Source organism: Schistocerca americana, chromosome 2 (assembly GCF_021461395.2).
Source record: "Schistocerca americana isolate TAMUIC-IGC-003095 chromosome 2, iqSchAmer2.1, whole genome shotgun sequence".
Taxonomy (NCBI): domain Eukaryota; kingdom Metazoa; phylum Arthropoda; class Insecta; order Orthoptera; family Acrididae; genus Schistocerca; species Schistocerca americana.
In genome coordinates this window covers 330,957,024-331,078,919 of record NC_060120.1, presented here as the reverse complement: position 1 = coordinate 331,078,919, position 121,896 = coordinate 330,957,024, and the positions used below count along the sequence as shown (strand labels likewise).

The window sequence follows — 121,896 nt, the reverse complement described above, 5'->3', positions numbered from 1 at the left end:
TTACTTTGAATGTTTGTAATAAATGAGTTTATAGCCTCTTTGCTTTTCTTTATATACTGAATTATCTCATTGCTGGAACACGCACCAACACTCTGGTTTTAATTCCAGATCACTCAGTAGTATCTTCTGTAGTGAACTGTTGTAATATGTCTGTTTTGGAAAATTTCTGTCTTATATCTTCTAAGTGTTTGCTGCACATCCCTGTGCCACATTAATAAACTTTTTACTGTAATTTGGTGAAGTTAGTGTGTTTGTAAACAATGGCATTGTGTCATGATTGACAATTACTGTTTAGCCCAAGCATCAATATAGGAAATACACCTGTACCTAACTATTAAATCACCAAACTTCCGTAATACATGTTGCCTGATATAGGTTAATGTAGCGCAATGTTTTCAGTGATTCCTATAGGTTAATAATTTACTTTAATTGCATTGTCATACAATACTATCTTGTAAGGTAACAGGAAATTAAAGTATGCAAACCCTTTCATGATAGTGGGAAAGAATGTTTGATAATTCTATGCCAGTCTCAGAAAAATTACCAACATTGTGGATTCCATGTTTAATCAGTATCCATAATAAGAAACTGAGGGAGCTAATACTAAATGGAAATAGCAATAAATTCACACAAAAAATTATGTAAAATTTAGATATCAGTAAACATTAAGGTTTATGGAGTCAATAAAAAGAAGCTGTTTAAACTGATTTTTATTCATTTAACTTAAATACATTGGCAACAGCCAGGCAGCAGTAAGTAAAATATTTTTGGTGCATTTGTAAAATATGCTTCTGTGTGTCATATACTTTTTAATCACCTGTAATTCAAAACAGTATCAAGGATATCATTTGTGAGCACTAACACAGGGCAGTGGAAAAAGTTTATTCCATTCAGACATGCGATCATAGTAGTATAAACCCTTCTTCATTGTGAGTTGTGAGCCTATTTCCATATATTGTTTCTGAGATGCTGTAAGTGGTTTCCAATCCACATTTACTGTGTCATCCTTCTCTGACGTTGGATTGCTGAAACATGAAAGTTTAGTTTAATTTATAGTTTTCACTTTAGTTTCTCACTCTTAAAATTAATGTGTATACAGTAAATAGATTAGACTGAAGACAGAAATCATCAGATATTTGAAACTGACTCTTTCACTCAGACAATTGATCACAATGTGCTAATATTAGCCATCAGTTTCAGTGATTGCAATCTATCCAAAGTCCTGATGGACTTCCCTTTTGCATAATGTTCATAGCTAGCTGGTACTTACACACTGTAATGTTGGTGATTTTTCCACACCCAACTACTAAATTAAAAACTCTAATTTATATTTTAATAATGGAAGGAATAAAGGTAACAACTCACCATGTAGTTTGAGTGTGGTCGATCTGGTACAATATTGCTAGCCAAGATAGTGTCGCAGTCATGGAAATGGACAGCTAATATTTGCATATTGTGGTCAATTCTCTGAATGAAGGAACCAGTTTCAAACATTCAATACACGCATGCATGGTGTACTAGTTAACTCTGAAGAATGACGCCATCCAAAATTTTGGCAACATTTTTAGTGCCTATCGACCCCTCAGCATTTCAACTAAATAAGAGTTGTTTCCTTCACTCCTTCCATTATTTATATTCTGACTGGGACTTTCTACTGGAATGATGTAAATTTTAAGGATTATGGTTTTTGATAACAATTGTAAGACAAGCAGTTATACTCCAGTGACTCAAGGAATGAATACGCAGATTGACTGCAGAAAGAATGGGAAAAAGGGAGACAATTCATTTAGAGTTTAACTCTTAAGATTATGAACATGTCTAAGATGCGATAGTCAATACTAAACCACAACTGGATACTCAGGTTACTGCTGTTGATGTAAAAATACATAAAGCATGTAACCATATTTCATGTTGCCATCACAGTCCTAACAGCAGGAGAAAAATGTTATGTGCTTTGATGCTTCATGCTGAACGCCAGGTCTGAGAGATCATGGAAGCATATACAAGTGTATTGATGCTCTTACAGCTATGGAACTGCAGAGCATTACAGTTGCAGAGTATGTAATCATTTAAGTTTGTTGGCATTACTAAGTGAAGTTTCAAGTTGCATCAGAGAGTAGAATTGGTTTTCCTCTGCTTAAAGCCTCTATTCCTGCCTTCTGGAACCTTTTTGTGTAAACAGCATCAAGTGGAAAATTTAAATACAAAGTTATGCTATCATGTTTCATCACAGTCTGTACCTATCTCTTGCTGTGCAGCCCTATTGACTAAGCAAAAATGGAGACGTTACCATCTGAAATGCCAACACATAGACCATTGGGGCTTTTCTGCCCTTTATATTTTGCACCAAAACTACATATAAGCCTGATCTGGAGAAATGCAGTAACAAAATGCCGCACTGGATTTCGCAGTAGTAATTGGAAGTAACAATATAATATGATTTGTGCTATTTGTTAATTAATTAAATAAAAAGCTGCCCGCCCTGTGTCCTTTGTGGCGCAAACTCTAGATCTACTTATAATTAGCTGGTGGGAGCATTTCTCAGAACAGAAAAAGGTGAGGGTGATAGGGGGAACAACATGAAAGCAGAAGAAAACTGTTATTCCTCTTTTATTCACACTTTGCCATTTTTCATTCCTTTTCCTTTGTCATTACATTTCATTTTTTTACTTAGTTTTTATTTCAAACAATGGAAAATCCAGGACGGAATGTGACAATATTATGAAAAGGATACTTGCTACTCACCATATAGCGGAGATGCTGAATCGCAATTAGGCACAACAAAAAGACCGTCAGACAATAAGCTTTTGGCCAACAAGGTCTTCATCAGAAATAGACAGAATAACACATAAATGCAACTCACATACACAGGACCACAGTCTCTGGCTGCTGGGCAGCAGTGCATGATGGGAGAAGCAACCGGGTGGTGGGCGTAAGAAGGAGACTGGGGTAGGGATGGGGAGGGATGCAGAGTATTTCTCAATATCTGATGTAGAAACATCTGGCATGGATAACTTCTGAGTGTTTCACATTAGCAATAAATATTATTATGAATGTAATTAGTTTTATTGCAACTTACCCTGATTTAGCAAAATTGGACCACATTTTAGTCATTCTCTTCACTGTTATGTATTCAGGGTCATCCTTATTAAAGAATGGGAAAAGTGTTGAAATGTAGAATAAGTAAATGAGATCATCATGATGCACGACACCTTTATGTGAAAGAAAAAGAATTATGTATGTATTATTCCATTAAAAGTAAAAATCAGATTGAAGCAAAAACTGGATTTTTTTTGTCCAGAATGCTCATTCTGCAGTTTCTCTAAACTTTGCATACCATAAGGTGTAGTAGTTCCAGGTGCATCCACCCAACTGTATCTCCCCTGATAAGTGAACTGGTAGTAATACACTGGAAATGTATTTATTTTGGATAGTATTTGCGCCGGCCGATATACTGGGAATATCGTAATTGAATCAGCATACAGCTGAAAGAAAAGTGGTCTTATGTTAAAGATAACATACAATAATATAATCAAATTACAATGTAATATAGATAAGAAAGATTTGAATTTACTCGGCAGTAACAGTTGCACAAACTGATAACTTTTGACATTTCACTATAAAATCTCAAGCTTCCTGGAACTATCTCCATAATCAGAACTAATTTCCTGTTTTTTATGTCTCCTATGTATGCCGTGCTACAGGTCTAAGTGCCTATTGGTATCATTGCCAATCCAACTGAAATTGATCTCTCTGATTGCAAAATAACAAATGAATCTCATACAGCAGTAGCAGGATGCGTCTTGAGGCCGGTAGATGGTGGGAAGAAGATCAATGGTCACTTCTAGCATCACTGTTCATGTTTACTGTAACAACATACAGCTTTATTGTCAGTGTCTTTCTATATGTGGCACACATGGTAACACATTACCCAACAAATAGCCATTATCTCTGATAAAACTGTATCATTACATATGCTTTTCATGAACTGCTTTCAAAAAAATGGCTCTGAGCACTATGGGACTTAACAGCTGTGGTCATCAGTCCCCGAGAACTTAGAACTACTTAAACCTAACTAACCTAAGGACATCACACACATCCATGCCCGAGGCAGGATTCGAACCTGCGACCGTAGCAGTCGCACGGTTCCGGACTGCGCGCCTAGAACCGCGAGACCACCGCGGCCGGCTAACTGCTTTCATAGATTTCACTTGCTTGTACTCCATCCCCATCTCTCTCAAGACTTATCACATTTCAGAATTCCATGAACTATCCAGTATACTTTTGTAGTTTATGTCCCAGGTGCCAGTCAACTTTGAAGGACTGAGAGCATTTGATTCATCATTGGAGGGTTCAATCATAGCTTTCCAGAAGACAGTGGGGGCCACAACTGTTACTGGGATACTTAACCACTAACTATGTTTGAAGAAGTATCTGTACTAGCTCTGTCACTTTAGCTTACATTCCTTGATATGGAAGATTTAGATTTCCATTTGACCATCCAGTTTAGGTTTCCCATTGATTGCTTATCCAAATTACTGCAGGCAGAAGACAGAATGGTTCTTAAGACAAGGTCAGGGCCAATTTCCTGCCCTACATATGTCCAGTCTGAATTCATACTCCATCTCTAAGGACCTAATCTTCAATGGCATGTTACTTTTCTTACGTACTGCCTTTTACAGGTTCTGCAATCGAGACACCATGCCAATGGATCAAACACGCTACCAAAAGAACCTAAGGATTCCAAGTTCCTGCTGTGATATCGCAAGCCTTACACAAATCCTTGACAAGACACTGGAAACTGCATGGTGGACGATATATGTTACTGAACCTTGAAAACTATCAGATATTTTCCTGTACTCATTTGTTTTATCTTTCATTTTTCTACATTGAAGGAAATCTCCCATTAGTTTCAGAAACAGTACGTTTGCCAAAATATGCTTAATCTGTCTGAATCTGCAGCAGTTCTTACACTTTTTTCTCCTCCTGGCCTCTTCAAAAGGAACATAAAGCTAACCACTCTGACACTCAATATAAATTTATTTTGATTGCTCAAGTTCAGTAATATATTGTCAGAGTGCCTTCGTTCATATGTTAAAGACATTATAGTATTACTGGAGTAATACAAATCTCTGTTCATGCCACACCCGCACCTTAGTAGTCACCTTTGATGTCAACTCTTTACACCAATATTTCTCATTTGAATCATCTGTTTATTTGTTGATATATTTTTCAGTCTTGGCCACTTGAAAGAAAACATGTGATCACCTTTCTTTTCATTGCAATCAGTCACAATTTGACCTTTGAATGGCAAGCTTGCAAAGAGCAAAGGTGAGTGTCCTTGGAATCAGAGAATTTCTCTTTTCCTTGGCTGGGAGACCCTGAGGGATACTTTCAGGCTCTTAATCAGAAAAGGTTTTCTTTGTCCATGCACACCATTTTCTCATGGCGCGAGATAACTGTATCTTCCTTGTATCTTTTGGGTGTGAGTGACTATAATGGATGGCGTGTGTAGTGTAGTGTAGTGTCATGTTTGTACTGTATGATGACTATGAGAGAAAAGAGAGACTGAAAGCCAATGATGGCATGTAGGCTACTCCTCTCAAAAAACACCGGGGTTTCCGCTGAATTTAAGATCCCCATTCAACAGATTGTTCACCAACAACTGGGTCCCATGGTCTTACTCCATGAGACACTGCAGAGATGTTTCGTATTTAATCAAGCAAACTGGTGTAAAGTCTGATGATCAGGACTCCTATGCCTCTCCTTTTCTTGCTGGCCAGTACTGGTGCTGAAAATTTCTTCCTTTGCTAGGATTCACACCAGCTACCTCTGAGTCAAGTACCAGCACATAGGCATATGTTAGCAACCTCAGCTACAGAGGGTAGGTAACAGTCACTTGTTTGGTTATGATACAATGACCACATCCGAACTGAGGCTGAAGATGCTCCACTGAACTTTCTGAAACATCTGAGAACCTCATGTTGAATGATAAGTTTGTGGTTCTTTTCCAAATTTCATTCCACATTCTTTAATGCTGTCTATCCAACTTTCAGCTAGCCCTTATTTTATTGCTTGTTGAATTTCTCAGCAATCAGCAGTATTCCATTTGGCAGTAGATATCCTTTCCATTACTACCACAGTGTGGAATGCAAAAGTCATCTTGTCCCTCAGGTTATTATTTTCTGAAAATGAGCTCCTATTTGCTACTCTTTCCACAGCACCAAAGTAATTTAAATTGCTCTTGCAAGCTCTGTGTCATTCTAGTCATATTCTCTACATTTTCATGATTAATTTAATGCCATAAGGTTTATATTTTTGTCACCCACCACTGCAAAGTGTCTCTTAAACACCCTCCCACCATTGCTTACTCCAGCTCGAATACTAGGTGAATTAGCAAATATCTTAATGCTGGCTCTAACATACAGGTGATTTGTAATATTCCTGTCAATGTCAGCATCTTAGAAATTTGCAGGTGGAAACTTAGTAGAAGCACTTTTTTGGTTCCTTTCCATCCACCTCCTTTTCCAGTCATTGTGTTTTACTTTTCACTTCTCCATTTCCCATCCCCTCATTTCTCTTTTAATCTTTCCTCACATTCATTTTGGCATTTTGTTTCATTGTTTTCCTCTTCTTCTTTAACTGCTTTCTCTTTTCTCAGTTTCTGTAGATGCCTTTATTTGCAGTATATCCAGCATGTATTTCTGACTTGAACACTGTTCTCTCTGTCACTCCTAAACTTTTTGTTGTTGATCTTGTTGTTGTGATCTTCAGTTAGGAGTCTGGTTTGATACAGCTCTCCACACTAGTCTACCCTATTACATTATGGTTAAAATAGCATTTTTTTTATTTTCTTTCATCTTGTTCTTCAGTTTCTGTAGGCTGTGATCCTGGGTGGTTTCCAGTTTCCATCTCAGACTGTGTGTTTCATCTTTTGCCAGTTAAAAGTGCCTCTGAACCAACCACTATGATCTGTGTCACCTATTGTCTGCTACTGCCAAGTAAATAAAAAAGTTTCAACAAGCATCCTCAATTACTTAAATTGCCACATAACTATAACTTACACAACTAATATGCTATTGCCTTCTTTTACTTACTTTTCCAAGCTCATTCCTTGTATTATTTGTTATGGGCTGATTGTGAAGGTAGAAACTCCTCAAATTCTTGCTGATTGTGTGGGAATGTTCTGTGTTTTGCTCATACAGAAAACAAATTGGAAAAATCTTTTCATAGTGCTCAGTCATTTCTTCAGCTGCAGAACCATTTGCAAGAACCTCTGAAATGTGGGTTAAACGAATAGGTAAAGAAATATGCCTGACAGTAATAGGGAAGTTATAGTTAAATGTAACTTAGAAAGACATAAATCTAAGTATTCAAGTGGTTTGACATTTCTTTTTTCAGCACAATATTTCAATAGCTTCATCATGTACTGTGTGTGGCCTTGGATGTACTCAGTGAAATTCAGAAATGAATACTTTATTAGACTGAGAAAACATTAAAAATCGCAACTTGTTGAAAGGAGATTAACAACTGATTACACTTAAGGTGTACATGTGAAACTCTCCTACAAACCATTTAGCAAAAATGTGTATCATATTCCTAAAGACAATGGTGGATAAAGAACCAAAACCATTCTTAACACATTAACCAAAATGAGGTACATGTTAATTGACATGAGGCTGCTGGCTGTTACATAAGAGTCTTGCGCCATGGGCTGGTCTAGCGGTGAAACGTCCAACACTTTGCATGCAGCAGTCAATGTGTTGAATATCTTCCTCCACTGCTTCGAAATTAAGTTTGTGTAGTGCAAGTCACAGTGACTATAAATGTTAATTAATCAGTTTCATGTTTGATGGATCATTTGCATGGTAAATTGTAATGACATGGATGAGTCATTTTACATTCCCGTAACAAATTTATGTGTAAATATGGGTACATGAATAATAGAAATTGTTCTATTGAATTGGAGAGGTGTCGAGGAGAAACTTTTTCAGTTTGTTTTCAAATTTTGCTTTGATGTCTGTGTTATAACTTCAAGTTGAACAAATATATTTCAAGGACAACGCAATACATGAAAGTCACAGATCAAGTTAACAAAGTAAGGTGTGTGTACACTTTAACAGTCAAATCATTACTGAGTCCGAGTCTAGCGGCCGCTGGCTGGCTGGCCGCTTAGGTGGCGCTGCTGCTGCATGGCTGGCAGACAGTGCCGCATGTAGAGGATGCGCGTAACTGCGTGGCAGCACTTTGAAAGATCGGTGAGTCACAACAGTCTGTCAGACATTTTATATCACTGGGAAAGTTATCAATAATTTTATTTGCAGCATTGTGTACCCCTGTTTTTGCTAAAGCATACAGAAGACTGTATGACTAGAAACCAATCAATAAAGATACTGTGAAAGCTATCATAAAATGTGTAATCATAAATGGCAAAATTATTGTTATGCAATGGAAAATCCAAGATGGAATAATCATTATTTTATGAAAAGGTTAGATTCTACTTCCCATATACCAAGGTGTTGAGTGGCAGATAGGCACAACTAAAGACTGTGAAACAAGTAAGCTTTCAGGCAAACGGTCTTCCAAATTAGACAACATACACGCACACACTCATGCTGACACAAAACACACACACAACCACAGTCTTTGGCTGTCGTCAGTAGCCAGAGACTGGTCATGTGTGCCTGAGTTTCCATTGTGCATGGAGTTTCCATGTGTGTGTGTGTGTGTGTGTGTGTGTGTGTGTGTGTGTGTGTGTGTGTGTGGTTTTGTGTGTGTGCACATGCGTGCATGGGTGTGTGTGTGTGTGTGTGTGTGTGTGTGTGTGTGTGTGTGTGTGTGTGTGTGTGTGTGTTGTCTAATTCCGATGAAGGTCTTTTTGGTTGAAAGTTTGACAGTCTTTTCATTGTTGTGCCCATCTGTGACTCAACATCTCTGCTATATGGTGAGTAGCAATCTGACCTTTTCATAAAATTATTGATTAAGCACATTGGATTATTGGATGAATTTTTGAAGGAAAACTCATAAGTATCATTATCAAAAGTGAAGCAAACAGTTACATAAATACAGAAGAAACAGAATGATTGTATTCTTGATACAAGCCACAGTGTATTACAGGAACCACTGAAGTATATGGCAGAGGGTACTTTTCATTGTACCACATGTTAGGGTTTCATCCTGTTTGATTGTGTATGCAGTCCAGGAAGCCTCTGGGTGTGCAGTAATTAGTCTAATTTCGTCTCCCCACTCCCTACAGGATTGATACACAGGAAGCTGTAGTACATTCATTGATTCCTTACTTAATACTGTTCTAGAAACTTTATATACACACTTTCACGGGATAGTTCACATCTGTCTTAAGAGTTTGCAGTTCTGGTTGTTCAATGATCCTGTAACACTCTCGCGTGGATCAAAAAACCTGTATTCATTTGTGCAGCCCTTATCTGTGTACTTCCAGTACATACTGTTAGTTCTATTTGTTATGGGTCCCACACACATGGAGCAACAGTCTAAGGTGAGTTATGTTTATTTTCTATAACATTGCACATCTTTTGCATTCATGTTATTTTTAATTTTTTATAGAAATTCTCTGAACTATGTATGTTGTGAATTATTCCATTATTGCATAGCTTTGGCTCATATGGTACCACAGAATGTCAGTAAAAGAAAATGTAGAGGAGCTGTGGTTTAAGATCAAACATTGTTTTCAAATGTGTGTGCAGGAGACATCTACACCTACACTCTGCAAACCACTGTGAAGTGTATGGGAGAGTGTATGTCCCATTGTACCAGTTATTAAGGTTTCTTAATGTTCCATTCATGTATGGAATGCAGGAAGAAAGATTGTTTGAATGCCTCTGTGTGTGAGTAATTATTCTAATACTATTCTCATGATCCCTATGTGAGCAATATGTAGGAGGTTGTAGTATATTCCTAGCATAACCATTTAAAGCCAATTCTTGAAATTTTGTTGATAGACTTTCTTGAGATAGCTTACATCTATCTTCAAGAGTCTTCCTGTCCAGTTCCTTCAGTATCTCTGTGACACACTCCCATGGATCAAACAGATCTGTTACAATATATGCTGCTTTTCTCTGTATACACCTATGTTCAATATCCTCTGTTAGTTCTATTTGGTATGTCTCCCACAAACTTGAGCAATATTCTAGACCCAGTCACACGAGTGATTTGTAAGCAATCTCCTTTGTAGATTGATTACACTTTCCCACAGTTCTACCAATAAACCAAAGTCTGTCACCTACTTTACCTATGACTGAGCACACATGATCATTCCATTTCATATCCCTATAAAGTATTACTCCAATGTATTTGTCTGAGTTGGCTGATTCCAACAGTGACTCACTGATATTACAGTCATAGGATACTACATTTTTTCATTTTGTGAAGTGCATTATTTTACATTTCTGAACTTTTAAAGCTAATTGGCATTCTTTGCACCACTTTCAAACTTAATCAAGATCTGACTGAATATTTATGCAGTGTCTTTCAGACAGTACCTCATGACAGATAACTGCATCATCTGCAAAAAGTCTGATGATTAATATTGTTTGCAAGGTCATTAATATACAACATAAACAGCAAGAGTCCCAACATACTTCTCTGATGCACACCTGAAGTTACTTCTACATCTGACAATGACTATCCATCCAAGATAACATGCTGTGTCCCTACCTAAAAGTCCTCAATCCAGTCACAGATTTCACTTGATACTCTGTATGATCATACTTTGGACAATAAGCATATGTATGGTATTGAGTCAAATGCTTTTTGTAAATGAAGAAGTACTGCACCTACCTGACTGCCTTGGTCCAAAGCTTTCAATGTTTCAAGTGAGAAAAGTATGAGTTAGGTTTCATATGATCAATGTTTTGAGAATCCATGGTGGTTGCTGGTTGGCATTGAGGAGGTCATTCTGTTCAAGATATCTTATTATGTATGAGCTCAGAATATGTTCTAAGATTCTACAACACATTGATGTCAAGGATATTGGACAATAGTTTTGTGGATCACTTCTACTACCCTGCTTGTAGATGGGTGTGACCTGTACTTTTTTCCAAGAACTGGCCACGGTTTCTTGTCCAAGCAATCTACTATAGGTTATAGTTAGAAGAGGGGCAAACTCAGCCACAAATTCAGTATGGAATCTGATAGGGATTCCATCGAGCCTTGGGGTTCAGTTTTAATGATTTCAGGTGTTTCTTGACATCACTGACACAAATACTTATATCACTCACCTTTCTAGTGGTACAAGGATTAAATGGTGGCAATACTCCTGGATTTTCCTTTGTAGAGGAACATTTGAAAAGGAAGTTAAGCATTTCAGTTTACACCTCGCTACCCTCAGTTTCAGTTCCTGTCTCATTTGCTAGGTGCTTGACACCAACCTTTGCACCACTAACAGTCACTAGTTAATGAAATGTGCTTACATTGTCAAGAAAATCTTTGTAGGATTGCAAAAAATCCTCATTGGATTGTCCCTACGATTAATTCATAAAGAATTTCGCTATTGAGACAACTGTTACCTTCAACTATACAGAATCCATTATGAAGGCAAATGTTGTCAGCAAACAACTTTGTACACTGGGGCATTAAATCCTATTGTAAATGATAGAGAGGCAGGCATAAGAAGGGCTGATGATAGTCCCAACTTTAGTTGATTGGTGTCACTACAAAGTAGCCACACTGGACTTATTAAAAACAATTCGACAGAGTTTTGAAGAGAGAGAGAGTGTGGCACTGACACTCTGTGGCCTCAGCAAAGCCTTTGACTGCATCTCACACACAACACTAATAGCCAAGTTAAGATGCTATGGTGTTGGAGGTGTTGTTCTATCAACACTCCAATCTTATTTGGAAAACTGAAAGCAGGTAGTATCAGTGCACGGAGCAACTTCTCTTGAACAAAAGCTGGAACATGGAGTGCCCCAAGGATCAGTCTTAGGACCTCTCCTATTCCTCATATATGTCAATGATATGAGCTGTAATAGTCAAATGTTGCAATTTGCAGATGACACTACCATTATTGCCAAAGGACATACAGCCGCAGAAGCTCTTGGTGCATCAAATTTGATGTTTGAAGAAATAAAAGAATGGTTCATCCTTATCATTTTCAGTGAAGAGCATGACATTCCTACCTATTTGGTTACTGATTCCAGTCTCTCTGTGAGACTCTGTTTGCCACCAACAGATCACTTCTCTTTATCCTTGAAGTAATTTCTAATGCATGTACAGTGACCCAGCACTTCTGCATACATTCTGGACTCTAATACTTTTTGTGACTCTTCACATGAATGAATCCCAGTGCAGTAAGTGGTCCAGTAGTTATCATTGTTTGAACTATGGATCTTCAGATGCACAATTTGGCATGTTGATCATTCTGACAAGGAACTCCTTGAGTGCGAGGTCACAGGAGTCCAATGATGTTTATGGTATTTGACGCCCAACATACTGTCCACCATGCAAGCACAATACTGGCTGTGAATGGCAACAGGAAGCAGGCCTGGAGGTATCCTGTGGTGAGCACAGCATGAGGTTAAAGGAGCATTGAACTGCTTACTTGGCGAGTAACTCACCACAGTGCTACAATGCTAGTGGTGTTGATGCAAAGCAGAGCAATGGCAATAGTAAACAAAGCAAACACTGTGTTATATCTACAACAACAGTTGCTGAAGTTGACGTTTCATCAGAAAGGAACCCACAGAATTTCGCAGAGTGAGAAAAAAGTGGCAGATAAAATATTAATGTTTCTGTTAGATGAGTCAGTGGAATGTGTGGTGTCATATACACTCGACTGTGTGGACACTGTACATGAGGAGTACAATGATGACGAGTCATGCTTAAAAAGTGAAAGTGATACTGAAACAGGCGTCAAGCCATGTATTTCATTATCCTTGTTGAACAGAACAACAAATCATGCCTCCAGTGAAACATAGTAAAGGACAATCGTTGGCCAATGAGTGGGTACTAAACATAATTATGTACATGGTAGGTCATCCACATCACAGTAAAAAAATAATTATGAAAAGATTTCGAATAAGTTTGCAGTATTATGACCGTGTAATGCATAAGAAGACAATTATGAACATATTTAAAATAAGTCCACAGCAATATGACCATGTAGTGTGTAAGAAAAGCTATGGATATTCAAGGGAGAACAAGGTGTCCTTGTTACAAAAACTGGTGTTTGCAAGTTTCAAGAATGCTCGATACAATTTACATGCCGTACATGATAGTGACCTACTACATTATGCACATCAAATTGTGCCCGACAAAGATTACAGTGATTTCACGGGAAGCAGTCGATGGTTGCATAACTTGAAACAATGCTATAGAATTGGAAGACCTAAGATAATGAAATTTCAAACAAAATGTCAGCTTGCCAATGCACAGCAAACTGTGGAATTGGCCCAAAAACTTGTAGATGAGATAAACAAACTTATTCAATCATTCAGTAAGGAATTTGTTTTCAACTTTGACCAATCAGAATTTGAAGAGGAAATACATATAAAAGGAACCTTGAAAATTGGAGGTGCCAAGAGAGTTGTATTAAGATCAACTAACATCAATGACTTTAGTGCATTTGTCTACAATTATGCCAACTGTTAATCTGGTTAGTAAATTGGCTGCAGAGTTACTCATTGTGCTGTGAAAAGTTGGTGATCCTTTGTCCCTATGGTTCTTTCTTGTGTGTTTGATCTTGCAAGGGCAGTAGGAAATGTTTATGCCACAGCAGGCAACAGTGAGACAATGTGGGTAAGAACATTATTATTATGGTATGAGCGCTGCCTTTGGCTAATACCTGTTCAAAATAGCTTGCTTGTGCTTGATTTCTGGTCTGCATATAAAGATCATACTCATATAAAGCAAACCACCCCTCATGAAAAGTGTGTGACATTGCAGTTCATACCACCTGAAACCACTGGACAATTTCAGCCATAGGGTGTTTGTTTATTCCATGCCTATGAAACATATTATCACACTATCTGCAGCTATGCCTTACAGGATAGCCAGTTTCACAATAAGCTCCACGACAGAATGTTTTGCATTACGTTGCATGCCATCGCATTCCATCAGTCCTCATTACCCCCTTACACCAATATGATTCTGTATGCATTCTTTAAGAGTGGATACCTAGTTGACCATCCTGCACAATTTGTACCTCCCAAGGAGTTCACCTTCAATCTTTATGGTGCAAACCTTTATGGTAACCGTGACACGCCATTTCTCATTCAGTGTTAATGGTTTGTTCTGAACGTTTCTTGAATGACACAGATGTTCATTTGCAAAGTGTAATACACACATCCAATACAAGGTTTATCAGTACTCCTTTAGACACTCGTTTTCTGTTGCCCTCTGATGCACATGGTGAGTCATTAGCAATTAATATTTTTCCTATCATAACTGTTAACCCAACACTTTCAAATGAGCCTTACTAAAGATTCAACTTGCCATCGCACACTCAAGGGGTTTCTTGTGAGTCACCAAGTTACACTTGACTAATGACTTAATACTGTCCTTATCTTACCAGACATGTTTACATCAGACAGCAAACAAGGTACAGTTCTTAGATAAGGGATTTTTATGTTGGAAGAGTGATGTTCAGATTCCCATCACAACATCATGATTTGCACTTTACATAGTTTCTGTGTATCACTTCTGGCACATGATAGAACACTTTTTTTAAAGAACGCGATTACCAATTTCCTCCACTATTTTGCTTACAAGGAGTTGGATTCTTCTAGTATTTAGTACTATATTAGTTAATTACTCACGCAAAGCTTTCCATGAAAATTCATCTTTAGTGCTTCCAGTCATCAGTGGCACATGAGTAAAATTTCCTGAAAGGAATTGTTTTGTAGGATCTTCGGTTAGAAATCTTTCCGCTCCATTCCCATAATCCTTTTCAATAGTTGCTTTGTATATCAGTATTGGATCATACACAAATTCCTAAAGTCAGAAAAATTTGCTGCAAAATTAATACTGTGACACATTATACACATGAGATCGTAATACAAATTACTACCACCACCTTCCTCTGTCTCACTTTTTTCTTATCTTTTTACTACAGTTTTCACAGTCTCCAAAAATAATCCTTTATTCTAAAAACCTCAGATTGTTTTTCAGTCTCCTTGTGTTGATATAAATATATTCACCTACCTTAGGACATAATTACATTATGACTGTATTGTAAAAACAGTTTTGGAGATATTTGAAGTTTAAAAATAGAAACCATTCTGTATAATTTTTCTGTTACTTATTCCATGATGATTTTACAAACTTTCAGGGGCAATTGAGAAGGGTAAATGCATCAATCTGTAAGTGACAGTCATCCAGAAACAATGGAGTCAAATGTCCTAAGTGAAAATCATTTCAATACCCTGGCAGTGGATCTCTTGTGCTGCAAGCTCTTTGCTTCCCAAACTTTGGGAGGAGGTAGTATGAACCAAAACAAATAAATGTACAGCAGACATGGGGTCTAAGATGCATATCTTAAGAGCTATGAACACTTGTTCATAATTGTTTCTGTGAAACAGATCTCTTCTACTGAACAATTGCTCATAGGTCCTAAGGTATGCACTTTTGAGCCCATGTGATACTGCACTTTTTTTATTATTTTTTTTAATTTGGGTCCATACTACCTCCTCCAAAAATATGGACTGTAAAGAGCTTGCCATAGAAGAGGTACACTGTCATAGATATCACAACTATTTCCATAACTTTTGATATGGTTGTTTCTGAACTAGGTCCTTCACCTCAAATTGATACCTTTACCCTTCTCCATCATCCCTGGAAGTTTCTAACATAATCTGTTCTGCCTTCCCCAAAGAAAACAAACAATTAGCCTAATTTGATAATTTCAGTTATTTACATTGATGCATAGAAAACACTAGACAGAATAGACATAACTGAAAAAATTAAGTCCACAGCAGATGAAGTGCATGTTAATGAGAAGAGGAAAAAGTAAAACACATAGTGACAATTATAGCTTCACATTTCACAATTCCTTCTTTTTAAAAATGTAATAGGGAAGGTCCCCTCTTCCACCACTACAACCATTATGTGTAATGTTGGTTAGTATACTTCAAGAGCTGAATTGCGTGTAATACAGCTAGGTAACAATAGGCATTGAATAAATGAAACACATATGAAATATTTTTGATTGAATGGATGTGTATTAAATGATCCCCACTTTTAAAATTGGAATCAGCTGCACTTCTCTTTCTGCTCCAGAAATTTAACAGATGACTTCAACTCTTGCTCAGAATATACTATCACTTTAAAAAACTAATATTCATTTAAAATTGAAGGTCTAAAAACACACAAAAAGTCCACTCACTAATTTGGCAGATTATAAAACATTCACCACTAAGCATAAGAGGGCATACATACTGCTGTTTTTTGGAATCAGGCATTCCATTTTCAAAACAAGGATAGAGAAGGAAATTTGAAGTTCTTTCAGAGGATTAGCTGCTAAAACCATGTAGCTTATCAAGACAGGGCTACAATGAGACAGGGCTACATGAAAATTCTAAATTAAATATAAATAGGAATTTAAAAACTGAGAATCAAAAACTAACAGAGAGGACAGTCAATGTGCCAGATGTATATGGAGGAGAAACTGTAGAGGTACATGTGGCAGAGGGATGTGGATAGATAGGATCAAGAGGAAAGAAATAAACTGTCATGAGATGATTAAAATAAAAGAGAATTTTGAAACTGTGTAAAAGATAGGGTAGCAAGGGAAAATTTATCAAACAGTAAAAATTAGAGGATGAAATATGTAAAAGATTAGAAAGAAATGAAACACTGGAGAAAAGGTGCAAATATTGGAGAATATGAGTCAAATTTGGGCAAAAAGGTTACATTTTCTTTCTGTTATCCATTCGTCTACCTTTCTGCCTTTTTATTCCTTTAATATTTATCCTTGTGTTTTGTTTGTATTGTTCAATCATTAGTTCCCTTCAGCTCCCTTTGTTTTTCTGTTTAAATACCCATCCATAGAGATTCCTCTGCCAGGGGACTAGGTGTTTCTGTTGTCCTCATCATTTCATCATCATCGTCATCATTCATGACAGTGGCTAGATTAGACTGTGAAAAATAAATCGGATTGGAAAAAATTGGGACTTTGTATGGGTGCTGATGACTGCGCAGTTGAGTGCCCCACAACCCAAACATCATCCTCATCATCATCCATAGTGATGTCACTGTTGATAGAAGCTATATACTTTCTTCCCTTTTTTCCTTTTCAGTTTCTCATGCATCATTTGCTTTTAACTTCTCCTACTACTAATTCTTTTTTCTTTCTACATCTGGCACATTTTTCTTCTCAGTTTTGACTTTCCCCTTTGTCACTTCTACCTTTCTCATAAGGTGCATAAGGTGTTTTTTATTTCCCTCTGATGCAACGGACAATGAAAGGAAAGTTAGAGTAGGCGTCAATAACAAGAAGCCAATAAGTATCTAAAACAGATCCCACAAAGTCAGCATGAATACATTCCCAGGGCTTCTCAGGCGAAGGCCACGGTGACAAAGATGACTTCGGGGCAGTGGCCTGTGATGCATGAGGGCCGCAGGCAGCAAGCATGTGTGCGATTTCAGAGTCGATGCTGGGCCAGTACACATGACGGTGCACCAGAGATTTTGTGCGAGAGACACCCCAGTGCCCTTGGTGAAGGAGGCGCAAGACCGAAGCACGCAAAGATGCAGGGACCACAACACGTGGCGAAGCATTTTCGGTAGAAAGGAGGATAACACCATCCCTAGCTGTGAGGCGGTAATGCAAAGTGTAGTAGTTCCGCAACGGATCAGAAGTCTTAGCAGATGGACGATCTGGCCAACCCTTCTGGATACAGTGTAAAACGAGGGAGAGGGTAGGGTCAGAACCTGTAGCAGCCGCCAGCTGGTCCCCAGTGATGGGGAACCCGTCCACAACCCGCTGCTCGGCAACATCCAGGTGGAAACACAAAAGTTCATCCCTATCGAATGCCAGATCAGGACCCATGGCAAGGCAAGACAGTGCATCAGCATTTACATGTTGAGCTGTGGCCAGAAATGAATCTCATAATTGAAACGAGACAAGTAAAGAACCCAATGCTGGAGGCAGTATGCAGCCTTGTCGGGAAGTGACGTTGATGGATGAAACAAGGAAACAAGTGGTTTGTGATCCATAACAAGATGAAATTTGGATCCATAGAGAAAAACACCAAACTTATGAAGAGCATAAATAATGGCCAAAGCTTCTTTTTCAATTTGAGAATACTTTTGTTGGGCATCCGTGAGCGTTTTGGAGGCATAAGCAATGGGTTGTTCAGAACCGTGAGAAAAATGGTGCACAAGGACTGCAACGACCCCATAATGAGAGGCGTCTGTGGCAAGAACAAGGTGTTGGCCAGGTCGATAAGTAGCCAGGCATGGGGCCTGTTTCAGCATAGTCTTCCATTTCCGGAAAGCCGCATCGCATGACGCGGACCAGTGAAAAGGCACGTTTTTATGCAACAGGCTATGCAACGGCTGAGCCACCGAAGCAGCACACAGTAAAAACTTGTGATAGTATGCTATTTTCCCCAAAAAGGCCTGCAGTTCCTTAACAGATGTAGGGCGAGGAAGGGCATCGATCGCAGCGACAGTTTGCTGAAGCGGACGAATACCATTCTGAGGGAGTTGAAACCCCAAGTACGTGATAGATGCCTGAAAAAATTTTGATTTCTGAAGATTACACTTAAGACCGGTAGTCTATAAAACATGAAAAAGTTTGCGGAGATTTTGAAGATGTTCATCAGTGGTGGAGCCAGTGACAACAATGTCATCCTGGTAATTTATACACCCAGGGACAGTGAGCAATAATTGTTCCAAGAATCGCTGAAAGAGAGCAGGGGCGCTGGCAACCCCGAATGGCAATCATTGGTATTGATAGAGGCCAAAAGGCATGTTAAGGACCAGAAACTGCCGGGAAGCAGCATCGAGAGGAAGTTGATGATAAGCTTCTAACAGGTCAAGTTTAGGAAAATACTGGCCTCCAGCAAGTTTAGTGAACAAATCTTCAGGCTGAGGCATAGGGTAAGTGTCGATAAGGCATTGAGCATTTACTGTAGCTTTGAAATTGCCACAGAGACAAATATCACCATTTGGCTTAGCAACGATGACAGGAGAGGACCATTCACTGGAAGTGACAGGAAGCAAGACCCCTGAAGCATTGAGACGATCCAGCTCCCGTTTGACCTGATCACAAAGGGCCACAGGAATGGGCCAAGCCCGAAAAAACTTAGGCTGAGTGATATGAGCTTCAAAGTCGTTTGCATGGTCTAACCCAGGAGAAAAAAGGGACGAAAATGTCATTGACAACGAATCCAATTGAGCATAAGGAATAGCATCAGAGATGATATTGACAGATTCATCTATGGAGAACCCAAAAAGCGCAAAAGGCATCGAAACCAAAAAGATTCTCTGCGTTACTATGGTCGACCACAAATATGGGAACAGTGCGAATGACAGATTTGTAAGATACCTCAGCATCAAATTGTCCCAAGAGGAAAATCTTCTGTTTATTGTAAGTCTGTAATTGCCTTGTGACAGGTGACAGGATTGGAGAACCCAACTGAAGATACATCTGAGAATTGATGATAGTGGCAGCAGAACCAGTATCCACCTACATGCAAACATCTCTACCAAATATTTGGACAGTGAGGAATAAATTCCCTGAAAGGGAAGAAGTACAATTGACAGACAACACAGAATCAGAATCAGCGTCATGTTCATGAACATCATGTATGCGGTCGGACTTGCAAACGGATGACACATGACCCTTTTTTTTGCATTTGTGACACATGGCCCAACTTTGTGGACAATCTTCTCGTGAACGTTTCGTAAAACACCGCAGACATGAAGGAAGTTGCCGTGGGTTTTGCTGCAGTTTCTTAGAGGTCTGTTTACGGTTAGGCCGAGGCTGCGCTTGGGAGCATACTGCGGCCACGTCCGCCAGCGGGGACATGCCACACGCTTCGTCAGCATCGCACAGAGGTTGTATTTCCCCGACGTCACCCCATGCCTCTATTTGCGCTCCAGCGGCGCGAGAAATTTCAAAAGACTGAGCAATGGATAGGACTTCATCTAGAGTCAGATGTGCCAACTGAAGGGCATGTTGCCTAACTTCTTTGTCGGGCGCCGATCGGATAAGAGCATCCCGTACCATGGAATCGGTGTAGGATTCTTTGTGAACTTCAGTAACAAATTGACACTTTCTACTGAGGCCGTGAAGTTCAGCAGCCCAAGCGCAATAGGATTGATTTGGTTGTTTTTGACAATGATAAAAGGCAACACGAGAGGCTACCACATGTGTTTGCTTTTGAAAATAGACGGACAGTAGTGAGCACATTTCAGCAATGGACAAAGACGCAGGATCTTTCAAAGGAGCCAATTGTGACAACAACCGATACAATTGAGGTGAAATCCATGAAAGGAACAGAGACTTACATGGTTGTTCGTTCGCGACATGAAATGCCAAGAAGTGCTGTCGAAGACGTTTTTCATAATCAGACCAGTCTTCTGCCGTCTCGTTGTAAGGAGGAAAAGTAGGTAGAGACAACGACGAGAGATGCCCTGCATTTGATGCCGCGACGAAATCATGAATCACTTTTGTGAGAAGCGTTTGCTGTTCTATGAGACCTCGCAATAGTTGCTCTAAAGTAGCCTCGGAAACATGTGGGTCAATGATGAAAAAGAAAAATCCTACCTCGTCACCAATTGTTATAATTGCAAGTTGAACAAATATATTTCAAGGAAGACGCAATATATGAAAGTCACAGATCAAGTAAACAGAGTAAGACGTCTGTACACTTTAACAGTCAAATCATAACTGAGTCCAAGTCTAGCGGCTGCTGGCTGGCTGGCCACTTAGGTGGCGCTGCTGCTGCATGGCTGGCAGACAGCGCCGCATGTAGAGGATGCACGTAACTGGGCGGCGGCACTTCGAAAGATCAGCGAGTCACAACATCAAAAGCGCCACAAAAAGCAAATACCACCATATACTACATTTACTTTGCACCAATTCTCACTTATTGTTTAGAGACATTTACCCTATTGAAAAAAGACTACAGCAGAATTCTAGTGACAGAGATGAGATTCAAAAAAACTATGAACCAAACTACTAGAAAGGACAGGATCAAAAAAGGAAGTGAACAAAAATGTAGCCTGCATAAAAGCCCCTATTATTAGTGGAATAAAAATTTGCAGACTGCAGTGGTGTGGGTGCAAAATGAGAACAAGAGAGAATGCAGGCCAGAAAATATTTTGAAATACATGTCCAATACAAAAAAGAGCAAAAGGAAGGCCCAGAAAATGCTGGATAGATGCAGTGTAATTAGACATGAAGCAGAGAAAATTCCAGAGGAAGACATCAAGGAACTGAAAATCTATGAAGATATGAAGACATAAGGGGATGGCAAGCAGTTGCACATCACACAAGGGGAACACGGCTCGGAAATGATGATAATGAGGAGGAGGAATTTTAGAAATAGAAGTGTCTCTTAAATGAACTAACATGCGACAATATTTTTGCGTGTCTGCCATACTTTCACTCCATAGTGGCTTACAAGATAAAGTTCTACTGCAATGTAGTAAAAATCAATAAAGTATTTTATTTCATGTAGATGTCTCATAAAAACATTGCATTAAGTCAGTAATGAAAGCCTTAAAGAGGCCTCATGAAGCACAAGTTTTATTTTCACATGCCAGCTGACTAGTTCTATACTAAGCCTTATGGATATTAGTAATATCTGTGGTCTTCTCAAATGAAATCTATACAAAATTTATTTCCATATATACCTTACACCCTTATCTAGAGTTCAGAATATATTTCTGTGCTCCAGAGAAAATATTTTTAATAAGTTTTTCACAGACACAAGGCAGGAAATTGGAAATGCCTAAAAATTTGAATTAAATTAAAAGCACATTTAATTATTAGCTCCCTGTATATAACCTGAACTGTGGGAATAAAAATCCAAGGTAGTAGTGTATAGGACTGCTTGGACTAATGTCCACAGCAATATGAACCTCCATTCTTGCAATATAAAAACAATTATTTATCTTTGAAAGCTGTCAGATTACTCATCAATGTGCTATATGAAATTGATGCCAAATATTAGACAAACAGTGTAATCTGAAAAGCAACAATTTTTAACAGTTTACTTTTGCAGCCTCATTATTGCAAATGCTACATCTTCCATTCAACAGTTTTCTGTGGCCACTTAAAGACTACTTGGTTTTGGAACCTCAAGTGAAGAGTCACACAACCTCTTTGTCTATATCAGTGCTGACTTAATCATGGCTTCCATCATTATTACGTGCTGTAAATTTGTGTAGTTGAAAATCCATTCTTAATAGTGCAATATTTCATACTATGACCAAAATGTAACCCATAGTGTTTTACAAAGCTTTCTTGGTCTACAGAAAACTAGTTAAAAGTCTGCATCACTTTCAAAACAACAAAGATACACAAAAAAATTGCAGATTACATGATACTTACATAAAATCCAGTAATGGAATCAGCAATTTCCTGAGCATCTTTCTCTTTTAAGCAGTTGTATATTTCCTTTGATGAATTGTCAGGGCAGTTCAATAGCTGTGCTTGCTTCTTTGCTTGTCCTAATGGATCATGAAGTACAATTGACTGGACACCACCACTCATTGCAATTACCCGATGAAACAGTCCTAGGAAAGATTATAATTGCAATTAGTCAGTAAAGATACTTTACATATGTTGATATAGGCACGCAGAATTTTTCATAGAGCTGTTCAAAAATATGAGAGTTCAGTATGGCCAATGCAGAGCAAGGCTTCTCTTTTATTTTAAGTGGTTACTCGCAATATACTTTTAAGCTGCTGCTGCTAATTTATTATATTCAAGTATATGGGTAAGGAAGATGCTGTTGTGTTTTATATTACTCATCATGCACTAGCAATAGCTTTTTTATATCAAATGTAATTAATTATCAATATTTTGAACAGCTACACGGTAGCCAAAAATAGAATTATTTGAGTATGTCCAACATTACCAGTAAAGGGGAAAGAAAACTTCAAATTCCAGCTTGAGATTAATACTCTTCTTTCTTTGTGATTCTGTTAACCCAGCTTCAATAGCTCATAACTGACAGCAAATGCTTTACTCTATTTCATTTATTGTTTATTTTTTTATTTTAATGTCTGTTTATCTTTCTTCTGTTGTTGCAATTTGAAATATATTTATTTGTGCCCCAATGTTGAAGTAGCATTAGAATATATTTCTTTGAGTCTTTTTTAAACATGATTTATAACTTTCTATTTTAAGTACTTTTCCCTTACACTGTGAAAGTGTAATTTTATATTGCCTGTGTGATTCCTCATCCCATTTCTAGTTTCCAAACATTCTTTCTTAGATGATAAACTCATGCTATTATTTTGATTGTTCTTCTTTTCTCAGTATCTATATACTTGTTTTGTTTGTGGCATCTGGTTCAAGCCAGTGTTAATGTGTGAATGGTGATTATGACACTGTGCACACCTATGTCCTGGAACAAGCCGGCCGCGGTGGTCTAGCGGTTCTCGGCGGTGAGTCCGGATCTGCGCAACTACTACGGCTGCAGGTTCGAATCCTGCCTCAGGCATGGATGTTTGTGATGTCCTTAGGTTAGTTAGGTTTAAGTAGTTCTAAGTTCTAGGGGACTGATGACCACAGATGGTAAGTCCCATAGTGCTCAGAGCCATTTGAACCATATGTCCTGGGACACATCACTTTTGTAAAATGGCATCATAGACATCAGCAGAATTCAGGGCGGAAGGAAGTGGGGGGGGGGGCACTTTCCCACACCCAGACCACCAGACCCCCCCCCCCCTCCCCCCTGGAATTTGTGAATTTGGAGTAGTGAGTTTTTATTCATTACAGAATTCACATACACTTCTAGAAGTGATTTCCTGGGATTCTTGTTAGGCAGTTTTAGCACCTATGGAATTTAGTTTTTGTGGCAAGACACATCTCAAAACTGTCCAACTAATTCATATAAAAGACGACAGTTTTAGAGTTTTTCTGCCCCCCCCCCCCCCCCCCCCACACACACACACATCCCAGGAAAAGCCAGGAAATGGTTCTGTGGAGATCCATGGAAGTGTTACTACAATGGAGGATATAAGTATGCAGTTCACCAGAAGACACAATATCAATTAATTCTTGCTGTTATTCAAGTGCGAGAGATACAAAACAAGAAACTCCTCCCTCTACAGATAAATCAGAAAAGATTATTGCAATGCAGTACCTTACAGTGTATACTGAAGAATAGTTGTGTTTTAAGTGTATCAATAACAATGACAGCTGACATAATGAGGACATTTATGAGTCATAGTAACACATCGGCAAAGAATAATTCTGGATAAGAACGAATCCTAATTGGTTGTTGACATCATTAAACAATGAAGTGGATTACTTCATACAACCATAGAGTTAGTGTAATAAATTATATTAGAAATCAATCAGCATCTTTAGTTTGTTTCTGCAATTACAGTCTGATACAAGAACATACAAGACATTTGAATTCAGTTATCAGTCTATGAAATAATGATCTCCAGTAGTTAGTAACTACAACAGAAATGATGCAAAGGAATATAGAAGAGTAGTCATTTTTTTACTTTTTTCCATTAATAGGCTACATTTGTGTATTGAAAGTTCACAAAGAAGCTTGTGAATCAGAATACAGTACCTTCTTCCTGCTTTTAATCACCATAATGGTTTGGCCCTGAAGTAGCACTATTCTCCAAGAATGAACAACAACTAAAGATTATGTGAATATCCCCCCCCCCCCCCCCTCCACACACACACAGTCACTGCTGTCATCTCTGAGGATTCAGCATTGAGAGACAGTGTGTGTGTGTGTGTGTGTGTGTGTGTGTGTGTGTGTGTGTGTGTGTGTGTGTCTATCATTATTCCATCCCAGATTTTCTATTGTTTACTTTTACCATATTAGTCAGAAACCAATGAGTGGCTACCACAAGACAGGCACACAGACTGTATGCACAAACATTCTTTACTTTCTGTATGCCCTCTTACTTACTTACTTACTTACTTACTTACTCACTGGTCATACTGGACTCGAGAGTCCATTACCGCAGCAACGTATTTTCGCCATCTGTCCCTGTCTTGGGCTATTTCCTTCCATTCACCTTCAATACCTAGGCTCCTCAAATCACCCTTCACATTGTCCTCCCATCTATGCCTCGGTCTCCCCACAGGACGTTTTCCTTCTAGGTGCCCTACCAGTACTCTGCGTGCTGTCCTGCCCTCATCCATTTGAGCTACGTGACCCGTCCATCGCAGCCTACGTGATTTAATAATACTGATTATGTCAGGGCTTGAATAGAGTTCGTGAACCTCTTCGTTATGCAGTTTTTGCCACTCTCCGCTAATGTCATCCCTTTTTGCTACGAAAATTTTCCTCAAAATTTTGTTTTCAAATACTCAAAATGGCTTTTCATTTTGCACAGTGAGAGACCAAGTCTCACACCCATGTAGCATAACTGGTAGAATAATAGTTTTGTATATTCTAATCTTTAAATTCCTAGACAATATCCGTGATGATAGTAATTTATTCAGTGAGAAGTAGCACGCATTTCCTGCCCGTAATCTCTTCTTCAGTTCGGATTCAATCTCATTTCTCGAAGTGATGTCCATGCCTAGATAAATGTGTTCACTTTTTCAAACTGCATGTCTCCAACTCTTAACATTTCCTGATCTACTGCTGTTGGCATTCTAGTAGTAACCAGGTATTTAGTTTTGTCTTCACTTATCCTTAGACCTACATCTTCACTAGCCTTGATTAATGCATTCGCATTTGCTGTTACAGATTCTTTCCTATCACTAATGATGTTTAGATCATCTGCGTGCCCTAATATCTTAATATTTCCATTTAACTCCACACCCTCTGAATTATCTGCTGCCATTCGTACAATATATTCTAGGACTAAATTAAAAAGTAGTGGAGACAGGGCATCTCCATTCTTTATTACAAATTCTTTTGACTCCAATTTCCCCACGTGTACTCTACCTTTTGTGTTTTTCAAACTTGCTTCTATAAGTCTAACATACTTCTTTGGTATTCCAAGTTCCAAAACAATTCTGAGCAATTTTGACTGCAATACTGAATCATATGCTTTTGTAAAATCTATGAAAAGATTATGAACTGGTCTATTGTATCCCCCATTTCTTTTCCAAAATTGGACGCAGGGTGAATATTTGGTCTATAGTTGATCTGTTCCTCCGAAAACTGGCTTGGTAATCCCCAACGATTTCATCTGCATATGGTGTAAGCCTGCTTAGCAGAATATTCGAGAAAATTTTGGAACATACTGGTAATAGCGATATCCCTCTATAATTACTACAATCCATTTTTTCACCTTTCTTAAAAATTGGAATCAGAATCGACTCCTGCCACTCTTCAGGTATCATCTCTGAGTTCCATACTTTAGTTATAACTTTGTGAACTACTTCCACCAATCTCTGTCCCCCATTTTTAACTAATTCTGCAGTTATGCAATCTGATCCTGGTGCTTTATGGTTTTTCAATTTGTTGATTGCATCTCTTACTTCCTTTAACGTTGGCCCAGGTATTTGGGGTTCTGCTGTATGTATTTCGTATGCCTGCTCATTTCCTGTTTCCTGGTGTACACTTAATAGATGCTCAAAATACGCCCTCCATTTACTTAATATAGCACTGGGGTCTGTCAGTATTCCCCCAGCATCTCCTCAAAGTGCATTTGTCCTAGCCTTGAAGCCCTTCCTATACCCATTTATGTCTAGGTAAAGTTCCCTAATGTTTTTTTGGTTTACTGTTTGTTTCCATTTTTGTGATTTGATTGTTCAAATAATCCCTCTTCTTTGCCCGTGGCCTACGACCAACTTCCCTTCTCAAGTTCATGAACTCCTCTCGTTTTCTATCTCCCATGCCCTCACAGATTATAATAGGCTTTGTTAACAACTGAGTGTCATACATGCTGACGAGAAGGAAAGTAGGTGATAGTGTCTCATGTGGTATGTGAGTCCTCGACAACTATCTTATATTCCAAATTCATATTCTAGGCTTAAGTTTTAATACAGCATAAACACATAATTTTTGATGTATGAGCTATGTAATATGTGTCTTTAGCTACATATGTAAAGAAATACTCTTTTGTACATAGAAAGAGACAAGCCAAACTTTGTATAACCTCCACAAGATGTAATCATGGCATAATAAGTAAAATAAAAAAATAAAATAAATAAAAAACTCTGCAAATAAAGTTCTGAAACATGTTTGTGTAAAGTAAACGCAAACAAAATGTGTCTTGCACAAGGCAAAATTTGTACCTAACACTGGTATCATTATTTCTTGATTCAAGTTTTTTATTAGATTCATGTGGCTTAATATAGGCAGAAGAAGGAAATATTATTGTTTTGACTGAAAAGCAAATTAAAAATTAACATACACTGTTCAGTGCAGTCAGGGCACATACTACAAAGGTATCTGAAATCACAATACATGATAGATCTTTTTATGAAACATTTTGAAGCAAAATTTAGTAATTCATAGAGACATCAATTCTCTTGGCCCTATTTCTATTCTAAACCAAGCCCAAAAGCACTACAAAGTCAGCCTGTACTATTTCTATCCTATGTTAGTATATCCTAATTTGGGCATATGTTTGTCTTGCATTCATCCTTTTTATTACTATTGCTATTGTCTTTCATTTTTTCCTCCACCTATAAATTAAGGTCATTATTAGACTGCAAAAGCATTTTTACTCATATTTCACTGCATAAATGTTTTAGTTCTATAATATATTAAACCTTTAACGTACCTTTTGACATGGTAGACAGCATATGCAGCAGAACACTGATTGACCCAGCACTGTAACCACAAATTGTAACATTTTCTGGGTCTCCACCGAATGCAGCAATGTTTTTCTGCACCCACCGTAGGACTTCTACCTGGTCCTTGAAGCCATAATTTCCAGGCATAATAGAATCTCCTGTACTTAAGAACCCTGCAAGGATGTTGCAATAAATGCCAAAAATAAATTATCACATACCTCACCATAGGAGAAAGAATTTATATAACAGCTCTAAACTGTAAAATATGCCTGTATTTCTGATAGTTTTAGCAAAAATATGTTGACGGATAACAGTTGAAATTATCACATCTGTCTGACTGCACGTAGTATCACTGCAAAGCATCCACTGAATATAATGTACAAATATGGCACAACAACAATATTATTTCAATCCAGTTTATTCTTTTATGTTTTTGTAGAGGAAAGGCAATGGATAAATCATACCTAGAGCCCCCAGTCTATAATTTGCTGTTAGCAATACAATGTCCTCATCCATGAAGTACTCTGGACCAAACAGATCACTGGTGGCTCTCATGCTGTAGAATCCACCAGGGTGAAAAAAGATAAGAACAGGTTTCTTTGGCCTGCTTCTTTCGTCTGGCAACTGAAATGAATGTATACATTTTTGCATTGTATTGTTATTGGTCCTGTTGTCTACAAAAGCATCTTATGCATAAGACACTGGACAAGTCAATTTATATTAATAGTACAAAAATTATTTCTATGCATTTGTATTTAAAATTATAGATAATAAACTTCACACACTTAAATATTCTTCAGTAGAGTAAAAGCAGTACTGCTGCAAATATAACTTTAAAGATTTGCCAAGGGTTTTGATATCAGTAATTGTTTTTATATTTTTGGGAAGTTTGTTATAAAGTTTAACTCTCATGTGGAAACCATTGTTTTGGCACAAGGGTGCCCTGATTTGCGCTATAAGATGGGTTTGGTAAGGCAATCATGAATATAACAGTATTTTCTATTTTATTTTAATTTTTTAAAATTTTGTGGTGTACTCTCCTTACCCATTACATTTATTTTAAAGAATACAAGAGCTTCCATAATGCTGATACACGGTAAACAAGAAATGATAGAAATCTTAAACAATGCTAACACGTGTCTCTAGGTTTGTATCCAAAATTGATTCCAATAGTCCTCTTTTCAACTTGAATGTCCTGGCAACAGCTGTAGGGTCCCATAAGTCTAAGAATTTCATTTGTGTACTGTTATAAACTGATTCGGTATTGACAGAGAGAAGTACGCCATACATATCCTTGTCCAGAGCATCGAGAACCCTTAGTAGGATGGTCTTCTTTTTACGTCATGCTGACTATTCTGTGGCTAGTTGCCAAGTCTTGTGATGATGTTTATTGATTGCTGTGGTTTTTTCTTACTTTTCCCTTTAAGCAATTTTGTGATATCACCTCAAATATGATTGTTTAATGGGCCCCCACATTCAAGCTTAGATCATTAATGTACAAAAGGTCCCATTACTGATCCTTGAGGTACACCATGTTTAATTAAATTATACTCTGGTAAGTGTTCAAGCCCCCACATTTAAGCTTAGATCATTAATGTACAAAGCCTACCATTACTGATTCTTGAGGTACAGCATGTTTAATTAGATTGTACTCTGATAAGTGTTCATAAATAGTTTTAAGGTACACATTAGTGTGCTTAATTTTCACTGCTTGTTTGAGATTGCTCAGGAAGGAACTTATCCAGTTTATGGACAGACCTTGAGTGCTAAACTTTTCAAACTTTGAGATCAGAATCTGATGATCCACTATGTCCAAAGCTTTTGATGGGTCAGTAAATAATCCTGTTGTTTCCTGGTGCATGGCCATCAGGCTTAGTGAACAATTAAAGCACTCATAAATGGCAATTAACTTTGACCTCTTTATTCCTGAATCTGTGTTTTTCATTAGCTATATTTTTTTTACTTATAAATTCCATATGTTTGCCATACACAACATTTTCTAATGTTTTTGAAAAGTAAGAGGAAACTGTGATGGGAGTTTAGTTATTTACATTATGTCATCTACCTTTTTTATGTAATGGAATTACCTTATGTGGCATCAGGGAAAGTGGCTGCTTGAAATGAGCAGTCATGTAAGTGTACAAATAGTTCAGTTAGGTTTAAAGCACTCTTCTTTTTAATCCTTTCAGTTTCCATGATAGTGCTGATGTATGTTGGACAACTACATGTGCTTATTTTATATGTATAGGACTGGGTCTCCTTATTTATTATTATTATTGTTTTTGCTTATTCATAATATTATCTGACATTGTTAAATGTACTGGCTACTTGTAAGGGCTCTTGTTTACTTTTTTATTTTCTTGTGATATTGTTAATTCTTACATGATTCTCTGTTTTCACCAGTCTCTTTTTATTACACTCCACATGGTCTTCTCTTTATTTATTATATGTATTATAAAGCTTAGATCATTAATGTACAAAAGGTCCCATTACTGATCCTTGAGGTACACCATGTTTAATTAGATTATACTCTGGTAAGTGTTCAATATCTGCATAACTTAAACAAGGAATTATTCAAGTTACACATTTTATGAATTTGTCTCTTCTTCTGGCATGAAATCGTTGTTCCCCTTGTGATTAAACTGTTTATCCTAGAATTGCCCCTTATGGGTATAATTTTTCATGGAAATACAATTGACTTTTCTCACATGACATACTGCAAGCTTTGAATCAAGGTAGTCAGGTAGATGCAGTATTTCTTGCTTTCCGGAATGTAATTTGACTCGATACCACATCTATGCTTATTTCAAAAGTATGATCCTATGTGGTATCAACTAAAATTTACAATTGGATTGAGGACTCTTTTGGTAGGGAGGATACAGCTTGTTATCTTGGATGGAGGGTCTTTGTCAGATGTGAAAGTAACTCCAGATTTGCCACAGAGAAGATGTGTTGGGACCCTTGTTGTTCATACTGTATATTAGAAGCTTTGCAGACAATATTAATAGTAACATCAAACTTTTTGCAGATGATGCAGTCATCGATAATAAAGTACTGTCTGAAAGAACTGCATAAATATTCAGTCAGACCTTGATAAGATTTCAAAGTGGTGCAAAGATTGGCAACTTGTGCTGAATGTTCTGAAATGTAAAACTGTGCACTTCACATAATGAAAAAATATAGTAACCTGTGGCTATAATACCAATTATTCACTGTTCTAATCAGCCAACTTGTACAAATAGGGATATGAAATGGAATGATCACATGGCCTAAGTCGTGTGTAAAGCGGGTAATAGATTTAGGTTTATTGGTAGAACACTGAGAAAGTGCAATCAGTCTACAAAGGTGTTTGCTTACAAATCACTCAAGTGATCTGCTCTAGAATACTGCTCGAGTGTGGGGGTCCATACCATATAGGACTAACAGTGGATATTGAACGTATACAGAAAAGTGCAGCAGAAAAGGTCACAGGTTTGTTTGATCCATGGGAGAGTGTCACAGAGATACTGAAGGAACTGGACTGGAAGACTCCTGAAGGGAGATATAAACTATTCCAAGGAAGTCTGTTAACAAAGTTTAACAAATGAGCCTTAAATGAGGATTCTAGGAATGTACTACAACCTAAGTATCACTCACATATAGATCATGAGGATAAGAATGCAATAATTACTGCAGGCACAGAAGCATTCAAGCAATCATTTCTCCCTATTCCATATGTGAATGGAAAGGGAAACCATGATAACTGGTCCAATGGGACATATCCTCTGTCTTGCACTCCATTGTGGTTTGCAGAGTATAGATGTAGATGTATATAAAAGTAGACAACAATGGGTTACTATAGCAATGAAGGTGTTACACTTTTCATTTAGATCATTAATTTTATAAATCTGTGACCATCTTTCTATGTTTAACAAATTGCTGAAATAGTCTCTGTTATCCTGGCTGTAGCATCTACACGCGGATATTAAAAGCATGATGTTCTCAGTAACACATTTTACTTTCAAATTTTGTATTGAGCTAAATGGTCACTCATACCTGCATTGAAAATTGTTAATGAAATGCTCGGGGCTGGTTTAAATCCCAAGTCACACCATCCACCACTTGGATCACCAAGCTGAGAGGGGTACCAGAGTTGCCACAACTGTAAGATTTCTCTACAGAATGTACCACAGTTAGTAGTGGCTACTTGGGGTGCACAAGTGCAAGACTTGTATACATTGTATGTAATAATTAGTAATGGAAACTGACACAGATCAAGGTGTACAAGAAAAATGGGGTGGGATGGTGGAGGGGGGATATAAAATCATAAGTCACATCACTAGTGTGGAAAAATGTTCTCAAACCAGCCTTGGGAGTGTCATATAAACTGTTCTTGTGTAGAAACTGATATAAAGCTGTTTCACAAGTGTCTAAAAGGGCCTCTGTGTTTCTACCACAAATTATCATATCACATTCCATTTGATTTGCTTTGTTTACCAATGATCCCAGATTATTTAAGAAAAGTTGAAAATTTCCAGATCATGCTTCGGAAACTGTAGCATTACGCATATTGTACTTAGTACCTTTTTTGGCTGTAGTGTCATAGTCCTTTTTGGCATTAGTTCAAGGTAAATCAAGTAAGGTAGTAAAATCTTTATTTTCTTTTATATAAATTACTGCTGCACCCTGGTTTCTTTTTCTCTTTTTCCCAAAGACAAAATTAATTTAGGTTTTTGTATGTTGAATTAACTCAGGGTTAAGCCATCGTTTATGAATACACATTACTGAGAAGACATCCTTTTCCTCATCTATTATTAATATGTTAATTATGCCAGTCATATTACACAGAGATTGCAGTACATTATGATGATAAAGTCTTAGACTTCCTTTATTCATGGCTCTTTATTAGTGACCTCTACAATTACTGTATGATTATGGACAGTAGAAAAATATAAATAAATACAGTCTTGGAAGATTCATGTGATATAGTGGAAAGAAGAATCACAAGAACCAAAACTGCAAATCTTACTTAATGCAAGGGACACAACATGCCATTGGGAGCTTTCAGTTGTAAGTGTGAGACACTTAACTTCATTCAATCTGGCAGTATCTTCACAGAAGTGTGTTTTTTGTCCCCACTGAAGCTAGAAACCACACACAGGGAAGTGACAAACCAATTTCCAGGTAAAATTTTGAAGTTATGTACCATCAGTGAAGACCTGCATCAAATATCTTTTCCCACAGCTTCCCCTAACAGACACTGTACATAAGGAATACACTACCTATTCAATTATGCATTTTCTCATTTTTGACGATGTAATTCACAAATTTTGTGTCAAGGCCTTTATTGTTTTGCACTGTGTACCAGTTACTTGTAAAGCCCTCAAAAAGTGTTGATTTGACATTCTGATGTAATTTACAATATCATGAGATATTAAGCAGCACACAATTTGAAGAAATTGAAGGTAAAGAGCATAATTTTGTACAAGTAGTGTGCAGTGTGGGCATGGTGGTCTAGCGAACAGAGCATTAGACTACAGCCCTGAAGGTCTTGGGTTCAGTCCTAGGACAGGGATTTTTCCTCACTGCAGTCCCTTCAGGACAGCCCTAGTTGCACTCACCCTGCTGTCAAATGAGTACCGGGGATCTTTCGTGGGGATAAAATGCAACCAGAGTGTTAGTTTCACCACTCACCCTCCTTCTTAGTGTGGCAGTGAAAAAAGGCAGTGCTCTACCCATAACCAGGCCAATAGCCCAGTCACCAATTTGTGCCACAGACTTTACTTTACTTTTAGTTCACAGTGTTTCATACCTATTTAACAACTAATGGACTGGTTCCTCCAGGTACCAAATATACCCTAAACAGTTTCATTACAAAGCATAAAGTAAGCATGTATGATCAGATTCACAGATCAATGCAATGCCCAACTTTTCCTCTCATCTTTAAGTTAAGGCAACACTGAAGCAAAAGGGAGTTGCAGTAATTATTTTGGTATTGATAAGTTTCCATGACCTACAAATCCGAAAAAGGTGAAATTAGTATCAAGAAAAAGGATAAGAAAAAAAGATGGTATATTACATTCTTGACCGTGTGATCCTTGCAATTGTTTTAACAATGTCCTCTGGATGATTTGCTGTGCTGTGTATTGTTTGGATGACTGTGGAAACTAAGTCCAGTTTACTTTAATTTAGTTAGGTACCTGTTCCAAGGGTCATTTCAGATACAGAAAATTGGTTAAGACCCAAAATTGGCAGTAGTGATATTTTTGGGGAAAACTGAAGCATATATCACAAGGATGGACTCATGGAAAATAGAAATTGTGTATCTGTTGCAGTAGATAAAAAATTCAAAACTACTGAAACAGAAATTGAAACTGAATGTAAGAACACATGGGCATAATCTTATAATTGGATCCTTCTATTGACCACTACACTCACCCCCTGATATAACCAAAAACCTTAGAGAAAACCTCCACTGGTTAATACATAAGTTCTCCAAGCATTGTATCATTAAGCTTGAGGGACATTAGTTATGGATGTTAAACATTGTGCATCTTTGTCATTAAAATAGGGTTATTATATTTTACAATTTTTTCCTTAGGGTTAAATGAGACCACTCACCAAAAATCAGAAGGGTTAAGTCGTCCACAGGTGCACACAAAAGAAGTAAAACTTGCTAGCTTTTAGACATATCCTTTGATGAGCTATAGCACACAAACACAGACGCACTGTTTATACACATGCATACACACACTTATGTCCCTACATGGTGCCAGCTAGACTGACAGTTCCAATGCTGTTTTGTGGCACTTTGGTTGGTTGTGGTGGGGTTGTGTCAGTGGGGACCGGTAAAGGGAGAGGGGGGCAGGAAGTAAGGAGAGGGTCTGGGGATGGGTGGTTACCAGCTCAGAGGGGGGCCAGTTTGTCAGCTAGGAATGTGAGAGGGAGGGATGGCATGTATAGTATTAGCGGCCGATGGGCAGCAGCACATGCTGAAGGCTATGTGGCACATGGACTGGGAGGGGGCGACAGAATGGGAGTGGGGAACACTGTCAGGTGGAGGGTTCGGGGACAATGGATTACCTGATATTGAGGACAGGATGATTACAGGAGCGGAGGATGTATCATAAGGATAACTACCATCTGTGTAGTTTAGAGAAACTGGTGGTGGAAGGAAGGGTCCAGATGGCTCTGGTTGTGAAGCAGACATTGAACTCTAGCATGTTGTGCTCAGTTGCATGTTGTGCCAGCTTTGATCTTGACAATAGTTTGGCAGTGGCCATTCATACTGGTGGACAGCTGGTTGGTGGTAATACTGACATAAAAGGCTGTGCAGTGTTTACAGCAGAGTTGGTACATGACATGACTGCTTTCACAGGTGGCTGGTCTGTGATGGGGTAGGATAAGCCTGTGATGGGGCTGGAGTATGAAGTGCTGTATGGGTGAATTGGGCAGGTCATGCACCTTGGTCTGCTAGAGGGATATGATGGTTCTACATTTTGTTAAGTGATCTCGTTTAATCTTAAAGTATTTATACTCTACAAGAACTTTCCTACAACATACATAATTTTTTTCTACAGTTATAAGCTCTAGTAGGGTAACATTAAGAATTATATAAAATATAACTATTATTCTGATCTTGTAGTTAGGGTACTTTATCCTAGACTTTGAACTAGACTAACCTTGATGGAAGGTGAAGAAGTATGTCAAAGATCCTGAGCTAAATGCTCATTTGTAGATTCAGAGTACATTTATTAAAACAATTAAAGCTATCATTACAGAGTCAAGAGCTGCTGCTACAAAAACACGATCTTCTTCATCCACAAGTAAGGAAACGGTTCACCAATGGTAAGAAATGTTTGATATGTGAATCAGAAAAATTAAGTACAGTAATGCTTGTAACTATTTGTCACATACCTGTGATGTATACACATTCAGAAACAAGCAGTCTTCACTCCCATTGGGCCTGTCTGCTTGGGGACACCAGGGTCCATCCACTGTGGCATTTAGGATCCCATCCCACGCATCCACTGGTGAGGGAGGCTGCAAAAGCCATCATATTGTAAGTAGGTGGGTCAAAAATTGTTTCTGAATCAAAAGAACAATTAGAATTCTATGCAGCAACGTTCATGTAACACGTGTTTTACAGTAATAAGGTATACATTTTATTTTGTCTGCTTCTATCTACTGTCTCACAAAATAGAAAACTGTTAAAAAGAGGTTACCATGAAACATCAATCATAGATCATAGTTGTGAGTATATATCCAATTAAAGAACACAGATAATGGCTCTTCTCATGTGCCTAAATATGCTGTACTGTAATATAAGGTATTAAAGGTTAGTGTTATTACAATTTTTTGTTTACATTTCACCAAAACTTAATTTCTGGTAGTTCATAGAGTGTGCTGTACCAGTTCCCGAGCTACCACTTGTCATTATGTAGATGGATTTTGCACTCTGGTACTGACTGAAGAATTCTAACCTGTCTGTTGAAAACAATAATAAGTGAGTGACAAATGTTCAGTGAAGGCACTGAGACAGCTTACCATTTAATGGAATTGCAATTTCTGATAACTGCATAATACTCTACCCCACAAATCAAACTACTCACCCAACTGAAATACCCTGTATAGATCAAAAATTAATTGTTGTAACAATATTTTTTGTAAATTAAAAGACTCATTTTCTCTGAATTTTTGCCTACAATAATAATTTTTACTGTTCCACTGTTCTGACAGATTTACCGGTACTGGACTGGTGATGATATATACTGCAGGTGTGGCAGATGCAGTTTTGATTTAAGGCCCAAGTGACACAGATGGCCACTTGGGTCTCCAAGCTGAGAGGGGTACCACAGGTGCCCAAGTACAAAATTGAAATACAGTGTGTCTCATAATTGGTAATGAAAGCTGACATGTATATGATAATAAAAACAAAAAGCGTTTGAGTGAACATCAGTCTACAAATGAGCCATCTGTGAGATATTTGTGAATGTGTAATTATGAGTCACCATTGACTTCAGTAATAAATAATGTTCTACTGAGTATAAATGTATTTGAAATGCAAAGTTCTTAATGTAGTCCCCATCTAATTGGGCTCATATTTCATTGATGGCTACTTTAACAAGAAACAATACTACTGCAGTATGTTACATGTTACTGTTGAGTGTTACATGTGCTGTTTTCACATTTTTAGGCGATACTGCACTCATCTCTGTAGTCAGTTACAAATTGTTTCAAACACCCTTGAATCACCTCACAGATTTTGCCAAGGCGATACAGTCCATAGCTGCAGGTCTTCAACCATATCAACATGAGTCCTGTACACTTCACTTATGAGATAACTGCAGACAGAAAAATCTAGAGTAATGAGATCAAGTGATCTTGGAGGACAAGATGCAGGGTGTGCTCAATTTGAACTTACGGACAGTCGTAAGAAATTCACCTTTCTATACATTATTCAAGATGTGCAAATGCAGGATGGTGGAAAACTAAAAGCCACATGTGTCTCTATTGAGACTGTTTTAAGTAAGTGTGAAGAATGTGACATCAATGAGAAGGAATTAAATGAGGAAGTATTGATCTCAGTTCTCAACCTTCCTGCTGGAAATTCTCCACAGAGCTCATTACCTTATATAACAAAAAACAATTTTATTGACAATTTTCCTAGTATTAGCTTAAGAATTTTCTTGGCTGTACATATACATGTAAGTAGTTGGTGAAAGCAGTTTTTGAAATTCAATATGATAAAGACATACCTCAAGTCAATAGTTTCTTAAGAGTGATTGTGTGGATTGTCAATTTTAGTTGTTGAACGCGATACCATGAAGTCAATAGATTCAGACTCTACTTTGAAAGATTTTGCTAAGTTAAAGGCTAGAAAAATTTTGATACAGTTTTTTTATCTGCATGAAAAAATTGTCATTACATATACTGAACAACTGTAGGAATTATACATGACTTTTTAAACAGAATATTTCTAGAATGAAATTCTCACTCTACAGCGGAGTGTGCGCTGATATGAAACTTCCTGGCAGATTAAAACGGTGTGCCAGACCGAGACTCAAACTCGGGACCTTTGCCTTTCGCGGGCAAGTTCTCTACCAACTGAGCTACCCAAGCATGACTCATGCCCCATCCTCACAGATTTAATTCCGCCAGTACCTCGTCTCCTACCTTCCAAACTTCACAGAAGCTCTCCTGCGAACCTGCAGAACTAGCACTCCTGGAAGAAAGGATATTGCGGAGACATAGCTTAGCCACAGCCTCAGGGATGTTTCTAGAATGAAATTTTCACTCTACAGTGGAGTGTGCGCTGATATGAAACTTCCTGGCAGATTAAAACGGGGTACCGGACCGAGACTCGAACTCGGGACCTTTGCCCGCGAAAGGCAAAGGTCCCGAGTTCGAGTCTCGGTCCGGCACACCATTTTAATCTGCCAGGAAGTTTCAGAATATTTCTCTTTTTTATCCCATACAATTTTTTTAAAATTCCACTACTTACAGCTTATGCTGTTAAACAGTGCCTTATGTTTAAAGTATCAATATCAAATTACATTACTTTTTTGTATTTCTGTCCTACTTTTTCTGATGGAAAGTGAAATAATTTGTAAATTATATAATAAAGAACTTACACTATTAAACTGAAAAATAACAGAAATTTTATATTTTCATTCTTTGTACTCAGTTTAATATATAAGACATTTTATAGAAGCCAGGACAATACAATAAGGCTGTGGTGTCTCTGACACGAAGGGACACTTCTTTGATTATTCTCTATGGCTTTGCATTCTGTCTTTGTGTTCTCGCGCCGTGTTTGACATCCATTTCTGTATTCACTCTGTTCAGTGCCAAACTAAATGTTCATTTTGACTGTAAAAGTGTGTTATTACAGTTCTATGCCATATAATAACCACAGTGGTGACCCCTACTTCACTGTTGTGCATTCGGGAATTATTTTGTGCTTATTTTCATCGTTAACAAACCTCATGTGCCGGTCCACATTGTCTTCAGAACAATGGATCTACCAGTGTCGTTTTGTGCTGTGCCATGCACCCTTTTAACTGTGCTTGTGTATGTACTGGTGTTCCTAATGTACAGTTGGTTAAAAGTGAACAATTTTTTGACGCCTGCCATGCCAGCAGCCACTTAACCATTGCTGGCTCAATATGGCCACCGTCAAATGCAACTACGTAGCAGGGCCTGCCGCCTGGACAGTGGACACTGCTCACCGACATAGTAAGCGATAATCTTGTGATGGATGTTGTCCAGTTAAGCAGTCGCCTTCCAGATGGTTCAATGCGCAGACGCAGTTTGAGACCTGTACTCCGAAAGCTCATATGTGTGAGGTCACACATTCTTACTTGCCTGATTGCCTGATGTCATTGCACCCCGCCAGACCCCCCCCCCCTCCCTTCCCCCACATGCCGTCCATCTCGGCAACACCGGTCGCCTCAGCCATGCCGGTGCTGCAAACATCGCTCCATGGTCACATCAAGATCGCTTTCTGCCCAGTCTCATAATGGCACCAGCCATTTCTTCCATGCCGGTTTCGGGATCAGCCCCCCCTTGGCGATTTCGCGATCGCCTTCTGCCCACTGTTATAGTGGCACCGGCTGTTACGACCATGCCGCACCTGCCTCCGGCGATGCAGTTGGGATACATTGTGCGGTTGGGTGCGCCGGCCCATGCCTCTTTGTGTGCTGCTTGCGGCCGCCTCCCGCGCAGACCTTGGGCGATGCATCGCCCACCACTCCTGCACCCCTGGTGTCGGGGGCCCCTCAACCACCAACATGGATCTGCACCTGCCTGTGCTACATCAACAAGTGTTAACCAGCAGATTCTCTAAGTTGCCTGCATTGCAAAAGAACAACCCTAAGACTTGGTTCACTCTGGTGAACCGTCTACTGGATATCCACGGGATCCCGGACAACGACGCATGTTTTGTGTGCCTGGTGAGCCATCTCCAGGACCACTCTCTGACTTAATCAGTGATCTGCTGCTCTCACCTCCCACCTCGTCCAAATATGTGATGGCGAAAACTTTGCTTACTGAATGCCTTTCTCGCCCTCCAGCTGAAGCCATACACCACATCCTCCACGACGTGCGTCTCAACGAACGCACACCTTCACAGCTCTGGCAGCGTCTTTGTACATTGGTTGATGACCAAGCACATGCTATGCTGTGGACTCCGTGGATGATCAAACTACCATCAGACCTACAGCTTCACCTTCTATCATACATCGCTGACCTTCTCGAGGTCCACCTGTGCATGGCTGATAGGGCCTACACAATTATTCGTCACCAACACTGCCTGTCAAGGACGACATCACATTTGCTTTCTGTTGGCATCTCTGCTTCGCCGGTTCCATGTGCCGCTGGTAGAGGTCTCAGCAGCTCAGCGACCTGCCAGGAGCTCACTCCTGGCGGCCTACGGGAGGCTGACTGCACCCTAGCAGCAGCCTGAGCATTCTTGAGCTACATCACAGCCAGCTGCGTCCCCCACTCACCCCGCAATGCCTCGCCTCCAAGCTTACCCGCTTTGCTGGTACCATGTAACCTACGGGGATGCCAATCACAACTGCCGCTAGCCTTGTGCATACCCAAACAACTTCAGTGGGTACGGTTAGGCGCCACGTCCCACCATGATCATCAATGGCACCTACCTTCCAATGCCACACTGCTTGCACCAATGTCGCCTCTATGTCACGGACTTGTTGTTGGGCACATGCTTTCTTGTCAACACCAATGCTGATGTCAGCATTATCCCGGCTAAGCATGTGGGCAACGCGCTTTTTCCTGCTAACCTCACAATGGTCGCTGCGAATCACTCCCATATCGCGGTCCTTGGCTCCATCAAGATGTCGTTTCGTCTGTCTCCAGGTGCAACATTTCCTTGGACCTTCCATGTAACCGATCTGGATGAACCTGTGATCGGTTGGACTTTCCACACCATTATGAGCTTTTGCTGGACCTAGAGGCTGCTACACTCCACCACACATCTAAATATACCATTCTGTGCTCGAACAGGTGCAGCATGTCCTCGCTCTCCGCATCCTTGGCCACACTTTCCACATGTGCTTCTCTGCTTGAAGATATTATGGCTCGCCTCTCTGATTTATCGGATGTCCGCAAGCTGATCGACGGACTACGCACTCATAACGCAGAGTTACGCTCCCATATTGCTACCGCCTCTGCTGAATTGGCTCATGCATGGATTATCTTACACTGCCTCTTTGCAGAGTAGCTCCTGTCAATGCAGCCTCCCTCTCCTACAGTGTCTTCGCTTTGCCCCACTCCTGTGTCAAGCTGCACCTTTCATGCTGCCAGTTCCTTGCAGATGCAGTGGGACCTACCGGATGCACACACCCCTGCTTCGCGGGATCCTTCGTATCGTGAGGCCGTCGCGCTACACCCACTGCCGCCATCTCCCGCCAAGGTCCCACCTACCGCACCATATGCTCAGCTGTCACCTACTGCCGACACTTTGTATCTGCCCCCCTTGTCTCCCCACCACGCATGCATCACTTTGCGGGTCTCAGCAATCAGCAACAGCACCTACCACCAAATCTGCACTGCCCGTACATCGCGAAGCTCGACAACATCTTAACGCTACGAAATTGTTGTGAGCGAAAAATATAGTTCAGGATTTACTGGCTTTGGGTGTGCTCCGACCTTCTCACAGCAACTGGTCCTCCCCCATTCACCTTCTTTTCTGTATTGCCGGACATTCTGAAAACGGCAATCATTATGCCTTTTGGCCTTTTCGAATAGTGCTTCATGCCACATAGTTTAAAAAACGCTGTGCAGACGTGCCAATGTTTCATTGATTCGATTTTGCTACCACTTCCTTTTGCTTTAGCCTACCTTTGTAAAGCTGTGAGGATGGGGCGTGAGTCGTGCTTGGATAGCTCAGTTGGCAGAGCACTTGCCTGCGAAAGGCAAAGGTCCTGAGTTCGAGTCTCGGTCCGGCACACAGTTTTAATCTGCCAGGAAGTTTCATATCAGTGCACACTCCGCTGCACAGTGAAAATCTCATTCAGGACCGCAATGCTCCGTTGGCGGAGGTCCTGTATCGTGAACTGCTTGTCCTGCCACCCGAATTCGTCGAGGACATTTCTCCAATGGATGCTACCGACCTGCTGGCCCTCATTGAACGAGTGTGTGGTCACATGGCCTGCCTTCGCCAGCCTCTACCTCAGGTGCACACCACACCACAGGTGTTTGTTCATGAGGTCTTGAATTCTTGCAATATCGTCATGTTATGGGACGACTCCGTTCGTGCAGCTCTGCAACCTCTGTACTCCGGTCCCCACCGCGTATTACGCTGCTGGGTCAATACATTCGCGATTCTGCTCAACGGCCGCCCGAGTACAGTTTCAGTATAACATTTAAAGCCTGCGTGGTCCCTCCCAGAGCCACTCCTTGCTGCTCCCTGCCAACCTACCTCCGCCAATGCCTTGCCCGCCACCGCCACCTCTGCAGCCCCCGTTGACTTGCCACAGCCTGCGCAGCTGTCCGTCGCACGAGGCCATGACGACGAAGCACCCGAGCCGCACACTTTGTGTGCCGTATGTCGCCTCCGCCCTCTGTGCTGGCATGAAGATCTTTTTGTGGACATGTGCTAGCTTTGCACAGCCATGCTCCACACTGCCGGAGGGGGGGGGGGGGTCTCTGTGGTATCTATGATGTGAAGTGACACTTCTTTGATTATTCTCTTTGGCTTTGCATTCTATCTTTGTGTTCTTGCTCCATGTACACTCACTATTTCTGTACTCGCTCTGTTCAGTGCCAAAATAAATGTTCATTTTGACTCTAAAAGTCTACGCCAGGTAATACCCACAAGTCTATTTGTTTGTGATCTCACTGAGAGCTTTTAAAGATTTCAGGAATTTCATCAGATGGAAATGAATTGCTTCTTCTTTCAATATTCAGTGCTGGAATAATATTAAGACATTTATTTCTGTTATAGGGGAATGTATATGTAATGCTTACTTTAAAAGAAAACCAATATATTTTAAAGATCACTAATTTTAGATTTATGTTTAAAGATCTTGCCTAGAAATGAAGGAAATACAACTAATGTTTGAGGGAGTGATTTTGGGAGTTGGGGGGGGGGGGGGGGTATGGGGGTTTCAGGGTGGGGGGATGTTTTTGCTTGGATGGAAAAATCACAGGTAGATGGGAAGTATATCATGTTCTCAGTAGAATATGTTTTAATAAGTCCATATGTTCACAAGATGGAAAATTTATGGTTGGTTTTGAGGCAAACCGTAATGGAGGCTTCACCATTGCCATACAATCATATCATTTTATTTCATTATGGACAAAATTGGAATAGTTGAATGAAATGTCTCAGGAAAGTAAATCGATGAACAGATGAGCAGTTCTAAAGGAAAAAAGAAGTGCAGATAGGCCTACTGTTTCTAAAGAGACAACAAGAAGCAACTTCAAATATGCCGGACTGCGTTAATCTCGATTAATTGCCTGTTGGCTTCTATCTCGGGTTCTTCGTCTGAGTTTTTTTGGTCATTGTTTTGATGTTCCACAGTCATGAGTGTCTGGTATTGTCAAAGCTTCGCCAGTCCACCACCAGCAGCCACTCATGCTGGTGAAATGTCAGAAAAATCATGAAACAAACATCAGTCGAAGAACCTAAGACAGAATGCAACAGGCAATTTGTCAAAAAGTGTCCAAAAAAGCCTTAACAGTTCCGTAATGTTAATCTTATTGACATTAAATTTGTAAGGCATGTGGACAAACTTCATGTGCACTAAAGGAAAAATAGGAACATTAGACTGAGAATGAAGCTGTCTACACCTCTAATAGCGATTGTGTAGACTAAATCAGAAGCTGGATCAGTTGTTTTCCATACGCTGTATTTCACTCGGCTCAACATGCAAACGCAATAAGCTGGATCAGTTGTTTTCCATACGCTGTATTTCACTCGGCTCAACATGCAAACACAATAGTGAAAAAAGGTTTCAGAAATTTGGGCTCGTCTTCTGGACGATATATTGCATCTAAATGTAGTGAATATGTTGGCTCTAATCTTCAGCTTCAAGCCATAGTTCATAAAGATGTTGTGTCTGAAGCACACAATGTCGAAAAAATTCAAAACAACAATTTGACTGCACAGACGGCCATGCATGCTACAAACTGCCAAAAATCACTTGTGGATACGACACAGTTTCAATTTATGGAGCAGCTAGAGCCATTCGAAGCCTACTACGAAGTGATGACAAAATAACTTGTCTCCCATAAAACTCGATGCGACCGCGAACCTCTATAGCAGACGCCAAATGAAGAACTTTGGAGAGGCCATATTCGATTTCACCATTTTCACTGACGTATTTAGTTGTTCTTGTATTAGTTCTAGAAGTTGCATTTATGATGGTATATCATTCAAGGCAACAGTCTATTGAAGATTTACCACAAACCTGTCACTCTGGTAATATTTTTTTTAAAGTAAATGTCAGTTAATCACATATTGGTAGTAAAAGCCTTTGGGAAACCCTTCATTGAAACAAGTTATATGAGTACACCATAATGCAGTGGATAAAACGTGGAGTTACAAAGTCGAAAGGAGTAGGTACGTGTCCTGTTGCACTGCAATACTTTTTTATGCGCCTTGACATATCTAAAATCTTCTGGAATTTCCTTATTGATTTAATAGAAATATGTTCTGTAATATTCGATGTTATACACATATAGTGCACTCTCTCTCAGGAGTGAGTGTGTTCGAATTTATGAACATTTTACGGAATGTGGGTGAACAGATGCAACAGTGATCCATGACCACATTAACATTAACTGCGAAAACTGTGGAGATATAATGTGCTTACATAAGCACATCAAAACCATTATAAATACTTGATCAGAACAATTGTTAGGAAAGTTTTGTTAGAATAAATGCTGTCGCCAATACTGGAGCACAAGTTCGTAATAATTCACAGTAGGCCACAACGTATAAATAAAACGCTTGTGCTAGTATGTAGTGTGTAAAATGTAATTTAATAAAGTAGAACTACACTGACTGTTGCCTTCAAACTTTTGAAAATACTGTACACTCAGTTTTATTTCAGTGATCTGTTATTTCTAGCACTCTATAAACAGTGCGCAATCCTTCTAAATTTAAAACCGATACGGTTATAGCGGTTATCCCCATCCCCAGGAAATGTAGCTTGCGCAGTGTGGGGACCATTCCACATTCAACTGTTGTACATTCATACCCCGCCTCTGGATACGGTAGGGGAACCAAAGATATCTGGATGAGCAAATTGCAAGATTGGTCATCTGGACCACATCTTCATTAACTGCGAATAACTTAATAATGAATGTTGGAAATAATGTGCTGATTACGTAGTTTCATATATTCAATAGTAAATATATATAAAGTGCTATAGTTCAATTCTTTTATCTTGGCGGCTCGCGCATGCCAGCCCAGACGCGGGAGATTGCTGCGTTGCCAGTTGTAGGCGCTAAGAGAAGCAGCCCCATAGTATAGTATAGAATAGCTCGAAAACGTACGTTTAGGGGGTAGCGCGTAGTTAACGAAGATCATTCGATTTCACAAAAACTATTTGGCCCAAAAATTTGATTTTTACACATCTTGACTGATACCTTCCCCCCATAAATGACTTAATTTTGTTTCGATGTTCAACGCAGTTATTGTGCAGCATTAAATATAGTACACCATTGTACGAAATTTTGAAGAATTTTCAGAGGTAAAAGTCACAGCGTATACTTTCCGTATGGTCGATTTTAGTTGCCACTACAAAATTTCGAAAAATTACATTCAAACGAAAAAAATTTATGAAGTAAAACACTTCGATATGGTTTTTAAATAAAGAAAATGTTAGACATCAGACAAGGTTTGAACTTGGAACCTTTTGCATAGCAGCAGAATACATTAACCATTACACTACCGCAGCTTGGCAATGAACAATATTCCTGGAGGAGTTTAAACAAGCATGCAAAATACCGACAAACACTGTTGGTATGGCCATGAATTACTCACGTTTCGTATAAGTACAATAGGAAATAAACAATTACTGCTGTTCTTTATTGTGAAAAAGTGGTTAGTGAGAATGAATTTCCCTGCTATCGCCTGAATTAGGAGGCTAATTGCTTGTTTGGTTTAATTAATTAATAGAATATGAAGCAACTGGTATAAAGAATGCTTTTTCCGAACTTTCTTTTATAGAAAGTCTGCTATCAAGACATTGCTTTTGTTCAGTTACTTTATTTATGACTGAACGTTTCTAAAACTGAAGACACTCGTCGGTGCTCTGCACTGCAGTCCAGTTCTGGCAACGTCGTTCTCTCTTCATTGGCTGACTGTTTTGTGACGTCAGATGCGCAGAACGAACCTAAACTCGGCCGCCGTCGTAAATGATGCGCACTTTAGAGTTATGGAACAAGATTGGTTTTTTAATGAGACTAAACTGTGTACTTTGCAACATATGACATCGGCTTTTTTCTTCCAGAACAATTAGACGTTTCATTTTGACGTCAATCCAGAAAGAAAAGCATATAGTTCAATTGTAAAGTAATGTGTTGTCATATTCGAATAAATTATATTGTGTCCATTGGTTCATTCTATATATACCATCCAGCTATATTTCCAGAATATTACGTATTCTGCGTACCTGAGTAATGAAATGCACTTTTAGTGCACATACTCCAGGAACAGTGAATGTACGCATTGAATCCAAAAACGAATGTAATTGCTCTGGCAGAAAATGAATCAGAGCTGTTACAATCTGACTGAAAAAGCGAAAGCTATCACACAACTGTAGTACTTTATATAATGTATTTGCTAATGAATATGCTATGAAACTTCTTATATCAGTATCTCAATTATAACATTCATTATAACGTTGTCTCCGCTTTTTCGATGTGGTTGTGGATGTGGATAAGAAGGTCGTTGTTGAAATTTATTCGTCCATATTTCCTGTCATGTTCACAAAATCGAATAAACTCGCTCCTGAGAGAGAGTGCTTTTATATGTGTATAACATTGAATATTACAGAACATACGACTATTAATTCAATAAGGAATCCCCATAATCTTTTACAAATGTGAAAGTATGTAAAAAATATTTCAGTGCAACAGGATGCGAACACAATACATTCAACTTTGTACCTCCACGCCTCTTCCACTGTATTATGGTGAACTCCGCTTCTAACACTGTCTTTCATCTTAGGATCTCCTGAAGGCCTTACCGCCGGTATGTCATTCACTGTCATTTAATTATAACAAATCGTACCAGGAGTGACGTGTTTATATTAAATCTTCACTGTGCCGTTGTCATGAAATGGCATACTGTCATAGTACGCAAGTTACAATACGAAAACGACAAAATACGCCAATTTTTTAGCAACCAATTTTCGTCAGTTTATTACAGAAATTGTGCCAATAACGACGTGTCTTCGAAAGATCTTCAGTGTGCTTTCATTTTGAAACAGCGTATATTTGTGGGAGAAGCAAGTGTCATTCGAAGCATGTTGCGTGGTAGCATCAACTTTTATGGAAAGCACGTCATTTTGACGTCACTACCCAGTAAGCTTCGAGGGACAGATTCTCCTTTTGAATCATTCCTGGCCGCCATCTGTCGGATTATATTAATTTACTTCGCGAGTTACCATACTTGGCGAACTTGACGTCTGGCGAGATTATTTGTGAATGGACTTGGAGACATACAAATATCAATTCACGCTCATAACTCCTGACATACTAAGATAAAATACTTATGTGACGAAAGAAAATTCAGCACATGACCGGCTGCAGCAACATTACGATTCCTGACGCGAGGCTGAGGTTTTAAAGTATTAAAACTTTGTTCTGCAATTTCAAAGCAACCTACATAATACATGCAAAGCTATCTACACTATTCTGAAGAAGGATTTAACGAAGGCAATTAAAGTACCTCAATTATGTAACATTAGAGAAAATATCTGTTTGGTGTAAAAAGTGGCAATAGACTATAGATAATGAGGTGTAAAGTCATCCACATGAGTACTAAAAGAAATCCGCTAAATTTCGGTTACATGATAAATCAGGTAAATCTATAGGTTGTAAATTCAATTAAATACTTAGGGATTTCAATTACTAATGACTTCAATTGGAACAATCCATTAGTTAATATTGTGGGAAAGGCGAACCAAAACTAAGATTTATTGGCAGAACACTTAGAAAATGCAAAAGGCCTAGTAAAGAGGTCTACTGTTCTGGAGTACTGTTACGAGGTGTGGGATCTGCATCAGATGGGACTGACGGAGGACACTGAAAAGTTTCAAAGAAGGGCAGCTCTTTCTATATTATCGCAAAATAGGGGAGATGATAACCCATGGTCAAAGGGTAGCGCCTTTGATTAGTAATCAAAACGACCACGGTCCCAGGTTCGAACACCTTCTCCCCCCCCCCCCCCCCAATTGCTTATACTTTGAATAATAACCAGCATCGGTGCCAGGATACCTGAGGATCAGGGCACTCTCTTGCTCCTGGGGCGGGAAACTGCCCCTAAAGGCGGAATAATCAGCAATGATCAACGGCATGAGGAAGCAGATGGCAACGGAAACCACTGCATTAAGGACACATAATGTGTATCTACAGGATATGTGGCCTGTAATTGAAAAAGTATCATTATGATGATCCAAGGGGGAGGTGACCAAGGAAAGGATAACGTTCGACGAGTCAGGGTCTGGAATGTCAGAAGCTTGAATGCGTCAGTAAAGCTAGAAAATCTGGAAAGGGAAATGCAAAGACTCAATCTACGAGGGTTGGAACTTTAATAGTGGCAACTATTTATTACAGCTCGTGGAAAATAGATACGTGTTTAAAAGTTTTACTGGCCTTTAGTCACGAGCATTGTGTGTAACCGTTGCCAGCTATGTGGAAGTCGTAGGATACTCTTAGCAGTGCCAGTTGTGTTGACAGTTCGAGCGGCACGGTTTATTGCTCGACGAATTTGTAGCAGTACTGAAGCAAATGCTGTGAAGCGTTTCCTTCAGTTTAGAAATCGAGATGAACTCACCAGGGCTTAAGTCAGGGAAGTGCAGCAGGTGGTATAACACTTAGCAGCCCCATCAGTCAAACAAATCGGTAACAGCTTGCACTGTACATGCTTGAGGATTGTCCTGAAAAATGATGTTCAAGTCCTGCAGAAAGTGTCATCACTTCTATCTCTATGCTGTTAATTTTTGGAACACAACCTACGACGAGCTAAGAGCAGAAGTGAAGACACTTTCTGCAGGACTTGATCATCATTTTGCAGGGCAATGCTCAAGCACGTACAGTGCAAGCTGTTACTGATTTGTTTGACATATGGGGCTGCTAAGTGCTATACTACCTATTGCACTCCCCTGACTTAAGCCATCGGCTACAAATTCGTCGGGCAATAGAACTGTCAACACAACTGGCACTGCTAAGAGTATCCTACGACTTCCACATCGCTGGCAACGGGTTATACACAATGCTGGTGACTCCTTTGAAGGCCAGAAAAACTTTGAAACACGTGTCTATTTTGTACGAGCTGCAAATAAATAGTTGCCACTGTTAAAGTTTCAACCCTCGTAGATATTCTCTGCATGTCCATCTCTCTAGTGATGGTTGTGAGACTCGGCTGTTCGAGAGAATGTCAAATTAAACACCTTTTAGCCATCGATTTTCAACCTTATTTTATTGGGCAACCAGTTTCAGTAGGCATGTGATGGTTTAAGTGGTCACTGTGACAAATATCTACTAACACCTGTATTGCTGGCCCTGTTTTGATCAGAAGCGAAGTAGATTATTCCTACACGTCTCTCAGGGGCCTGAAGATGGCGTAGTAAAACGCTGAAACTGGTTGCCCAATAAAATAAGTTTGAAAACTGCCGGCTGAAAGGTGTTTAATTTGACATCCTCAATCAAAATATAGTGGGGATCAGTGAAGTGAAATGGAAAGAAGACAAGCGAATCCGGTCAGATGAGTATATATTGTAATATCAACAGAGACAGAAAACGATATAACGGGTGTAGGATTCGTTATGAATAGGAATGTGGGGCAGAGAGTGAGTTACTGTGGACAGTTCAGATAGGGTTGTTATCATGAGAATAGACAACAAGCCAACACCGACGACGATAGTTCAATTATACATGCTGACATCGCAGTCTGAAGACGAAGAGATAGAGAAAGTATATGAGGATACTGAACAGGTAATACAACACGTAAAGGGAGACGAAAATCTAACAGTCATGAGGGACTGGAATGCGGCTGTAGGGAAAGGAGTGGAAGAAAGGGTTACAGGAGACTATGGGCTCAGTACTAAGAATGAAAGAGGAGAAAGACTTATTGAGTTCTGCCATAAACTTCAGCTACTGATAGTGAAAAATTTGCTCAAGAATCATAAGAGGAGAAGGTGTACTTGTAAAATGCTGGGAGATACAGGAAGATTGCAGTTAGATTACATCGTGGTCAGACAGAGATACTGAAATCGATACCGGATTATAAGGTATACCAGAAGCAGATATAGACTCAGATCACAATGAACTAGTGATGAAGAGCAGGCTGAAGTCTCTCTAAAAAGGGCAATCACATAAGTTAGAAAGAAAAACATGGGTTCAAAGATGGTAACTGCAAAGAAACCGTAGGTAACAGAAGAAATATTTAAGTTGACTAATGAAAGAAGGAAGTACAAAAATGTTCAGGGAAATTCAGGAATACAGAAATACAAATCGCTGAGGAATGAAATAAACAGAAAGTGGAGGGAAGCTAAGACGAAAGGGCTCCATAAAAAAATGTGAAGAAATTGAAAAAGACATTAATGTCGAGAGGACTGACTCAGTATAGGAAAGTCAAAACGACCTTCGGTGAAATTAAAAGTAAGGATGATAACATTAAGAGTTAAATGCAGAAGAGAGAGTGGATTCGAGAAAAGAATAAGTTGAAGGCCTCTATGAGGGAGAACATTTGTCTGATGTGATAGAAGAAGGAACAGGGGTCGATTTAGAAGAGATAGAGGATCCAGTTTTAAAACCAGAATTTAAAAGAGCTTTGGAAGACTTAAGATCAAATAATGCAGAAGTGATAGCACTCCATCAGAATGGCGAAAATCGTTGGGAGAAGTGGTACCAAAAAGACTTTTCAACTTGGTGTGTAGAATGTATGAGTCTGGCGATATACCATCCGACTTTCAAAAAACATCATCCACGCAATTCCACAGATTGCAAGAGCTGACAAGTGCGAGAATTATCGTACAATCAGCTTAATAGCTCATGCATCCAAGTTGTCGACAAGGATAATATACAGATGAATGAAAAAGAAAATTGAGGATGTGTCAGATGTCAGTTTGGCTTTGGGAAAGGTAACGGCAGTATAGAGGCAATTCTGCCGTTGCGGTTGATAATGGAAGCAACTCTAAACAAATCTCAAGACACATTCATAGGATTTGTCGACCTGGAAAAAGCGATCGATTATGTCAAATGGTGCAAAATATTCAAAATCCTGAGAATAATAGGGGTAAGCTTTAGGGAGAGATGGGTAATATACAACATGTACAAGAGTCAAACGGGAATAATAATAGTTGAAGACCAAAAACGAAGTGCTCAGATAAAAAAGGGTGTAGTCTTTCGCCCCTATTGTTTAGTCTATACATCCAAGAACCAACGAGGTATATAAAGGAAGGTTCAAGAGTGGAATTAAAATTCAAGATGAAAGGATATCAGTGATACAATTCGCTGACGACATTGCTATTCTCAGTGAACGTGAAGAAGAATTACATGATCTGCTGAATGGCATGAACAGTCTAATAAGTGTAGAATATGGATTGACAGTAAATCGAAGAAAGACGAAAGTAACGAGAAGTAGCAGAAATGAGAACAGCAAGAAAGTTAACATGAGTATTGATGATCACGAAGTAGATGAAGTTAACGAATTTTACTATGTAGGCTGCAAAATAACCAATGACGGATGGAGCAAAGAGGACATCAAAAGCAGACTAGCACGGCAATAAGGGCAGTCCTGGCCAAGGGAAATCTGCTAGTATGAAACACACACCCTAATTTGAGCAAGAAATTTCTCAGTTCGTACGTTTGGAGCACAGCATTGTATGTTAGTGAAACAGGGACTGTGGGAAAACTGGAAAAGAGTAGAAGCGAAGCATTTGAGGTGCGATGCTGCAAACGAATGTTGAAAATTAGATGAACTGATAAGGTAAGGAATACGGAGGTTCTACTCATAATCGGAGAGGAAAGGAATGCTTGGAAAACACTGACAAGAGGAAGGGACAAGATGATAGGACATCTGTTACGACATCAGGGAATAACTTCCACGATACTAGAGGGAGCAGTGGAGGGTATGTAGAAGAAGACAGAGTTTGGAATACATCGGGCAAACAATTGAAGACGTAGGCTGCAAGTGCTACTCTGAGCAGTCAGTTGTCATAACGTAGATGAAAGCACACGAGACTGCTCGGCCTTTGGCTCGGATTCGACCCTTGCAACAGTCCCATGTCCAATTGCTGTATCGCGCTTGTGCTTGGTTTTAGGAAACCAAACGAAGAACACGTTTGATGATAGCATCTCTGGCGGCCACTTGAATTTGCAGGCGCAACAGCCTGATGGGCTAACTTCAATGCTACGAGGGTTGTCCGTAAATTACGGTCTCCAATACTTTTTCACATCGTAAACATCATTTTCTTGCAAAACCAATAACAAATTCTGAAAGCTTGGACTTTTAGCTATTTTTCAACATAGTCCCCGTCACGATCGGTGCCTTTTTGGAGACACTACAGAAGCTTTTTCATACCCGCATCATACCACTACCCCCCTCCCCCCTCCGATTTCCCCTATTCATGAAGGAAGGATTGGATTTCATTCCCCCAAGTGATGTTTCAAGTTGGGAGAACAAATAGCAGTCACTGGGAGCCAAATCAGGGCTGTATGGAGGATTGTCAATCATTTCCCACCCGTATATGGCGATGAGATCTGACATATTGCGGGCGACGTGAGAGCGGGCGTTGTGATGGTACAAACGAAATCCCTTTGTCAGCCGACCCCTCCTTTTGTTCTGTATAGCCCGGCGTAGTTTTTCAATGTGTCGCAGTACCATGCCGCGTTGATTGTTGTACCTCGTTCCAGGTAATCGACCAGCAGAACGCCTTTCCTATCCTAGAATACTGAAGCCATCACCTTCCACGCTAACAGCGTTTACTTGAACTTCTTGACATTTGGAGAACTGGAATACTACCATTGTTTTGATTGTTCCTTAGTCTCTGGCGTGAAGTAGTGGACTCCCCGGTTACAACTGAATCTAGAAATTCCTCACCCTCTTCCCGGAAACGGCGCAGAAACTTGCGGGCACTTCCGATGCGTTGCTTTTCGTATTCATCAGTGAGCGTCCGCGGCGCACACCTTGTGATATTTCAAAATGTTTGTCATAATCTTGTCCACGGTAGTCTTAGAGACGTCCCCTATCAGTTAGATAATCTCTCGCACAGTCTCACGGCGATCCGCAAGCAAAACGTCTTCGGCTTTCGTCTCTGTCTCGTCCGAAACGAATGGACGCCCGCGGCCGGCCTCGTCGTGCACATTTGTACGGCCGTCTGCGAACTTCCTGCACCACTTCAGCACATTTTTTACGTCCATACACTTTTATCTATAGACATCGGTCAGCTGGCGATGGATTTCAATAGGGTTTGACCCCTTAAACCATAGAAATCTAATCACAAAACGCAATTCACACTTGGTGGGAGCGTCGATTTTCCCTTCCATCGTTAACGGTTGCTACGCGAAGAATGAGCGTCGCAGAGAGATGGGGACTGGTAAGAATAGTGGTGTGGGAAACAAATAACACGGTGTTGTTGTCAGATTTAAGCTAGCTGGCTCCATTTCGACGGGAGCTCGTTGGAGACCTTACTTTACGGACAGCCTCGTAATTAACTCGGATGTGTCGAATTTTTTTCTTAACAGCTATTTCTCAGCACATCCTACCCTACAAGCTTTTCAGACTCTTTCTGACCACCCTGCATTTTCCGGTAAACTCAGCAATGAACTTTTCAGTCTAGAGTAATAACACATGTCAACCGTTTTAGAATTATTATGCGCAAAAGGAGGAGAGTCACTAGACTGAACAACAACTGGCTCAAACACATTTTGCGAAAGAGATTTGCGGCACCTCCTGCTCACTTGATATGGTTTGTCTGCGCAGATCTGTTTTGCGCCTGCAGATTTGTGCAGTTTCGTTCAAACTTTTAAATCCAACTACCTGGTTTGCACATCTCGTATCTCCCCAAATATACGGTCCACACACATGTTACGATCTGTCTGTGCAGATGTGATATGTGTAGACAAATCGTTGTGTGTGGACCAGACTTCCACTGGTACTCCAAAACATCGGAGATTCCGAAGAAACTGACGGCGGTTTTCAACAACTGATCCCATTTGTAGTGCCAACCTATCCCTTGATGGGGCACTTTATCTTTTATATTAGCAAGTTTTGTATTTCCATTATATCTTGTAATATATAATTACATAACAAACTTACAATAAAACTAACTTTCTCTCCTTCATCGAAGAGTCTAGGAGTAATAATAGACGAAATCTAAATTGGACTGAACACGTAACTGCAGTGTACAAGAAGCATCAGCTGCTCCCATTCTGTGCAACATACGAGGGTTGTCCAGAAAGTAAGGTCCGATCGGTCAAGAAATGGAAACCTCTGTGATAATCTAATAAAGCTTTGTACATATGTGTTCGACAGCGTCTCTAGTATGCCTGTCGGTTGCATCACTTCGCTCCTTTCAGTTCATAGCGCATGGTGAGCACATAAAGATGCGTAGAAAATAGCGTCTCCCGCCAAGTACGAGGTCCTGGTCAGAGATTTCGCCTGATGTTATGCAGCCCACATTACAGAACTGTCATACGGTTCCTACTTCGTGACAATTCTCGGTCGCAATGAAAATGCTCCTGCAGCATTTTCGACGGGAAGTGTTCGATCACTCGCACTATAGCCCGTAATTGGCTCCCTACGTGTTTAATTTCTGCTCACATTAACTACTGGCTATGGAGACAACATTTTCGCACAGACAACGAGCTATAGATGAGCGTAGAGAATTGGCGGGAAGCACAGGCGGCTGCCTTCTACGACGAGGGTACTGGAAAGTTGGTACAACACTACGACAAATGTCTAAGTCAAAGTGGTGACTATCTAGAACAGTGGATGGAAGCTGCAGCTAACAGTTGTAGATAAAACATTTCTGATTTACACTGTGGTCTCCATTTCGCGACCGATCGGAACTTACTTTCTCTCAACCCTCGTATAAAAAGCTCTTGCTCTTGACTTAAAAAATAAACTTGTGCAAAAACACTTGTACTTCCAATTTTTGACTACAGCGATGTTATCCTGCAAGAACGGCACCCATACCTATCATACCTATGGGCAACAGGGGGCCGCCTCTCCCCCAGGCTTCGCGCGGGGTAGCCATGTATCAACGCAGTCAGGTAGATGCAGTTTTTCTCGATTTCCGAAAATCATTTGACCCAATACCACATCTACGCTTATTATCATATGCAGTATCAAACGAAGTTTGTGACTGGACTGAGAATATTTTGGTAGGGAGGACGCAGCATGTTATCTTGGATGGGGAGACACTGACAGTTGTAGAAGAAACTTCAGGTGTGATCCTGGGATTTGTGTTGAGACCATTGCTGTTCATGTTTTTTATTACTGACCTAACAGAGACTGTGTGAAAACTGGATAAGAGGAGAAGCGAAGCATTTGAGATGTGATGCTGCAGACGAATGTTGAAAATTAGATGAACTGATAAGGTAAGGAATACGGAGGTTCTGCTCATAAATTCAGACTTTGCACGTATGATGTGTCCATAATGAAGTACTGTCTGACAGAAGCTACACATATATTCAGTCGGATCTTGGTAAAATTTGGAAGTGGTGGAAAGATTGGCAACTGTTCAAAAAACGTGAAACTGTCTCTTCTCAAAACGAGAAAATGGAGTATCGTATGACTACAATATAAAACAGCCACAGTTGGAATCGGACAGCTCATTCAAATAACTGAATGTAACACTTGTAGCCTCCCCCCATGAACCATGGACCTTGCCGTTGGTGGGGAGGCTTGCGTGCCTCAGCGATACAGATAGCCGTACCGTAGGTGCAACCACAACGGAGGGGTATCTGTTGAGAGGCCAGACAAACGTGTGGTTCCTGAAGAGGGGCAGCAGCCTTTTCAGTAGTTGCAAGGGCAACAGTCTGGATGATTGACTGAGCTGGCCTTGTAACAATAACCAAAACGGCCTTGCTGTGCTGGTACTGCGAACGGCTGAAAGCAAGGGGAAACTACAGCCGTAATTTTTCCCGAGGGCATGCAGCTTTACTGTATGATTACATGATGATGGCGTCCTCTTGGGTAAAATATTCCGGAGGTAAAATAGTCCCCCATTCGGATCTCCGGGCGGGGACTACTCAAGAGGATGTCGTTATCAGGAGAAAGAAAACTGGCGTTCTACGGATCGGAGTGTGGAATGTCAGATCCCTTAATCGGGCAGGTAGGTTAGAAAATTTAAAAAGGGAAATGGATAGGTTGAAGTTAGATATAGTGGGAATTAGTGAAGTTCGGTGGCAGGAGGAACAAGACTTCTGGTCAGGTGACTACAGGGTTATAAACACAAAATCAAATAGGGGTAATGCAGGAGTAGGTTTAATAATGAATAGGAAAATAGGAATGCGGGTAAGCTACTACAAACACCATAGTGAACGCATTATTGTGGCCAAGATAGATACGAAGCCCACACCTACTACAGTAGTTCAAGTTTATATGCCAACTAGCTCTGCAGATGACGAAGAAATTGAAGAAATGTATGATGAAATAAAAGAAATTATCCAGATTGTGAAGGGAGACGAAAATTTAATAGTCATGGGTGACTGGAATTCGAGTGTAGGAAAAGGGAGAGAAGGAAACATAGTAGGTGAATATGGATTGGGGGACAGAAATGAAAGAGGAAGCCGCCTGGTAGAATTTTGCACAGAGCACAACATAATCATAACTAACACTTGGTTTAAGAATCATGAAAGAAGGTTGTATACCTGGAAGAACCCTGGAGATACTAAAAGGTATCAGATAGATTATATAATGGTAAGACAGAGATTTAGGAACCAGGTTTTAAATTGTAAGACATTTCCAGGGGCAGATGTGGACTCTGACCACAATCTATTGGTTATGACCTGTAGATTAAAACTGAAGAAACTGCAAAAAGGTGGGAATTTAAGGAGATGGGACCTGGATAAACTAAAAGAACCAGAGCTTGTACAGAGATTCAGGGAGAGCATAAGGGAGCAATTGACAGGAATGGGGGAAAGAAATACAGTAGAAGAAGAATGGGTAGCTTTGAGGGATGAAGTAGTGAAGGCAGCAGAGTATCAAGTAGGTAAAAAGACGAGGGCTAGTAGAAATCCTTGGGTAACAGAAGAAATACTGAATTTAATTGATGAAAGGAGAAAATATAAAAATGCAGTAAGTGAAACAGGCAAAAAGGAATACAAACGTCTCAAAAATGAGATCGACAGGAAGTGCAAAATGGCTAAGCAGGGATGGCTAGAGGACAAATGTAAGGATGTAGAGGCCTATCTCACTAGGGGTAAGATAGATACCGCCTACAGGAAAATTAAAGAGACCTTTGGAGATAAGAGAACGACTTGTATGAATATCAAGAGCTCAGATGGAAACCCAGTTCTAAGCAAAGAAGGGAAAGCAGAAAGGTGGAAGGAGTATATAGAGGGTCTATACAAGGGCGATGTACTTGAGGACAATATTATGGAAATGGAAGAGGATGTAGATGAAGATGAAATGGGAGATACGATATTGCGTGAAGAGTTTGACAGAGCACTGAAAGACCTGAGTCGAAACAAGGCCCCCGGAGTAGACAATATTCCATTGGAACTTCTGACGGCCGTGGGAGAGCCAGTCCTGACAAAACTCTACCATCTTGTGAGCAAGATGTATGAAACAGGCGAAATACCCTCAGACTTCAAGAAGAATATAATAATTCCAATCCCAAAGAAAGCAGGTGTTGACAGATGTGAAAATTACCGAACTATCAGCTTAATAAGTCACAGCTGCAAAATACTAACACGAATTCTTTACAGACGAATGGAAAAACTAGTAGAAGCCAACCTCGGGGAAGATCAGTTTGGATTCCGTAGAAACACTGGAACACGTGAGGCAATACTGACCTTACGACTTATCTTAGAAGAAAGATTAAGGAAAGGCAAACCTACGTTTCTAGGATTTGTAGACTTAGAGAAAGCTTTTGACAATGTTGACTGGAATACTCTCTTTCAAATTCTAAAGGTGGCAGGGGTAAAATACAGGGAGCGAAAGGCTATTTACAATTTGTACAGAAACCAGATGGCAGTTATAAGAGTCGAGGGACATGAAAGGGAAGCAGTGGTTGGGAAGGGAGTGAGACAGGGTTGTAGCCTATCCCCGATGTTATTCAATCTGTATATTGAGCAAGCAGTGAAGGAAACAAAAGAAAAATTCGGAGTAGGTATTAAAATTCATGGAGAAGAAATAAAAACTTTGAGGTTCGCCGATGACATTGTAATTCTGTCAGAGACAGCAAAGGACTTCGAAGAGCAGTTGAATGGAATGGACAGTGTCTTGAAGGGAGGATATAAGATGAACATCAACAAAAGCAAAACAAGGATAATGGAATGTAGTCTAATTAAGTCGGGTGATGCTGAGGGAATTAGATTAGGAAATGAGACACTTAAAGTAGTAAAGGAGTTTTGCTATTTGGGGAGCAAAATAACTGATGATGGTCGAAGTAGAGAGGATATAAAATGTAGGCTGGCAATGGCAAGGAAAGCGTTTCTGAAGAAGAGAAATTTGTTAACATCCAGTATTGATTTAAGTGTCAGGAAGTCATTTCTGAAAGTATTCGTATGGAGTGTAGCCATGTATGGAAGTGAAACATGGACGATAAATAGTTTGGACAAGAAGAGAATAGAAGCTTTCGAAATGTGGTGCTACAGAAGAATGCTGAAGATTAGATGGGTAGATCACATAACTAATGAGGAAGTATTGAATAGGATTGGGGAGAAGAGAAGTTTGTGGCACAACTTGACCAGAAGAAGGGATAGGTTGGTAGGACATGTTCTGAGGCATCAAGGGATCACCAATTTAGTATTGGAGGGCAGCGTGGAGGGTAAAAATCGTAGAGGGAGACCAAGAGATGAATACACTAAACAGATTCAGAAGGATGTAGGTTGCAGTAGGTACTGGGAGATGAAAAAGCTTGCACAGGATAGAGTAGCATGGAGAGCTGCATCAAACCAGTCTCAGGACTGAAGACCACAACAACAACAACAACACTTGTAGGGATATGAAATGAAACGCTCATATAGGCTCATTCGGAGGTAAGCAGGTGGCAAACTTTGTTTTATTGGTAGAATACTAAGGAAATGCAACCAGTCTACAAAGGAAACCACTTACGAAAATCTAGTGTGATCCATTCTAGGATATTGCTCAAGTGTTTGGGACCCATACCAAATAGGGTTCAAATGGCTTTGAGCTCTATGGGACTTAACTTCTGAGGTCATCAGTCCCCTAGAACTTGGAACTACTTAAACCTAACCAACCTAAGGACAGCACACACATCCATGCCCGAGGCAGAATTCGAACTTGCGACCGTAGCGGTCGCGCGGTTCCAGACTGAAGCGCCTAGAACCGCTCGGCCATCCTGGCCGGCTCCAAATAGGGCCAACTGGGGATAATGATCGTTATAGAGAAGGGCAGCACAAATGGATACAGGTTTCTTTGACCCACGTAAGTGCCGAAAGAACTGAACTGACAGATTCTTGAAGACAGATGCAAGCTATCCCTTGAAAGTCTGCTCAGAAAGTTTCTGGAACCAACTTTACGTGATTAGTCTGGGAATATACTTAATCTCTCCCAAAGAACTCCCGAAGACAAGATTATATTAACGGCAGCGCGCACAGAGATGTTTAAGCGGTCACTTTTTCCGCACTCCATACGTGAATAGAATGGGAAAGAGTATCCTGTGCCATGCAAGTCACCGTGGTTTGCAGAGTATGGCTGTAGAAGTACATGCGTACCTTGAAGCGCAAGTCACCAACAGGCGCTTTAGCGTAGCGTATTCCACGGAAGGCTGAGAAGTTTTTGCCGTCGAGCGTCGTCAGCGTCGAACCCAGAACTTGTCCCAGAGGTGTGGAGGCGATCGGCCGATTGCCACACGTCGCCAGACAAGTCAGAGGTGCTAGCAGCATAATTACTAGCGGCTGCCACGAGGCGGACATGGCGGTTCTGTGATGCGCCATGGCAAGTCTGCTACATCCGGTACTGGCGTTTGGTTTTAAGTACTGGAGGGCGACCTTGCCAGGGGCTTCCCATCTTCTTTCTATCACTTGCCTGTGATCCACCCACTGTCACACTACACGAAAAGGTTAGTGACTAATGAGCAGACAGGGAATATGGGTCTATTCTTTGTAAGTTTGTTAAGTTTTCTATATCAGGGCCGCTCCGTTGTCATCGTATGCAACAAGCAATGCTGATAAACGGTTGTCGTCCGTAAATATACAGTTTGGGTCTACCTTTATCACACAGACGGTGAGTGAAAAGCGGGAAAACAATAAGGAAACGGATTCCTAGAAGTAACCACTACCTCTTATCTTTGCTGGCTGTTAACAAAATGTACTCATAAATTACACACACACATCCACATGTACAGAGGAAAAGGAGGAATGAGACAGAGAAATGTACGACCTGTTTGCCTGTCTGTGAATGATGTGGACTCGTTCATTACACTGCAAGTTCAGAAAATTTTAACGGTTTGCCCTGATATCATTTCACCTCATTTCATCTTCAATGATTTTCACGACGGCCAAGCTATTCATTTCATTTCACAATATACGAGAGCCCTTCAAAAGGTAAGTTACACGTTATCATACGAGATCAAGTAACTTTTATTGAATGTTGCATTACATTTCAAAGTGACACACACACACGACACTATGGTTCAACGGTCAGCAAGTCTCTATAACCGACGGTCGCAGCGTTTTCCCAATCGTTCAGTTCGTCGACGATAGAAACCTGCTCTTTGGTCACCAAGTTATTCGATAACTGCTATGTGAACGTCTTCCTAGATGGAAAACCTCTTCCACCCCCTCCCTCCCGCCCCCGATGTTTTAGATGGAACTTGCATGGTGCAAGATATGGACTGTATGGCGGATGCTTCCAAACCTCCCATCGAAAACGTTGATGCAAACCTTGCACTGTGCGCGCCGCTACATTGTTGTGCAGGAGATTTCCCACGCCTCTTGCTCTTTACGGCGTTGCGCAGCGATGGAAATGGAAATGCCGTGTGACTAGGGCCTCCCGTCGGATAGACCGTTCGCCTCGTGCAAGACTTTCGAGTTGACGCCACTTCGGCGACTTGCGTGTCGATGGGGATGAAATGATGATGGGCACAACACTCAGTCCCTGTGCGGAGAAAATCTCCGACCCAGCCGGGAATCGAATCCGGGCCGTTAGGTATGCGCTGACCACTCAGCTACCAGGGGCGAACGCGCAGCGATGTCAGCCTGGCACAGTACGAATCGGTATTAACGGTTGTGCGCTTTGCTATAACCTCTGTGCACACAAATCCTTCCCAGTCGAAGGAAACGATGGGCACGAGCTTCCCTGCTGATGTTGCAACTTTGTATTTCTTCCGCGGAGACGCTCTCTTTGTTGCAAGCGTTAAATAGTGGATCCACGTCTCGTCGCCCTTAATGATGCGACTTAGTAAATCATTTACTTCGACGGAGTGACGCCCAAGAAAGTCCAAAGACGTCACCATTGTGTGCAGATGACAGTGATTACGGAACCAGGCATAAGTGGAATTTTTCCTGCAATGACCTCGGACGATGGAATGAGCACTGTCTATTGGGATGCACACATGCGGAGCAATGCTCGCTATAGTCAATCTACGACTGCTCCAGTTCAGTTCCTCGATTGCTTGTACCACATTATTATTCAATCAGTCATCTACATTTAAAAAATTGCATCTAAAATTTGCCGCAACATAACTGTGACATGAAAGACTATGTGAAAAATGTGATATACGTGATGTTAGTGTTGTCTGCTAGTGTATATTTGTAACTTATGTAAAAAAATGAGTGAAATGTATTAGTAAATAATACGAGGTTTGGAACTTAAATAGTGGCAACTACTTATTCACAACCGATACAAAAGAGTTACACGTTTCCACCTGTTACTGTCCTTCAAAGTAGTCACCAGCGTTGTGTAGAACCCGTTTCCAGCGATGTGGAAGGTGTAGTATACCGTTAGTAGAGCCTGTTCTGTTGATGGCGCGAATGGAGCGGTCTACTGCCTGTCGAATCTCTGGAACAGTTCTGAAGCGAATGACACGAAGTGGTTCCTTCATCTTCGGAATCAAATCAAAGTCACAAGGACTTAAGTCCGGGTAGTATGGTGGATGGTACAGTACTTCGCAGACCCAACGACCGAACAGAGCAGCTACAGCTTGCGCTGTATGCGCCCCAAAATGATGGGTGGGTTGTGCAAAAAGTGTCGCCGCTTCTTTCGTAAAGCTGGTCGCAGGTGATGCTCCAAAAACGAGCAGTAATACTGTGCATTGATGGTCTGCCGTGGAGGAACGTAATGCGTTACGATAACACCATCACAGTCGCCGACCGAAGTGGCCGAGCGGTTCTAGGCGCTACAGCCTGGAAGCGCGTGACCGCTACGGTCGCAGCTTCGAATCCTGCCTCGGGCATGGATGTGTGTGATGTCCTTAGGTTAGTTAGGTTTAAGTAGTTCTAAGTGCTAGGGGACTGATGACCTCAGAAGTTAAGTCCCACAGCGCTGAGAGCCATTTGAACCATCACAGTCGTACACGAGAATCGCCATAACATTAGACCGCTCCAGCCGCACCATCAACGGACAGGCTCTGCTAACGGTGTACTACGTCATCCACATAGCTGGCAACGGGTTGAAGGATAGTAACAGGTACAAACGTGTAACTCTTTTGTATCGGTTGTGAATAATAGTTGTCACTATTTAAGGTCCAACCCTCGTATTCTGTCATGCATGAATGAAATAAAAATGTTCATGTATGTGATTTTATATATTTGTCCAAGTTGTCATTTGCAAAAATGGTACACGCTTAGGGACAATGTGTGGGGTATATGTTATGTAAAAGATGGAGTGCTTTTGTACTATATGGAAATTACTGTGGGAAGCGTAAAAGGTGGCTTAGGTTTTTTGCGCGTTTTCCCGTAGAGTGAGCGGGAACGAGAGGATACAGTCTGTATGAAGCAGTGAAAGAGGCAACACTCGGACGGAGTTGGCGATATCTTGCCTGGAAATTGTTGCATAGTAGCCTCGGATGTCGACTGCAGAATTATTACGGCTTTGGTACAAGTTTTTGGGCTATGTTATGGCCGTTAAAACGACGCCAAGAAGAATTAGCTAGCCCATACTTCAAGAAATTTGTACTCCGTACCATGGGCAGTGCAGCCGCCGTTACTATCCGTCACATCCGTCACATCCAACAGCCAACTGTATAATTACAATTGTAGAAACGTGAACCATTAATTCAAAATTGACTTTTTGAATTATTATTACGTTAAACATAAAATTGGGTCCACGCTGTTGTTTCATTCCTAATTATTGACCTATACAGGGTCCATTCCTGGTGTTTGATTATTGCGAGTAAACCTGCTATAAAAACACTTGAAGTGCGTTATTCAGTATCTACAAGCACTAATTTTCATCTTTGAATAAATGTTTGAAAATAATTGCTGTGAACTAATATTTAAAGTGAAGGTAAAAGTAATGTATGATTTACATAACAGAAGTGCTGAAGTGTAAGTTTGTTTAAGTACTGAAGTAGATGTTTTTAGACGAGTTTAACAGTTTTAATATTCTTACTCTCTTTCTGGCAACAAGTAAAGTGAAAGTAAGTCAATAAGTCTTGAATAAAGTAAAGATAAACCTCTTTCAGTTGTAAATGAAATTCAGTAAAGTACAATGAGTTCTAAAAGAAAATTGCGTTTGTGGGTCGCTAACACTGACGTAGGCAGGCATAAAATTATTGAATGAGAATACAGAGTGACCACACCCTTCCTTTGGCTTTTGACAGGCCCATTGTTAAGAGAAAGATATAAACAAAGTCTCTTAATAAACTCAAATATGTGTATTATGCTATTAGAACATTTAAGTCTTTAATTTGTTGATTAAACAAAATTCCAAACATAGAAGTCCCCGTGGCTAGATTTCTTTTTAGCACATAGTGATGACTAGGAATTCGTGGTCTTTCTAGATCAACACTGTACATGCAAGTGGATGTAGTAGCTAAAAGATTCCTGCGTCTTTCTTAGAACCATATCCTGAAAAGTTATATTTATTTATGAAATTAAAGTTAGGGAACAGTTGGAAAAATCATTTCTTTCCCTAGATAGGCTGGGAACCGTAAATCTATTAAGCAAACCACTTAATGAACTTGGTACAGAAAGGTCCTAGATTCAGTATTATTCCATTTTACTGCATTTCTTTCTAACAGCTAGCAAACTCTAAGGAAAATACTCTGATTTCCACATCAATTAGTCATTCGTTATGGTCCAATCCTGTAAAAGGGCTGACATTATACGACAGATAGGCCCAATATTTGCAATATTCCCAGAATAATAGCGTTATACATGGCTTTTCCCGGAACAGGATTGTTTGTTCTGTTGACGTATAGTTTTACATCTGGATATTATAGTCTGTGGTTGATTGGCACCATTTCACTTCGGCTGGACGTGACGTTGCGTTTGATCCATATACCGCGTGAATCTGTGTGCAGCTTAGACGTTTTCCGACAAGAATCGTGCAGTCCCGCGAACTTCAACTTTGGAGTACGTTTCCAGTTGCCGCGCCATTTCATCGCAAGCTGTCATGCACTTGTTATCCATACTGCAGAGCACCCGAAACGGGTACTCTCTTCTGAAAATCCACCACTCATGTCATGTAATGGTCTTACGAGGAGAACACGGGAAGTGCTGTAACCCCGGTTCTCAGAACATTTCTCAATGGAAGAGGAGTCAAAATAAGCGAACGCGTGTATCAGGTTACCCAAAGGTACTCGACAGTTTCTGAATAAACGACGGTCAAGGTTTTCGAGGTATTTACGAGGTACTTGATGCGCCTTTTTGGGGGGGCGATTCTCTCAGAGGAAATGTCGGTTCAGTGATCTGTAAAATTACCACTATATATATATATATATATATATATATATATATATATATATAGTTTCCTCACACACAAAGAAAGAAAATTTGTTATGTGGACATGTGTCTGGAAACGCTTGCTTTCCATGTTAGAGCTCGTTTTATTACTTCTCTTCAAATCACATTAATCGTGGAATGGAAACACACAGCAACAGAACGTACCAGCATGACTTCAAACACTTTGTTACGGGAAATGTTCAAAATGTCCTCCGTTAGCGGGGATACATGCATCCATCCTCCGTCGCATGGAATCCCTGATGCGCTGATGCATCCCTGGAGAATGGCGTATTGTATCACAGCCGCCCACAATACGAGCACGAAGAGTCTCTACATTTGGTACCGGGGTTGCGTAGACAAGAGCTTTCAAATGCTCCCATAAATGAAAGTCAAGAGGGTTGAGGTCAGGAGAGCGTGGAGGCCATGGAATTGGTCCGCCTCTACCAATCCATCGGTCACCGAATCTGTTGTTTAGAAGCATACGAACACTTCGACTGAAATGCGCAGGAGCTCCATCGTGCATGAACCACATGTTGTGTCGTACTTGTAAAGGCACATGTTCTAGCAGCACAGGTAGAGTATCCCGTATGAAATCATGATAACGTGCTCCATTGAGCGTAGGTGGAAGAACATGGGGCCCAATCAAGACATCACCAACAATGCCTGCCCAAACGTTCACAGAAAATCTGTGTTGATGAAGTGATTCCACAATTGCGTGCGGATTCTCGTCAGGCCACACACGTTGATTGTGAAAATTTACAATTTGATCACGTTGGAATGAAGCCTCATCCGTAAAGAGAACATTTGCACTGAAATGAGGATTGACACATTGTTGGATGAACCATTCGCAGAAGTGTACCCGTGGAGGCCAATCAGCTGCTGATAGTGCCTGCACACGCTGTACATGGTACGGAAACAACTGGTTCTCCGGTAGCACTCTCCATACAGTGACGTGGTCAACGTTACCTTGTACAGCAGCAACTTCTCTGACGCTGACATTAGGGTTACCGTTAACTGCACGAAGAATTGCCTCATCCATTGCAGGTGTCCTCGTCGTTCTAGGTCTTCCCCAGTCGCGAGTCATAGGCTGGATTGTTCCGTGCTCCCTAAGACGCCGATCAATTGCTTGAACGTCTTCCTGTCGGGACACATTCGTTCTGGAAATCTGTCTCGATACAAACGTACCGCGCCACGGCTATTGCCCCGTGCTAATCCATACATCAAATGGGCATTTGCATTTGTGAACATTGCACTGACTGCAAAACCACTTTCGTGATGAACACTAACCTGTTGATGCTACGTACTGATGTGCTTGATGCTAGTACTGTAGAGCAATGAGTCGCATGTCAGCACAAGCACCGAAGTCAACATTACCTTCCTTCAGTTGGGCCAACTGGCGATGAATCGAGGAAGTACAGTACAGACTGACGAAACTAAAATGAGCTCTAACATGGAAATTAAGCGTCTCCTGACACATGTCCACATATCATCTTTTTCTTTATTTGTGTGTGAGGAATGTATCCTGAAAGTTTGGCCGTACCTTTTTGTAACACCATATATATATATATATATATATATATATATATATATATATATATATATATATATATGTGCGCGTGTCCGCGCGCGCGGGTGGTGTGTGTGTGTGTGTGTGTGTGTGTGTGTGTGTGTGGGTGGGTGGGTGTGTGCGCGGGTGCGCACGCCCGCTTGCGTGCGTGCGTATGGTATGTTGGAGGACTAGAATCTTTTTAAATTCTAATTTTCTGATATTTGATTCTCATATCAGTTCTTATAAAAATTATTGTGTTTTATTCCTGTTTACTCCTCAGGAAGATTTTGCGCATTCCCTTGGATGATACCGATGGCACAAACATTTCGAACACTACGAGCATCGCACGAAGGCAGGTTTGCTACAGTGACATTTTTCGAATGGATCTCACTTGAGAAAGAAACGTCGTTAACATTGGTGAAGATCCCGCGCGTTGGTAAAAATTTCGTGGCAGTCTATGCACAACGGACTACTTTTAAGAAAACTGGCGCTTGCACTGATTATGAATCGAGATCCACTACTGGAATTTCACCGAATACAATTCCAAATAATTTTCCCATTCTTTCTTGTTTCTAATTCATTCATCTGACATACATCTAGTAGATTAATTAGGACAACGTTCTACCACTATACATTCGTATAGTAATATTCTATACATACAGGGTGGTCCACGGATAGTGACCTGGCCAAGTATCTCGCGAAATAAGCATCAAATTGATAGTAACCGGGCCAAATATCTCACGAAATAAGCATCAAACAAAAAACTACAAAGAACGAAACCGTCTAGCTTGAAGGGGAAAACCAGATGGCGCTATGGTTGGCCTGCTAGGTGCCGCTGCCATAAGTCAAACGGATATCAACTGCGTTTTTTTTAAACAGAAACCACCATTTTATTACATATTCGTGTAGTACGTAAAGAAATATGAATGTTTTAGTTGGACCACTTTTTTCCCTTTGTGATAGATGACACTATAATAGTCACAAATGTATAAGTACGTGGTATCACGTAACATTCCGCCAGTGAGGACTGTATTTACTTCGTGATACATTACCCGTGTCAAAATGGACCGTTTACCAATTGCGGAAAAGGTCGATATCGTGTTGATGTATGGCTATTGTGATCAAAATGCCCAACGAGCGTGTGCTGTGTATGCTGCTCGGTATCTTTGACGACATCATCCAAGTGTCCGGACCGTTCGCCGGATAATTACGTTATTTAAGGAAACAGGAAGTGTTCAGCCACATGTGAAACGTCAACCATGACCTGCAAACCTGCAACAAGTGATGACGCGCAAGTAGGTGTTTTAGCTGCTGTCGCGGCTAATCTACACATCAGTAGCAGACAAAGTGCGCGAGAATCGGTGCTGAGAATGCTACATCAACATCGATTGCACCCTTACAATATTTCTATGCACCGGGAATTGCACGCCGACGACTCTGAACGGCGTGTACAGTTCTACCACTGGGCACTAGAGAAATGCACTATTGGGCAACGGAAAAATCCACAATGGCGACAAGTGGAACACCAGCGACCTTGGCGGGTTAATGTATGGTGCGGCATTATGGGAGGAAGGATAATTGGCCCCCATTTTATCGATGGCAATCTAAATGGTGCAATGTATGCTGATTTCCTACGTAATGTTCTACCGATGTTACTACAAGATGTTTCACTGCATGACAGAATGGCAATGTACTTTCAACATGACGGATGCCCGGCACATAGCTCGCGTGTGGTTGAAGCGGTATTGAGTAGCATATTTCATGACAGGTGGATTGGTCGTCGAAGCACGTTCACCGGATCTGACGTCCCCCGATTTCTTTCTGTGAGGAAAGTTGAAGGATATTAGCTATCGTGATCCACCGACAACGCCTGACAACATGCGTCAGCGCATTGTCAATGTATGTGCGAACATTACGGAAGGCGAACTACTCGCTGTTGAGAGGAATGTCGTTACATGTATTGCCAAATGCATTGATGTTGACGGACATCATTTTGAGCATTTATTGCATTAATGTGGTATTTACAGGTAATCACGTTGTAACAGCATGCTTTCTCAGAAATGATAAGTTCACAAAGGTACATGTATCACATTGGAACAGCCGTTTTGTATCTTAATTTAAAAAACCTACCTGTTACCAACAATTCGTCTAAAATTGTGTGCCATATGTTTGTGACTATTACAGCGCCATCTATCACAAAGCGAAAAAAGTGGTCCAACTAAAACATTCATATTTCTTTACGTACTACACGAATATGTAATAACAAATAGGGGTCCCTATTTAAAAATCGCAGTTGATGTCAGTCTCACCTATGGCAGCGCCATCTAGCGGGCCAACCATAGCGCCATCTGGTTTCCTCCTTCAAGCTAGACAAGTTTCGTTCTTTGTGGTTTTTTCGTTTGACGATTATTTCGTGAGATATTTGGCCCGGTCACAATCAATGGACCACCCTGTATATGGGTATATAAATGAAAAATAAAAGTAATAATGGGCTTTCGAAGACAGGGCGCGAAATTAAGAAGATGCGACGTTAACCACTGTGCCACCACTTCGTGTGAGAAGATCGTCTGCAAAAAAGCAATTATAGCAGCTGGAAAGCACTTCGAAAACTTTGACCGTCGTTTTTTGAGAAATAGTCGAGCATTTACGATTAAACCGAGACACGTGTTCGCTTTATTTTGAGCCTTCTTCCACTGAGGAAGTTTCTAGGAAATCGGGTTATGTCATTTGCTGTGTTCTCCTCGTTAGAGTGGGCCATATTTAACTTACTCTTTGAAGAGCCTTCTGTCACGGGATGAAGGCTGGGAACCGAGAACGGGACACTAGGGACCGGGCAACCACCGCCACCACCGCCGCCGGGCTCCCCTGCCTGCTCAGCAGCCCTCAGCAGTGGAAAGCGCCACGTCTCTGTCGCCAGACTTCCTCATGCCAGTGCCCTGGTACTAGCCTTCCACATGCCTCCCCAGTTTGACCGAGTTCCGCATGCCGACCACCGTTACGGTCATTGGTTCTGCTCCAGACTTTTTCACGGTGGCACAAAATCGCACTTCTGCAAAATCACCCCAGAGCATATCCATTTAAAACCGAGCGTAGCCAGCCCGTGATTATCGAACAGCTCGGCAGTTACACTGATGTGTTACAGAAACTGGCATAGGCATGTGTATTCAAATACAGAGATATGGAAACAGGCAGAATACGGCGCTACGGTCTGCAACGCCTGTCTAAAACAAGTGTCTGGCGCAGTTGTTAGATCGATTACTGCTGCTAGAACCGCAGGTTATCAAAGTTTAAGGGGCTCCGGAAAGGCTCAAAATCATGAAAAGTTCAATTTTTACTTTTTTGTGTTTTCTGAATCTGCAGACTATTACCTTTTAATAGATATATAATTTATTCAATTCCGAAGACTACAACTATTTTTAAATTTTTTTTGAAATGTGTTCTACATGGGCGTGACCCACTGTGGCGCTGTTAAACTGCTGTCAAATGGTGTTATTATTAACGTCCGTGTTCATCAGGTACATTTTAGTGATGTAAGATAAAGTATGTGTTGTGGCTAACCTGTGATGGTTCAATATATATCGCTGGTGTGATTGTCGATTGTTTCATGTTTATTTACTCTGTCGTTATCTCGAAAATATTCGTAATTGATTCTGTTTCTTGAGTCTCTGTTTTGTTGAAGTATAATAATGAGTAAAAGTAAAGTTATTAGAAATCCTCTGAAGGCTTTTAAGAAAAGGAGAAATGTTGGAAAGCCAAAGGTATGTGTTATTACTGTAAACAATAAAGACGATAACCAAGTGAGTGAACCTAACCTCTCAAGTACACCTGCCCATAGCAGTCAAAGTGGGAAAGAAAATACTTCACAGAAGAAGCTTGGTTCAATGAGTGAAAACTATGAATGTTTTATGGGCGAATCGGATGTGAATGAAATATTTGATATGTCGGTTCTCAAAGGAATTTTTCCAAACTGTGTAAGATGTATTCATTGTAGTGAAGTTGGTCTGGAACTCTCCATAATAAAGCACGTAGGACTTGCTAGTGAAATACAACTGAAATGTGATAAGTGTTCATACATGACCACCTTTTCGAACAGTGTTGCAGTAACTGCAACTGAAGAAAATGGTAGCAAAATCTACGAACACAACATTAGATTTGTTTATTCCTTGCGTTCAGTTGGTAAGGGTGCTACTGCAGGTGCAATTTTCTGTGGCATCATGAGTCTTCCAAATCCCCCAACCAAGTTTACGACCTATAATAAATTAATAGGGTCTAAAGTAGAAGATGTCTGTATAGAATCTATGAAGAACGCTGTGGAAGAGGCAGTAATGGAAAATAATGGTAACAGAGATTTGACTGCAGCGTTCGATGGTACCTGGCATAAACGGGGACACACATCTCTTCATGGTGTAGTATCTGCCACCAGTATGTATACAGGGAAAGTTTTAGATGTAGCAGTAATATCAAAGTATTGTAGATGTCCACAAAAATATAAAGGTACACATGAAAATAATTGCAAAGATAGCTATAGTGGCGGTAGTGGAGGAATGGAAGTGGTTGGTGTTGCCAGTATATTCCAGCGTTCTGAGGCGTGTGATAAAGTGCGATATGTTAATTACCTTGGTGACGGTGATTCTAAAAGTTTCAAACATGTTCAAGGACTGAAGCCCTATGGTGATGATGTTGTAGAGTAGAAATTTGAGTGTATTGGACACGTACAGAAGCGAATGGGAACAAGACTTCGGCGACTGAAAGCTTCGTACAAAAAACAAAAACTCAGAGATGGTAATGGGTTGGATGGGAAGGGAAGGTTAACTGACAGTGTAATTGACAATATACAGAACTATTATGGAATGGCTATTAGGCAAAATACACAAAGTGTCGACGAAATGAAGAAGGATGTTTGGGCTCTTTTTTTTTATACTTCTTCAACCGATGAAAATCCTCATCATAGTTTGTGTCCCAAAGAAGAAGATAGTTGGTGTAAATATAACAAAGGATTGCTAACTGGTGAAGTACACTCATAAGCATAGTCTGCCTCATGCAATAATGGAGGTGATAAAACCTATTTTCAGAGACTTAGCAGCACCTGAACTGTTGAAAAAGTGTATTCACGGAAAAACTCAAAACCCCAATGAAAGTGTAAATAGTGTTTTATGGTCGAGAATCCCCAAGACTGTATTTGTTGGAATAGAAACACTTCACTCAGGTGTGTATGATGCTGTTGCGACTTTCAATGATGGCAACATTGTAAGGTGCAAGGTATTTAGAAATATGGGAATGAAGATAGGTTCTAACATGGTACGAGCGATGCTTGCTTTAGACAAGGAACGCCTTTGGGCTGCAGACAGGGCTGTAAAGAGTCTAGAAATACAAGCAAGACTAAACAGGAGGAGGAATAAGAGGAAGCTGGAGGAGGAGTTTGCAGAGGATGAAGATAATCCATCCTGTGGACCTGGAATGCACTAAAAAGTTAATCCAATCTTTGTCGCTCGATTCCCAAAACTTTTATTTTCTCATATTAATTACATGTTTTCTAAGGATCTTCCAAACATATTTGTTTCAAACTTTCAGTAAATGTTACACAGTACCTTCTGCATAATTTAACACAGCCCTTTTCCAAAAAACTGTATATTTTTGAATATATAAATAAAAAATTGCAAAAAAATGTTGTGAATTTTCATTACAATTGAAAAAAAATCATCTTTAATAACTGAACTAAAATTTTGTAAAATCCCTGTGTTAAGTTGTAGCCCATATTCCAATAAATAATCTGTAAAAAGTTCAACTTCCTACCTCAAATACTTTGTGAGGAAAGATGTAATTTATAAGCGTTATTTTAACAATGCAAGTATAGGGCGTTCCGGAGCCCCTTAAGTGAGTTTGAACGTGCTTTTATAGTCGACGCACGAGCGATGGGACGCAGCGTCTCCGAGATAGTAACGAAGTGGGGATTTTCCTGCACGACCATTTCACTAATCAGGAATCCGACAAAACGTCAAATCTCCAACATCGGTGCGGCCGGAAGAAGATCCTGCAAGAACAGGACCAACGACGACTGAACAGAATCGTTCAACGTAACAGAAGTGCAACTCTTCCGCAAATTGCTGCAGATTTCAATGCTGGGCCAGCAAGAAGTGTCAGCGTGTGAACCATTTAACGAAACATCATCGATATGGTCTTTTGGAGCCGAAGGCCCACTGATGTACCCTTGATGACTGCACGACACAAAGTTTTATGCCTCGCCTGGGCTCTTCAACACCGACATTGGACGGTTGACCACTGGAAACATGTTGTCTGGTCGGACGAGTCTCGTTTGAAATTGTATCCAGCGGATGGACATGTACGGGTACGGAGACAACCTCATGACTTCATGGATCCTGCATGTCAGCAGGGGACTATTGAAGCTCATGTAGGCTCTGTAATGTTGTGAGGCGCGTGCAGTTGGAATGATGTGGGACCCTTGATAAGTGTAGATACGATTCTGTCAGGTGACACATACGTAAGCATCCTGTCTGGTCATCTGCTTCCATTGCGCATTCCGAAGGACATGGACAATTCCAGCACGACAATGCGACACCCTACATGTCCAGAATTTCTACAGAGTGGACACTCTTCTGCGTTTAAACACTTCCGCTGGCCACCACACTCCCCACTGAACATACCGTATCTGGGATGCCTTGCAACGTGCTGTTCAGAGGAGATCTCCACCCCCTCGTACTGTTACGGATTTATGGACAGCCGTGCAGGATTCATAGCGTCAGTTCCCCCAACACTACTTCAGATATTATTCGAATCCATGTCAGGTCGTGTTGCGGCACTCCTGCGTGCTCGCGGGGGCCCTACACGATATTAGGGAGGTGTAAAAGTTTCTTTGGCTCTTCAGTGTAAACGCTCTTGTATCTACGAACTGTCTTCTCCTGCTGCTTCTGCATCCATTTTCGGCAGAAAACCGCCGACCACAAGCCAGTCATCCCAGCGATTCCGTTATAATTTGAAATAGAAGTGTGTCTATTCCTGTTACATCCATTACAGTATGTACATTTAAATCTGCGCGCAAGTTAAAGTAGCAAGGTAAGCCACGTTCCCTCAATGGAACTTTTCCTATCTGGCTATCGAAACTGTAGTAGGGGCCTGCACCACGAAAACTTTAAAAAAGAAACTCCTTGTTTTAATAATGTTTTGCGGCCTCTCTTGTTATCGTAGAAGACGTAGAGTTAATTACTTTATGTAGACTAAGCCGACTGAATTTTTCAGCGGACAACTGATACCAGTGAAGTCAACACTCGCCTCTCAAACCTCGCGCTCCCTCAAGTCGAATTTCCGACGGTATCCGGTGAAACATGTTGGTAAGAACGCCAACAGTTTTAAGAGAATGATTAACGGAATTTTGTTAGATTGAAACGAGTTAGTTTTCGCTAAAAGTCTATTTCTTCTATGCTTCATTTCATCCAAATCAAGAAATAAAACGTCAAAGGTTTTCCTAGGATCAAGTCTGCTCCAAGAATGTACCTGTTACTCTACAAACAGCAGTGGGAAAAGATCATTTTCAGAATTGGAGTTCATCACAAACAGGTCTCGAACCTCCATAGTAGCAAGAAACTGTTCACGCAGAAGAATCGTATAAACATACTGTCATTATAGAACGAGGTGGCGCAGTGGCTATCACATTGGACTCGCATTCGGGAGGACGACGATTCAATCCCGCGCCCGGCCATCCTGATTTAGGTTTTCCGCGATTTCCCTAGATCGCTCCAGGCAAATGCCGGAAAGGTTCCTTTGAAAGGGCGCGGCGGACTTCCGTCCTTCCCTAATCTGATGAGACCGATGACCTCGCTGTCTGGTCTCCTCCCCCAAACAACCTAACGCAACCCTACTGTCATTTGACCATCGGACAGACTGCCGTATCGACGACATAGAAATAAGCAAATCTGGCAAAGAGAAGCAATTTAAAGATTTGAAAACAAATAAATCACCAGGTCCGGATAAAATCCCAGTTCGATTTTACAGATCTACGGCATTGGCCTCTTACCTAGGTTGCATTTATCGTGAATCTCTCGTGCACCAAAAGCCACAGACGACTGGAAAAAAAGCGCAGGTGACTCAAGTATATAAGAAAGTTAAAGAACGGACCCGCAAAATTACAGACCAATATCCCTAACTTCTGTCTGCTGCAGAATCCTTGAAAACATCCTCAGTTCGAATACATTAAACGTTCTTGAGGCTATGCAGCTTACGTGCACGAATCAGCATTGCTTTAGAAAGCATCGCTCGTGTGAAACTCAGTTTGCCCTTTTCTCACATGATATACTGAGAACTATGGATGAAGGGCAACAGGCACATACCATATTTCTAGATTTACGGAAATCATTTGACGTAGTGCCCCATTGCAGGCTGTTAACGAAGGCAGGAGCGTATGTAATAAGTTCACAGACACGTGAGACGCTTGAAGGCTTCTTAAATAATAAATCCTAGTATGCTGTCCTCGACGACGAGTGTTCATCAGAGACAAGGGTATCGTCAGGAGTGTCCCAGGGAAGTGTGATAGGACCGCTGTTGTTCTCTGTGCACATAAATTATTTGGCAGACAGGCCAGGCAGCAGTCCGTGGTTGTTTGCTGTACGGTAAGATGTCGAAGTTGAGTGACTGTAGGAAGATACAAGATGACTTGGATAAAATTTCCAATTGGTCTGATGAATGGTTGTTGTTGTTGTTGTTGTGGTCTTCAGTCCTGAGACTGGTTTGATGCAGCTCTCCATGCTACTCTATCCTGTGCAAGCTTCTTCATCTCCCAGTACCTACTGCAACCCACATCCTTCTGAATCTGCTTAGTGTATTCATCTCTTGGTCTCCCTCTACGATTTTTATCCTCCACACTGCCCTCCAGCACTAAATTGGTGATCCCTTGATGCCTCAGAACATGTCCTACCAACCGATCCCTTCTTCTGGTCAAGTTGTGCCACAAACTCCTCTTCTCCCCAATTCTATTCAATACCTCCTCATTAGTTATGTGATCTACCCACCTTATCTTCAGCATTCTTCTGTAGCACCACATTTCGAAAGCTTCTATTCTCTTCTTGTCCAAACTGGTTATCGTCCATGTTTCACTTCCATACATGGCTACACTCCATACAAATACTTTCAGAAACGACTTCCTGACACTTAAATCTATACTCGATGTTAACAAATTTCTTTTCTTCAGAAACGATTTCCTTGCCATTGCCAGTCTACATTTTATATCCTCTCTACTTCGACCATCATCAGTTATTTTACTCCCTAAATAGCAAAACTCCTTTACTACTTTAAGTGTCTCATTTCCTAATCTAATCCCCTCAGCATCACCCGATTTAATTTGACTACATTCCATTATCCTCGTTTTGCTTTTGTTGATGTTCATCTTATATCCTGCTTTCATTTAATCATACAGTAAAGCTGCATGTCATCGGGAAAAATTACGGCTGTAGTTTCCCCTTGCTTTCAGCCGTTCGCAGTACCAGCACAGCAAGGCCGTTTTGGTTAATGTTACAAGGCCAGATCAGTCAATCATCCAGACTGTTGCCCCTGCAACTACTGAAAAGGCTGCTGCCCCTCTTCAGGAATCACATGTTTGTCTGGCCTCTCAACAGATACCCCTCCGTTGTGGTTGCACAGCTAGCCCTAAATGTGGAAAAGTTTAAGTTAATGCGAATGAGTAGGAATAACAAAACTGTAATGTTCGGATACAATATTATTAGTGTCCAGCTAGACACAGTCAAGTCATATAAATATCTGGGCCAACAGTTGCATGTGAAAACTGTGGTAGGGAAGGCAAATGGTAGAGAGAGAATTTATTGAAAGAATTTTCAGAAAGAGTGGTTCACCTGTAAAGGAGACCACATATCGGGCCCCGGTGCGACTTATTCTTAAGTACTACTCGAGTCTGAAATCCGTACCAGGTCAGACTGAAGGAAGACATCGAAGCAGTTCAGAAGAGGGCTGTTAGAATTGTTACCGGTAGGTTCGAACAAAACGTAAATATTACTTTGATGCTTAAAGACTACTAAGAAAAATTAGAGAACCGGCATGTGAAGCTGAAAAAATGGCTCTCAGCTCTGTGGGACTTAACTTCTGAGGTCATCAGTCCCCTAGAACTTAGAACTACTTAAACCGAACTAACTTAAGGACATCACTCACATCCATGCCCGAGGCAGGATTCGAACCTGCGACCGTAGCGGTCGCGCGGTCCAGACTGAAGCGCCTAGGACCGCTCGGCCACTCCGACCGGCTGTGAAGCTGACTGTCGAATGATTCTGCTCCCGATAACATGCATCGCGCGTAAGGACCACGAAGATAAGATGCGAGGAATTAGGCCTCGTATGGAGCCATACAGACAGACGTTTTTCCATCACTGTATTTTCGAGTGGAAGAGGAGGGGAAATGACAAGTAGTGGTACAGGGTACCATCCGCCATGCACCTTATGCGGGCTTGCGAAGTATCTATACAGATGTAGAAGTAGATGTAAGCAGCTTCGATAGTACGACATGTAGGCACAAACTAATTAACAAGTAATATTAGACTGCCTGACAAAGAAAATGAAGCAGCCAGAAAGGGAAGAAGAAACGAAATGAAACTTTACGGCCTAACAGGGTATATGACGTTGTTTCAGTGATCATATAGTCGACCAAAATTTACAAAGAACTTGGCATTATGAGCGCAGTCGTGAGTATGACGTAGCTGTATCTAGTGGGAAGGGCGTAATAAAACAGTTGTATCATCTAAGGGAAGCTGGCCCACAACTGTTGTAACTGGTCCTTGATATCCTGCATACAGAACTGACGTCTGAGCTGGTCCCACACATCTTCTATTGGGGTCAGATCTGAGAATCTTAGTGGCCAAGGTAGCAGCTCAATATCACACAGACAGTTCATAGAGTCCTATACCATGTGTGAAAGAGCATTGTACTATTGAAAAATGGTATCACAATACTATCACACGAGAGGTAACACAAGAAGATGCAGGTTGTTTGTGACGAGACCATTGTGCCGTCTGAGTTCCTTCCATCACTACCAGCCGTGACCTGAACCCATTTTCGAAGGCTCCCCACACAGTGACGCCAGCAGTAACACCGCTTTGCCTCTCCAGATTATTCCAAGAATGGGGCTTCTCCCAGTTCGCCGCCATACTTGCCGACGGTGGCCGGGGTAGTGTTGAATCATCATTAATCGCTTAACACAATGTGATGCAATTCATCAGTGGTCCATGCTTCCCAGTCGCGGCACCACAAGGAACGCTGATGGCTGTGTTGTGGTGTTAACGGCAGCCCACTACCGTGATTTTAAATTCGAAAGTAGAGGTGCAGGATGACACATTATGTAACACAGAGTCCATTACTTGCTACTGCGTGGCTTGTGCAGATGTGGAGTATGCGTAGTGCACAACACGGTGAACCTCCCTGGTGGTGGTCAGAAGTGGTGGACCAGAATCTTAATGACAAGTATGCCCATCCTCATGTTACCATGCAGTCCAACATCTAGCCACTGTCATTAACGAATGCTATGCAAATCTGGATATTGCGCGACTCGACCAGCCGGCCAAATCGAGACGCAGAATGAGGCTCCTTTTAAACTCTTGTCAGGAGGTAGTGACGCTGCCTCAAGGAGTACCTGACATCTCCATGTCCTTCAGTCAACACTCAACATCTGACTCTATTGTACAAGGTCTGGTAACAACACTAAATATTGACAACACTAATTGACTGTGCTGGAAGTACACTCATTTACGCGGTTTGAGAAGTGTAGTAAAAAAGGAAGAAAAATGTTTGTTTCGAAAACAATTCACCTTCCTTCTTGACACAGTCTACTTTTCGGGAGATACACTCAGTGCAGTGATCCTCCAACTTTTTCATCGTAACTGTAAAATAGGTTCTTTCAAACTCTGCAAAGTACTTGTTGACTGTAACTACCACTTTTTCATTTGATGATAATTTCTTCTCATCAAGCCAAACAGGAAGAAGTCACATGGGGCTAACTCTGGTGAAGAGACTGGATGAGAGTCTTGACGATTTTTTCCGGTTATCAATATCGGTACTGGCATGATATTGGTCCTGGGAAATCCAAGACTTCCAAGAATATTTTTATTTACTTTTAATGATTTTTCATTTATTTTATTAATAATGGAGTTATATTGATGTGGTATGTCAACTGGCAATTGCAGATGCGGCCAGTCTGTGGATGGCTTTTAATGCGGTTTTCCATCTACCTCGGCGAAAGCATGCTGGTTCCCCTTGTTCAGCTTCAGTTTCACTATGTCGACATTTGCTGCGCAAACACCGTCTCACGTAAGCGTACACAATAATTATTCTACCGCGCATACATTTGGGGTTACACTCGTTTGGTATGAGACGTTCCCGGGGGCTCCACTGGGGGCCAAACCGCGCAGTAACCCTGGGTTCGATGTGGGGCGGCGGTGGGGTGGGTGGACTCCTGTGGCCTGTTGTAGGGTTGTGAAACACTGAACGCTACGGCGGGACGAAGCCTCTCCGTCATTTCCGGGTCCCCATGTTAATACATACAAACATATTGGTAACGCTTGACGAAGTCTCCAGAGAAGAAAACGGTTTAGCCATCCGAATTTTTCTGTGGAACGCTTCATTGGATGTGTTATGGGATGTCAGAAATGCATCCCAAAGAATTGAAGTGCAATGCAGCATAGAATACCAGTATTACCTTGCTTTGAAACATTACATGTCTCAGGGGTAGGCTGTCAGTCCTGTTTCCCTGTGGCCTTACGCCTATGGCAAAGACATAGCACTAAATATTTGTAAATTATATACACGAACCTTCCTTTTGAATAACAGTACGTGTTACAGAAAATCGGATCAAAATCCGTACAGTAGTTCCTGAGGTTGTAGACAGACCGCGAATTCAATATAAGTTTGTAATGGCAAAAAATACATTATGTTATGTGATTATAATTTGACAATTCTCGGAAATTTTTCTTTAGTCGTGCCGTGAAACCTCGCTCCTTTCCAGTTCTCATGATTTCAGGTCAACAGGAAGAACCATTTGGGTTTTGATGAGTGAGTTTGTATCAAAATACGCTGACGGAAACAATCGCGTCACCAAGAAGGAGTTGTGCGACATAAATTAAATGTGGCAGGCGTTATTCTACAACTGAAAACTATTGTTTATTTAAATTTGACACCAGTCGCATAAGAGTGGCTGTAGTAGCGCCACTATGAGGATGCAAATCAGGTTTGCTTAAAACACACGCTTTAACGGTCAAGAGTGTTAGTTACCTTTGAGATGGGATGTGGTGAGTTAATGATAGTCAAGAATGTCGTTTAAGGCGACAAAGAAGCCATTATCGACATCTCACTGACTCTTAACGAGCTCGTGTAATAAGGCTACAAGAAGCAGAAAAACTTGACAGGAACGTAGCCACCGTACATTATTGCTGGCAGTGGTGGTCTAGAGAACGCACGGTCGCAAGAAGACCGTGGTCCAGACGACCAAGTGGCACTACCTAGAGGGAAGACCATAGTATTCGACGTGTGGCCCTGGCGCATCGTACTGCATCTGCAGCAGGAGTTTGAGCAGCAGTTGGCACCACAGTAACACAACACATTGTTACAGATTGGTTACTTCAAGGACAGCTCTGTCCCAGTCTCCCTGTAGCGTGCTGCGTTCCACAGATCCCAAACCACCGCCAGTGGTGTCAGTTGAGCGCTCATTGGAGGGCTTGGTGGATGTCTGTTGTGTTTTCTGATAAAAGTTGGTTCCGCCTCAGTGCCAGAGGTGTCCGTGTGTTGGTTAGAAGGAGGTCAGTTGAGGACCTGCAACCAACATGTCTGTGTGCTGGACACACTGGACCTACACCTAAAATTATGGTCTGGGGCGCAATTTCGTATGACAACAGGAGCACTCTCGATGTTATCCCACGCACCCTGAGTGCATATTTATACCCAGTTTGGTGACTCGATCTACTGTGCTCCATTCATGAACAGCAAGCAATGGGGCGTTTACCAACAAGATGACGCTCGCCCACATACCGCTGTGGTAACCCAAAGTGCTCTACAGTGCGTCGACATTATGCCGTAGCGCACTCAATCACCAGATCTGTCTCCAATCGAGCACATATGGAACATCATCGGATGGCAAATTTAGCGTCATCCACGACCAGCGTCTCTGTACTGACCAGTCAAGTGCAACTGGCATGCAGTCCCACCCCACAAACCGACATCCAGGACCGGTAAAATACAAAGCACGCTCGTTTACATGCTTACATTCACTATTCCAGCGGTTACATTGGTTATTAATGTACCAGAATTTCACATTTGCAACGACTTACCTCGTGGTTACCTGGTACACTGCTGTTCGGTAAGTATGTGTTTAAGCTTTATCCTGTCTGCCTTTTATGACATGTATGTTTTATTGTATTTGGTTTTATAATACTAATTTGCCACATGACTGGCTTCACTACTTGTGTATTAATCGATACATTTAAGGTACAGGGCTTCCTGTTATATTTTTCAATGTGGTTTTAAATTTCATATAACAATAATTTTGAAGTATTGTAACAAAATAAGTATAACGTTCTCTGATTTAGATTATTTAATAATTGACGTTTGCAGTGTCGTTCTAGGGTCGTTGGTTTGTCTTTATACGTTATATGATATGATGTATTTTTGTTTGAAACTACTATCATAGTGCCTCCTGACGGCTGGTTGTAACATCTATGATGTTTACTTGAGAATCTCAGTCTTCATTCTGCTAATGTACGAACATGAACTTGTATAAGCAGTGCAATATGTATGTTATTTATGTAATAGTTATTTTATGCTGGACTTGCTGATACACTGTTGTTCTCAAGTTCATGAAATATCGTTCTGTGATGTGGTACGATATAAGATGCATTTGGTCAAGATTCAGTGAAATGTAGTGCAGAAGGTATGTTATATTTCATGGTATGGTCCATGTTTAAATTAAACTGTGTTACACCACTTTACATCTGATCCCAGTGTGCTTGAAGATGTTGATCTATGCTTTACAGATCTGATGATGGCAACGAAATCTACCTTCACATTAACGGTGGCCATGTGGAACACTTGTTGTAACGTGTGTGTCCTCAATTGCATATGTGCTGGTTGGATCTTCAGGGTCACTGTTATAGGGTTGTTTCTGTATATGTCCTACGCCAACAGCCTTGCAGCAGCGGCAACACCGATTCCCGTCAGCTCACCGAAGTGAAGCACTGTCGGAGTTGGCTAGCTCTTGGCATGGAGGTAAAAATAAGAGGAGTTGTCATGACGTCACAAACTTGAAGCCGACCCAAGTGAAGATCCGCCATGTTAGTTACCCCAAAACATTCGCTTCTGGTGGTTTGATTCCATGTAGTCGTGAAGAGTTTTGATAAAAAAATGCCGGCTTGCGTCGCTTACTGGTGTTCTAATCGTTGTGGTTGTAGTCTAAAGTTTAAACAAATCACATTTCATTCGTAAGTGGGCTTATTTAAGCGATATTTTCTTATATATACTTGAAATTCTGATGCACTGTAAAGTTTTACAGTATGGTCTTATTTCTGTGATTTGACTTTAGATTTCCTATCAATCCAACGCGAAGAGCTCTCAGAAGGTGAGCAATACACTTGGTTTTCATCGTTTGGTTATTCCCAAATAACTGAAAAGTCCTGGCTAGAAATATTCTGGGAATGGGGACTAATGTTTTAAAATGCAATAATTTAATATACTACATTTAGTTAATTAAATCTTCAGTAAAATGTGTGGAGCACCTGTTACAGTGGTTAAATTGTGAAGGGTTACATATTTGTTAAAGCAAAGTTCCCTATCTAAGACCAGTCTTAGATAATTACACTAATCACTGTGTTGTCGTGTTACCCTGTAAATTGCTGTTATTTGCCACACTGAATGTCATTTGGTAGGTACAATTTAATAACGAAGCAGATGTGTAAACTACAATGGGTCTGACAATCTTAAATTCAGTTCTTTTTCTTCTTAATTTAACGAATCTTTCACTTTGTTGACATGACAGCTTGCTTATTCCATCCCTGCATACATCTAAGGGACACCAAAGGAAACGAGGTAAGTTTTTTGCAAACTGGAACATTTAAAATTTGCATTTGACTCGAAAATACAACGAATACAAATCGGTGCCTCTAAACTATCAATCATTGCTTTTGGAGTTCTGGCTTTATCAATTATCGACACAAACACAATGAAAGTGAGCAGAAATGGATTACGAAAGCACGCTTTTCATATCACATACTTCTCTTCTCGGTTATTCGAAGTGTATAAACAAAAAGGAATTACTGTACTGAGGCCAGAAGCGTCATATTTTCGTGTCGTATTACTGTATCGAATACGCATTTAAGACCAGAAAAGCGTTTGAAGTTGCGTTCCTTATGCTTCGTTGTTCACTAAACCAGTGTAACATTTACTATATAAAAGGAATATCGCGTCTACACGACAGAAATAACGAACAAGACGCAATTGTAAACACTCGTCTGCTAATGTTTTGGGGGATCCAAGATGGCGGCAGGCCCCGCCCACTGGCTTCAAAACAACGTACAGCGTAAGTTTGTAGCGCCATCTCCCCTTATTCTACCTCCATGGCTCTTGGGTGGTTGGCCGTCCGAGTCTGCTGAACGCTGTTGGCAAGCGGGGTGCGCTCAGCCCTTATGAGGCCAACTGAGGAACTACTTGGCTGCAGTTACAAAAACTGGCAGTGAGAGTGAGAGCGGTGTGCTAAGCACATGCCTCTCCATATTGTAGTGTAATAAATATGTAATGTACTGAACCGACTGTGAGAAAGTTAAGTGGCAAAGACGTTGTCTGAGAGACTCTATGATAATTATATCGTTGACTCGGAATATTACTCTCTCTGTGGTTTACTCGTAACTAAGGGTAACTAGAGTTTTCTGGTTCGCTTCTTTTGATGTTATGTGGAGAATTGTGCAAGAGACACAATAAACCGTTATTATTTCATGAGAACAAAGGTGAGCGTCACGACCTTTATTAGTATTTCTGGAAGTATTGAAACGGCAGATTTGTTTCGGATTAAATGCGACGTGTACGGGAAGAGACGTGGACAACAACTCGAACCTGCAATCTCATGTATGAATAGTTGCTAAAAATATCCAGCCGTCTCTCCCAAGACTCTTCATAAGCGCAACAAACAGTAATTTTTTTAACAGCACTACCAGAGACAATTTTATCACGTTGTTACGACCTTTTACTGTGAGCATAATACATCGACAAACAAAAAATAGACAAACGCATAAAAGAATCTACAACAATATCCGCATCCAGCGACGCCTATCGGCTGAGGATGACATGGCGGACTCTGCGTGGGCCTTCCCAGGTGTTTCGTTTTTTAGTATAAGTCCTATCTGGAAAACCATTGCTTTCTGGACCTGTGGTTATTAGGATTAGGATTATTTGCTGATTCCATTGCCTTCTTCTCGCTCCTTTCGTACTTACAATGGTCAAACAGCCTGTATTGGGTCGCAGATCTTTAGGGTCAAAATTATACATACTACAGAAGCTTATAAACTGAGTACTTTGAAATAAGGAACCAATGGTCGGAAATGGATATTCCTGAAGGTATGAAGTCTTGAATGAGCAAGGAGAGCTGTATGATACAGGTGTTATAAGGGACAATAAAAATATTTCCGTTTGACGGCCAGGCATTCCAGAACTGGTATATTTCACTGTCTCTCTTTGCTTTGTTTTATTATTGCTCGCGTAACAACTAATATATGAGATAAAATATGTTGCTACGAAAAGAGCCCCGAAATACCTTATGTTCTTATTATTCTGGATCTGGCTTTCTATTAAAGGAACATTTTTTCGTTACTGTAACTCGCCGTAAAGTTCAACATATCTTCCTTACTTTACAGTTATTGAAAAGGTTAATGAAAATTAATTAGTTATCAATACTGATGTTACAGTACGCAATGATTGTTCAACATCAAAATTTTACAGTGGATTTTTGTTAACAGTAAAACACCAATAAGTACCACGACGAACACCAGAACATGAGACTACTATCGCAAAAAAAGATGTTTTTACTATAAGGTTTGCCAGACCAGAACTGCGCACAGCAAGATTTCTTTTATGTTATGAAGGTAAATTAACTTTTTGCACTGTTAATAATATATTATCAGCAGCCCGCGTCAACCTGTAAAACACATCATAAAATCTGCTGCTCTGCTCTGCAATTCCGAAAGCTGAAAGAAATAACTTTAGTTTACTATTACCTGTCCGCTTCTTTGCGGTATGATTGGCTTCATTTAATGCAGTTTTAATGCGCCGCGGCAGCGGCTCGTTCGTTCGTTCGTAGCGCAGCTCTGCACCACAAATAATATTTAAATAACTGAAAATGTCTTAAAAGGATGGGATAAAATACCAAGCAAGCTTATTACAAATCATAATGCAAGTTTTCACTAAGTAACTCTACTCAAAACATTTAAACAGATTAAATTATTACACGCCTTTACAATGAGTACGTAATGGCGTACGTCTCTCAATCTTGACAAAAGAATGCTACGCAAGCGTACAATATAACGGCACAGGCTCTTCCCATAGAGTAAATATCTCTGTAGTGAGCATTCACATGCGCAGAACAGATTTTGTGTTGTCAACATACAGTGCCGACTGGTCACGTGTTCTCGGGACGTCGTGTGTTTGTCCGTCTAGCGCCCTGTATATTTAGAATGTCACTACATCCATAGTACCGGGAATAAACCAGCTACGTAACTTTTAAGGGCAAGCGATGCTGCATTCTGGTTCTTTGCGATAGGTGTCACAGTTCAGATGGACTCGATTTTTGGTAGTTTTCGGTTTGATACGGCACTTTATAGTATTACAGAGCCTGACGTACATTTTTGCACTCATTGTCTTGCAAAACGGCTTGGCAGTACGCTAGTACTTTTGCAAGTGTCCGAAAAACACCGAATTTGCCACACATTAGCGATTATCTCCCTGCTAATTCGTCCTTTCTTTCCTGCTATTTCTGCGTATTTATTTTCTCGTTTTTGCGACCTAAAGCACAATTTTTCTTACTGGTGACACTTTGAAGTATTTATTTCACGCATTTTACGTATTTGCTCCCAGTTTATTAAATAAATAGTAGGCTGAGTAATCTATATACATAATCGACAAGCCACTGATAAATGTATGGAGGATAGTATTTGCTGAAACAACTAACCATTTCCTTTCCTGTTCCTCTAACAAATTTACGAGAGGAAGCGAATGTTTGTAAGCTTTTGTACGAGCTGTAATACCTATTATATAGTCATAAAACCGTAGAAAAATAGGTCTACAGAATCAAGCCTTAATTACAATGCGTCTCGAAATTTTTAACATATACAGTGTCTCTTACTAATATGTTGTTGTTGTTGTGGTCTTCAGTCCTGAGACTGGTTTGATGCAGCTCTCCATGCTACTCTATCCTGTGCAAGCTTTTTCATCTCCCAGTACCTACTGCAACCTACATCCTTCTGAATCTGCTTAGTGTATTCATCTCTTGGTCTCCCTCTACGATTTTTACCCTCCACGCTGCCCTCCAATACTAAATTGGTGATCCCTTGATGCCTCAGAACATGTCCTACCAACCGATCCCTTCTTCTGGTCAAGTTGTGCCACAAACTTCTCTTCTCCCCAATCCTATTCAATACTTCCTCATTAGTTATGTGATCTACCCATCTAATCTTCAGCATTCTTCTGTAGCACCACATTTCGAAAGCTTCTATTCTCTTCTTGTCCAAACTATTTATCGTCCATGTTTCACTTCCATACATGGCTACACTCCATACGAATACTTTCAGAAATGACTTCCTGACACTTAAATCAATACTGGATGTTAACAAATTTCTCTTCTTCAGAAACGCTTTCCTTGCCATTGCCAGTCTACATTTTATATCCTCTCTACTTCGACCATCATCAGTTATTTTACTCCCCAAATAGCAAAACTCCTTTACTACTTTAAGTGCCTCATTTCCTAATCTAATTCCCTCAGCATCACCCGACTTAATTAGACTACATTCCATTATCCTTGTTTTGCTTTTGTTGATGTTCATCTTATATCCTCCTTTCAAGACACTGTCCATTCCATTCAACTGCTCTTCCAAGTCCTTTGCTGTCTCTGACAGAATTACAATGTCATCGGCGAACCTCAAAGTTTTTATTTCTTCTCCATGAATTTTAATACCTACCCCGAATTTTTCTTTTGTTTCCTGTACTGCTTGCTCAATATACAGATTGAACAACATCGGGGAGAGGCTACAACCCTGTCTTACTCCCTTCCCAACCACTGCTTCCCTTTCATGTCCCTCGACTCTTATAACTGCCATCTGGTTTCTGTACAAATTGTAAATAGCCTTTCGCTCCCTGTATTTTACCCCTGCCACCTTTAGAATTTGAAAGAGAGTATTCCAGTCAACATTGTCAAAAGCTTTCTCTAAGTCTACAAATGCTAGAAACGTAGGTTTGCCTTTCCTTAATCTTTCTTCTAAGATAAGTCGTAAGGTCAGTATTGCCTCACGTGTTCCAGTGTTTCTACGGAATCCAAACTGATCTTCCCCGAGGTTGGCTTCTACTAGTTTTTCCATTCGTCTGTAAAGAATTCGTGTTAGTATTTTGCAGCTGTGACTTATTAAGCTGATAGTTCGGTAATTTTCACATCTGTCAACACCTGCTTTCTTCGGGATTGGAATTATTATATTCTTCTTGAAGTCTGAGGGTATTTCGCCTGCTTCATACATCTTGCTCACCAGATGGTAGAGTTTTGTCAGGACTGGCTCTCCCACGGCCGTCAGTAGTTCCAATGGAATATTGTCTACTCCGGGGGCCTTGTTTCGACTCAGGTCTTTCAGTGCTCTGTCAAACTCTTCACGCAGTATCGTATCTCCCATTTCATCTTCATCTACATCCTCTTCCATTTCCATAATATTGTCCTCAAGTACATCGCCCTTGTATAGACCCTCTATATACTCCTTCCACCTTTCTGCTTTCCCTTCTTTGCTTAGAACTGGGTTTCCATCTGAGCTCTTGATATTCATACAAGTCGTTCTCTGATCTCCAAAGGTCTCTTTAATTTTCCTGTAGGCGGTATCTATCTTACCCCTAGTGAGATAGGCCTCTACATCCTTACATTTGTCCTCTAGCCATCCCTGCTTAGCCATTTTGCACTTCCTGGCGATCTCATTTTTGAGACGTTTGTATTCCTTTTTGCCTGTTTCACTTACTGCATTTTTATATTTTCTCCTTTCATCAATTAAATTCAATATTTCTTCTGTTACCCAAGGATTTCTACTAGCCCTCGTCTTTTTACCTACTTGATCCTCTGCTGCCTTCACTACTTCATCCCTCAAAGCTACCCATTCTTCTTCTACTGCATTTATTTCCCCCATTCCTGTCAATTGCTCCCTTATGCTCTCCCTGAATCTCTGTACAACCTCTGGTTCTTTCAGTTTATCCAGGTCCCATCTCCTTAAATTCCCACCTTTTTGCAGTTTCTTCAGTTTTAATCTACAGGTCATAACCAATAGATTGTGGTCAGAGTCCACATCTGCCCCTGGAAATGTCTTACAATTTAAAACCTGGTTCCTAAATCTCTGTCTTACCATTATATAATCTATCTGATACCTTTTAGTATCTCCAGGGTTCTTCCATGTATACAACCTTCTTTCATGATTCTTAAACCAAGTGTTAGTTATGATTAAGTTATGCTCTGTGCAAAATTCTACCAGGCGGCTTCCTCTTTCATTTCTGTCCCCCAATCCATATTCACCTACTATGTTTCCTTCTCTCCCTTTTCCTACACTCGAATTCCAGTCACCCATGACTATTAAATTTTCGTCTCCCTTCACAATCTGAATAATTTCTTTTATTTCATCATACATTCCTTCAATTTCTTCGTCATCTGCAGAGCTAGTTGGCATATAAACTTGTACTACTGTAGTAGGTGTGGGCTTCGTATCTATCTTGGCCACAATAATGCGTTCACTATGCTGTTTGTAGTAGCTTACCCGCATTCCTATTTTCCTATTCATTATTAAACCTACTCCTGCATTACCCGTATTTGATTTTGTGTTTATAACCCTGTAGTCACCTGACCAGAAGTCTTGATCCTCCTGCCACCGAACTTCACTAATTCCCACTATATCTGACTTCAACCTATCCATTTCCCTTTTTAAATTTTCTAACCTACCTGCCCGATTAAGGGATCTGACATTCCACGCTCCGATCCGTAGAACGCCAGTTTTCTTTCTCCTGATAACGACATCCTCTTGAGTAGTCCCCGCCCGGAGATCCGAATGGGGGACTATTTTACCTCCGGAATATTTTACCCAAGAGGACGCCATCATCATGTAATCATACAGTAAAGCTGCATGCCCTCGGGAAAAATTACGGCTGTAGTTTCCCCTTGCTTCCAGCCGTTCGCAGTACCAGCACAGCAAGGCCGTTTTGGTTATTGTTACAAGGCCAGATCAGTCAATCATCCAGACTGTTGCCCTTGCAACTACTGAAAAGGCTGCTGCCCCTCTAATAAGATAACTATAATTAGAGATAAATGGTATGTACCCATGAAAAGTTACTATCCCTCCTTTCACATATTTTTCTTTGCATCCGTAGCAACAACAGTAATTCACCATCGCTATTACACTATCAACAAACGGTGAAACACAAAAAAAAACCCTTGATATTATAAACTTCAAACGCTGCGGAAAGCACACATGCACAGCGAAGTCCCGAGAACACGTGACAATCCTGGTTTAATGAAGACAACATGCGCAGAACACAATGCTCACTCCAGAGATATTTACTCTATGGCTCTTCCTACTCACGTAACTCCAAGAAGACGACAGAGAAATTAATGTTGGTCACTACTATTTATACTTGTCACATATTCTCGTCTTTGTTTGATATTTAATAAGTATCGTCTGTGGCGGTTTCAGTACTCGCCGACACAGATATTATCTTAAAAAAAAATCGGTACATAATTCTATACAAGAACAAAACAGGACTCATAATGCTTTCTCTTTATTACACAACGTTCACACAATCGTTTTCCACACAATTACAATCATCCAGTTCAATTATTCTTTTCTCCTTTTTTTTTACCACATATAATATGTGTTTTGCTAAGAGACGTTACATATACCGCTCAGGCAAAAACGCCCTGAGCACTGAGGCAATCATCCCAGGTTGGAAAGGTTGAAGATACGCGTTTGGTAAAACAACATGTTCTGCTGAGTGAAGAAGTCTGTAACTGCCTGCTGCACATCCTCGTCCGATAGGAATCGTTGACCCTTCGAGGCGTTTTCTAAGGGACCAAAGGCATGATATTCGCATGTGGAGAGATCAGGACTGTAGGGCGGGTGCTCGAGGGCGTCCCACAAGAGCTGGAGCAACTTCTGCGTTATGTCATTTACGATATGGGGACGTGTGTTTTCATGAAGCAGCTGCAGACCTTATACAGTGATGGCTTTCGATAGACGTGCTGCCCCATACACGTTCTTCAATCGCCAATGAATGTCTACTGGTATTTGTCCTTCAGCAGCCAAATAAAGAATAACAGCTCGTTGGACCTGTTTAGACGCATTTAGTAATAACTTTTATATAGTTCACATATCTGCATTTACTGCAAGCACGTAAGAAGGACATGTATGACACTCTGATTTCTTGTCTACATGTCGAAGCTTATACGAGGTGCATTCAAGTTCTAAGGCCTCCGATTTTTTTTCTCCGGACTGGAAAGAGATAGAAACATGTGGATTGTTTTAAAATGAGGCCGCATTCATTGTCAATACGTCTCAGAGATGGCAGCACCGTACGGCAGATGGAATTTTACCGCCAGCGGCGAGAATGAGAACTGTTTTAAATACTTAAAATGGCGACGTTTTCCTTACTTGAACAGCGTGCAATCATTCGTTTTCTGAATTTGTGTGGTGTGAACCCAATTGAAATTCATCAACAGTTGAAGGAGACATGTGGTGATGGAGTTATGGATGTGTCGAAAGTGCGGTCGTGGGTGCAACAGTTTAATGAAGGCAGAACATCATGTGACAACAAACCGAAACAACCTCGGGCTCGCACAAGCCAGTCTGACGACATGACCGAGAAAGTGGAGAGAATTGTTTTGGGGGATCGCCGAATGACTGTTGAACAGATCGCCTCCAGAGTTGGCATTTCTGTGGGTTCTGTGCACACAGTCCTGCATGACGACCTGAAAATGCGAAAAGTGTCATCCAGGTGGGTGCCACGAATGCTGACGGATGACCACATGGCTGCCCGTGTAGCATGTTGCCAAGCAATGTTGACGTGCAACGACACCACGAATGGGATTTTCTTTTCGTCGGTTGTGACAATGGATGAGACGTGGATGCCATTTTTCAATCCAGAAACAAAGCGCCAGTCAGCTCAATGGAAGCACACAGATTCATCGCCACCAAAAAAATTTCGGGTCACCGCCAGTGCTGAAAAAATGATGGTGTCCATGTTCTGGGACAGCGAGGGCGTAATCCTTACCCATTGCGTTCCAAAGGGCACCATGGTAACAGGTGCATCCTACGAAAATGTTTTGAAGAACAAATTCCTTCCTGCACTGCAACAAAAACGTCTGAGAAGGGCTGCGCGTGTGCTGTTTCACCAAGACAGCGCATCCGCACATCGAGCTAACATTACGCAACAGTTTCTTCGTGATAACAACTTTGAAGTGATTCCTCATGCTCCCTACTCACCTGACCTGGCTCCTAGTGACTTTTGGCTTTTTCCAACAATGAAAGACACTCTCCGTGGCCGCACATTCACCAGCCGTGCTGCTATTGCCTCAGCGATTTTCCAGTGGTCAAACAGACTCCTAAACAAGCCTTCGCCGCTGCCATGGAATCATGGCGTCAGCGTTGCGAAAAATGTGTACGTCTGCAGGGCGATTACGTCGAGAAGTAACGCCAGTTTCATCGATTTCGGGTGAGTAGTTAATTAGAAAAAACATCGGAGGCCTTAGAACTTGAATGCACCTCGTATACCCGCATCGGAGTCGCACTACTTTGCATATATGCTTCAGCAACGCCCTGAAAATGGATTTATTTCATCGCCCCTTACACTACAATTATCACAGTTTTACAACAAATAAATGCGTATTGCGTCGATGTTGATGGCGCTGCCATGGAAAAAATTCCATCGTCTGTCATGTATCCATGACGGAATCTACCACTGTGTACACTTTATTACTGGTTGTCGAAGATGGAGCTTTACTCATGATAAGAATTACAGACTTACATTTAATGTATGCAGGATAAGGTGCAGAAGGATAACGTGCCCAAAATGCCAAACGAACTAGCAGAGAAAAGTTTCCCAGTTGGCGCCGTGACAGAAACATTCGAGAAATTTGGTTGTTTAAGTCAGTAAACGGTACTCGAAAATATCGATTTGGTTTTGACTACTGTTATTTGAATGCACGAACCACAATGGATGCATGTCCAACCTTGAACATCATGGATACGTTAGACAACCTAGAAAGATGTAAATATTTTTCAACGATTGATCTTAAAAGTGGTAATCACCAACTGGAAGTGTTTCCCGAAGTAAACCCAAAGCAGCTTTCGCGACACCTACTGGTCATTATTAATTTCCAACGCTGTTAGATAGGGTACTTCGTCAATTAAAACCAAGAATCTGTATGGTATATCTTGATGATATAATCGTCTATTCGAGAACCGTAGAATATCATATTAAACGTCTGGATGAAGTATTTAGTTGATTGAGGGCAGCACACCTTGCAGTTAGTGTGGAGAAATGCCATATTGCTCAGACACAAGTAAGTTATCTTGGATACAGTGAGTCCAAAAAGTATTCGTCTACCGGCAAATTTTAAAAAAAACTAAGTATATGTCACGTGAAAGGAAGGGAACATAAAATGTGAACATCCAGTCATATGCAACGAACCTTCGTAAGTCATTTTTATTGATGGACAAAGAAATAAATGCATCCATAGCGACAACAAATTTGACAAAATGGGGAATTTATTCAAGGGATACTTCAAAAAGTATTCGTCCACTCACATTTTGTTCTTTACTTTACAATCTGAAATTATGATTTCACTTACAAAAATTAATATTTAGTGGAGTTTCCCTTTGCAGCTATTACTGCTTGTAGTCGACTTAACCAAGTTTGCCGTCAGAGAGGCTGGAATTTTGTCCCATTCGTCTGGAAGTGCTTCTTTTGGGTCTCTCTTGTTAGAAATGTGTCTTCTCCTGATGCTGTCTTCCAGTACTTTCCAAAGGTGTTCAATAGGATTAATGTCTGGGCTCTGAGGAGGGGTGTTAAGTTGTTTTGGGGTATTGCACAGGAGCCACAGCCTTGTATTTAGAGCCGTATGCTTTTGGTCGTTAGCTTGTTGAAAAATGTAATTTCCTTGTAGGCCTAATTTTTCTGCACTAGGATTCAGATGGTCCTTTAAAATGTTGATATACATATGGTGATCCATTGTACCTTCTATAAAATGTAATTTTCCAACACCTGCAGCACTCATACACCCCACACGATCAGGGAACCACCACTGTTTTTAACCGTTGGCACAAGGTTGCGTGGCAACACCTCCACATTCTTCTTACTCCACACCATTCGCCTGCCATCAGACCCGAATACGTTATATTTACTCTCATCAGAAAATATTACGTTTTGAATCTATTTTCCATCGCAAAATGAAGACGCGTCTTTCGATTCTGTTCATTGACCAAAAATTTCTTGCGCGCTACCCGGCCGTGATACCCATACGTTTTGAAGGCATTTCTGATTGTGTTAGCACATACCTTCGTTCCCCTAAACTCTAACTCCCCATCCAACTTAGGAACGCTGATTTTAGGTTTCTTCTTCATTTCTCTCATGATAAATCTCACGTCTGCATCAGTCAAAGTGTGAGGGCGTCCGGTACGTGGTTGGTTTCTTAATGATTTCGTTGTGCAAAATCGATCTATTATCGACTGAACCACCAATCTAGGTCTACCGGCTACTTTAGCAATCTCGTAAGAAGATTTACACTCATTATGTAAGCGCAGAACAAGTTTCCTTTCGATCAGCGCCGTCTCACTACCCTTACGGCCCATGGTGCTAATTGCACTGTATCGGCTCCGTTCAGTACCACAACAGGCGATAGAGTTGGGCCTCGCACGTTTGACTCCAGTGTGTGCCGTGGGTCAGCGTTATAGTTTAACCACTGCGCGCAGAATTTCGGCGTGTTCACATGGTGGACAAATACTTTATGAACTAGCTCTTGTATTACATTTTCTATTTTGTTAACCTTGCTGTCGATATGGATGTGTTTCTTTCCTTGTTTTTCAACAAAAATGACTTAACGAGGTACTTCTTACATGACTGGTTCTTTAGATTTTGTATACATTTCTTTTCATGTTACACAGACTTTGTTTTCTAAAAGATATGCAGCTAGACGAATACTTTTTGGACTCTCTGTCAAGACAGAGTGAGGGTGGGTCCTCAACTTACTTCCGCCATACATGATTTTCTGACGTCACAAACTACTAAACAATTATAGTCCTTTATTGGATTATCCAATTATTACCGTAAGACCGTGAAGGGATTGGCTGAAATTGCACTGCCATTAGCAAGTCTGCTGCGAAAAGACGATAATTTGCTGTGGACAACACAGTGTCAAGAAGTACTCGAGAAACTCAAGGAGATATTAATGTCAGATCCGGAGATAATATCCCCTGACTTTGAACAGGAATTCACACTTGTGTGTGATACCTCCAACAATGCTGTTGGTTGCACACTACTGGCCATTGAAATTGCTACACCACGAAGATGACGTGCTACAGACGCGAAATTTAACCGACAGGAAGAAGATGCTGTGATATGCAAATCATTAGCTTTTCAGAGCATTCACACAAGGTTCGCGCCGGTGGCGACACCTACAACGTGCTGACATGAGGAAAGTTTCCAACCGATTTCTCATACACAAACAGCAGTTGACCGGCGTTGCCTGGTGAAACGTTGTTGTGATGCCTCGTGTAAGGAGGAGAAATGCGTACCATCACGTTTCCGACTTTGATAAAGGTCGGATTGTAGCCTATCGCGATTGCGGTTTATCGTATCGCGACATTGCTGCTCGCGTTGGTCGAGATCTAATGACTGTTAGCAGAATATGGAATCGGTGGGTTCAGAAGGGTAATACGGAACGCCGTGCTGGATCCCAACGGCCTCGTATCACTAGCAGTCGAGATGACAGGCATCTTATCCGCATGGCTGTGACGGGTTGTGCAGCCATGTCTCGATCCCTGAGCCAACAGATGGGGACGTTTGCAAGACATCAACCATCTGCACAAACAGTTCGATAATGTTTGCTGCAGCATGGACTATCAGCTCGGAGACCATGGCTGCGGTTACCCTTGACGCTCCATCACAGACAAGAGCGCATGCGATGGTGTACTCAACGACGAACCTGGGTGCACGATTGGCAAAACGTCATTTTTTCGGATGAATTCAGGTTCTGTTTACAGCATCATGAGGGTCGCATCCGTGTTTGGCGACATCCCGGTGAACGCACATTGGAAGCGTGTATTCGTCATCGCCATATTGGCGTATCACCCGGCGTGATGGTATGGGGTGCCATTGGTTACACGCCTCGGTCACCTCTTGTTCGCATTGACGGCACTTTGAACAGTGGACGTTACATTTCAGATGTGTTACGACCCGTGGCTCTACCCTTCATATGATCCCTGCGAGACCCTACATTTCAGCAGGATAATGCACGACGCATGTTGCAGGTCCTGTACGGGCCTTTCTGGATACAGAAAATGTTCGACTGCTGCCCTGGCAAGCACATTCTCCAGATATCTCACCAATTGAAAACGTCTGGTCAATGGCGGCCGAGCAACTGGCTCGTCACAATACGCCAGTCATTACTCTTGATGAACTGTGGTATCGTGTTGAAGCTGCATGGGCAGTTGTACCTGTGCACGCCATCCAAGCTCTGACTCAATGCCCAGGCGTATCAAGGCCATTATTACGGCCAGAGGTGGTTGTTCTGGGTACTGATTTCTCAGGATCTATGCACCCAAATAGTGTGAAAATGTAAACACATGTCAGTTCTAGTATAATATATTTGTCCAATGAATACCCGTTTATCATCTGCATTTCTTCTTGGTGTAGCAATTTTAATGGCCAGTAGTGTATTTTAAGTCAGAATGTTGATGGGAAAGAACATCCGGTGGCATATGCTTTTAGACTCTTCAATAAGGCTGAAAACAATTATTCAGCAACTGAAAAAGAAATGTTAGCAGTTATTTACGGAATCTCTTATTTTCATTGCTATTTGTACGCTAATAAACTCAAAGTGATTACAAACGACGTGTCTCTAAATTGGTTCTTAGGATTGAAAGATCAGTCATGTAAGTTAACGAGCTGGGCAATAAAATTAAATGAGTTCGACTGTGAAGTAACTTATAAGTCAGAGTCATACACACGAATGTTGATAGCCTAAGCAGGGAGTAGGTGGAAGCCAGGAAGATTTACAAAGGTACAATCAGCAAGTAGTGAGTGTCAATCGTTTTGAACACAACCTCAATGTGAAACACAAGAAAGCTTACTGTGGAGATCGACAAAGTGCGAACCCCACAGTGTAGTTCGTGTAATAGAAGTGTTACATCAAGCACATGACCACGTCTTATCAGGTTACTGAGGGAAAAGAACAACTGATACACCTCCATCTGAAAGATTTTGGTGGAAAACACGTCGCAGTGAGTACAACAATACGTAAGAAACCGCCTCCCGTATGCACAAAGAGCAGGTTGGAATTACCAGAAAATTCAGTTACAGAGACTACCAGAAGTTTACAAACCATTGTCTGTGCCAGAACTGCATGTTTCAGGACATTTTAGTACAACACAAGTTGGTAATAGATATGTCCTTCCGATGTTAGATCAATTTTTACTTTATTTGTTATGGTAGCTAAATCAGATCAGAGGGCGAGTACGGTAAACAACTGGTTACTGAAATTTGGCGTGCCAGAAACGATTACTACAGATTAAGTTACTAACTTTGTATTGGAAGTAATGAAACAGTTATGTCGCTTACTGAAAATTACGAAGTTACACTTACACCCCCAAACGAATGGATGGACAGAATGAGTTCGCTGTATTTTATCCATGATGTTAGGCCATTATTTAAACTCACAGCATTCAGACTGGGAATCATATTTAAACTGTGTTGTTAGTGCATATAATTCAAATGTTCATACTGGAATTGGCCTTTAACCGTATGACGTAGCACACACGCGAAAAATGCCGTCACCTTTTGATGTACTTCAACCTAAACTCCACAGGACGAATCAGTGAAATTTTTTGCGAAGAAGTGTAGAGCAATCTGGCAAACGGTAAAGTGTGCTAAAACCAAAGTTTTAGAGGAGCAAGAACATATTGGGAAATGCACGAGTAAAATGCCGCGATACAGAACAGGGCAATGGGTATTATTAGCTATCTGTAGACTTCAAAGGGAAAAAAGAAATATCGTGGATCTTTGCAAGTTATTTAAATGACTTCGCCAATCAACATTAAATTGCAGTTGCCGACTAGATCTTCTACAGTTCACATAAGTAGTGCCAAACTGTTTAGAGGTGAGATTGATGCGTTGTCAGAGATTCCTTCAACCGTTGTGAGAAAAGAAGAATTACCAAGGAAAAATGAACATCAGGGGAACGTCCCTTATGCACTTAGGTCTAAGAAATAGCGTATATTTCATGAAGAACACATATATGATATTTGTTAGCTATTTAGGTTAATCTTAATTTTTTCATTACTTGTCATTTTCGCCGGCCAGCGTGGCCGTTCGGTTCTACGCGCTTCAGTCTGGAACCGCGCGACCGCTACGGTCGTAGGTTCGAATCCTGCCTCAGGCATTGATGTGTGTGATGTCCTTAGGTTAGTTAGGTTTACATAGTTCTAAGTTCTAGGGGACTGATGACCTCAGATGTTAAGTTCCATAGTGCACAGAGCCATTTCAATTATTTTTTTGTCATTTTCTGTGTTTATGTACATTTATAAAGGAGGGAAGGGATTGATTGTACTTCCATTTCCCTCAGGAATTAAAACACTCGTATTAGAAATTGAAGACTCAGTCGCAAGAGTTAACATAAGTAGTACCACAAACGCTACTACGTAAGAAACGCGGTTGGTTAGACGCACGAGGGAAACTGTTAGAAACTGCGTTTGGAACAGTGGTTAATTATTTCAAGACGGAGAGACGCTCATGTCACTAAGTCTGTAGCAGATTTAAAAGATTGTATTAGAGAAAATGTTATTTGTCGAACAAGGGTGATACGAATAAACAACGAATCACGTGAAATTCAGTTGTTCTTAGAGAAATTGGAAGCAGAAGAGCGCGAGAAAAAAGTTTTATTTCCTCAGCCCAAATTCCAGAAAATTGGGGATCACTGGATTTACTCCTTATTTACACCTGAAACAGTAATTATCACGTACTATAAAAACGGTAAACCAAACGGGATAGTGAAACTAGAACTGTAGGGCAATGGATTGTTAATTAATGGAACAGGGAGACAATTTAATCTTCTGGCTACCATCACAGCCACAACAGTGATTAATGTGTCCTGACCAATGTTGTATTGGCTGCAGGAACCATCACACATATTACCTAAACAAAACCTAACTTTTTTAAAAGATACCATAGATTCCAGTTTGCTACAGTCCCTAGACGAATTATTAACTTCAGAAAAGGACAAATTTCAGCCAATCAAATAATGCACAATCACTCAAGTGTACTTCCAAAACGTGCCCATTCGTCTTTTTTGAACGCTATCTCGTACGTGGTACGCGCTGACATGGAAGCTTCGGGAACTGCAAGAAGAATAAAATTGCAGTCCCCTTTCTCTGAATAGAGTTCCTGTCTCCGACGCCACCATTTAAGCAAAGTTATGGTCTATTGTTTTTGTCGAATCATTGAAGTCTGACAAAAAGTTATCTTACAGCTGCTCAAGGCAGAGGTAAACTAGGAACATGTTACTTGCAAAAGTGACGATAGAATCGCAGAAACCATCACTCAGCACTCAAACAACCATCATTCAGTATCCCGACCTACTTCTACGACCACAATCTTCTCATTCCTAACCGCCAATTAGTACAGTGCACTGTGGCTAAATAATGGGTTGGAAATACAGGCTATGATCGTGAAAACAAACTGCTTTTGGTTGTCACGTTTCACATAGTTGTAAATTACTATGATCATGCAACGACCTTTTAATGTGTAAACCACAAACGTCTAATAGACGCAAACCCTTACAAAAGTATAGTCTTCATAACAGAAAGCAGATGGTTGTATACTTGACTGCAGAATAAGTTTAAAACTAAATTCACAGTAAGACAATATAAAATATTGTGCTCTTGACTTTCATAAATAACCTGACAATGACATTAAAGGGTTGTTCTAATAATGTCGTATTTGATGATGGTCTGGTCATGTTAATCAAGGCCGAAAAATACTGGAGACAGTAAGAACCGCAGCATAACATGCTGTGTAATCCCAAGCATTCACGCCTGATAACGTGCGAAAGCCCTAAATATGTAGTGCAGTGCGACTATAACAAATAAAAAATCCAAAGGAAGATAATGACTGGTTGCCATCACAACAGAGCAATCAAAGTTCTTGAAAATACCCTAAAATTTCATAGGCAGTTCCAGGTACTGAAACGGAGTCTCCAGCAAATGGCACAACACAAATGGGCAAGTAATTTCATACATGGTGTCAGAAACAGTCTGAACAGCTTGTATGGGTGTTGTAGGGTAGGTTGTATTGAAAATAATTGTTAAGAAAAAAACTGATACGTTTCCGCGCGCAGATTCAAGCGGCCTGACAGGGAGGTGTCGCCAAACGTGTTCTTCGTTCGCTTTCCTATAAACGAACAGGAGAGCAATACAAAAATTGGACATGGGATTAGAGGAAGGATCGAACCCGAGCCAAAGGTTGAGCAGTCTCGTGCGATATCATTAACGCTATAAGAACAACTGTACTAGTATTGTATCTGGCAGACCGATTGAATTGGCGCGCGCAACGGTCTGACTGGCTAAGTTCAGTGATAATTAACTCGGATACGACGCAATTTTTTCTTAACTATTATTTCTCAGCACAATTTATCTTCCAACACCTCACAAGCTGTTCAGCCTATTCCTGACCACGTACCTTTTCTAACTGCCAAGATATTATAGCAACTACATTCTTTTTTAATCGATTTGCTTTTTTTTGTGTCAAGTGAAATCACATGGAAAGATTAGTTCAGTAATGTAACGTTTGCAGTCAAACTTTCGCTAAAACAGCTACGTAATTTTCAAAATACACACAACGAAAGAAGTTTTGCATCACCCCCGTCCCTAGAACTCCTGAAGATAGACTTTGACTGTTGGTATTGTATCACAGACACAGTAACTTAGATTTTTCAGAGATGTCACTATACCCGCCCAAAGATGTAAACAACCATGCATGAGCAGCGCCTACTAGATTGGGGGGGGGGGGGGGTCCGACAGCCGATCAGTTCCATTCATTCCACCAGGAAGGAGGTACACGGCTCGCGTTGTCTGTAGTTCAGCCATGCCTAGACGGTCAATACCGCGCATCGATCGCGTACGCATTGTTACTTTGTGCCAGGAAGGGCTCTCAACAAGGGAACTGTCCAGGCGTCTCGGAGTGAACCAAGGCGATGTTGTTCGGACATGGAGGATATACAGGGAGACAGGAACTGTCGATGACATGCCTCGCTCAGGCCGCCCAAGGGCCACTACTGCAGTGGAGGAAGGGCCACTACTGCAGTGGACGACCGCTACCTACGGATTATGGCCCGGAGGAACCCTGACACGCGACCGCTACGGTCGCAGGTTCGAATCCTGTCTTGGGCATGGATGTGTGTGACGTCCTTAGGTTAGTTAGGTTTAAGTAGTTCTAAGTTCTAGGGGATTGATGACCTCAGATGTTAAGTCCCATAGTGCTCAGAGTCATTTGAACCATTTTTATTTGAACCCTGACAGCAACGCCACCATGTTGAATAATGCTTTTCGTGCCGCTACAGAACGTCATGTTACGACTCAAACTGTGCTCAATAGGCTGCATGATGCGCACATTCACTTCTGACATCCGTGGCGAGGGCCATCTTTGCAACCGCGACACCATGCAGCGAGGTACAGATGCGCCCAAAAACATTCCGAATGGACCGCTCAGGATTGTGTGACTGTACGTCACATCAATGGACACTTGGAGATAGGGAAAAGAAGTTTTTTCTATGAGACGTGTGAAACATAAATTATCTAAAGACTAAGTACATCTGCGTGATGTATGACAAATAGTAAAGATTGTAAATTATTATTATAAAAACACAAATATCGATGTAATTAACAAAACACAGTTTTTTGGTATAATCTCTGTGTAGCATAGGCCATGAAGATCAGAGACAATGCTTTGATTGAACCAGCTCTCCTGTTTTGTTTCGTCTAGCGGTAGACCGCCATTGTAGTGCTGTCTGATAATTAGCGTAAGTTCTATCTGTATTTTTAACAAATATAATAGAAATTGTTATTAGGAAGTGCGTATTATTGACTTAGTTGTCACCTCTCATGATCGCAACCATTAATTATAATTAACAAAATTTTTACAGAGCTTCGTAGTGCAGGGAGTTCATCTCCCCTAGCAGGATTTAGTCGGCCATTACGCTGACTGTATTATTTAATTAAAATTTCATGTCATAATATTAAATGTAACTGTGAGAGGTTTTTCTGCCTTGATCTTACAATAGTCTCAGAGTTAACAGAGTAAAAATAGATTTCGTTTATTAATATTTAGAATACTGAATGAGTTCAGTATGTTTCATTTTGGCCGCCTAACGGCAGATGAGACTCTCTCCAGTTTTGTCTTGCAAATAATGAACAAGAAATATTAAAAATCATCATATCAATAAGCTCCGCAATATCTCAGTTAATCTTTGTGACATTTGGTGCATAAATAACCAGTAGCCCCTGAGACCCATATTGATAATTACAGTTTGCGTAAGAATACGCATATTTTCTTTTCTAAGTGGCAGCGCTCACGCAAACTATTTATTAGAAGGTGGTGAGTCGCGAGATGTGTTTAAAAAATATTATATCGTACGTACTTCGGGGCAGCCGATGTCCGTACGAGTGTTATCGCGGTATAAGTTAATTAAAAGTCTCATTCTAGCCCACAATATTTCAAGCCACCCCAACCAAAATCGTAAAATATAATTATAAAAATAAAAGTATGTAATTATCCCGTGATAAAGTGCCCATCCACATCCATATACAGTTTTACCGTGATAATTTGCATCACTTTCTCTTCACCAATGAGTGTCGCATTTGTGTTCAACCAGATAATCGTTGGAGATGTGTTTGGAGGCATTCCAGTCAGGCTGAACGCCTTAGACACGCTGTCCAGCGAGTGCAGCAAGGTGGAGATTCCTTGCTGTTTTTGGTGTGGCATTATGTGGGGCCGACGTACGCCACTAGTGGTTATGGAAGGGGCTGTAACAGCTATACGATACGTGAATGCCATCCTCCGACCAATAGTGGAACCATATCGGCAGCATATTGGCGAGGCATTCGTCTTCATGGACGGCAAATCGCACCCCCAACTTGTGAATGACTTCCTTCAGAATAACGACATTGTTCGACTAGAGTGGCCAGCATGTTCTCCAGACATGAACCCTATCTAACATGCCTGGGACAGATTGAAAAAGGCTGTGTATGGACGACATGACCCACCAACCTCTTTGATGAATTTACGCCGATTCACCGTGGGACAATCTGGACCAACAGTGCCGTGATGGACATTTGGATAGTATGCCATGATGAATACAGGCATGCATCAATGCAAGATGACGTGCTACTGGGTGTTAGAGGTACCGGTGTGTACAGCAGTCTGGACCACCACCTCTGAAGGTCTCGCTGTATGGTGGTACAACATGCAATGTGTGGCTTTCATGAGCTAAAAAAGGACAGAAATAATGTTTATGTTGATCTCTATTCCAATTTTCTGTACTGGCTCCGGAACACTCGGAGCCGGGGCGATGCAAAACTTTTTTGATGTGTGTATAAGTGGCAAGACAAGCAGCAATTTCCTTTGCAAGGACTTTAGAAAGTCGTTAAAGAAAAGTATATATTTATAAAGAAAAAAATTGCTTCAGTATCTCGACAGATAAAAAAGATCCAAGTGTTTTATGATTTGTATCTGTATTACGGACATAGTTAACCTCTGATCTTGGCTGCCAGTGCAACTCATGTAACTAAACCTCTCTTCAGTATCTACAAGTGTAGAAAGGGGATTTAGAAAACAAATCAAGGTATTCTCTAATGGTGGTTTGTTGTAGTAGTAAATAAACAACTTTCTTTCAAAAGAAATAATCTCTGTAGTCCACTCGATAAATAATGATATGTTTTCTTTTTTTCTTCTTTGGCATCAGTACTTAATTCTGTGTAGAGATGGGTGTAGAGTAGGAATGTGACATCAAAAATATTAGACTTTCTTTCGCTTCCCTGTAATTACAATCACGAAAGTACTAATTTTTTCCCAGTTATAGAGTTCTAGTGACTTGAACTGGGCTTAGTTCTACCAAACCCACGGGGGAATCTGAAACTTAAGAGGGTGCGTCCCCAGATGGCAGACTGGGAAACACCTCCCAGAATTTTCATTATAGGAGAGAAATCAAATACCTCGGACCAACAGTCATCCATAAACTCGCACATGGTCCAGAGGCAAAATGGACAAAGGAGTATTGGTATTACTTTTGTTTCTCAACGGTCTTGGAGACAGAGTAAATCATGCCAAACTGACTGGCTGCTGAGACGCACATCATGATTCTACAATGTTTGTTGTACTTCCAATGTACTATCCTAGAGCCTTCACTCAATGTGTCGCAGGAGCTAACGCTAGGATCCAGCACTTGCTTCACTTCCCTCCTATATGAAATCCCCCCTTTAACAAATTCACGCTAGTAGCGACTTCCCAACTGTTACATAGATCGATTTTTAAAACCCAACGGCGATCGAATGGTAATGGAAGCAAGAAGAGCTGGAGAAATCTCGTTTGAACCTGCATGTTGGTGTGAGATTTGTGACTGGTTAGAAATTCAGTCCTGCAACGACACTGGTGTGCAATACATTAGAACGGAAGTTCATTCATGATGGCTCCCTGGACATTAAAAAAGACAGTAAATGGTTCTTAATAGGGTGTGTGATATCCATAAACGGATTTCATGCTCTACAATGTTCTCCAATGGTCGCCACAAAACTGATAAGGAATTATTGTGGTAGGGCGTTCTATTCCTCTACCAGAGCGATTGACAATTGCTGGAAGGTTGTTGGTCCATATGGATGTGCTACAATACGTCTCCCCAGCGCATTCCACATGTCCTCGATGGGATTTAAGTCGGAGGACAGACAGGCAGTCCATTCGCCGAATATCCATTCATCCCAAGAGCTCCTTGTCACCCTTAAAAAATAATTCAGGGTCGAGTACACCCCTGAAAAGAAATACATTAGGAAGGAATAGCATCACAATAACACTGACCGGGGAGTGTACAGCGTTCTAAGACTTGGAGATTAGTACGACCATGCAGCATTGTGCCTCTCCACACCATAACACTGGGATCACCAAAACGAACATGTTCGACAACATTTCTGAGTACATTACATGTTTCCATCTCTCGCCAAATGGTGGTACATTCAAACCACTACTCAGACTGAATATGCTCTCATTCGGGAAGAGTATGCGATCCCAATCATCTTTGGTCCAGTCCCTGTGTCCTTGGCACAATAGCAAATGGTGCTGACAATGTCTAGGTGTCAATGGAATACAATGTTCTGGTTGTCTGGCAAGAAGATCAGCCCCATGCAGTCGCCATGCTAGTGTGGAGCGAGAGACTGCGTGCTTTTCACTCCTGTTAAATGTGGTTGCAATTATATCCAATGTTTGATATGGGTCGCTTCTTGCCAGTTGCACAATGTAACACTCTCCGCCTCTGTAGGTGAGTGGTCAGTATAGATGACTGCCATTCAGGGGGTCCATGTTCGACTCCCAGCTGTGTCAGAGATTTTGTCCAATTTGGGACTGGGTGATATGTTGTCTTCATCATTATTTAATCATCATCGACGTGCAAGTCGCCGAAGTGGCTTCAAATAAAAAGACTTGCACTAGGCGACCGAACAGCACCAAATAGGATCTCAATGCCAAAAATGTCATACGATCATTTCAGTGTAGCAGTAATCTACTGCTGTAGTTGACCGTGGTCGACCATCTCCTCTCCATCAGGGTGCAGTGCATGTGGTTTGTAACACTCCTCATGCACATAAAACAATGCTGTGAGCAATAGCAAACTTCCGGGGCTACACTTCACACTTCATCCTCCTTTCAGTTTCCCGATGATTCTTCCCCAAGTGAAGTCGTTCACATGTTGTCTCCAGGCCATGTTGTAACCATGAACACCACCCCAGTGCACTGTAACTGTTCCCTAAATGTCATATACCGCCCTTTCCGGTTCCTTCATCTAATTCCCGTTCCAGGGCCAGCCCCATCTGGCACTGTAGTCACACTGACCTTATCCCGTGTAACGTCCAGCTTCCTATGCACGACTAGGAACCTCTGGCAACGCACTCCCGCTCTTTCATTTATTTCCACTGAGTAGTTAATGTTACTTTATTTACGTCGTATTTAAGTTTTGAAGAGCACTGTATTACTGGGCAGGCCTCTTTAGGAGATAAATACGGGAAGTTACACTTTTAGGCTGGCTAAGGAGTCGCTCCCAGCGGATCACTACACAAGAGACCGAAAAAATTAAAAGGGCAGTGGAAAGAAGCAAACGCCGATCATTGGAAAATAAAATGTCAGACGTGAAATATTATGAGAGAACAGAGAGAAAACAGTTCTTGTCACTCATGAGCTGTCTATGTTGAATATTTGATTTCTTATGTAAAACATTCCTTATTTTAATTTTGTGTTTTGTCAAGAGGCAGGAATACATAGTCTGATCGCAACTGCCATCATAGATGCAGCTAAACGAACAGCTTTAGTTTACTTGGACTTCACACATTTGTTTGAAGTTTTCGTATTTAATTCAAAAGCGATAATAAGGTTTACATTATCGAGAGTTAACTATTTAGATACGCGATAATGTGGTTGTGATTCGTAAAAGACATCAACGTCCTAATGCTAAACAATGCAGAAATAATGTTTTAATTTCCTCTAATTCTTGTATGCACTGTCATTGAAAGTATAGACCAAATTTTACTTTGCCTTGTTTAAGAGTGGTACTGTAACGGTGTCGTTATACGAGGGTTGGAACTTAAATAGTGGCAACTATTTAGTCACAACCAAGACAAACGACTTACATGTTTGTACCTGCTACTGTCCTCCAGAGCCTGTTCTGATGATGGTGCGAATGGAGCGGTCTACTGCCTCCCTAATCTCTGGAACAGTTCTGAATCGAATGCCACGAAGCCAAAACTGAAACGCCAATCCAACAAATGGCGTCATTATGCGTCGCCGCGAAAGTCGAAAGTGCGTCAGAGCCCCAGTATGGTGAAAGTTATGGTGATTCTCGTGCACGACTGTGATCGTGTTATCCTAACGCATTACGTTTCCCCACGGCAGAACGTCAGTGCACTGTATTACTGTTCGTTTTCGGAGCGTCACCTGCGACCAGCATTGCGAAGGAAACGGCGACACTTTCTGCGCAACCCACCCATCATTTTGCACGACAGAGCGCGGGCGCGTACAACGCAAGCTCTGCCTGCTCTGTTCGGTCGATGGGACTGGGAAGTAGAGTACCATCCACCATACTCCCCGGACTTAAGTCCTTGTGACATTGATTTCATTCCTAAGATGAAGGAACCACTTTGTGGCATTCCTTTCAGAACTGTTCCAGATATGACAGGCAGTAGACGGCTCCACTCGCACCACAACAGAACAGGCTCTGATAACGGTATACTACGACTTCCACATCCATGGCAACGGCTTCTACACAACGCCGGTGACTACTGTGAAGGACAGTAACAAGTGCAAACATGTAACTCTTTTGTATCGGTTGTGAATAAGTAGTTGTAGTATTGGAACAACCTGCGTACCAGTCCGAAGTACCATTATCCCAGACGATGAAGTCATCCCAGATGGCGGCCGTGACGTCAAACAAGATGGCGGATTTTGGCGGGAAGTTTGAATTTTGGCGAGAAAGTGCCACGCCTCCCTCGCCCAGAAAAATGGCGCGAACTTCAAATTCCAACATGATAATGCTTCACACCATACTTATCTCTACTAAGCAAATAAAACGGCGGGAAAAAAAGACTTGTCTTTATCATTTAACCAATTTCAAGCACGTATGTTCTCCACTGGGTCTGGACTGCAACTGGCTTAGTTCATATCGTCGCAACCAGAGGATGCAACCGTGACGTCAGGTGATGACATAATTACCGTTATTCAAGATGGCTGCAGCCGGTATATCGGTCACGAGCTCCAGAGCCCAACTGGGTTAGTTCATATCGGTACCACCAGAGGGCGCTTTCCTCAGATCATGACGCAAGTACCAATATTCAAGATGATGGCACCCAGTGTGTTCACTGCGAGCTCCAGAGACCAACTGGCTTAGTTCACATTGTGGGCACCAGAAGGCGCTACCGTGAAGTTGAGTGATGACATAAGATGGTCTGCTCTCTCGCACACGTGCCTTACAACCAGACACGCCACGACAGCAGCCCACGAGTGACCACTTACATCACAGCCTCAAGCCCCCATCTTTATACTCGTGCTGGACATAGTCTTCTGTAATATGCTAACTAATTTAACCGAACACAGGTGACACCAACATCACTCCTCTAACCTACCAATTACCTAAGTACTTAATTCCATTTCAATTTTAAGCATATTCAATAAGTCAGTTTACAATTTCAATATTCAATGATGAAATGAGAAGTTCCACATTTTCCCACTATCAGCGCGGTGTTCATTCATGACCTAGCACACCACATCCCTAGAATGCTGCACTCCTATTGGTTACTGCATTAGTTATGTGATTCAACTTATAAAACCTAGGACTTGGAATTAATTTTCACCAATGTCACACCCCCCTGGACTTGGAATCAATTAGTTAAAATGTCCACCTCGATTCTCAACCCAGCACCACGACCCCTTACCGACCAATGTTGGTGGGGTATCATGCACTAACCTGTACTAACGTGTACAAACGAGCACAGCGCATGACGTCATCCAAGATGGTGCGGCAAAATGACGGGAAAACAGATCTGAAAGCAAGTCTTTATTTTACAGGCAGTGTCTCAACCACGAGATTTACTGTCGAACTGACATAGTACACATTACTGCCATCAGATCGTACACACTCTACAGACACGCAAACAACTCCTAATTTACGCAAATAATTTAATTACAGACAATAAAGAACATGTATGTATAGACACGGTCAGTGCTCGTAAACTGTCCAAATAATTCATAGCACAGCCTACACACCTGCTCGCAAAATAATTCAACCAACACCCGCAAGCACCCACCGCCAACTCCCGTCCAGTAGAGCGCACATACAGCCTCTATGACGTGGCGCAGCCGTCAAGTGTAACACCGCACACAGGCCCCCACCTGCGTCCTGCAAGCGGCGACATCTCATTCATACTTCATTTCTGAGAAATTCCTATCCAAATATGTGTTCACCTAGAAAGACATGCTGACGTGACTGGGCGGGAAAGCAGCCACGAGATGCCCCAAACGCAGGCGAAAGTCACAGAACTCCATGTCGAAGCCCCATACTTGCGACACCTCAGACCAGCATTGCCTTCACAGTGGATGGCAAAATAGCGCAGCATGCTTCCATGTAACAGAACTTACTTGACGTGTTCAGCTGGGTTTGCCCATCGCAGCATGGCTCACGCCGCGTCTCCCGGCGAAACGTCCGCATCACGGTTCGCCATGTAACAACGTCCCAATTTTATTCTTACCTCACATCGCTTTTTTTAAAAAATAATAGCCAACTCGATCTCACCGGAATTGTATATTCTCCCAGAAATAGTTAAAGCTAGCTTTCCATACGTCCCAGCTTGTATGTACGGAAGTTCCTGCTCTAACAGAACCTCCTTACGAAAATAACATCGAATGCACTCAACCCAGTACTCCTAACGTCTTTCCGCTCCAGATTTCAACATACGCAAAGGTTCCCTCCGCTATGTACAGACCCCTATATCCCAGCACAAACGATGGGGCATTTTTATTTGCTCTTATCCAATTTACACACCCAATTACTTACGCAGTCGGTATCAAAGCACGATCCACCTATTCTTTCTGGTGCTAAACTGCATTCACAGTTAAACCCCCAATATTGTCTCCCCATTATCAAATACATACCAGACTCACAAGAATATTGCAAGCCAGGAACATATTTACCACTCGAACTACAATTAAATATTACTATTCCTGCTGCAGTCTGACACCAATCAATGTACACGTAATCTCTCCTCTTGATGACTGTACTTCAGTATTTATAGCGAATATAATTTTCCACTCATATCCTCATAGTTATCAACCTGATCAATCTATATTTCCCTCATGATAGGACAGACATTCATCCTCTCTAGTCATGCCATAACATAAACCATACTATCTTTAAAATGCAATATATACACAGTTTACACGGTGTAAGCCATAGTAACTTTACAATACATTATATAAACATTTTAGACAAACAGTGCAGTTATCTTTTATATCTGTACAACACCCAAGAAAAAGTTTTTCTACAGATCATCAAATACATACCAGACCCGCAAGAATATTGGAGCGTGAAACCGAACACCATCCTAGCAATATATCACCGAGTACCTTGCTGATCTAGTAAACATGCAGTTCACATCCCACATCATACAAAATCACCCCTTTCACATCAGCGAACCGAAGTCACTCTCAGAACTGTTCTACAAATTGGAGATCCGTTCCCCCTCGACACAAACACATTACTGTCTCTGCTTCCTTGCCTGCTCGCTTTTCTATACACATCTCCAGTCTCGGGAATTACAAGAACACACGTATTTTCTGCCATAATATTATACCATTTTCACTATACTTCTCGATATCAAGTACACAGTAGTAGCCTCCCAATAGCTAACGCAACATAATTCCCGACACATAGACTCGATATCGTTTCTCTACAAACACGAAACTTTAGCTACGTGGAGCATCCTCTAGGCCACTGAGTAACTAGAAACAAACATATGAAAAATCATATTTCCAACCGCGAATACCGATATCGTTGATCTAACATACCGGTACTCCAAATCATCCATATAATTTACAAGCGAACTAAGGCACTTCCCATGTCTATAGAACAGGCAATCGTATCTTCCACACACCACATTCGATCTTCTCTCAACTAAATAAAGACGCGAAATGTGCACAAACAGGCAACCGAACAACTTACATGCGCGGGAATAACACTCCATCGCAATCGTACCATCTTCTCAAAGTTCCACTTGATCTCGAAAGCCGCCCAACACATACTAAGTATTAGCTCGCTATCTGCTCGTCTAGACAAGAGCTAAGTTAACTCATATATTTCTACAATCCAACAGACCTCTACATTTGGATGGATGCTGCTGTTAACAGGAAACGTGAATCATTAGCACATCAGACTTTTCATACACAGAGACATTCCGGAACACTGGTCGCATATATCTTTATCATTATACTTACAGTTAAATGTTAGGATCGCGGGATCAACTGAACAATATTCGGCAATGAGCGAAGTATGGGAAATACACTCTGTTGTGGCTCTGGAAATACCTGTACCTTCCTTATGACTAGACATACTGTTCCCTCGCTATCACAGTACTCCAAGTCAAATCCATACCCTCCCTACAACAGGACATAGGTATTTCCTTTACACAAACACATATACTTTATAAACCTGATGCTGAAATGCGAGCATATCACACACCCAGCACTAATACTAAATGTAATATTCCCTCATCAACAACTGGATGCATACGATACGAAATAATACTGACCGAAAACCAACGATGGGTGTGCATTTCCCTTACGTTTCTCCTGCGAGTCATACTACCGTGTCATGGACATAATCGAGGAGATGTTAAAGAAAACTCGATCCCAACAACTACTGCATGTTACTGTCACAATCAGTCTTGGTTCTACATGTGCACCGAAGTATCCATGTTAAAACCGATACCCGCACTACGAATTGAGGGACGACATTACCTCTGAATGAGGTGGTGATCATAGGAATGTGTCTATCAACAGCCAACAATTTAACCCCGGGATAAAATCACATAACTTTGAAAGTGATTCGGCTAAGGAACGTGGTATGTACGCGGTATTTGCCACACCATCACACCGGTGGAAATGGGTGCAATGTGGTACGTCGCCAAACTAGGTACAAGTGCTACAGATCCCAAATATGCCATCTTCGTTACTCTATATCCACAGCAAAATAGAAAAATTACGAGCTATAAAAGCTCATCCTATTTACAAGTCACCTAGGTGTCGATGCGGGCGCAATGACGTATAGTTGTGGTCGGCTTCCAGCGCGAAGAAAGAGATTTCACAATACTTCCCCAGAATAGCGTAGCGTGCAGCCATCCAGACATTGCTAACGGTTCGCCAAGTCTGACACCTCAAACTGCAGCTGCCTATGTGGACACGATCATACTAAATGTACAGACACACCACCGATCACTTTAAAGTTTGATCAACTATACTCTAAGTGAATTATCGTATGAGACGCTCCCTCTGATCCTGATTCAAACACTGTTTTCTAACACGCCTTTGTACATTGCCAAACATTTCGTTTTCCGCCACGACTTCGAGGTCTGTGTCAGATTCTAAACTGACATTAAGATGCTCTGATCCACGACCTCTCACAGAAAGCTAGACATCGCACTGTGTAAATCATATTCTTACAGCGGATAGCATAACACTAGATAGTTTTTAAATAAAAGACAGTTACAACATAAGGAAACTAGAACAGTTTGGCAGAGGTTCCAGACTACCGTCCGAAAGTGATTGACGACCTCTACAATTAAACTCATATGTCACAGTGATGGAATAGATGATGGCTCCATGTTCCATTTCGAGTTATTCCTAATTTTGCACTCATGTACATGATCACTGTTTAGCTGTTAGCAACCCCCACAAGTTGTCACCCATCCTCAAAACTTCTTCCCCAAATCAAACAAGCAATCTCACTCAATCATTATGTGGTAACCATCAGTGCATCAATGCACAGATGTGATTGAAAAGACACCGCCGATGTACTGTAATATTAAGCAACACACTTGATAGCGCGAAGAATTTTACATTAACTCCAACGCCGGTCAGTCATGTGACGTCATGTTTCCCCAATTTCAGTATCGTAGCTAAACATAAACAATCCTTTCTCTACTTTACGAGTATCATACGAACATGGGTAGATGAGCGCTCAGCACGCCCATTCACAGTTAATTCTCGAAAAAATAAATCATCAACGTATATCAGACGGCGCTCTACATATTTCTAAGACCTCGAGCATAGTACTTAATTTACGATCCATCTCTCTGCGTATGGGAGTCACAGAGTATTCTCGCCGTCTTAGGGTAAAAGACCATCCTCACACTGTCAGTGACCAACCCGCCCTGCAGCACCGTCACCGAATTAATATGCAACCGATTAGAAGAAGACCAATACACTCCACACTTCGTGAATGAATAGAACTTTCCGAGTCCTGAGATTTCGCAAGATGTCGCCATGACGAGGAGCTGAGCACTCCTTATCGATATGTAGTAACAGCTCTAAAAGTGCCGTCATGTAATAGCATACAGTTAAGAACAAGAACCGACGGGGATGATGGAGTGGCAAATACTGCGTACATACCACGTTCCTTAGCCGAATCACTTTCAAAGTTATGTGATTTTATCCCGGGGTTAAATTGTTGGCTGTTGATAGACACATTCCTATGATCACCACCTCATTCAGAGGTAATGTCGTCCCTCAATTCGTAGTGCGGGTATAGGTTTTAACATGGATACTTCGGTGCACATGTAGAACCAAGACTGATTGTGACAGTAACATGCAGTAGTTGTTGGGATCGAGTTTTCTTTAACATCTCCTCGATTATGTCCATGACACGGTAGTATGACTCGCAGGAGAAACGTAAGGGAAATGCACACCCATCGTTGGTTTTCGGTCAGTATTATTTCGTATCGTATGCATCCAGTTGTTGATGAGGGAATATTACATTTAGTATTAGTGCTGGGTGTGTGATATGCTCGCATTTCAGCATCAGGTTTATAAAGTATATGTGTTTGTGTAAAGGAAATACCTATGTCCTGTTGTAGGGAGGGTATGGATTTGACTTGGAGTACTGTGATAGCGAGGGAACAGTATGTCTAGTCATAAGGAAGGTACAGGTATTTCCAGAGCCACAACAGAGTGTATTTCCCATACTTCGCTCATTGCCGAATACTGTTCAGTTGAGCCCGCGATCCTAACATTTAACTGTAAGTATAATGATAAAGGTATATGCGACCAGTGTTCCGGAATGTCTCTGTGTATGAAAAGTCTGATGTGCTAATGATTCACGTTTCCTGTTAACAGCAGCATCCATCCAAATGTAGAGGTCTGTTGGATTGTAGAAATATATGAGTTAACATAGCTCTTGTCTAGACGAGCAGATAGCGAGCTAATACTTAGTATGTGTTGGGCGGCTTTCGAGATCAAGTGGAACTTTGAGAAGATGGTACGATTGCGATGGAGTGTTATTCCCGCGCATGTAAGTTGTTCGGTTGCCTGTTTGTGCACATTTCGCGTCTTTATTTAGTTGAGAGAAGATCGAATGTGGTGTGTGGAAGATACGATTGCCTGTTCTATAGACATGGGAAGTGCCTTAGTTCGCTTGTAAATTATATGGATGATTTGGAGTACCGGTATGTTAGATCAACGATATCGGTATTCGCGGTTGGAAATATGATTTTTCATATGTTTGTTTCTAGTTACTCAGTGGTCTAGAGGATGCTCCACGTAGCTAAAGTTTCGTGTTTGTAGAGAAACGATATCGAGTCTATGTGTCGGGAATTATGTTGCGTTAGCTATTGGAAGGCCACTACTGTGTACTTGATATCGAGAAGTATAGTGAAAATGGTATAATATTATGGCAGAAAATACGTGTGTTCTTGTAATTCCCGAGACTGGAGATGTGTATAGAAAAGCGAGCAGGCAAGGAAGCAGAGACAGTAATGTGTTTGTGTCGAGGAGGAACGGATCTCTAATTTGTAGAACAGTTCTGAGAGTGACTTCGGTTCGCTGATGTGAAAGGGGTGATTTTGTATGATGTGGGATGTGAACTGCATGTTTACTAGATCAGCAAGGTACTCGGTGATATATTGCTAGGATGGTGTTCGGTTTCACGCTCCAATATTCTTGCGGGTCTGGTATGTATTTGATGATCTGTAGAAAAACTTTTTCTTGGGTACTGTACAGATATAAAAGATAACTGCACTGTTTGTCTAAAATGTTTATATAATGTATTGTAAAGTTACTATGGCTTACACCGTGTAAACTGTGTATATATTGCATTTTAAAGATAGTATGGTTTATGTTATGGCATGACTAGAGAGGATGAATGTCTGTCCTATCATGAGGGAAATATAGATTGATCAGGTTGATAACTATGAGGATATGAGTGGAAAATTATATTCGCTATAAATACTGAAGTACAGTCATCAAGAGGAGAGATTACGTGTACATTGATTGGTGTCAGACTGTAGCAGGAATAGTAATATTTAATTGTAGTTCGAGTGGTAAATATGTTCCTGGCTTGCAATATTCTTGTGAGTCTGGTATGTATTTGGTAATGGGGAGACAATATTGGGGGTTTAATTGTGAATGCAGTTTAGCATTCTATGTAATATAACGGCTAAAATTACCAGAAAGAATAGGTGGATCGTGCTTCGATACTGACTGCATAAGTAATTGGGTGTGTAAAATCGATAACAGCAAAAAAGGATGCTCCATTGTTTGTGCTGGGATATAATGGTCTGTACATAGCGGAGGGTAGTACCCGTGGTGTAGGGGTAGCGTCTTTGATTCATAGTCAAAACGGCTTCGGTCCCGGGTTCGATCTCCGCCACTGCCTGATTTTTGCTAAATAATCAGCATTGGCGGCCGAAGACTTCCGGTATAAGAAGTCAGCCTCATTCTGCCAACGGCCTTGTCAAAGAGGGCGGAGGAGCGGATAGAGGTTCAGGGCATTCTCTTGTCCTAGGGGTGGGAAATTGCCCCTAAAGGCGGAAGAATCAGCAATGATCAACGACATGAGGATGCAGAAGGCATTGGAAACCACTGCATTAAAGACACGTAACGTGTATCCACAGGACATGTGGCCTGTAATTGAAGAAGTGTCATGATGATCTCTCCATTGGCAAAAGATTCCGGAATAGTCCCCCATTCGGATCTTCGGGAGGGGACTGCCAAGGGGGAGGTTACCATGAGGAAAAGATTGAATAATCAACGAAAGGATAACGTTCTACGAGTCGGGGCGTGGAATGTCAGAAGCTTGAATGTGGTAGGGAAACTAGAAAATCTGAAAAGGGAAATGCAGAGGCACAATCTAGATATAGTAGGGGTCAGTGAAGTGAAGTGGAAGGAAGACAAGGATTTCTGGTCAGATGAGTATCGGGTAATATCAACAGCAGCAGAAAATGGTATAACAGGTGTAGGATTTGTTGTGAATAGGAAGGTAGGGCAGAGGGTGTGTTACTGTAAACAGTTCAGTGACCGGGTTGTTCTAATCAGAATCGACAGCAGACCAACACCGACAACGATAGTTCAGGTATACATGCCGACGTCGCAAGCTGAAGATGAACAGATAGAGAAAGTGTATGAGGATATTGAAAGGGTAATGCAGTATGTAAAGAGGGACGAAAATCTGATAGTCATGGGCGACTGGAATGCAGTTGTAGGGGAAGGAGTAGAAGAAAAGGTTACAGGAGAATATGGGCTTGGGACAAGGAATGAAAGAGGAGAAAGACTAATTGAGTTCTGTAACAAGTTTCAGCTAGTAATAGCGAATACCCTGTTCAAGAATCACAAGAGGGGGAGGTAGACTTGGAAAAGGGCGGGAGATACGGGAAGATTGCAATTAGATTACATCATGGCCAGACAGAGATTCCGAAATCAGATACTGGATTGTAAGGAGTACCCAGGAGCAGATATAGACTCAGATCACAACATAGTAGTGATGAAGAGTAGGCTGAAGTTCAAGATATTAGTCAGGAAGAATCAATACGCAAACAAGTGGGATACGGAAGTACTAAGGATTGACGAGATACGTTTGAAGTTCTCTAACGCTATAGATACAGCAATAAGGAATAGCGCAGCAGGCAGTACAGTTGAAGAGGAATGGACATCTCTAAAAAGGGCCATCACAGAAGTTGGAAAGAAAAACATAGGTACAAAGAAGGTAGCTGCGAAGAAACCATGGATAACAGAAGAAATACTTCAGTTGATTGATGAAGGGAGGAAGTACAAACATGTTCCGGGAAAATCAGGAATACAGAGCTGAGGAATGAAATAAATAGGAAGTGCAGGGAAGCTAAGACGAAATGGCTGCAGGAAAAATGTGAAGACATCGAAAAAGATATGATTGTCGGAAGGACAGACTCAGCATACAGGAAAGTCAAAACAACCTTTGGTGACATTAAAAGCAACGGTGGTAACATTAAGAGTGCAACCGGAATTCCACTGTTAAATGCAGAGGAGAGAGCAGATAGGTGGAAAGAATACATTGAAAGCCTCTATGAGGGTGAAGATTTGTCTGATGTGATAGATGAAGAAACAGGATTCGATTTAGAAGAGATAGGGGATCCAGTATTAGAATCGGAATTTAAAAGAGCTTTGGAGGACCTACGGTCAGATAAGGCAGAAGGGATAGATAACATTCCATCAGAATTTCTAAAATCATTGGGGGAAGTGGCAACAAAACGACTATTCACGTTGGTGTGTAGAATATATGAGCCTGGCGATATACCATCTGACTTTCGGAAAAGCATCATCCACACAATTCCGAAGACGGCAAGAGCTGACAAGTGCGCGAATTATCGCACAATCAGCTTAACAGCTCATGCATCTAAGCTGCTTACAAGAATAATATACAGAAGAATGGAAAAGAAAATTGAGAATGCCCTAGGTGACGATCAGTTCGGCTTTAGGAAAAGTAAAGGGACGAGAGAGGCAATTCCGACGATACGGCTAATAATGGAAGCAAGGCTAAAGAAAAATCAAGACATTTTCATAGGATTTGTCGACCTGGAAAATACGTTCGACAATATAAAATGGTGCAAGCTGTTCGAGATTCTGAAAAAAGTAGGGGTAAGCTATAGGGAGAGACGGGTCATATACAATATGTACAACAACCAAGAGGGAATAATAAGAGTGGACGATCAAGGACGAAGTGCTCATATTAAGAAGGGTGTAAGACAAGGCTATAGCCTTTCGCCCCTACTCTTCAATCTGTACATCGAGGAAGCAATGATGGAAATAAAAGAAAGGTTCAGGAGTGGAATTAAAATACAAGGTGAAAGGATGATACGATTCGCTGATGACATTGCTATCCTGAGTGAAAGTGAAGAAGAAGTAAATGATCTGCTGAACGGAATGAACAGTCTAATGAGCACACAGTATGGTTTGAGAGTAAATCGGAGAAAGACGACGGTAATGAGAAGTAGTAGAAATGAGAACAGAGAGAAATTTAACATCAGGATTGATGGTCACGAAGTCAATGAAGTTAAGGAATTCTGCTACCTAGGCAGTAAAATAATCAATGACGGACGGAGGAAGGAGGACATCAAAAGCAGACTCGCTATGGCAAAAAAGGCATTTCTGGCCAAGAGCAGTCTACTAGTATCAAATACCGGCCTTAATTTGAGGAAGAAATTTCTGAGGATGTACGTCTGGAGTACAGCATTGTATGGTAGTGAAACATGGACTGTGGGAAAACCGGAACAGAAGAGAATCGAAGCGTTTGAGATGTGGTGCTACAGACGAGTGTTGAAAATTACGTGGACTGATAAGGTAAGGAATGAGGAGGTTCTACGCAGAAACGGAGAGGAAAGGAATATGTGGAAAACACTGATAAGGAGAAGGGACAGGATGATAGGACATCTGCTAAGACATGAGGGAATGACTTCCATGGCACTAGAGGGAGCTGTAGAGGGCAAAAACTGTAAAGGAGGACAGAGATTGGAATACGTCAAGCAAATAATTGAGGACGTAGGTTGCAAGTGCTACTCTGAGATGAAGAGGTTAGCACAGAAAAGGAATTCGTGGCGGGCCGCATCAAACCAGTCAGTAGACTGATGACCAAAAAAAAAAAAAAACATAGCGGAGGGAACCATTGCGTCTGTTGAAATCTGGAGGGGAAAGACGTTAGGAGCGCTGGGGTGAGTGCATTCGATATTATTTTCGTAAGGAGGTTCTGTTAGAGTAGGAAATTCCGTACATACAAGCTGGGACGAGTAGGAAGCTAGCGTTAGCTATTTCTGGGAGAATATACAATTCCGGTGAGTTCGAGATAGCTATTTTTTTTTCTTTTTTTTTTTTGAAGGCCATGTGAGGTAAGAATAAGATTGGGACATTGTTAAATGGCGAACCGTGATGCAGACGTTTCGCCGGGAGACGCGGCGTGAGCCATGCTGTGGTGGGCAAACCCAGCTGAACATGTCATGTAAGTTCTGTTAGATGGAAGCATGCTGCGCAATTCTGCCATCCACTGTGAAGACAATGCTGGCCTGAGGTGTCGCAAGTATGGGGCTTCGACATGGAGTTCTGTGACGTGGGTATAAAGGAAACTGTATAGACGCAACTTTCGCCTGCGTTTGGAGCATCTCGTGGCTGCTCTCCCGCCCAGTCACGTCAGCATGTCTGTCTAGATGAACACATATTTGGATAGGAATTTCTCAGAAATGAAGTATGAATGAGATGTCACCGGTCAGGACGCAGGTGGGGGCCTGTGTGTGGTGTTACAGTTGACGGCTGCGCCACGTCATAGATGCTGTATGTGCGCTCTACTGGACGGGATTTGGCGGTGGGTGCTTGCGGGTGTTGGTTGAATTATTTTGCGAGCAGGTGTGTAGGCTGTTCTATGAATCATTTGGACAGTTTACGAGCACTGGCCGTGTCTAGACATACATGTGCTGAATTATTGGAGGAGGAGTGTGAATGTCTGTAATTAAATTATTTGCGTGAATCAAGAGTTGTTTGCGTGCTTGTAGAGTGTGTATTGTGAGCGCAAGGATGGAGAGTGTTTTGCCTCAGTGTGATAAATGTATTCGATCGCTAAATTAAATGTTCGAAAGTAAGTAGTGTGGACTCCTTCCTTACTCTCCCGAGCAACGTAGCGCAGCCTGAATAATTTTAGCATGATTGTCGCCCTTACAGACCACAGTCTGGGATTAGGTCATAGGAGCGATGACAGTAACTTCTGATGGCAGTAATGTGTACTATGTCAGTTCGACAGTAAATCTCGTGGTAGAGACACTGCCTGTAAAATAAAGACTTGTGTTCAGATCTGTTTTCCCGCCATTTTGCCCCACCATCTTGGATGACGTCATGCACTGTGCACATTAATACACGTTAGGACAGTTAGTGCTCGTTAGCCCACCAACATGGGTCAGTAAGGGGTCATGTTGCTGGGTTGAGGATCGTGGTGAAGACTTTAACTAATTGATTCCAAGTCCAGGTGGGTGTGGCATTGGTGAAAATTGATTCCAAGTCCTAGGTTCTATGAAGTTGAATCACATGACTAATGCAGTAGCCAATAGGAGTGCAGCATTCTAGGGGTGTGGTTTGCTAAGTCATGAATGAACACTGCACTGATAGAGGGAAAATGTGGAACTTCTCATTTGATCATTGATTATTGAAATCGTAAATTGATTTATTGAATATGCTTAAAATTGAAATGCAATTAAGTACCTAGTTAATTGGTAGGTTAGATGTGTGATGTTGGGGTCGCTTGTGTTCAGTTAAATTAGTTAGCATATTACAGAAGACTATGTCCGACACAAGTATAAAGGTACGAGCTTGAGGCTACGATGTAAGCGGTCGCTCGAGCACCACTGACGTGGTGCATGTCCAGTTAAAATGCACGCGCGCGAGAGAGAGCAGACAATCTTATGTCATCACCCGACTTCACGTTAGTGCCCTCTGGTGGCCATGATATGAACTAAGTCAGTTGGGCTCTGGAGCTCACGGTGAACACAGTGGGTGCCGTCATCTTGAATGCTGGTACCTGCGTCATGATCTGACGTCAGGAGAGCGCCCACTGGTGGCACTGATATGAACTAAGCCAGTTGGGCTCTGGAGCTCGTGGCAGATACACCGGGTGCATCCATCTTGAATAATGGTGATTCCGTCATCACCTGACGTCACAGTGGTGTCCTCTAGTGGTGACGATATGAACTAAGCTAGTTGGAGTCCAGACACAGTGGAGAACACATGTGCTTGAAATTCGTTAAATAATAAAGAAATGTCCTTTTTCCCCCGCCATTTTCTTTGCTTAGTATGCGTAAGTATGGTGTGATGCATTTTTTTTTTTTTTTGTCATCAGTCTACTGACTGGTTTGATGCGGCCCGCCACGAATTCCTTTCTTGTGCTAAGCTCTTCATCTCAGAGTAGCACTTGCAACCTACGTCCTCAATTATTTGCTTGACGTATTCCAATCTCTGTCTTCCTCTACAGTTTTTGCCCTCTACAGCTCCCTCTAGTACCTTGGAAGTCATTCCCTCATGTCTTAGCAGATGTCCTATCATCCTGTCCCTTCTCCTTATCAGTGTTTTCCACATATTCCTTTCCTCTCCGATTCTGCGTAGAACCTCCTCATTCCTTACCTTATCAGTCCACCTAATTTTCAACATTCGTCTATAGCACCACATCTCAAACGCTTCGATTCTCTTCTGTTCCGGTTTTACCACAGTCCATGTTTCACTACCATACAATGCTGTACTCCAGACGTACATCCTCAGAAATTTCTTCCTCAAATTAAGGCCGGTATTTGATACTAGGAGACTTCTCTTGGCCAGAAATGCCTTTTTTGCCATAGCGAGTCTGCTTTTGATGTCCTCCTTGCTCCGTCCATCATTGGTTATTTTACTGCCTAGGTAGCAGAATTCCTTAACTTCATTGACTTCGTGACCATCAATCCTGATGTTAAGTTTCTCGCTGTTCTCATTTCTACTACTTCTCATTACCGTCGTCTTTCTCCGATTTACTCTCAAACCATACTGTGTACTCATTAGACTGTTCATTCCGTTCAGCAGATCATTTACTTCTTCTTCACTTTCACTCAGGATAGCAATGTCATCAGCGAATCGTATCATCCTTTCACCTTGTATTTTAATTCCACTCCTGAACCTTTCTTTTATTTCCATCATTGCTTCCTCGATGTACAGATTGAAGAGTAGGGGCGAAAGGCTACAGCCTTGTCTTACACCTTTCTTAATATGAGCACTTCGTTCTTGATCGTCCACTCTTATTATTCCCTCTTGGTTGTTGTACATATTGTATATGACCCGTCTCTCCCTATAGCTTACCCCTACTTTTTTCAGAATCTCGAACAGCTTGCACCATTTTATATTGTCGAACGTATTTTCCAGGTCGACAAATCCTATGAAAATGTCTTGATTTTTCTTTAGCCTTGCTTCCATTATTAGCCGTAACGTCAGAATTACTTCTCTCGTCCCTTTACTTTTTCTAAAGCCAAACTGATCGTCACCTAGCGCATTCGCAATTTTCTTTTCCATTCTTCTGTATATTATTCTTGTAAGTAGCTTCGATGAATGAGCTGTTAAGCTGATTGTGCGATAATTTTCGCACTTGTCAGCTCTTGCCGTCTTCGGAATTGTGTGGATGATGCTTTTCCGAAAGTCAGATGGTATATCGCCAGGCTCATGTATTCTACACACCAACGTGAATAGTCGTTTTGTTGCCACTTCCCCCAATGATTTTAGAAATTCTGATGGAATGTTATCTATCCCTTCTGCCTTAGCTGACCGCAGGTCCTCCAAAGTTCTTTTAAATTCCGATTCTAATACTGGATCCCCTGTCTCTTCTAAATCAACTCCTGTTTCTTCTTCTATCACAT

General features: G+C 41.1%; 1 protein-coding gene across 1 annotated transcript; it reads right to left on the bottom strand.

Annotated features, from left to right (window-relative positions):
• Nucleotides 1–694: 694 nt before the first annotated feature.
• LOC124595584 (juvenile hormone esterase-like) lies at nucleotides 695–60,199 on the bottom strand. Its single transcript, XM_047134375.1, has 10 exons — nucleotides 59,981–60,199; nucleotides 35,783–35,908; nucleotides 28,351–28,510; nucleotides 27,874–28,059; nucleotides 22,541–22,725; nucleotides 14,793–14,967; nucleotides 7,098–7,276; nucleotides 3,338–3,485; nucleotides 3,080–3,212; nucleotides 695–1,025 (listed from the first exon to the last, which is right to left on the bottom strand). The coding sequence occupies exons 1-10, from the start codon at nucleotides 60,179–60,181 to the stop codon at nucleotides 845–847; spliced, it is 1,674 nt and encodes a 557-aa protein (XP_046990331.1). The 5' UTR covers nucleotides 60,182–60,199; the 3' UTR covers nucleotides 695–844.
• Between the last annotated feature and the right edge of the window lie 61,697 nt (nucleotides 60,200–121,896).

Coding starts and splice junctions, on each gene's coding strand:
- LOC124595584 (XM_047134375.1), bottom strand. CDS start 60,181: ATGTCCGCCTCGTGGCAGCCGCTAGTAATTATGCTGCTAGCACCTCTG. Junction 22,726..27,873: donor GCTGTCTACCATGTCAAAAG/GTACGTTAAAGG, acceptor AATCTTTCCTAG/GACTGTTTCATCGGGTAATT. Junction 1,026..3,079: donor TCCAATTTTGCTAAATCAGG/GTAAGTTGCAAT, acceptor TTCATGTTTCAG/CAATCCAACGTCAGAGAAGG.